This window comes from Telopea speciosissima, chromosome 9 (genome assembly GCF_018873765.1).
Source record: "Telopea speciosissima isolate NSW1024214 ecotype Mountain lineage chromosome 9, Tspe_v1, whole genome shotgun sequence".
Lineage (NCBI taxonomy): Eukaryota > Viridiplantae > Streptophyta > Magnoliopsida > Proteales > Proteaceae > Telopea > Telopea speciosissima.
Genome location: NC_057924.1, coordinates 16,232,457 through 16,352,078, shown reverse-complemented (window position 1 = coordinate 16,352,078; position 119,622 = coordinate 16,232,457). Strand labels below are relative to the sequence as shown.

Genomic DNA, 119,622 nt, shown 5'->3' with positions numbered 1-119,622 from the left:
GCTTTGTCGGGGTATGTGTCATAACCATTATGCCATAAGTTGTCATGGTAATGGCTATGTGATGCACATGATCATAGTGACATTGGTTTGTCATGGTAATGGTCATGTAATGCACATAACCATTGTGACATAAGTTGTCATGGTAATGGTTGTATGATTGATGCATTGGATGTACATGATCATAATGACTTGGATTGTCATGGAATGATGTTTTTATGTGTTTTGGGGCAATTTTCACATAAAATATTGGAATATTATTTTTTAGCATCATATATGTAATGTGGATCATGGTTATGGGATTTAAATATTACATGCATTAGATGTATGTGTGTGCTAGGCATGGCATGGATGTGATTTTTTATGTAATTTCTTTCTTTTCTCCAGGCAGTCCAATTTTGGTGGACTGGTTTCCTGTTATGTAATTTTATTTATTTGAAAATAATTATAATATTTTTTTAATTAGTTTAAAATTATTCATTGTAACCGCTTGGAGATCGTGTTGAGATCGGGATCGTGTTTTTGGATAATGGATCAAGGATCTTGCCAGTTCGTTGGAGAGAAGATTGAAGGAAAGACTTGCTCACTTGAAGTGTCCAAGTTTATTACAGTTTTTTATATTTTTTCCCTATAATAGATAGTTGCATATGCATTATCACACTATAATTGCCATGAGTGGGAGTGACATATGAGGCTATGATTGCTTCCATCCATCTTTTAATCAAAGTGAATTTATTATGGTTATGAACTCATGTTGATTAAAGATACTATCCTATAACCATTGGTGTTTATATGTTTATAGTTTTCCTTGGATGGATGTGTTATTATGTTTATACATTGGATGTATGTTTTATATGCATTTTCGTTTTCTCTCATTTTTAATACAAGTGTGATATGGAAAACCCTGGTTGGTGGGATTCTCATGGCCTCCCTTAGTTGGTGAGTGTAAAATTTTCATTGATTCACCCTTGTAGATGCCGATAGGATAATATTTGGGTGAATTGGTGAAATTATCTGCACTCATCTCACATGTGATAGGTAGAGAATGTGTTCAGTGGTATATGTACTATGATAATAGGCATTAACCCACAAACACCATAGTTCCCTCCAAAATTAAGGGTAAACACTTGACTTGAGTGTGTGTCAGCCGATAGGAATGGGCATGACACTCAGGTGGCCAAATTACATTAAAAGTCTAAGTGACAGACAGAATAGTCCACCCAACCAAGATGCAAATGATGAACTTCGATAGGCTAAGTCAGGAGCATAAGGGTTGGTGGTTTCCAATTCATGCCCTATAAGCTAGAGGAAAGCTTGGGGTGTGATTGACCATTGATTGTTCTTACCCCAGTTATTTCAATGGTTGTTGATCATGCTGATTGTTAATTTTTGTACATTATGTAGATTTAAAAATGACAACCCAAATGAACTATGCCGCCCTTATTAAAGACCATATTTTGACCGGCCCAAACTATGTTGACTGGAGGAGGAACATCAAGTTACTTTCGTGTACAGAAAGTCTAATGTTTGTCCTGGACGAAGAAGGGCCTGAATTCCCTAATGAGGAGAACCATGATTCTAAGTCGGCTTATGAGTTGTTTCGACAGAAAAACTCTAAGGCAAAACTCCTCGTGTTGAGTTCTCTGGAGAAGACCATCGCTGATTCGGTCAAGGATCTGTACTTGACCAAGGACATGATGAAGGAGTTGAAGGAGATGTATGGGAGAGAAGAAAGGCATGCCCATCATCAACTGGTGACACTCCTCCATTGCACGAAGATGGCTCAAGGTACTCCGATTATTGACCATGTCATGAAAATGAGGAACTTCTTCCTCGAATTGAAGAACCTTGGGACATCCTTCAAGCTGAATTATAAGACGGATGTCATCTTCTACTCATTGCCTCAGGAGACCTACAGATCGTTTATTGTTAATTATAACATGAATAAACTCTCCGTGGAACTCCCTGAGCTGGGCAACATATTGCAAGAAGGGGAAGCTGCATCCAAGAAGCAGAAAGTGGAGGTATTGACTACAGAGGACAAGTCTTCTTCCTTAAAGCCCAAGGGCAAGAAGAAGAAGAAGAAGGCTGACAAGGGAAAAAACCCTAAGGTTGGCAACAAAAGAATTCAGAAGAACAAGGGCAAGGGGACTTGTTTCTATTGTAAGAAGGACGGACATTGGAAGAAGGAATGTCGTGCTTTCCTGGCTGCTCAGAAAAAGAAGCAGGAGAAATAGAAAGAAGGTATTTCTGAAACCTTAGTCCTTTATGAGTCTAATTTGTCAGAGAAACCTACTAACACATGGTTGGTGGATTCGGGGTCTACTGCCCATATTTGTAACTTATTGCAGGGGTTCAAGCTGACAAGAAGACTGAGTAAGGATTTAGTTCGTTTACGAATGAGTACGGGTGCTGAGGCCGTTAGAGATTTTACTTTATTTTTCAGTAGCAGTACTTCTTTAATTTTGAGAGATTGGTTTTATATTCCTCATTTTAGGAGGAACATTGTTTCTGTTTGTAGGCTTGTTAAGGATGGTTATACTTTCCTCTTTGGTAATAAGTTAATTATTTGGTTGAATAATTCTTTTATTGCTTCTGGCCTACTGGATAACGGATTATATCTCTTAAAACTGGTACTAGAGGTGAATGAGATCTCCAATAATTCTTTAAAAAGAAAATCAGCCCAAGATAATTCAACATATCTTTGCCACTTGAGGTTAGGTCATGTGGAGTAGAAAGGATAAACAGGTTGGTAAAGGATGGGCCTTTGGAATCATTGAAGGTAAAACCTTATCCAACCTGTGAGTCATGTCTACAAGGAAAGATGACCAAGAAACCCTTCTCTAACAAGGAAGAAGAGCCAGGCCTTTAGAATTGATACACTCTGTATGTGGACCCATTAACGTTTAGGCGAGGTATGATTACGAATACTTTGTAAACTTCATTGATGACTACTCGCTATGGTTATATATACTTGATGCACACAATTTGGAAACCTTTGACAAATTCAAGGAATTTGACGAAGGTTGAAAAATAGTTGAGAAATTGCATCAAGTGCCTTCGATCGATCGAGGAGGAGAGTATTTATTAGATGAGTTAAGGGACTATCTAAAAGAAGTTGGGATTATATCTCGTTGATCCCAGAACACCTCAATAGAATGGAGTTTCGAAAGGAGGAACCGAACCTTGTTGGACATGGTTCATCCATGTTGAGTTATTTGGAACGCTATTGAGTTTTTGGGGTTTTGCCGAAACCGCCATCTATATACTCGAACAGGGTACCAACAAACAAAGTCTGTGACCAAAACACCTTTTGGGTTGTGGTATCGGCGTAAGCCTAGTCTTCAACATCTTAAGGTGTGGGGTTGTATAGCACATGTAAGGAAACAATAGACATATAAGTTGGAATCCCAAACAGATAGATACTTTTTCTTGGGATACCCTAAGACTACAATAGGCTACTACTTCTATGACCCTGTTAATCAGAAAGTCATAGTTATTAAGCATGCGGCATTTCTTGAGGATGACATAATCTCACCAATATCAGATCCAGTGGTCATTCAAGAAATAACTGATGACCAAGTACCCTCTGCACCGACAGAAATTTCAGTTGGCGTACCCACAGTTGAGCAACAGCCTCAAGAGCCTAGGAAGAGTGGGAGGTCTATCAGACCACCAACTCATTTGAACCTTCTCATTGAGGAGGATCAAAAGGTGGAAGAATTTCACATAGTGTCTAATTATTCGGACACAGATCCTTATACTTACGCTGATGCTCTTAAGGATGTTGACTCGGTGAAATGGCAGGAAGCTATGCGCAGTGAAATAGATTCCATGGATTCTAACCATGTGTGGACTCTTGAAGATCTGCCAGAAGGGGTAAAACCCATTAGTTGTAAATGGATCTACAAGAGGAAGAGAGGTGTGGATGAAAAGGTGGAACGTTTCAAGGCAAAACTGGTGGCGAAGGGATTCACTCAGAAAGAGGGTATTGACTATGATGAAACCTTCTCAACTGTAGCGATGATTAAATCCATTCGGATTCTATTGTCAATTACTGCATACCATGATTATGAGATCTGGCAGATGGATGTACAAACCGCTTTCTTTAACGGTTATCTTGATGAGGTCATATACATGAATCAGCCAGAGGGTTTTGTCTCCCCAGGGGAGGAAAATAAAGTATGCAGGTTGTTGAGGTCTATTTATGGACTAAAACAAGCTTCCAGATCATGGAACATCCGTTTTGATCAAACTATCAAGGAATTTGAGTTTGAACAAAACATTGATGAACCATGTGTGTATAAGAAAATCTGTGGGGGTGCCGTCTGTTTCCTTGTCCTATATGTGGATGATATACAACTTATTAGGAATGATGTGGAGTTACTTTCATCGGTAAAAATGTGGTTATCCAAAACATTTTCAATGAAAGATCTGGGTGAAGCCAGCTACATCCTAGGAATTAAGCTTGTGAGAGATCGCAAGAAGAGGATGTTGGGATTGTCACAATCCACCTACATTGACAAAGTACTTGATAGGTTCAACATGCAGGATTCGAAGAGAGGTAATGTGCCTCTCAGACTTGGAATCAGTTTATCCAAGTTACAATGTCTTCAAACTCCTGAGGAAATTGAGACTATGAAGAGAGTTCCTTATGCTTCGGCAGTAGGAAGTCTGATGTATGCCATGTTGTGTACCTGGCTGAATATTTATCATGCAGTAGGGATTGTGAGTCGATATCAATCCAATCCAGAACAAGAGCATTGGACAGCTATCAAGGGGATCCTCAAGTACCTAAGAAGGACCAAAGATTACTTCATTGTATATGATTGTGATCAATTGTCAGTAGTTGGATATACAGATTCAAATTTTCAAACTGACAAGGATGACAGAAAGTCTACCTCTGGGATGGCCTTTATGATTGGTGGGGATGCAGTGATTTGGAGGAGTGCCAAACAGAAGTCAATAGCTGACTCTATGACTGAAGCTGAGTACTTGATAGCTAGTGAAGCAGCCAAGGAAGGTATCTGACTCAAAAAATTCTTGACAGACTTAAGGGCGGTGCCTGAGCTAGTAGAGCGACCCATACAATTATTATGTGACAACAGGGGAGCTATAGCACAAGCGAAGGAACTAAGAGCTCATCAGAGGAATAAGCATGTGGAGCAAAAATATCACTTGATACGTGAGATTATTCAGCGTGGTGACATAGCCATAGCTAAGGTTGACACTGCAGATAACTTATCTGACCCCATGACTAAAGCATTGCCTCCTATTGTTTTTGAGAAACATGTTAGGAATATGGGGGTAAAGTCCATGGGTAACTGACACTGATGTACAAAACTCTTTCTATTTGAATTAATAAATTTAAATTTTTATTAGCATGATCAATTATTGAGTTCAGTTATTGTCCTTAGGTATACATACCTAAAACTATTCACCACTGGGGATGGGACTGGACATCCCATCCGGCATGGTGGTCACATTGTGTGTGCTTAGGATGGTTATTTTTCCAAGACACAAATGTGAGTGTACATTTGGTGTATACATTAGACTAGATCACGTGAAAATTTCACATGTGATGTATTGTCAGTTTATAAAGAAAATGGGATTCTCTTAAGTAGTTCACGATTGGTCCCTTGACCTGAGGGGTCCTTGTCGATGCATTCATATGTTGAGAATTTTGGTGTACCTACGGTTGATGTCTCTCTTTGACTATATATCGGTGCACTGGATTCTCAGTGTCTGACTGTATTTGAAAGAGATGCCCAACATGGAACCCACAACTCATACATTGGGAGTATGTTAAGGAGAGTATTCTATACAGGATTGGACACAAATCCGGATCCGGTAGCATTTTCAAAATGTTTTTGAAATGTTTTTAGATATATCTATTTCTTGAAAGTTTGGTTTGAAATGTTTTCACTCGGGCCAATCAAGGTAATTGAATCTCTCGATCGGTGTATCGGTTCATTGAGGTTTGACAGTCGCATACACATGCCTTATATTGAACCATGCAACATTATTTTTGTGGGGGACTGATGCGTGTTTTTAACTATTTACCTTGGGCAGAGGTTATTACATCTGCTTGGCATCTTTGATGTTGCACATCCTAGAAGCTGAGTGCAATCCCATTGCAATCCTACCCCTTTTCTTTCGGTTCCATTCATCTACGCTGTAACGGTTGATCATTGCTTCCTTTTCATGATCCTCTTGTAAGATTGGATCTTACAGTAGGATGGAGGAGATTGTTAGAAAAGGAAATTTATTGGGTGAATATTGGATATTCAACCAAATATTTGATTCCCCTAGCAATGCGTATCTTTCCTTGTCGAAAAAAATTAGATGGGCTAGCAATTGAGTCCCAATAGGAAACTCAATATGCCTTGCCTATGTGAGCTACCAAATTGGTATTGTGTGAGGGGCAATTCATATTTAGTTATGGGATTGCAAAATCACACACAAGGAATGCACTAGGTACCCAAAACGTTGGAGCTCTCTCTCCCCCTCCAAAATCCATTTTCTCCCTTCTCTCTTCTTTGGTGTTTGATCCTAGAAGAAATCAAGGTGGTGTGTTCCTTGGTGTTTGGAGGAGATATACAGCTTGACCGTGTGGGAATGCAAAGCTTGCGTGGTGCGTAGAACAATCGAGAAAGGGCTATCATCTATTGGAGGTCTTGCATTTATGAGGTTTAGGTAATAATCGATCCCTGCTTCGTTCAGTTATTTGAATGACTTCTCCATCGATATTGTGATATTGTTTACGCTTTTGCTTCGATCGCACTTGCGATGCTTACACATACTCAACAAGCTTCGTAGTTGGTTTCTTTGGAGCAAATTTCATATCTTATTAATGTCCTTTGGATTCTAGTTGGCAATTGGAATTCTTATCTTAGTGCACACGATAAAAGGGTTGGTCGACCGGTCTCATTAACTCTGCTTTCGGCTTTCTATAATTTTGTCAACTCGAATGCACTTATGGATTCTCCAATTCAAGGTATCCCATTTATCTGAGATAATCACCAATCTAGATCTCAAAGAATTGAAGTTTGATTGGATCGTTTCTTATCTTTGCCAGATTGGAGGGAAGCATATCCTTCAGCTTTTGTTACCAATGAAGTTGTAACTATGTCATATCATAAAGCAATGAGTCTTTCCTCTAATGATTCTCAGCAATGGAGTCTTAAACCCTTTTGGTTTGAAGCTTGTGGGGTACACATATTTTAGGTTCTTCCTCTCATACTCTATGTATTAATCTTCAATTTTTGAAATCTCATTTATGAAGATGGAATAAGAATGTGGTGGGAGATATTAACAGGAAAGAGAATCAAATTCGTCAAGAATTACTCTCTCTATGCTATAAATATTCTCTCACGAGATATCAATTGGTATATTTTGGAAAAATATGTTATAGTTCTTCTTCAACGACTTATATCTCAAAAGTAAATACACTGGCATAAAAATTGAGAATGAATCGGATTTAGTTTAGTGAAAGAAGTACGAAATATTTCCATGAGTACTATGAAAAGGGGGGCATGTAACACTATTCAGATCTTAAACTATAGTGGATTGGTTCTTTCTGATCGTGCTTCAATAGCTATATATATAACGACAGTAAATGAAGTAGATGCAAACTATTTTAATTCCATTAGAAGAAGAGTTTCAGATGTAGAAAACATTAGTCTCTGTAGAGTTATGTAGCCCACAGGAGCATTATGGGATTCCCCCCCCCCATAGTAGACTTATTAATTAGAGTTAGTTCTGAGGGGCTATTTCTATAATATTTTGTTCTCCTCTTATATTATAAATAAAGAGGCTTGGTGATCCTATTGACCACTCAAGCATTCATTCCTAAAGGCTGCTAACATGGTAGCAGAGCAGGAAATCTGATCTAGGTTACAGTCTTCTATGGTTTTTCCTTTTTTCTTTCCCTCTCCCTATCCTGCCTTCCACGACTCCATCCTAGACCCTTTTCTTCTTACCGCAAACCTCTTAAAACCTTCTCTCTCAGTCTCGGCCCTTCTCAACTATTAAGGGCAGCACTATGAGGTGATCTCCTATAGATCTAGATGTTGCCCTCCATCCTACCTCATTGAAGATTATGATCAAGACTAGATGCTGACCAGATTCTGCCGGCAGGTCCTCTTCCCATTTGAAGATCAATTTTTGCCTCTTTTTTTTTTAGCTTTTTTCCTGCTGGCTATTGGACAACATTCATTCCTGGTTGAAGACTGTAGATTTGAATAAAGACAAACTCAAATTTGAAGACTACGATTTCTCCAAATAAGATTTTTTAATCTAATTTTGACACAAAATTAGGTTTTTTTTATTGGCTCATCAGAAGGTGCTGATTTTTGGAGGACATCTTGGCCACTACCAGAGGGAGACTCGATCCAATTTTTAGCCTCTTCTGACGGTTAAATTTGTGAAAATTCTAAAACCCGTCTACCCTACTCTCTTGCCACTATGTCTGATCTCACTACAACCTTGTCTCCATCAAATGCATCTGTTCATTCTGAATACCTTCCTTTTTGCCATTACTATCAAGTTAGATGGGACTAATTACATGATGTGGTTTCGATCTACTTACCTTACCATTGCTAGTCACGACTTTACAAAATATCTTACAAGTAATCTTGTCAAACTTGATGAAGAAGGTTCTGCCTAGGATCGGTGGTTGTCCCATGATTCCATGGTAATGGCTTATCTTCTCAGTTTTATGCATCCTATTGTGTCATCGGGTTACCTTCTCTTGGACACTGCTGCTCAAATTTGGAAATCTGCAAAAAGACACTTACTCCCAAGTTGGGAATGATGCTCAAGTATATGAACTACAGAAGAAGATTCATGATACAAAGCAAAATGAATTATCTATCTTCCAATATTATACTGAGCTTCAAAGTGCTGGCAGCAACTTGATCATTACTCGAATTATTAGCCCGCTAATGCCATCGATATTGTTGTCTACTGCAAACATGTTGATAAATTCGAGGGTATGATTTTTTTACTGGTGTCAATGTTGAATAGGATCAAATTAGAGTCCAGATTCTCAGCAAGGATCCTTTTCTTACCCTGGAACAGTTTTATGCATTGGTTCATATTGAGGATCGCCGACATTTAGCTATGATGCATCCTGCTCCCGTAAACCGATCATCCTTACATATTGGGTCTGGTGTGAATAATACTGCTACTGACACCTCTAAAGTTGTTAAGGAGACTGTCAAATGTGAACATTATGGTTAGTTGTGGCATACTGTGGCTACTTGTTGGAAGTTACATGGGAAGCCTAATGATTTTGAAGTCAATCAATAAAAAGGTGGCAGCAAGGGTTGTGGTCAGTCTACAACTAAGCCCAATTAGACTGAAACCATTGTAACACCTCATACAGACATCGGTCTATCTCTACAAGAAATTAAAGCTTTTTGTCGGATGTTAAAAGCCTCTACTGCCATTGTTGCCCATTCTTCTACACTTACTGCCACTTTTGGTTCTATTTCTAACTTTGCCTCAGGTATCTCTATTGGTGGTCATTGTGCATCGACAGTCTCTAGTCCATGGATCATCATAGACTCCAGTGCCACTGACCATACGACAAGGTCTTCTACCCTTTTTCATTAATACACTCCTTCATTTGGGAAAGATACTGTCCGGGTGGCAAATGGGTCTCTTTCCTCTATATCTGATAAGGGGTCTATTTGTTGTTCTTCTAGTCTTACTCTAAAATCTGTTTTGCATGTTCCCTTCTTTCTCTACTAATTTATCGTCAATTAGTAGTCTTACTAAAGACCTAAACTGTAAAGCAGCTTTTTTTCCCCCTTCTCATTATGTTTTCCAGGATCTGGTGATAGGGAAGACGATTGGGGTTGATAAAGTGCATGGTTATCTCTATTTGCTTGATAGTGGTTCACAACCTTCCACTATCATTTCCTCTCATAGTCATTAGTTACATTCTGTCTCCTCTGATTTATGTCAGTAGCACTGTAGGGTAGGACATTCTCCCATTGGGACTTTATCTCATTTGTTTCCCCAGTCAGTTAAAATTGTAATAAGGATGAGTTTTTTTGTGAAGCCTGTGTTTTGGCTACACAGACTCGTTCTATTTATCCTTCATTAAATAAAAAGAAGTAACAGTCTAGCATGTGGAAAAAATGATCTCAATCTTGAAGTCTAATCTAAAAACTAATCCATAACCCTCTAATTCCTGGAAGTATTTATTCATTCTCATCATATGATCCAGGATAGATGTGGAATCAACCATTTTAGCATAGAACAACGCAGATGAGATTTTTCGACGAGCAAGACGATCTTGCTTTCCGAATATCTCCTCCAAGTGTTTCATGATCTCTTTTGCCATTTCAAAGTCACTACATGCACTTTGAATGTTCTTGTCAACAGAACTAAGGATATACCCAGTGGCCAGAACATAATTTTCCTTAAAATTTTCCCAGGCTTTATAAGCCTCACCATCAATGGTGTGAGGTAGAGGGGGTCCAGTGATCTCAACTACTAATAGAATCTTTTATGCTCTCAGCACAAGCAAAAGCCTTTTCTTCCATTCAAGGTAGTTATTGGGTCTGGTTAGCTTATTATCGTTAAGAACTGAAGTGAGGGCAGTGTTGTGTGTCATATTGGAAACAGTGGTGGTATCTACATGAGACATACAAGTATACTAATAACCATTGAAATAAATAATATGGAACATGTGCAACAATTCAATTGTTCCACACTTTTCCAACATCCCTCTTAGTCGAAGAAGTGTATCAGAGTCATCTAAGCCCATGATGTGTATAGCTTAGTCTGTCAGAGTTCATTTAACACATCCCTAGCTGTCAAATCCATAGTAGAGAATTGACTTTCGATATGCTTCGGCCACCTGAGTGCCAGCTTAGCCTATCGGAGTTCACTGCACTCAAGTTAAGCACTTATCTATCACTAGTAGATCATAGCTTTGGGACAATACCCACATGCAGGGGCATGCCCTACCCACCATGTCTATCTCATATCTCAGAGGAGATGGAATCAAGCAACTCACTTATTCAATCCTAGGGTTAGCTTGTCGAAATTTCCCTAGAGTCTACAGAGCAGTCCTTATCCCATCGTGATAAGAGGCCACGGGATCCTTACCGTTAAAGGTTCCTATTATGCACTTGGTATTATTGTTGAGGGCAATGCAAGTATTTAACATATTAAACACATTACTTAGAGTTACTCCTAACCATCATACATCTAATGTATCAAATAAAGTGCATAAAGTAAACAATTGCATAAGACATAGCATGCATCCACATAAAATATGATATGATCATGGGATCCTCCATTGAGTCTTGTTCAACTTGATCGCATCATCCAAGCTCCCACTAAATACGACACCGTACGGTACACGCCACATCTCCACCATGCTCTAATGTAAGTACATCACATGTGCTTCTTACTTATTACATCTAAAAAAAAATCTATCCTAAGTTACATCATAACTTAAAGAAATGAAATAATATTAATCACAACCTTTGAGAAAACCAATCCTCCCCATTTAGGATTGCCCAAGGGGGGATACATGTCGTTAAACAAGAGTTTTAGAGGGGGAGGGGGGAAAGAACAATGCAATAAAACACACATCGCACACATCCAATCCCATGACCATCCCATGCTACAAAACAAGGGTTAGTGATTGCATTGCACAATATTAAATGATTAATATAATCAATGCAATTGCAATTAAATTGTTCTATGCAATAGATATGCCAAAATTAGGGTTTTAGGGGCATATTGTTCATTACAACACTTTGTAATCATATGAGGGGTAAATTGGTCATTTCAACTCTTTGGAATGACACACATGATCAAACAATTTAATCAATATTAACATGATGTTCTTTCAAATATATTTAGTCAAACTAAGGTATTATGGTCATATGGATCTCATTTAAACAACCCATAAATCAATCAAGGGATAAAATAGTCATTTTTAAATTATTAAAATAATATTAAAAAATGACAAATAACACTCTTTGGTCTTTACAGGTTCAAAAGCCGGTTTAGCCCAAGTCCAAACCAAAAACCCATGCCCATGACCCATACCCGATTTGGGTTGGACCCAAGTCTCAACCGATTTGAGTCTAACCCAAATCCAGTTTGGGCTTGGCCCAAAACCAATTTAAAAAATATATGTATACATACATATATATATATATATATAGGTTGACTAGATAGACTTTCCTAATCTAATTTAGAAACAAAAAAAAATCCAATCCTATTGTTATTCCAATTTAGAACCTAAAATCCTAAACTTGGTCAAAAAGCAATAAAGAATTAGAAACTTAATCTAACTCTTCAATTTTATTCTAATTAGAATACCTTTCAAATTAAAATATGCAATCAAATCAATATTAAGAATTTAACTATTAGTTTCCTAAATCTATTAGATCACCATTAGGAAAGCTTCATTGCTAGACCATGAACTCCATTAATAGAGCTTGAAGAACAGCATGAACATCATCATAAAACAAAAAGGACAATGGAGGAGATGATGACAAAGCAAACAACGATTCGAAATAAATCAGAAGCACCACCATCCCACTCTCTGCAGCCAAAAAGGACTTAAGCCATAACCATTATGACCGACAGATTCCACAAAACCCATTATCAACAAAACTCATAATCACTTTTGATTCGTTAACCATTAATAAAATCAAAGCTTTTGACTTTTATTTTGTTGTAATTTTTATATGAATACAGTGGGTTTGTAGCAATCCTATTGGAACCATAAAACCTCCACCATTGTAAGCTACGGTGAGAGAAAAAAAATGGACCCCTCTCTCGATCTCTCTCTCTTCCTCCCCTTTCCAATCATCAGCCCCCAAAGTGGGGTTGCATTCTCACACTCAAAATAATATAGAAGAAGAACAACAAAAAGAAGAAAAAAAAAGAAGGAGAAGAAGAATAGCAAGAACGAGATCAAATTCCTAGAACACAAATCAGATTTTAATATTGGCATATCGTATTAAAACATGTGTTCATCAAAAAACGCCACTTTGATACCAATTGTTGACGGCAGCGGAAGCGGTATGACACCAAATACATATAAAAATTATAGAGACAGGATCTCAGTGAACACATGTGATGACGAATTAATCATTGGGATGCATAGATTACCTAGAACACACTAATGACATGTTCCTTGAAAGAAATGCAATACAAGAGTATGATTACCAAAGCTTTGCGTTAACTCCAATGGTAGAAACCCTAGCTTGAAAAAGAAGAAGACTTTCTTTTCTCTCTTAAGAATTCTCTCTCAATTATTGAGAATTATTATTTTACCACCCTAAGGTTTGAACCAAGCCTTTCTTTAAATAGAAAAGCTTTAATCAGGAGATTACAAATCAACGATCAAGATCATATCAAGTGGTGTGATCCTAAAGGGTAGCCCTTTAAGTTGTCCATAATTACACAAAAGGCAATCTCTACACTTTAAAGTTTTTTTTAATTGCACAAAAAGGCATCTCTGTTAACAGGCGTAACCTGAAAACCTCCAATGGTAGAAACTGTCATTACACCTTCTCCCCACACTACCAACATCCATAATGCACCATCACAAGTATGGAAATAAAACGTCCCGCCAAAATTGCAAGTGCAGTGCATAATTAACCGTGAGTATTAGGACCAATGATCAACCAAATTATTTGAAACTTCTTTCAAATAATAATATCTAATAAGGTAAATTACAAAACACCCCCTAAAAATGGAACGAATCTTAAGTCACCCCCTCTTATCTGAAAATACTCAGAACACCCCCTACTTTAGAGCCCTATATTACAGATTAGTCCCTATAGTTAGGTTTACACTGTTAACTGATGAAGTCAGCAAGTTAAATTTATTTAAAATCCTAAACTACCCTTGACCAGTGTGTAGTTACTATTTTACCCTTGAATCTAAAAACCCCAAAATTGATCAACTATCTCCCTCACGTGACCTGCAACCCATCGCTACCGGACCTGCAACCACTGCTATCGGACCTGCAACCCTAAAACCAAATCTAATGGGTGGGTTTTGGGTTATGGGAATAAAAGAGAGGAGTGATTGAGAGTAGCTCCTGAGTTGACATCGTCATGGCTTCGGCAAAGTAACCTCTGAAGAAACGGAAGTTATATGAATCTAGAGGGTTTCATTTCGTTTCTCTTTTCTGAGTATGATTTTGGGAATTAAGAGCTGTGTTGGGTCGAATGCACGAATTCAGATTTTGCGTTCTTAGTTCAGGACCCTTCTCGGATTGAGTGGCCTATTACTTCCTTGCTTCTGATTTGGTAAGAGATTTTTCGAAACTAAGGTTTGGGATTCGAAATTGTTCGGTTTTCTACATTAAGGAATTTATTGTGGTTTTTTGTTCTTACTAATTCATAATGCCAAATTTGATTTTACAATCTTTTTTTTCCCTAGCACTAATTTCTCTCTTGAATTTTTTAAGGTTATTTGTAATCCAGGCTGAAACAAGAGTAGTTTATTTTTTTCTCCAAATTTTGAAAAGGGATTGTTTTGAACAAAAAAATCCCCTTTCATCATTCCAATGTAAAAATTATTTATGCTTGCTATTTCTCTGTCTCATTGTTTAGAGACTGAAAATCAATTACTGAGGAGGAAACCCTTTTGGCTAGTCGAGACTACAAAATTAGGGTTGGAGAGTAACGATTTTGTAGCTGTAATTTTTTCCACCTTTTGCAGGGAATTTTTCCTTGCTCAGTTTGATTCCGCAAGAGCAACGAATCATTTGGTAAATTTTCTCAGTTCGAAATTTTCAAATTTTTCCCTTCTTAGTTTGGTATGTGATAGGTGGGTTGTCAGATATTCTAATTGTTTTCATATTCAATTTTCATGGATTACATTTCCTTCTTTTCAATCTCTATTATCAACGGAAACCTAGAAGACTCAAGAGATTATGAAATTTGGAACCAGAGCCGGATTGATAATATGGAACCAGAGGGTGCCGGAGGTAAGGGGGAAGGGTGGAGGGAGATGCATAGGCCGGTGCCGGTGCTGGCGTCGGAGGAGAGAGAGGTGGAGTGGTCTGAAGGGACTTTTAATTTTTATTGGTTTAAATATAGAAGGGTAAATGTGACATTTCAATTTTTGGTTTGAATTAAGATAACATCATTAGTGTAGAGGGGGACGGATGAATATTTTCCAATAAGAGGGGGTGACTTAAGATTCGTTCCAATTTCAGGGGGTGTTTCATAATTTATCCTATCTAATATTACCGAGGCCCTGGATTTCGATCAATCATTATCCAATAACTCACATACTAGGATGTTCACCCTATTGGAGTGTGAAACCTTATTGAGGAACACCCTCATTCACACATATAAATCATACAACGAGTGTTCGGCGTTTAGTCAGTCCTATCGGTAGGCATTAACCATTGGATCACCACAATTGCATGAAATATAAACGTAACAATAAGTGCCTCTCAAGTATGGGAAAAAGTTACTATCGAAAATTTCCCTTGTGAATACAATGGTGGTAAACCAAATCAGCAATTCCTAAGTATCAACGTTCAACACAATTAAGAGCCCACATTTATATTTCCATACTAATCTTCATTAGGGAAATATACAATATGGCAACCTTAGAACAGAGTGCCCAAATCTGTCCATAGTTGTGAACTAATAAGGTAAAAGTGGGCAATTACACATTATCAAAATAATCACAATAATCACATGAATATAAGAATATATTAATTAATTTAATCCTATTAAATTATGTTTGATAGACACATACATCAAATGCAATCAATCCAACAGAAAGAACGTTGTTTGGCTGTGTGGTTCTTGCACCCAGACATAGGAGCGTGCAAAATTACCACCCAACCCCTCTTGAAATTAAAAATCTCGTCTATGTTGATGGTCCTGCACGCACTCTCATTGTCCTCCTCACTAGTGCAAGAGCTACACGACGAAGCAATGATCTCTCGCCCATATTATATATAGGGAAAGTGTTTCCTGTGGGGGAGCATGGCCCCTGCGTGCACGGGACCAATGGGAGCGCACACAAAAGCATCAGGTGGACGATCATTATGCCTTTCATGGGGGTGGGGCGGTCATTTCACCCCCTCTGTGTTTGGGCGTGAGAGGACACTCCCGCAAAGGAAATATTTCTCCTCATATATATTTCATAGCAAAAAATAAATAAATTTAGGGCCCATTTGTTTGCCGGATAAAAAGGGATGGGAAAGGTAAAAGTGTGGACGCCACATGCAGTGGAATTAAGGAAAGGGAAGCAGAGGAAAAGTGAAAATGTACGCCCCACATTAATTAAAATAACCAATTTCCAACATCTATTTCCTTTTTCTTCTTCCCAGAGAACCAACGAATTCTTTTTCTTCATATTCTTCCTCTTCTTCTCCACAAAGAACCGATGAAATTGAGGGTAGCTCTTCTTGCAACACCATTCCTTAATCTTGCCATTGCACTACCCTTTTGCCCCATCCATCGCCACTAAAACATGGATAGACAAGCGCTGATTCCGAATCTGTTTATCAAGAAAAAGTTTTGAAACATTGAGGTTGTTGATTCCAATTCTGAGTATCAATACAAAATTTTGGAAAATGTTAGGTTTGGGCTGCAAAAGGGTAAATTCAGACTTAAATGGGGTTATGGTGTGGTGCTGTCTGTTAAGAATGCAATCAAATTGTGGAAATAGCTTGCTTATTCCATTGATATGAGGTTAGATTTATACAACTTTGGAGAAGGAAAACAATGGAAAGACAATTGTCTATACAAGGAAAGAATATAAAATAAAATGTATAAGGAAAGAATGAAAGAATGAAATCAGGAGGCAATCAATCTATGCAGCCATATTATCACATGTGAGAAATGTGATAAATGTGAATCGCATGAGCTCCAATACTCCCCCTCAAGTTGGGTTGTGAATGTTAAGAACACCCAACTTGGCCTTTAAAGTGGTAAATAAAGTACCACCTAGAGCTTTTGTCACGCCCCCATCCCGACAAGGGATATAATATCATATAAAGGGTGACTAGGACGACGCGTGTCATCCTACTAAACCGCCCGGATCACCGACACAGTTGTCCCAACGCATACCATATCCAATATTAACACAATATAATATTAGAATGCAGAAAAGAGGAATATTACATTCCAATGATCGAGTATTGCGAGCGTATAAATCGAATAGTTACAAGATGTTCAAAGCTAGATGATAAATACAAGAATTAGTTACATTTCCAATGATCATCTAATAACTATAAAAATGGTATTACAAAGAAGTATTTCACCATAGGCCTTAGCCTCAAAAGTAATCAAAAGGGGATCGAGTCCCGAATATCCTCACGGCCGTAGGCACAATCATCGCAAGGACACCCGTCGCCATGTTCCTCAAACACGGCCTCCGGTTCCTCCTCACCGATCTCATCGTATCCCGAGGGCTGAACTCCAAGTCCCGCGAGATATCCGTCACCTGCACCATAATCTAAAAAAAATGTGCGCACGAGGGGGTTAGCTCCACCGAGCTGGGAGGGGATGGGAATGCACAAACACGCAATTCATATAGTCCAATGATGCATGCACATGTTAAGTCCATTTTTCCACCTAACAAACAACTAAGTCAATGGCATATGCTACTGTGACAACTTGGGAGACACTGGGTCACTTAACTTATCGCCACAATGAAACCTCAATTGTCACGTGGGACCTACGCCGATCGAAGCCTCCAAGACCACTCGGGGGGGCACTCGATAACCAATACTACCATGATCGGCCTCTCCCACCTCCACGTAATCCGGTGTACGATTACCCAACACCTAAACCCCGTTGGTAAGGGTCGTAGCATAAGGGTGTGAAATCCTAGCCACAATATACTACATGCAAGTCCTATCGTCCCGAGAGGTAATCCGGCGCATCAACTTTTCATCCGGTTTAGTGCCCGGTTACCAAGACGGCACGGCTGACATACAGATTCAACATGACATTCAACATAATTTCTTCATAAATGTTTATAGAGTTCGGGTTCAGACCGTACCCACCGCACCGAGACCCATCAAGATACAACATTACCAATCAACATTATAACAAATAGATATAAAATTATGCAATATGCGCAAACATGCTTATTAATTATAATGAGTACATAATATATAATGCAATAATAATAACAAGCCCATACAACCAAACCCACTCACAACGTATACGCCAAGCACCCAGTTTATCGCTTGTCGCCTCGATCAAGCAATAAGCCACAAAAGTGAATATTTTAACCTATACAAAGAGTGGAATAAGGTTAAACGAGCGAAAGGAACGGATCCCCAAAAGATCTCCCATAAACACTTAAGTATAAGGTTTCGAGACGAAGTGGTTGCAGGAGTGGTTTCATGCCCAAATTCTCGCAACCACATGTAAATCCTAGGAAACCGGACAGCTTTAGTCAAGGTCGGATGCGTATGTGGTTTCGAAAAATCAATCCAAGTGTAAATCCGAGCTTCACAGGGGCTCGTGACAATTTTTGTCAAGGTCGGATGCGATGTGGTTTCGTAAAACGAATCCGAGTGTAAACCGACCTTCACAGTAATCCTTCTCGGGAGGTAGTTTCAGGGGGGTTTCTTGCAGTCTGAAATCACATGTAACCTCACACCTTCAGGTCCAAAATCCGAAGGATTCCCTCCAAGGACCCCATTTCAAGTGGTTTTTAAAGCACAAGGACTTCTAGAAAACTCTATCCTAAGCTCCTTAGGGTCCAACCTTAAATCTCCCAATTGGCAATGAGAACCCTCACATTAGAGCTCATAATGGAGTGAACTAACTCCACCATAGCTTGGCTTTAAAGCTCCATCTACTCCCTAGGTTCCAAGAGAGATCTAGGTCAATCTCTCCCATTACCCAACCCCTTTTGAAATCCAAAATAGAAGAAGGAAGAAGCTTACCTACCCCCAAGATGAGAGCTCCACGATTTCGCCCAAGAGATGGGGTCTCCACCTTCCTCCAAGCCTCTCTCTCTTCCTCTTTCTCTTTCTCTCCTCTTTCTCTCCTCTTTCTCTCCTCCACGATTTAGGTAGAAGAGGATGTTGAAGAAGAAGTAATGTTCTCTCCCCCCTCCTCTCTCTTTTATAATAAATGGGTATTTGGGGTACCTCAAGTCAAATGGGTCATGAGGCCTAATGGGTCAACCCATTAGTCCTATGTGGGTAAGTGGATGGAATAACCCACCATTGGGCCAATAGGTTAAGTGGGCCTGCCCACAACCTTAATTAGGAAATGCCCATTCTTAGATGGGCTCATAAGAGATGGGTATAAGTCCCCAATGTTCTTCCTAAAGGTACGCGGACCCGAACTTAAATTATTCCCTTCTCTCATGAAATAGCTCAGCGGTTCAAGCCCGGACCCGCACTTCGAGGTTACCAAGGGAAGAATAATTAATAAGACTTGAGGCTAGAACTTACTTTTCCCCCGTCATGGTTTATTACCCATGACCCCGAACAGCCTTCACTACGCAACGCTAAGCTCATCACCGAACGAAATATCCAAAGGTGACGGTCCAGGATGCTCTCTCCTCGAACTCCTCGCTTCCCGGGCTGGTACTTGAGGGTAGTCGACGAAGTCGCCGTCAACGAACTTTCCCATCGGCGGTTGAGGAATCTTTCCTCCACAGCAATCCCGTGTTGTGGTCAACGATTTTGTAGCTAGGTTTGACCATCATGGAGAACAGTCACCAAAGATACATGGCAGCGGTATCTACACGTCACGAGAAGAAATGATATTTAATTATATCCCGGGGTACGGGTATAACAGCTTTAGTGAATATATCTGCAACTTGATTAGAACTGGGTACATATGTCGGACGAAGAAGACCATTGTTAATGTGGTCGCAAACAATGTGGCAGTCGATCTCAATGTGTTTGGTTCGCTCATGGAACACAGGGTCGGCTACAATATGGAGTGCGGCTTGGTTATCACAGTATAGAGAAATGGGTTGGGTCCGTGTGATCCCCAAGTCCTAGAGTAAGGTAGTCAACCAAATAAGCTCACAAGTGGGGACAACCATGGAATGATACTCGGCCTCAGCGGAGGAGCGGGATACAGTATGTTGTTTCTTGGATTTCCAAGAGATCGGACTTGAACCAAGAAAGATGCAATAGCCACTAGTGGATCGTCTGGTAATAGGGCAACTGACCCAGCCTGAATCACAATAAGCACGTAAAGTGGGGGCGCTAGAAGAGGAGAGCAAGATGCCCTGCTCGACGGTGCTGTGTAAATAATGAAGAAGGCAAGTTGCCGCATCCATGTGGGGCTATCGTGGCTGGTGCATGAATTGGCTAAGGAGGGTAACAGTATGCACAATATCAGACCGAGTAATGGTGAGATAAATAAGCTGGCCAATCAGGCGGCAATAAGAATCAACATCATCCAGTAAATCACCCTCGGAGAGGGATAATTTAAGGTGTTGTTCCATAAGAAAGGTTGTAGTATGTGGCCTAGAAAAATTCATGTCCGAAATACTGTCCAAAGCATATTGCCACTGATTTAGAAAGATTCTATGATGGGACCGAGCCACTTCAAGACCAAGAAAGTACTTAAGCGGGCCGAGATCCTTGAGGCAAAATTGCTGATGCAAGGTCATTTTTAGGGTTGTAATAGCAGTGAAGTCCAGACCTGTGATAAGGATATCATCGACATACCTTAAAATATAGATGGCAGAGGCATCATGACCCTTGAAGAATAAGGAATAATCAACCTTGGATTGAGTAAAATCAAGACGGAGAAGGGCTGTGGAGAGCTTGGTGAACCATTAGCGGGAAGCCTGTTTGAGAGCATACAAAGAGCGATTGAGGCGACAAACAACATTCTCCCCCTATCCTTGGTAACCTGGTGGAAGATGCATATAAACTTCCTCGTCGAGATCACCATGTAAAAAGGAGTTTTGTACGTCAAGATGGGAAAGGGGCCGCTGTTGGACAGCCGCAATAGCAAGTAAGGTGCGAACAATGACTAATTTCATAACTGGGGTGAAAGTTTCATGGTAATCAATGCCCTCAGTTTGCGTGTAACCCTTGGTGACCAAGCAGGTTTTGTAACACTCGATGGTACCGTCAGTCTTTCTCTTAATTTTGTAGACCCATTTGCAACCGATAGGTTTAGTATGAGAGGGTAAGGGAACCAGAGTCCAAGTATTATTAAGTTCAAGAGCCTGGATCTCAGCCTGCATAGCCTCCCAATATGGAGATAGAGAAGCCTTTGAAAAACTAGTGGGCTCCTTGATGGCAGAGAGGGGCCTGATAAACTGAAAATGAGATGGTGAGAGCATATGATAAGAAACAGGAGAGACCTTTGGAGAGAGAGTACCTGCAGCGGAAGAAAATGATGGCTGGGTAGCGACCGAGCAATGGAAGTCCTTGAGATGCAAGGGCTGTTGGGGGGTTCTTAGGGAGCGTCTGAGGGGAATGATAGGGTGTTATGGGTTTGGGTGTTATGGGTTCATGGGGATTCGGGTCATTGGGATCGGGTGCATTGGGGGCGGGTTCATTGGGATCGGGTTGGGGATTTAAGGGAATGGGGATGGCCTGGGCCGGTGGAGGTGAGAGAGGTGGGTGATCAGGGATGGAGTCCATAACAGGGAGGGGAAGGCTTTGATGGTCAGGAGGAAAATGGTTTCATGAAATGTGACCTCACGACTGAAATTTTTTTTGCAAGTGGCTAGGTCATAGACCTTGTAGCCCTTCTAAGCATAGGGATAACCAACAAAAACGCCTGGTGAAGCACGGGGATCAAATTTATGTTTGATGGAATTGTGATTATGGCGATAGCAAAGACAACCAAATGTGCAGAGATGATGATAAAGGGGGGTTTGTTGGTGAGAACCTGAAGGGGTGAGCGGTGGTTCAAAACTTTAGTGGGTAACCGATTAATGAGATGGGTGGCTGTAAGAATACATTCACCCCAAAATTCCTGTGGTATGTGAGCTTGAAAGGAGAGGGCTCTAGCAACATTCTGAGATGGCGGTGTTTTCTTTCAACAACCCCATTTTGTTGGGGGGTGTCAATGCAACTATGTTGATGGATAACTCCATGTGTGTTGAAAAAGTCTTTGGAGGCATGATTACAAAATTCACGACCATTGTCGGAACGAATTTGTTTGATTTGGCATCCAAATTTGGTCTGTACCATAGAGAAAAAATTCTGCAACTGGGACCAAGCATCGGACTTGTGATTTAGTAAATAAATCCAAGTGCATCTAGAGAAATCATCAACAATAGTGAGAAAAAAACGTGCACCACAAAGAGCGGGGACAAAATAGGGTCCCCAAATGTCAGAATGTATTAAGTCAAAACAATGAGTCATGGAGATCACACTAGAGGGAAAAGGTAAACGGGTTTCTTTAGCTAAGGGTCAAATGGGACAATTATGTTAATTGGACATGGAAATAGTAGGTTTAATTTTATTTGAAGGAAAAAAAAACTTTATTGGAGGGGTGCCCAAGGCGGTAATGCCAAAGGCCAAGGGTTGGGGAAGTAGTGAAAGCCGCAAGGGGTGGGGATTTTACGTCATCCAATATGTATAGACCTCCTTGAGCCTTACCCAGTCCAATCGTCTCCTTCGTTTGTAGGTCCTGAAAAAAATAATGGGTAGGAGTAAATATGACGGAACAATTAAGTGATTGAACAAGTTGTTTAACAGAAATAAGATTAAAATTGAAAGAGGGAACAAAAAAAAACATCATGTAATGGCAAGGTGGGGACTGGGATGCAGGTCCCAATATGGGTTACTGAAGCACGATGCCCAGTGGGTAAAATAATGGGAGATGAATAAGGTTTAAGGGTGTGGGACTGAAAAAGGGAAAAATCAGATGCCATATGATGGGTGGCGCCAGAATCAATGACCTAAATAGTGGGGTTGGGAATGTTACCTGCGGCATTGGCCAAGGGAGTCATATTACCCGATTGGAGGAGGGAAATGAGCTGATTGTATTGCTCAGTGGTGCAGGTATGCGCAGGAACAGCAGGGGGTCCACCACTGAGGCCGCCAGAGACCGAACTGGGGGTGATGATGAAGCAGGAGCGGGAGCTTTGGAAGGGGTCTTTGAGGGATACCCGTGTTTCTTGAAACATTGGGATTCAAGGTGACCATCAAGACCACAAAAATCACAATGATAATGTGGTTTAGGGGTCCAAATTTGGAGGTGGGCAGCCATATGCAGCAAGGGCCGATTGGGTGAGAGAGGGCTCCGGGGAAGAAGGACGGAGCGCTGACGTTCTTCTTGTAGAAGTAGTGAATAGGCACCATTGATGGAAGGCAAATGGTCCATCAATAGTAACTAGCTGCGGATTGAAGAATATGAGTCGTGAGACCCATTACAAGCTCAAGCAATCGATCATGTTGAAGTAGATCAGAATGGTGTTGAAGAACACCACAGGTGCAAGCCGGGTAGGAAACCTAGGACACAAGTTCGTCCCAAAAACCCTTGAGAAGGGTGTAATAATTAGCCAAGGAAGACGTGCCCTGGCGATGGTTGGAAATCGCACGACGAATCTCAAAGATGCGTGGAGCATTTTTTTTTTTAGAGAAACGATCATGAAGATCAACCCAAACCTCATGAGCAGAGGAAGCATATAGCACCCTGTGGACAATGTCAGTGCCGAGAGAATTAGCAACCCAGGAAAGGACCATACTGTTGCAACGCTTCCAGTTGAGAAGCTTAGGGGAGGTGGCCTCGGGTTGAGGGATGGAGCCATCAATGAATCCCAGTTTATGCTTGGCCTCGAGAGCCATGCTAATGGCGCCGCTCCAAGTGGGGTAATTATCGCCCTTGAGGGGTTGAGTGACCAGCACAACACCGGGGTTGTCAGAGTGGTGAATGAAGAATGGGGAGGACCCATCCAAATCAGAAATGATCAAAGGGGCAGCAGCCGGATGGGCAGCTTGGGTGGCAGCCTGGGCAACAGCTTCAGCAGCATCCATGGAAACGATTGGGTGAAGAAGGTGGAGGAAAAAAAATCGGTATTTGGTAGGAACAATTTAGGAATACCATGTTAAGAATGCAATCAAATTGTGGAAATAGCTTGCTTATTCCATTGATATGAGGTTACATTTATACAACTTTGGAGAAGGAAAAGAATGGAAAGACAATTGTATATACAAGGAAAGAATATAAAATAAAATGTACAAGGAAAGAATGAAAGAATGAAATTAGGAGGCAATCAATCTATGCAGCTGTATTATCACATGTGAGAAATGTGAATCGCATCGTTAAGAATGCAATCAAATTGTGGAAATAGCTTGCTTATTCCATTGATATGAGGTTATATTTATACAACTTTGGAGAAGGAAAAGAATGGAAAGACAATTATATATACAAGGAAAGAATATAAAATAAAATGTATAAGGAAAGAATGAAAGAATGAAATCAGGAGGCAATCAATCTATGCAGCTGTATTATCACATGTGAGAAATGTGATAAATGTGAATCACATGAGCTCCAATACTACCCACTCATCCAGATTCCAAGCTCGAAACATGATTGATTGAAGGTTGATTCAGGCTTGGTTGGTCGATAAACGTTGAAACCCGAAAACAGAGGATGTGAGTTCTGTTCTCAAACGATAAAACCAATGTACATGTTACTTAGTTACTATGCTAGAGAGAGAGAGAGAGAGAGATGGTTGATTTCAGACCGAAGGGGTAACTTCAGTTTCCATAGCTTCTTCACAGCTGTTTGGAGATCTGTTTGCTGGTATTGCTTACTCGCACTAAGTTGCTTTTTTAACACCAAGCAACTTGCTTAGTTAAATTGAATGTGCCTTAGAAGCATCTTCTTGTTATCCCTAGTCGGTACTAAAGTCTCGCATTGCTGAATCCTTATCCCCTCCAATTCCTCAAATTCCTCACATGGGGGTAGAAATGACCACCCTACCCCCTGCCCGAAAACACTGCCCACGGTGGAGGTTCACTCCCCCCTATTAGAGGAATTGGAAGAATTGGAGGTGCCCGCGAATTGGAGGTGATAATTATTTAGCATTGCTGCTATGAGATGTTGCCTTTGTCGAAAAAGCTATTGTTTTAGAATTTTTATGGAAAACTACCCAGTATCGCACCCGTTTTTGTCCATCCCATATTTTTCTGGCAAACAAACGGGCCCTTAAGTTATGTAGCCACTTCTATCTTGCCATGTGGCTATTCGCGAAGTGCTAAACGTCTTCCTTTGGCAATGCCGTCTACAAGAATTACAAATAACTCTTTCAACTGCCCCGCCTTACTTGATCGAGAGACGGGGAGAGACCGAGAGACTAGAGAGACAGATAAAGAGAGGGAAATTGGTGTGCTACGAGGATGCATAACCAGTGGCCTGGCTGCTAATCCTTATTTTTCCATTCTGTCTTGTTTCTATTCATCCATTGTTAACGCTATCTCTTATCTTCTTTGTTTTCCTTTTTCTTTTTCTTCTTTCTTTTCTCTCTTTTTTTTTTTTCCTTCTTGTTGCAGGTTAAACAAAGGTAATGGCATCTGTTAAATCCTCCTCTAGAAAAAAATCCTCCCTTTCCCATAAGAAGAAACGCTCTAAGCCATCCTCTGAGGTACGATCCCCCCCCCCCCTCTCTCTGTATCTGTTGATGTATCAAATCTTTTTCTAGGGTTTTTTTTTTCGAATGGTCATCGATAAATTCTGTTTGTGTTAGGGTTGAATTTCTTTACTTTCCCTGAATTTATTGCTATTCACATTGTTTTCTTATATTTCCTAATCATGTAAGAACCCGGTTATTGGTTAACGAATGTATCTGAATTGGCTGCCTCTTCTTCCCTTTCTATTTCCCTTTCTGTACATGTATGTATCTATATTCAATTTTAGACCGGGAGGAGGAAGAGAAGCAGGAGTAGGAAGATAGATAAATCTAAGAAGCTTCGTCGTCGCGATGCTTCAATTTCCTACTCTGAGGACGATTCAAAGACGGAGGATTCTATATTTGTTTCATCTTCTGATTCAGAGGATGATTATAGAAGTAGAAGGGCTCGATCTCGTACTCGGGAGGATGCAAAAGGGAGTAGGAAGAGGGCCAGGCGCAGCTCTTTGAGCCGTGATGCAGACAAGGATTTACCCAATCGGAGAAAGAGAAAAGGGTCGAAAAGAAAAAGAGCCTCTGTGGAGAGGAAAAATTCCAACCGGAGGAACCGTGAGAGTCTGCGTTCCAGGGGAGATGCTAATGTTAGCTCTGCAAGTAATGGTTCTTCGAGTTGCTCAACCTGCCGTGGGAGTAGCCATGAAAGGTCAAGGGGTAGGTCCGAAGAAAGAGATAGATATAAGAGAAGTCCCAGTAAAACAAGCAATGGAAGATTTAAGAATCGGTATAGATTCAGCAGGAGTTGCTCTTCATGCAGCACATGTAGTGACCACAGGAGAAGTTACAAAAGTGAGGAGAAATATATGGGTGAAAATCCACGATTTCTCAAATCAGTTCTTACTGACACGAAACATTCGAAGGAAAAGGAAGGAAATCAGAATGGTAAAGATGATGATAGGACAGAGATTGTCCAGGCTTATGATGACTGCCCTTCTTCCAGAAGCAATGACAGTTATGATGGGGGACGGAAGAGGGAGATATCTTACCATCAACATGGTGCATCTGATAAGAAGAGACGGGTTGCTAATGCAAAGGGTGAAGACACTTTAAAAATTAAGACAACTGAAATCGTAGGAATTGGCAAGGAGAATGATGGAGGCAAATATGCTGGTAATTGTCAGAACTTGAGCATAGTTGGGTCAACCAAAACTTCTACTGGGAGTAGGAGTGAGGTTCCATCTGCTACTGGTAGTTCAGAGGGGAATGATTTGGAGTTATATTTAAGACAAAAAGCATTGGAAAATCTTAGGAAATTCCGAGGGGGACCCCAAACAAACACAAAAACTCTGCAGAAAGAAGAGAGTGGTGGTGATGAAAAGCTGCCATCAAATGCAAAGATAGAAACAGTCCGCAATGAGCCCCGAATAGAGGATAGGAGCCAATTGTTGGGGGCAACACAAGTAAGTCAGAATGTAACACCATTTATGGAGAGAAAGCCGACTTTCTTTCCTCCAAAGGATGGGCTGATGCCTGACAAAAGACACGAATCTAAGGTAAAGCTGGATAATGTTCATTCAGTTAAGGGTGTTGGCAATGTGGCACTAAAACAGACAGCTGTTACTGGTAACCTCACAGAAAAGAACAAACTGAATGTTGGCATAAATGTTACTAGGAGGCAGGAATCTTCTGGTGCTCAATCCAATCTGAAAGAAGCACCAACATCCAAGGAATCTCCTAAGGAAAAGCTATTGGAGGCTAGGACCATCTCAAATAGAAGTGGCATAAATATTAGTAGGAGGCAGGAATCTTCTGGTGCTCAATCCAATCTGAAAGAAGCACAAACATCCAAGGAATCTCCTAAGGAAAAGCTGTTGGAGACTAGGAACGTCTCAAATAGAAGTGTTACCACAGATCTTAAAGCTTCACCAAGGAGTAGCAATACTCATGGTGCAGCAATTGATGATTCCAGACCCGCTGCTACTGAGGCTTCTACCATCCCCAACACTGCAACAGCGGTGCATTGCCAAAATCAACAGCAGGATGAAGCCAAAGGGAGTTCCCAATTTGAGCAAAAGACTATGTCTGTAATGCGTGGTGGTGAGTTGGTGCAGGTGAGCTTTCTTTTTCTGTATATTTGTTTGTTATGATTTGAATCTGCAAGCTGTTAATATGGATTACTTAGCTTCAGTATTCAGATTAATTTGATATTTTGGGCAGGTGAGCTACAAGGTTTACATCCCTAAAAAGGCACCAGCTTTGGCAAGGAGGCAACTTCAGCGGTGAAGTACGTCAATACGGTTTCTGTTGCATGGGTAGGATTAAGATTTTGCAGTCATACAAGCATAAGATAATTGTGTAATACATTTTATATCGTGGGAAACTTGGAAATACATTTTATATCGTGGGAAACTTGGAAATACATTTTATACCATGGGAAACTTGGAATTGGTTTGAAACGCATTAGCAGATAGAGAAGGTGGTGGAGGAACTTTAAAGAACTGATTCTTCATTGCCCGTCTTTACAATGTTGGAAAATTAAGGAAGATCCAAACCTTGTCTAGGATATGCTTTTTTAGAAGTGTTATTTTACCATGTTTTACATGGTTTCGCCTAATGGTGCTTGTAAAATGATTTGTATTTTGTCCTAGAAATCATAGTTGTCAAGGCGTCTAGGTGAACCAAGGGGTTGGAGGGGACCTGGATGCTGCCTAGGCGACCAAATGCCCGCCTAGGTGACACTAGTTGTCAAGACGCTTGGATGCCAAGGCGGTCACCTAGGCGACGTCTTGACAACTATGCTAGAAATAGAAGGCTTTTTTGTTTCACTGTATTCACAGAGCCTTGGTTTCATCATTTAGCTTTGGATTATGAGCATACTTTGGAGGGGACCTGGATGCTGCCTAGGCGACCAAATGCCCGCCTAGGTGACACTAGTTGTCAAGACGCTTGGATGCCAAGGCGGTCACCTAGGCGACGTCTTGACAACTATGCTAGAAATAGAAGGCTTTTTTGTTTCACTGTATTCTCAGAGCCTTGGTTTCATTATTTAGCTTTGGATTATGAGCATACTTTGTTGGAATGAAATTTTAAACTCCTCTTTTCTCATCTCATTTGAAATTTTATCAGGCATGCACTGGAACATGCAACATAGGTCTGCAAATGACGCATGAAGCTAGGACTTGTAATTCTTGACTTTATTTTCATATGGTTAGATGTAAAATGTTGTGTAAGTCAACAAAATGGAAAAGTTCCAACTGATATTAACCTTGAATTTTTAGTTAACTCAAAAAATTTCATAAATACAGTAGCCAATCAATTAAGTTTGGGAGATTTTTTGTAGAAAAATGTGACTAGGAAATATTGTACTTCACTTTTCAACTACCATTTTCAAAATGCTATTTTTCTGTTATGATACCGGCCTCTTTTCTTAAAGGGATTGTCTAAATGACACATTGACTGAAAATTTCATTTACAACTTTTGATTGCCCGTTGTCTTATTCTTAAAAGTACTTAAGGCAGGGCCAATAAAGGGTTTTCAAAATAATCTGAAAGTGATTTATCATTAAGTCATGATTAAGGCTTTGTTTGGTAAGACTCTGATTTCGTTGATTTATTGCTCACCCATAGCAGATTGTGAACAGAATTGCGTATGGCACATCAGTCTATTTTTCTGCTCACAAAGAGCAGTTCCGGTTCAAAAAGTGTTTGGTGAGCACATTTGACAGAGCAAAATGTCCATGTTCTTACCGTTCATGAGCACCTCTGTAAAAATGCTTACGACTTCTTTCCTCTCACTCCTGACTCCCTCCCTCTGTCCTTTTCCTCTCTCGTCCCTCTCCTCCCTCACGACGCCACCATCTCCTTCAACACCAGATGCTAGCACCACTGTAACCCTCAACTGGATCGTCCCTCTCCTCTCTTTCCTCCCTCACACTCCTCCAGAACCAAACCGATTAACACACTTAAAAAATTCAAACAAACCCTCCTAGCCGGTGTAGTACAGAGTACACACTACCTTATGACTAGTTGTCTCTTGATTTGGTTCTTTAGTTCTCAGTCCCCCATTTTAACTTGGCACACAAAGGTATGGAAGGGGAAGAGGGCAAATCTGTTCTGAGCACTATGGCTGAGACCCATATTCCAACACCTTCGTACTCTACGCAAACTCTCCCTTCTGGGCCTGCTGCTCCTCCAGCTGTTGCTGTTCCTCCTACTGTATTTGCTGCTTCCGTTCAGAACAAGAAAGGAAGCTCGAAGATGTTGATCTCCACAACTCCACTTACTTCAAGATCCATGCGGTCGTTAAAAATCTTCGCCCCTTCTATATCGAGGTACGAAATTAAGAAGTTGTTCGGGGAAAGGGTGGGGGGAACGACACAAATTTATGAAAATTTTGCAGATATTTCCGTAATTTATCTTGATTTTCTGCACAGATTCGTTTACTTGTGTGATGTGTGATGAAATCCTACTCTCTCTTTGCAGGCCCTTTTATCTCTTTAGTTATTCACACTCTCCCCGCTGCATAGGGGGTCTTTTAGGGTAGAGTTTCTCTAGAAACGATCTTTCTTTCCCTAACCCCGTTGCTTTGTATTAACTATAAAGTCATGTTGTGAGGAATTTGACATGGACTGTTTGGTTTTATAGTTTCCATCACTTAAATGTTATGTCATTAAATTGACTTTATTTATATCTTGTCATCTCTCTCTCTCCTCAGTCTTTTCATGGTTCAGGTAAATTAGGCAGTTCCTTTTTTATATTTATACTTAAGGGCAGGGAACATAGCTGTGAAGATGTTCATTTGCTAGCTGAGAGTACAATGTTGTTATAGTCTTAGGATTGTGCCATGTAGGGCACTAGAATAAGGTGGGGATGGAGGATTAGGGCTCAGCGGGGTGTTGGGAAGTTCTGCAGTTTGCTGCAAAATCCACCAGCGAGCCACTGGGCATCATTGGAACTTGGGATGTACTTTCTTCTAGTTAAGATGAGCATATTGCATTCGATTCAAATTGGAACTACCTTCCTCTTTTTGTTTCTAGAGATAAATGAGTTTTAAGCTTTATTAACTACTTTGAGCAGGAAGCTGAAAGTAAAAAACTGGTCTTCTGTCGGATATTGTGAACATTGCGCTTTGCCAATTGTACTAGTTAGAGGATGTTTACCTGTTAAGTACCTATCGTGCTCCTTAACATGGAATGACATTAGTGATAATGTGTCTCGACTTCACCTGCATACTGCAGTTCATAGCTATGAAACATTTTCATGGGTGGAGGACATGAAGAGGGGATTGAATGTTATTTTCCTTTGGTCTTGAACTATGAAGCATTACTATGTTCATGTTTTCAGCTACTAGCATTACTTTAACTGATGTAAAGGCACAATATGCCCTGGTTATTACCTCAGATATTTTTTTTATTCCTTGTGGGTGTACGTTTAGGAGTGAGCTTTTGGTAATTAGAATTTTTAATGTGGTTGAGGCAGCAATCTGGTCTTTGTTGAGAATGGACCTTCTTTTCCCACCTTGGATCCTTTTCTGAATGTTAATCCTTTGGTAGATGAAGGCAGAAGATTCATTGGATATGGATGAGGATGAGATTGAACAGGATCTAGAAGCAGCTTTCATCTTGATGCTGACTCTGCAACTTCGATATTGACATTGTCAAAGTTTCTGGATAGGACAGTCTTGCTAGAGTCAGATATCCATAACTTGGAGACTGGTACAGGATACGAAAATGCTACTAAATCATATTATTTCTTAACAAGAAGGTTTCATGCTACAGTTTTGCTTTCTACCTTTCTTTGTTACCACGGAGGTTACGAGACCAAGTTTCTCTGTGCTAGACAGAAATTCCAGGGAGGTTTGAAATTTGTTGGCTGGGGTGTGAAGCATTGAACTCTCATATCACTGCTTCACCTTCTAGAAGAGGAAAGAGGGCTGAGTGGAGTATCTAGATAATTGAAGCATTTAACTACCATATATTTTTTTTTAATTATGGTAGTTATATAAGTGAGATGTTATGATGGCATTTTCGTAGTTATGTTTATTCTTATTGGTCTAGTTGTGCTAATAGTATTTTCGTAATATATAATTGAAAATTGCATGTTAGTAAATATGGATGATTGTTGGAAGTGATTCCATTGAAGTGCTTGCCAAACTGCATTCTATTTATTTTAGATAAAAAAGTTCTCTGCCTGGGAGTCTTTCATGTGTCTATCTCTCTCCTTAAAACTAGGGGCAGAGGTGTCTTTTCTTATTTTAATTATGGAGGTTTTTTTTTGGCAGGTTGCCGAAATGCCAATTTACTTTTTATTTTTGGGTGATTTACACATACCACCCCTGAAGTTTAACCAAAGTATGATTTTACCCCTCCCCCAGTTTTGGAAAATTCTGTGGATCTCCCAGAGGTTTACAAATGTTAACAAATAAACCCATTCCGTCAGTTCATGACTAACAGTGTTAAAATCAATGAGTAAAGTAAAAAAACCTGCAACTCATCTTCCCCATATCGATTGGGGAAGATGAATTGCAGGTATCCTTGTAGGGAACAAAAACTTAGATTTTTGTTACGCATCTCTCAAGTCTCATCACTGATCGTCAATATCCAATTCCATCATCATCTTCTTCTTCCTTGATCTCTCTTTTTCTCTGTTTTTGTGTCCACCCAAAGTCCCTCACCCAACCTAAGTCTCAGTCATCTTCCTTTCTTAGCAGCCGTTTCCATGGACATGGAATGAACCCGTAATTTCTTTGTTCCCTAACCAAGCTCTTAAACTCTAACCCTAAATGTTTCAATTTCAACCATGAACTTAACCCTCAACCCCACCACCACTGCCAAAGCCCAGGAAACAGAATCAGATACACCACCACCGATCCAACTACCCAAGTCCACAGCAGACCACCATACTCCCAAGACCTTATCCATCCCCAATGGCATACTCAAGCGCATAAAAAAAAACCACGCTGCAAGCTTAGATGGCCACGCCTTGGATGGCTGTGGAGAGTTCATGCCATCTCCCTCCGCCACCCTCATCGACCCAACTTCCTTTAAATGCGCCGCTTGTGGATGCCACCGCAACTTCCACCGCCGTGAGCCTGAAGCAGCCTCACTCTCCTTCGACCTCCACTAGCACCACTACCAACCTTCACCACATCCTTCTATAGCCGCTCATGAGCGGAGTCCCAATTCACTTTCATCCTCCCCACCATTGCTCTCGTCTTCATACTACCCGTCTGCACCTCAAATGTTGCTTGCTTTGAGTACCAGATTGTCGGATCGGTTAGATAACCATCAAATAGTTGCAGCAACGACAATGACGACGGCAACCACGACGAACTCAGATGGGCGGAAACGGTTCAGGACGAAATTCAATCAGGAGCAGAAGGAGAAGATGTTTGCTTTCCCGGAGAGGTTGGGTTGGAAGATGCAGAAGAAGGTGCCATTGAATTTTGTTCGGAGACAATGGCTTCCCCTGCAGATGGGTTGGTGAAGAAGTTTATGATGGATTCCATGGTTAAGGGTCCTGCAGATACAAGCCCATGCACCATGCCTCCTTCCTTTGATCCTCCGGGTATGCAAGCTTTTCTAAAAGAAAAAGTAGTTGTATTAAAGCAGGTGGAAGAAATGGAGAAGAAATCTTGAGGGTCAACATTGTACGGTTGTCTTTTTCATTTTCAATTTTTATGAATCTTAATCTTTGAAGACCTCCGACTGCATCGGTCTAGCTCCAGATTTCGCATGGCTCATGGTGGGTCGAATTGCTATCGGAATCGGTGTCGATTTTGCTCTCATGATCGCTCCGACTTGGATACCTACAACTCATCTTCTCCAATCGATTTGAGGAAGATGAGTTGCAGGTTTTTTCTGTTTTTTTTTCTTTTTTTTCTGAAAGGGGTAGTTTTGTAACTTTACTATTTAATTTTAACACTGTTAGTCATGAACTGACGGAATGAGTTTATTTGTTAAATATTTGTAAACTTCAAGGAGTATGCAGAATTTTCCAAAACTGAGGGATAAAATCATATTTTCATTAAACCTTAGGAGTGATATGTATAAATTACCCTTTTGTGTTTTCGGTTCAAGCCAATTTACTCCCCTGTAAAGAGAAAAAGTATTTGGAATTATCCAACCTTTTTAATGTTTGGTTTTTTTATTCCTAAAATGATTTTCTTATAAGTGTGTGTGTGGTAACAAACAGATTTCGTAATCGCACTTTTTTACCTTCCCACAATGACGTGTTGCATATTTAAAGAGTCTAAATGTGTAAATACGCAACTCTACACAGTAGCCTAACATTCTCCTCGAGCTCCGGCAGTTCTCTTCGGTCTAACTGGACACCTGCCTCTATACCATGGTTTGAGGTATCAGATTGGATTGGCCCATTTTGGCCGGATCGGATCATTATTGGTTGAGACTGATCCTGATATTGATCCGATCTAACTGTACGAACAGGGTTAAAAATGTAAAAAATTAAAATTTTGTTTATAAGAAAATAGGGACAAAAGTGTTATATTTACCCGAATTTGGGTGATTCCAATCTGTATCACCGATCTGATCCTGATCCAATCCTATTCAGTCGATACGGAGATCACAAACCATGCTCTACACAGGACTGTACTTTTGTTCCTATCCTGGGATAACGTTATCTTTTTTAGGTTATCCAAACTGATTAGGACTGATTCTCCAAACTGTAATTATGATGTATCTTTCCTGTTTTGTTAATATATAATTTCTTTTTCCATAAAAAAAAAAATCTTGGGACCTGCCTCAATGTCTCCGCTTTTGGATTAGTTTCCCTCTTCTGCCCCCACCTCCACCGCCCCTCCCTTTCTCTTCCAGACTGGTCTCCCATGGTGTAGATGATCACAAAAAGTAGCTCATTCTTTGAGTTTCCTACACAAAAAAATAGTAATACTAAATAAAATGAAAAATAAAACCCCCAGTAGCTGACCTCTATCTGCTCCATCTCCTAGGCAGGTCCATTTCCTCAAGTTGGTAAATGGTCATCCTACCGCTGTCCAAACATATTGCATGGGTGGGAACCATCCCCTTTATTAGAGGAACTTAAAAAGATGGAGCGGGTAGGAAACTGAGTAGATAAAAATACGGATATTTATCCCCTCAATTTGTCTACCTCTCAATTTCCTCAATTCTATCTAATAGGGTTGAAAATGACCACCCTACCCTCGCCCAAAAACACTATCCGGATGCTAGGTGGGATCCACCTCCCTCTATTAGATGGAATTGAGGAAATTAATGGACAGACAAGTTAAGGTGATAATTTTCCTTAAAAATACCCCAACTGACTTCAAGATATTGCGGAAAAGGGCATATGTGTTTGGATGTGATGGATTGAGGTCGTTGAAGACTAATACAGATTCCTTGACCATCTAGGCTCAACGTATGAGAAATGATATGGAGTTGCTGTAGAGTGTGAGCAATTTACAGGGGATGTTGAAATCCTCATTGGTGGTGGAATTTCTGGGCCGCTCTTCCACAGGGATCAGATTATCGTATCCTTGAACTTGAACAGGGAGTTAGGGGGCATCTTCTATCACTGAAAACATCGGAGGGGAGGGGAGGGGAGGGGAAGGGGGGGGGGGGGGTACGGCTACTTGTTGGTGTTGGCTACAGGGATGGGGAAGGTGGCCTATAAGGGCAGTGAGAGGGCAATGGAGAGGGCAGCTATGAGTTGGGGTGGGGGAACCGGATATGAAGAATAAGAAGGGAAGAGGGAGACTGACAAGGAGGGGGAAATTACCAAAAATACCCAAACTTTTAAAAGTTCGCAAGTTGAGTGGATTGGGCAAGTAAGTCCGGTTACAACACAGGGTTACAAACAGATTAACCCTTCTTTAATTTGGATTGTATTAATGCTCAATTTTGGAGAGGGAAACCTAAGGCCGGATTTGGTATGATTTCTATTTCAGTTTAATGGAGAGATTTCTATTTCGGAAATTGTTTGGTTTGATTTTTACACTTTATTTCAGTGAAATAGAAATCAAATGGAGGACAAAGTAATAATTTCACGTTAAAAATAAAACACTACCCTTCTTCTTCTCCTAATAGTCTCACCATCACTTCCTGTCGTCGCCACCACCGCCACCCCCCTTCCTAGCCCCACCCTGCCACCACCACCCGAAATATAAAGAATCTATTCTTAGAAATTGAACTACCAAATGAATATTTTTATTCTTGAAATATTTCATATTGATACAACCAAAACAATTTCAATTTCTTGACAAAACATCTATTTGTTGACTTTTTCATGAGATTAATCCAAAATTGCAGTAGAAATCATACCAAATTTGGCCTAAAGAATGTAAGAAGATTTCGTTGATACCATGGTCTCAAATGCGTGTAAGACTAAGAATTGTGGTGGTTTGGGCGTTAGACCAAGTTCAACTCAGAACAAATAACTTCTTATGCGGCTTGATTGGAGACTGTTGACTGATCCATCTTCACTTTGGAACAAGGTACTGAAGGCTAAGTACTTCCCTATTGCTAGTCTTATTAATCATAGTAAATTACACGTCACCCCCTGGTTTCAAACGAAACTTAGATCATTCCATAGTTTTTGAAAAAACTCAAATCACCCCCTGGTTTAGACCCCAATATGACAAATTAGTCCCTACCATTAGTTTTATTCTGTAAAGTGACGATGTCAGTTGGTTAAATAAATTTAAATTTCTAAACTACCCTTGACCAATGTTGAAGATGAAGGAAGGATAGTATTGTAAATTTAATTCTAGTGTTTTAGTACAAGGATAAAATAGTCCTTTCACACCAATAACTAATAGCAGATTAGTACCGTTACTATAGAGGGGGTGATTTGAGTTTTTTCAAAAACCAAGGGGTGATCTGAGTTTCGTTTGAAAACCAAAGGGTGTTGTGTAATTTACCCTAATTTTAATCCCAAAACAGAATTTTGGGTGGGTCTGAAATAGTATTTCCAATATCATTCCTCACCTAAGAAACATGGTTTGTCGAAAAGTAGGGAATGGAGATTTCATTAATATATGGGAAGATCCAACATCATTTGAATTGAAACGGAAAAAATATAACCAGATTGGAATAACATGTTTTGAAACAAGAATAATGTTTTCTAAAAACCTGGAACAAAAAAACAACCATTCAAAACTAAAATTCCAGTATTTGAAAAGTTAAAAAATTAGTGCTAACATTAATCATGTTGGCCTCATCTCCCCCTTTTCCCACTCTTAAACATAACTCATTATTCTGAAGCCTTCTTATCTCTTTGAATCCCTGCAAGTCAATTGATTATACCAACATATTGGATTCGGTTGAGATAAAGGTTTCAAAAAAAACCTTCTTCCAGCTTCTAGTGATCTTCTTCATAATAGCCAGAGATAGATATGATAGTTCCTTTCTAGTGTCCCAGCTTGCCACAATGGAAACAGTTCCTTTGGTGGATTTCTTTTGAGCCCATCCATCTTTAACCCTAGGGCTCTTTTGCTGGGTCTTTCCCTTTCTCGCCTCCTCCTCCTCCTTCTTCTTCTTCTTCATTGAAGGAGAAGACTTAGCTTCAGTCGCCTTAACAATGGCTAATATGATTCGAAATCTACCAATTCCTAACACACACAACTCAGCCTGTTGGAGTTCATTGTGCACGTTCTGATTGCAAAGACTATGTTGTCAATCCTCTCCCTTCTCGAGGGATTAAATTTCTAATCACTTGGGTGTCGTGTCTATTCTTGCTAGTTGACACATACTCAAGCCAAGTGAATACCATCATTCACCTATCATTTCAGTGTGAATCATATAACGCGAGAATAAACCCTTAACTGTTGTAGGACATTGACACTCCCACTAGAAGTAGTTACTAAATTATTTACCAATAAATACACCACCTAAATGGTAGTAGTAACCAAAATCTCATTAAAATGACAAAAGTAATTACATTAAAGTCCCTCCACTGAACAATGTCACAAGTGGGCTTACATATATGGAATATGAACATCATAAAAAAACCCTACTCGTCAAAACGGCTATGTCAAAGAATCACGATCACTGATTGAATATACCACTTTTGGAAAACCTTTTCAAATATAATTACTATATAAATAATATGGGGAAAAGAACGCTAACTAGTCGCGTGTCCCTTGTGCCTAGACACAGAGGGGCACGAAATGACTACCCCACCCCCATGGAAAGGCGAAAATCTCATCCTCATGATGCTTATGTGCACGCTCTCATTGGCCCTTCCGTTGGCATAGGAGCCATGCAACCAAGTAGCGTTCTCTTGTCCAAATAATAATATTTTAAATGCATCTGTAAACTCTTTACAAACTGCCACCGAACTTGGAATTTCAATCAAATCACAATCTTATGATTCTCTCAAGATATTCATTATATTCGAGAAGTGGATATCTTGTTGAGTATCTCTTCCATTTACAGACGAACATTGTTGTGAATCTAATATACCAATATATGGATAGTGTAGGCATCAACCTTAATTCGGTGTTTACCAAAAAACAAAAAAAAAACCTTAACTCGGTACACCAAAACACAAAATGTGCAACTGCAACGGTAAAGATCTCTCAGATATAGGGACCAACAACTATTACAGAGAATCTTATTACTTAATACAACTAACGGTAGTCTATGCAAGATTCTCAAATGATCAAGTTTGATACACATACAATATTCACGTTTATATTCTTGAATTACATTTCGAAAATATACAATGTGATAATCATATGAACAAAATGCCTAATTTTGTCCCTAATTGCGAACACTTGAAATTATATAACCTAGGGACAATATATCGCATATACATAAAACAATATATGCCAATTAATTTAATTTGATCTCTTTGAATTGTGTTTGATGAACACAATATCCAACACGCAATCATCGCGTGAGATTGATGAAGATATTGCACCATACTCAGTGTTATGATATCGGTGAAAAACTACAAATCGTCCTTCCAATTCATAATCCAATAGTATCAGAATTCTTCTTCCCATGGCTGTGCACCAAAGTACAAATGATCACCATTTGGTTGTAATACAGAGAGAGAGAGAGAGAGAGAGAGAGAGAGAGAGAGTTGATCTATCTGTGCAATATAGAAGAATGGATGTACATGAAATTAAGAAGATCAAAGTAGAAGACATACAACCTTAACTCACAAGAAGATGATAGAAAAGCCATAAAAGTTAGCTTATTTATTGGCCCCAAGATCACTTAAAGAAATCCCTACTGAGTATTGATGTATTAGAGAGACCACCAGAACTCTTATCTCTTTTCTGATCATGAGAAACTTCCTTTGTTGATGAAGAATTTGTAGAGATGGAAGAACTGGTGCTGGAATACAAATTTGGATTAGACTTTGATGTCTTCTTCCCTGTAAGCATTTGTACTAAGCTCCTGAAATTATTTGGATCTACTTTAATTATCTGTGGAGTATCAACATAAATTATGTTGGGCTTATTCACTTGTCCTTCTGGTAATGAAACACAACTCCCCTCTGCTTCCTTCCTCTTCATTGTCGTCGATCTACAACTCAGTGTTTTGATCTCTTGCCGCGGCGTAATTGCCTGATCGGAATGAGCCATTTTTACCATGTCCAAATTGTAAATAGAGAGCTAATACTTGGTTAACCAAAATCTTTATATATATATATATATTCCTTAAAGATTCAACTCTTAATTTGTGCTATTTCCCTTCACCAAAACTTTCTAAAATGGCCTGCAATACTCTTTGTCTTGCAAGAAACCTTAGTTGAAACTTGAAAATGTAGAAATTAGTTGACTTTCACACATCTTTTAGATTAGAGGTAATTGGATGAAGGTTATTAATTAATGTTTTAAGGAAAGGTTTAACATTGAAAGGGACAAACTTACATTTCTTAATCCTCTTTTGTACTAACTTGGGATAATTAAATATTTTCTTTCTAAAAAATAATATTGTCAAAGCACGCCACCCTCAACAATCCTCCATGGATGACAATACCAAGGGGACAAACTACAAAGAACCTTTATTTAAAAAAAAATAAATAAAAATAGAGAGACGTGTGCAATGAACTTGAATTGAGTGCCTATAAATCTCTTTTTATTTAAAGGAATGTCTGAATGGCACCTCTATAGGTGTGTTTAGAACTTGACAGGTTCATTTAATTGTCTCTTATTTTATTTCTAAAAACATTTGATATAGTTTTTTAGTGAGGGTAAATCTATCATTTTATATATGAACGACTTTCAATTTTTTGAAAACTCTTTTTTTGTTATTCTTATATTAAATATTATATTAAATAATTTTTGAGAATAAAATAAGGAACAAAAAAAGTATAATTAATTGGGAGAAAGTTCTTTTTCCTGGAATGTGGCCTACGTTAGCATTCCTATGAGTCTATGTCTCGCCTCCCCATATGAAAAAACAACTCTACCCCTTTGTTTTGAGGAGGAGAGAGATAGACACATGGGAGTGCTAGCGTAGGCCATACTCTTGGACAGAAAACTACTTCCCTTACACATTAATCTATAGAATAGTTGAAAATTTGGGTTTTTGACTAGGGCGAGTCACCTGAGTCGCGTCAAAATTTTGGAAAACCTGGTCAAAAGTCCTATAGACTAGGTCAGGGTTAAAATGACGACACTGGGTCATAAATTGTCCGATTCAAATAAGACTCAGTATTTTTACTTGAGTCATGACAAACTTGACGAGTTTAGTCATTTTTTCAAAAAAATCATAAACCAGATCACTTAGAAACTGAATTGAATAAAATATTAAATCTGTATTCTAAAACTATAAGAAACCCTCAACTCCTTGACTCCCTTCTCTTGTCAATGGTATATACTCAAAATGCATTGAAATGTGATTCTTTGATTTATTTATTTTTCTGTTTTTTTCATATTTTTTTGACTTTTTTTTTATTAATTTATACTTATTTATTATATTAAAAACTTAAAAAAACATGACTCGCCTTGATCAGGGCTGACAAGGTTGAGTTACCAGGTTTTTTCTAAAAAACCAAGTTGAGCCAGAAAACCTAGTTTTCCAACTACCTTAAGAAATGTAAATAATAAAATCTCTTTATTAATTGTTATTTAATAAAGAACGATTACACGTATTAATTTGCACTGCAACCAATGAGAGAAAATATTTTCCATTGCCTTATGAGTTAAGATAATAATCAAACTAGAGGATTTGCTTCCATGAAAATTGTGTAATAAGACCAAACCTTGTAAAACAAGAGGAAATAGGTGTACGGGGCTACGAGCCTACGAGCCTACGAGCTTTGTGGGTTTTTTTTTTTGGTTTCAAGAGAAACAAAAAATGACATTTCAGTGATTCAAAGTTTCAAACCTTCTTAGCATGAATTTTGAATATTCTCTATTTTGACCAGTATATTCTGCTGCCTGGTAGCTAATCCTTGCAAGAGAATACTTAATTAGTGGGGAATAAACAAGTCAAATTTATAATAAAAAAATAAAAACAAAAAAAAAGATACAAAACAAATTTTGGGTGAAAAATAAAACAAAATTTAATTTGCTGCCATGGCATCATCATATGCTTGTCTCAGTATTGGAGGCAAAGGTCATAGCAATACCGGAAAATTATCTCCTCGAGTTCCCTGCCCCGCCCAGTTCTTCCAGTACCTTTAATAAGGGGGGTGGACCCCACCCGGGCAAAGTGGTCATTATGCCCCCTTTTTATTATAGGCACTGGGGGAACTAAGCCGGGCAGAAACTGGAGGGGACAGAGATCTGTTTTGATTTGCAGATGTCACACATAATGCTGAGAGAAAAGGTTATCACTTATGACTTGTCATCCTCATCCATAGTGCCGGCAAGGATTTCAACTTCTTCAAAGTTAGGCAAAGGAAAACATCATGGTTGTACCTAGACAACTAATTTTGTAATTTAAAAAGTTTCATACAATATTAATTGATGTGACCAATATACACTCCCAACAACAGATCTAAGCTAATCTATTTTGGATTAGCCACAAGTCAAATTTCAAAGGTCCATTTGAGTTATATATAACTTAAGAATCTCAACCATTCTCCTTGTATTTTAAGTTCTACATTTGTTTCCCAAGTTTTGATTCTGTCAACCTTAGGTTCATTCAACAAATTATATTAATAAGATTTTTCTCAAAGTAAAAAAAAATAAAATTATATGCCTAAAAAAAGTGAAAATAGTTCCTATACACTAGTGGATGGAACCTTTCCCACACGTCTATTATTCTTTTGCAATATGGATAATTGGTGTGGCTATTCTAGTCCTTGAATTGAGAGGTCATGGTTTGGATTAGTTACTTGTCAAATTTCATAACCTAATTCAATCACTATTGTGCACTCTTCCATAACTCTGGATTTTCAAAACTCTCATTTGCCAAGTGAAAAACTCCAATAGGGTTGGAACTTGACATGTACATAGGAGACATTGGAATTTTCTTGTTCACAAAATTTAGTTTTATATAGTTTACCATGTGGCAGCTATAAGGGTGTTAAAATTGTTAAGAGATATGTAACACAATAGGGGAGTCCCTCTATGTGGTTTCCTTTGTTAGTTTATATCTTTAATTGTTAGTTTCTTAGTCTAAGTAAGTTTCTTGTTTTAGGCTTTAGGCTTAATTAGGTAAGAGTTACATCTTTTTTGTAATTCTGTTTTGGCTTAATATTAATATATGTTGGCTAGTACGGTAGATGATACATTTTATCGCACAACCCTTTTCTCCTGTTGTCCTTTCTTCTTCTCTATCTCTTTCTATCTTCTCTTTTCATTTTGTTAGACACTAGTTACAGGTTCTGGGATTCTTTACAAAAATCAAAACTAACTTGATTGAACCAACCGAGTCGAATCGAAAATAATCAACTGAACTCCTTATCAGTTCAATCTTGGTTTTTTTTTTTTACAAAAAAAAAAAAAAAACCATTAAAAGACCAAAGCCGACTAGACCGACCATTATGATTGATAGAAGCCTACCAGACAGACCATTACGACCAATTGAAACCGAACATTTGGATAAAAATCAAAAGCAAAAAAAAAAAAGAGAAAGAATAACCTGCCAAATTCAATATTAAAAAAATCGTTTTATATATAAAAACTGACATTAGACAAATAATAAATTGGATAAGAGACTATTAAAAATAACCGATAATGGGCTAAAATTGGCTAAAATTGACTAGATCGATAGCTATCAATTTCAATTTGATTTTGGTAAATCAAACACCTTATGGTTCTAGTTTCATTCTAACTTGGTATATGCCAAATATCAAAATTGGACCGAACCAACCATTTGACACCCCCTAATGCCATCTATTGGCATTTGAAAGTGGGAGTCTAAGCATAAAGGTTCCTCCCCAGTCCCCCCTCCTAAAAAAAATTATTGTATTAAAAATAGTATAAAAAATTGAAAGCAATTTCTAATTTTCCTTAAGGATTAAGTTTTGGCAAAAATGTGTCAACATAAACTGGGTGGCAAGTTGTAATCATAAGAAAAGGTCTCTCATGGATTAACAGCATGTCAAATTATGTATAATAATTCAATTATATGTTCAACCTGTGTTTTTGGATAGTCCATAATTTTAACTTTTTATTTTAAACTCCTTAACTATATTTTTTACTCGCTTTTTCTCCATATAAAAATTTGGATTGAATTCAAATTTTATGGATGGATAGGAAATGATAGGGTCTACTTGTGAGCCAAAATTTATGGCCAAGTGAATTACTAAGTGGCAAATGCTAGGACGTTTTTATAAGTTTGGCAACACGTCTGTACTCCTCCCACGTACCCAAGTTTTCCTTCTCAATTTTTTTTTTTTACGGAATATGATGTATCTAGAAATCACAAGACAAAACTGAATCATCAATTTTTAATATTTTTATAATCTAAATTGTCTGATCCACTCAGAGTTTGGAGAGTGCAACACATTGTCGAGAATACTAATACACATGCATGGACATACACCAGATGTAGAGGATATTTTTTATTTTTAATGAAACAAGGGAGAGTATTTGATTGGATTTAATTTTGAAATGTAACATGTGACTAATCTAGACCATGTCCTCTCTATCCGATGGTCGGACGGACACGCCATCCCTCCAAGCGATAGAATTCATGCCTTGTGATGTTTGGAAAAATAGTATACTGATGTGACAATAATAAATCAAACAAAAAATAAAGTTGTCCCACATAAGTGTGTGTGGATCCCGACTTTTCGATTGATCACATGGATACCACAAGAGCAAGACCATCAAACAAGTTTCCGCCACGAGATACCGAATCAGATGACGACACCTTAAAAAAAAATAAAAAAAATTCAGAAGCATCAATCGTGACTTCAAAGGTGTCTGCTCCGTTCGACGCGCACAAGTCTTGGGATGTTACGAAAATGGCGTTCTTGGCGAATCCATTATCGCTGAGCGTTCCAGAGGCCGCTTTCGAGTCATGGCTTCGTGACAGTGGCTATCTCGAAGTCCTCGACGAACGAACCACCAGCCTCGACCGTTCCTTCTTCTCTTCCGACCGTGACGGTAGCTCTACCAGTGTCACCACCTCCCCCTCCTCCGTCACCAATTATAGCTTCTTTTACTTTATCTTCTCCTACTTGGGCACCTTCTTCTCTCTCTTCACGCTCAACCCTTTCGCCAAGCTCACTACCGATGATTTTGCCGGCGATGCCCCATCCTGGACAGTTGGTTTCTTCGGCTGCTTGGACTCTTACTCCTTTCCCTCTTCTCCTTCCCAGGCCAGGTTGAGGGTTCAGGAGAACGTCAAGCGTTACGCTCGCAACTATGCCACCCTTGCCGTTATCTTCTTTGCCATCTCTCTGTACGACCCGCTTCCGCCGTTTTGTAGTTTTAATTTGTTCTGTTTTCTCCTAATTCTTGATTAGGAGCTTAAATTTGTTTTTCTTTGTGGTGGCAGGTATCAAATTCCAGTTGCCTTTTTGGGATTGCTATCTTGTTTGGCTCTTTGGGATTTGTTTCGCTTCTGTAGCAATAAGTGGGGATTGGAACGCTACTCGTCCATTCGCCAAGGTCTAGTCCGAATTGCCCAATGTGGTAAGTCATACACTTCTTTCCGTTCTTGTTTTGGATGTCTTGATAATCTAGTGGTTGGCATTTCTGCTTGAAAGACTGACTTCTTCAATTTCCTTATCTATTGAAGTTGGCATGTATATTCATTAAAATTGTTTGTACTGGTACCCAGTTGTTTTTCAGAGTGTAAATGGCTAAAGGATCATGTTTTAAAGGCACTTGTGCTTCTCATCTAAACTGGAAGAATTCATTTTCTAATCAGTATCAGTGTTTCGTATTTGTTGTGTGATTTTTCTTCTTGCGAGCAATTTTGAAACTTGAGACCTCTTGAGACTGGTTTTTGCAGGAAAACTAATACTTGCCTTCCATTTATTTAAACTTCATCTTATAATGCGGACTCCATAGCTGACCATTCAACAATGCATACATGCACCTAACTGAATAGGACTCGTAAGCTAAAATAACTAACAACCAACAAGACAACCAGATTCCCCTTCCCTTCGAGAAACCTGGTCCTCCATCAATACCTTGCCATTTGATCACTTGATCAGCACCTCTATAATGGCACAATTACCTCGCCGAATCATCCTGTGATCAATTATTTTCTCTAGTTGCGATTGAAAAACCCCATTATCATTGATGCGAGGAAGATCTATTTGTGGCTGATACAAATTTCCAATTTTTGGCTTGAGACAAGAGACGTGGAAGATTGGGTGAACTCTTGCTCCATCGGGCAGCTGTAGCTTGTAGGCCACCTTCCCAATGTGTTGGATGATCTTGTATGGACCATAGTATCTTGGCGACAGCTTGAGGGCCCTTTGCATTGCAACTGATGTCTGTCGATAGGATTGTAGGCGTAGATATACCACCTCTTCTACGTTGAATTCATGATCTGTGTGGTGTTAATCTGCATGGCACTTCATTCTTTCTTAAGCAAGCAACAAGTTTTCCTTGAGAAGATTTGATCACAACTCTTCTATTGCTTGAACATGAGTGGTGCCTAGAATATAAGAGAGAAGACGTGGAGGTGCCACGCCTTAAACTGCTTCATACGTTGACATGTAGGTGGAAGTATGTGTTGACATATTGTACCACCATTTGGCCATTGAGAGCCACTTAGCCTACTCCTTTGGACGTGCTCCTGCAAAACACCGCAGGTAGTTTTCTAACACTGGTTTACCACCTCTGATTGATTGTCTGTATGAGGATGGTAGGCTGTTGACAAATTCAGTTTGGTGTTCTGCAAGCGAAATAATTCCTGCCAAAATGAACTGGTGAAAGTGGGATCTCGATTACTAACAATTGATGTTGGCATGCCATGTAGTCTGAAATTCTGATCAAGGAATAGACAATCAATTGTAGCAGCAGTATATGGATATGACAAAGAAATAAAATGTGCATACTAGGACAGCCGATCAAGCACTACCATAATCATGTCATGGCTGTTAGATACGAGAAGCCCATCGACAAAATCCATGGTTATGTCTGTCCAGACAGGGCAATGGTTGTAGCAAACTTGATGGAGTGAAGTTCTCAGCTTTGTTCTGCTGGCAAACATTACATTCTCGGATATAGTTCTGCACTGTCAACTTCATTCCTTGCCAATTAAAAATCAACCTTGACTCGTTTCCATGTCTTGTGGAAACCTGAAAGACCCGTAGTAGGAGAATCATGGAGCTATTGAAGTATTGCAAACTTCAAGGGAGATTTGGAGCTAAGGTAGAGTCGACCCTTGTAAAATAGTGTTGGAACTAGAAGGTTCAATTTATTTATTTAGTGTTTTGGATATTAAAACCATTGTGTGATGTGTGTTTTGGGTATACTAATGTGTGTGCTAAATGTGCTAAGAGATAGATGATACCCAAGCTACCAAAGAGGTACAGTTGTAGGAAGAACAAAGCATGTTGATTGGAAGAACTAATTGAAGACGGTCTTCCATGGAGTGAGGATGGCCTTCCATATGCTTGTGAATCAAAGAGTTGAATGCTACATCAAGTGGAAGATTCCTTCAAGTCAAGCATTAGGATTGATTTAAATTGGAATGTCTATGATCCTAATGTAGATGATCAACAAGATGTGAAAAGCCATAGAAAAAAAAGACTCCAATGAAAAACCAAGGAACTAGGTGGTTTGACTTAGAAGTGTGCTAAGTTTACTGTCCACGGTCTTCCGTGAACAGGGATGGATGACTGAGCTATATTGGCATATCTAAAAAGTGTAAAGTCTAAACTCATGAACAATCGAGCTTGTTTTTTGAGTAAGTGGTCGTGGATGACCACTGCAGTCTTCCATGCGATTGCCCGTGAATGTTTGAGAGTTTAACATCTCAAACGGACGATGTCGATGTCTTCCTTGACCATCTTTTGTGCATGTCCAAGAGTGACCATCTTAAGTCCCTATAGCCACGGTCTTCTGTAACTGTCGCACGGTCTTCTATGCAATAGTAATTAATGTTACATGGTCAAGAAGTTGGAAAGATATTGACTATATATTAACAACCACTTGGACTATAACCACTTGAGTGGAACTCTTAAACATCTTCAATGATGTTGAGGAGCTCCAACAGCTAGTTTTTCTTGGAAATCATTAGTTGAATATTGGAAACCAAAATGAACTTAATGCTTCTAATCATTTTGATGTTTTAGTGCTAGTTTCTCTTGGGAATGAAAGTTGAGTTCAAATGTTCAAAGAGAAGCTTAGCTTGACTCTAACAGCTAGTCTAACAGCTAATTCTTTTGCCAAAAAAAGGATGGAGTCAGTTGATGTTATATATAGAAGATCAATCACAAGCAAAGACAAGAAGTGTGCAATGCAAAAAAGCAAGATCATTTTGAGTTGCTGATATTGAACTTTATTGTCTGCATCCTTTTGAAAAGTAGTTGTTGCTATTGTGACAGAGACAAAGTGAAAGATCATTTTGAGAAGGGCTAAACAAAAGATTCAACGTGTAAAGTGCAGCATAAAAATCATCTTGTATTGATCATAATGAGCTTAATTGGTTACAGTGATCAGGCTTGAAAGAAGAAGCCATATTGTACTGTAAAAGAGAAATCATTGGTCTGTGTGACCTGAGTGAATATCCTTGGTCTGTGTGACCTGGGTAGGAAATCCTTTGAGCCTATGTGGCTTGGGTACTCGACATGTGGTTGCTTATGTAAGGGCTTGATTCTTTCCTGGGAAAAGAATTGGATAGTGGAGAAATCCTTAGTCCTTGATCAAGGGAGTGGATGTAAGACAGGCTGATCCGAACCACCCTAAATCCTTGTGTGCTTATTGGTGTGCATTGTCTCTCTCTCTCTCTCTCTCTCTCTCTCTCTCTCTCTTGCATCTACATCAAGCAAACTGGTAAGATCTTCCATGGCACTACCTTTGCTTGTTGCATATTTGTTTTGTGTTTTATGCCATTGTGTGATGTGCTTAAGGTTTGTAGGTTTGTGTTTTATTTACTATAGTTTATTTTATTTGGTCACAACTCAATTCACCCCCTCTCGGGTTGCATTCGGTCCTACAAATAATAATAACCCATTATAGTAAGTATATTTAGTAAGGTCCCGCTCACCCCTTGAAAACTTATCAACCTTACCCTGCAACTCCTGTACCCATTAGGGGACCACCGAAGAGATAGCCATCATTGGCTCTTCTTGATAGTGCATCAGCTGCTGTATTTTCTCTTCCACTCCTATAGTCCAAGATAAAATATCCCATCAATTTGGTAAGCCAACGTTACTGTCATGGTGTAGCAATTTTGTATCCTAAAATATATTTCAAACTTTGCTGATCTAATCCAAATTTGAAATTGGCACCCAGGATGTATGGCCTCCATTTTTGCACAGCTAAGACCAATGCAAGCGGTTCCTTTTCATAAGTGGATAGCAACAAATTCCTTCCTTTAAGAGCTTGGCTGAGATAGGCAATTGAACGGCTCTCTTGCATGAAAACAGCCCCAACACTATTACCCAATGCATCACATTCTAGTGAAAAGGGCTTGGTAAAATTGGGTAATGCGAAAACGGGTGGTTGTGAAATCATTCTCTTAAGATTTTGGAAGGCTACCTTTGAGGCTTTGACTCAGTGGTCCAATGAAATGAGTTCTTTTTCAACATGGAATTAGTGGGACTGCAAACTTGCCATAATCTTTAATGAACTTTCTATAGTAACCGGTCAAACCCAAAATCCTCTGAATGCCGATATTTTCAGGTAATGGCCAACTCGTCATAGCAGAGATTTTTGAAGGATCAGCTAATACAGCGTCCTTTGAAATGAAATGACCGAGGTATTCAATTTTCTTTGTACCAAACTGGCATTTTGACTTCTTAGCAAATAACTTGTGAAATCTGAGTGTTTCTAAGGTGGTACGCAAGTGCACCATGTGTTCTTCCCAAGATTTTCTGTATACTAGCTATCATAAAAAGACACCAAAATAAGTTTGCTCAACTAAGGTTTGAATACCTCATTCATTAGGCCTTGAAATGTAGATGGTGCATTGGATAATCTGAACGGCATCAACAGAAATTCGTAGTGGTGTTGATGGGTCTGGAATGCCGTCTTGGGTATGTCCGCATCATGTACATGGATCTGGTGGTATCCAGATTGTAAGTCGAGCTTTGACAAGACAATCGCCCCATATAATTCGTCCAGTAATCATCAACTACTGGAACCGGAAAGTTATCTTTTACAGTCACTTGGTTCAGTGCACGATAGTCAATGCACATCTGCCAACTACTGTCCTTTTTACAAACCAAGAGAACTGGAGAAGAGAAGGGACTTTGATTGGGCCTAACATTTCCAGCTTGTGACACACTCTATTTCACTCTTGTGGTAGTGTTAATAGCGATAGGGATGTACGCTGACTGGTGATGACTCGGTAATTAATGAAATTTTGTGATCACTAGGCCTATGAGGTGGTATTTCCTTGGGTTCATCAAAAACGTCAAGGAACTCTTCTAACAATTCGTGGAGTTGTGGATCAACATTCTCCTCAGGAGCCGAGCCAGCCATGCTACACAGTTGTAAAAGCACACCCCACCCTTTTTTCTTTAAAGCTTTCCTTCCATCAGCTTCTCCCATAACAGATATTTCTGTAGAACATTCCCCATTGATATTCCCCTTTGATACAATAGGATATCCCATTTAAAGAGACCTTCATCCATAAATTGAAGAAATCCCATAAAATTGGCTCTAATATTCTGAACCAATTTGCTCCCAACAAAGCATCACAGCTACCCAATTAAATGATGTAAAATTGCAATCACCTCCATACCTTGTATAAAAACTTTAACAGCTGGACACCTTGCTAGTTCCTTCGCTCTTCAATTTATGCCCGTTGCCCACCATAACTTTGACTCTTTGAGAGCTCCTCCACTTTGGACAGTAAGGCCATTGCCCAACACTCCTTGCAACTGTACCATCCGAAAAATTATGGGTGTTACCTGAATCTATTAAAATTACCAAAGAATGGCGATTCAAGGTGCCATTTGACGTACATCATTTGTGGAGTAGGGGCACTTGCAATGGCATGGAGTGATTTCTCCAGCAGTGATGGTGTACTTGCAACAACCACCTCTTTTGTTGTGGTTTCTTTGTCTACCTGGGTGCATAGTTGTCATCACGGAAAAAGAACCCGGTCGAAACTGACCGAAACCACCAAGATATCTCGGTTTCACAAGATACCAAGACGAAACTTAGTGGGAGTTTAAAAAGTTCCAGGTTTCGACCAATTTCGACTGGTTTCAGTCGAAACTGGTCGAAACAAATTGAACCAAACCAAACCAAAGTTTAAATATCACTTGTTTCGATTGAAACTTGTGATATCTCGCAAGTTTTCATCGCGATAGTGGAGAAGTTGTAGGTTTTGACACAGGAGTTGGAGTTCGGCCTCCAAGTGTGGATTTCTTTGCATATTTCCTTCGTTTGGTGCATCTACAACCTAGATCAACCGACTTCTACTAGTGTGTGAACCTCTCTGCGGGTATCCATCCTAGCCATGTGTGTTGGCTCCAACTTCTTACAGTCACGGTGAGCCCTTCCCTAGGTTGGGATATCTTATACAAGTTGATGATGGGGCTTATAGATGGACAGTTTTGGACTATCAGGACAATTAGGCCCAAAGCATATCATGGGATACAGATGTGGTACATTTAGAGGAACGGCTCCGAAATATTTAGCGGTACGCTACTCGTGGATTGGACCCACCAAGAAACTCCGCATGGAATTAAGCAAGTGTTGGCTGTTGAGAAACTTTGTTTTTATTTGGATGACATATAATATTTAGTGTTCTTGTACTTTAACTTTATGTGAACTCAATATTTGTAATGCCAGATTTAGTGTCTCCTTCAGCGTACACTAGTAAACTTGGGTCAATAGCCACAAGTACCATTTTGAGTTTTTTTTTTTTTTTTTTGTTTTTTGTGAAAATAGTTCATGCATTGTGTTTAGAATGCCAAAAATAGGATGTACACAAAAAAATCAGACCTAAAAAACCATTTTTGGGCCTCGAAACCACCATCTCGAGTTGGCTGGGAATAAGTCCCAGGTTTCGACCATATCTCTGTTTCAGCCTGATCGAAACTAGGTCGAAACCTGAGATTTAGAACCTTGGTTGTCGTGGCGTCTAGGCGAACCAAGGCGTTGGAGGGGGTATGGACGCAAGGCGACACCAACAAGACAACCAATGCGACCAAAACGTCCGCCTAGGCGATCAAGGCGACACTAGTTGTCAAGGCACCCGGCTGCTAAGGCAGTCACCTAAGCGACGCCTTGACAACTATGCCTGGGTGTTTTCCTCATCTTCTTTTGGCCATGGGCCTTCCATTCAGTACAGATTTTGTGTCTTGTACCTAAGCCTCGGTGAAAATTTTTCATCACAATTATAATACAATCCCTTATCTCACCTTTCTTTCATTTCAGTAGGATCAAGAGCTTAATGGGTGGATTGGAAGTTTTGAGAACAGCTGTGCAGACTGACATTGAGTCTTTCCACCTTCAAACCTGGTCACACGTCTTCGAGCCCCAATTTTCTCTTCTTGCAACTGAGCAAGTCCGATTGCTGCTACTGATAATGAGTTGTGCTTGAACATTTGCACATTTAGCCGGATCTCTTCCTTAAGCCCACCAATAAAACAACTCGTGATGAATGGTTCGTTGAGGCCTTCTGTGTGGTTTGTCAAAGCTTCAAATTGTGTTTGGTAGTCTTGAGCTGTGGAATTTTGCCGAAGCTTTGCCAGGGACGCTGTGGGATCTTCAAATTCGCTGGGTCCGAATCGAACCTCCAAAGCTCGGGTAAAACTCCTGCCAGTGTGTTATGGGACTTATGGCTCCTCCTTATTCATCCATGCCTCCAGGTGAAAAGAAACAACCATGAGCCGTTATTCGATAGGAGTTTGATGGTTAGATAAGAATTGTTCAGCCCTGTAGATCCAACCTCTCTGATTAGAACCATCAAAACGGGGAAAATCTAGGTGAATGGTTCAAAGTTTGTATATTATTGTTGCTCGTCATATGCTGAAACTCTTCTCTTCTATTGCTGGAACGATCATCTAAGTGTTCCCCTTTGTCGCGGTCAATTGATTGCAAATTTGTTCATATTTCATGTCCATGGCTGTGATCTTGTGTCTCAGATCGTTTGAAATCTGATTCTGACAAGGTGCTTCTTGTAAATTGGATAGCAATTGTTCATGCTGAACAGAAATATCTTTCAACGGAGAGATTGCCTCATCGAGCTTGGAAATTCTGGTGCTGTCTTAGAATACCCTGACTCTGATGTGTGATTTTTCTTTTTGCGAGCAATTTTGAAAGTTGGCTTACTTCGAGGGAAGCCGAGACCTCCTGAATCTGCTTGTTGCAGGAAAACTAATACCTGCCTTCTATATTGATAAACTTCATCTTATACTACAGACTCCATAACTGACTATTCGACAACTGACTCCTACACAAACAAACGTGGTGCATACCTGCACCAAACCGACTGGGGCTTGTAAGCTAAAATAGCTTACAACCAGCAAGACAACCGGCTGTACAACAACACTTCACATATCAGTATTCCTGTCCATGAAATTTGCAATTATTAACAATGTTACTGTGATAGTGATGCAGTTAAGATTGTCCAATTGGGTTAATTGGGCCTTGTAAAACTTTATTTTGGCCCATGGTTGGGTTCTCTAAACCTTGGGCTTCTTATTTTTTGGGTTTATTGATGTAATGAGCCTAATTTATAAGCCCATAAAGTGGGGAAAATGTTAGTATATGGGATTAGTAGTTAAATTGAGTGATTGAGTTGGATTAAGATACTTAATAGCTAGATAGAATTCTGTTATGAGTTTATTTATTTTATCGAGTGTATATGAGTGATTAGGAGTTCTTTTATGAGTCAAATTAGGAATTTTAGAAGGTCTATATACATGGAATACATCCCCTATCAATTAGAGATGATTTGAGTAAAGAATATGAGTTTTTTTTCTAAGAGTTTCGGTGCTGTTGAGCAGTGCATATGGGATTGGTATCCCAAATCTGATTTTTGCCCCATGGTTTGGTTCTATAGACCATGGGCTTCTTTTTTTTTGGATTTATTGATGTAATGGGCCTAATTTATAAGCCTATAAAGTGGGGATAATGTTAGTACACGGGACTAGTTTGAGTTAGTTTTGAATACTTAATAATAGCTAGATAGAATTCGGTTATGAGTTTATTTACTTTATTGAGTGTATTAGAGTGATTAGGAGTCCTTTTATGAGTCAAATTATGAATTTTAGAAGGTCTATATATATGTAATACATCCCCTATCAATGAGAGATGATTTGAGTCAAATTAGTTTGTTTTTTAGGAGTTTTGGTGCTGTTGAGCAGTGCAGACGGGAGTGGTATCCCAAATCTGATTTCTTCTCTTCTCTTTTCTTCCTCCCAAGAAAATTGATCTCATGTTTCTTCCCTCCCCTTCCATCAATATAATTTATTCCCTTAACAATGCAGTTGTTTCCTTTATCTCAGATCTGGTCACAGATTTGATTATTGTGTCTGCTTGCATCTGAGATCCTTAATCTAGATTTTTAAATTGTATCAGATTGGATTACTTGATACAATTATCTGAAATTTGTTCTCCCCCTCCCCCCCCCCCCCAAAAAAAAAATAAATAAATAAATAAAACAAAAATAAAAAAGCTATCCATCAGCTGACTTTTGAATCTTGCAGTAAACATGTGCCACTTGAAACCAATAGACCATGGAGGAAGTTAAGAGTTCTGACCATTACCTGCATTATAGTACTAACCATTCAATTTTTGGGGATCAATGGCTTCCTTTTGGAACAGTACTTCTATTTACAACTCGGCTCCTTTGACCTAAATAGTACTAACCCAAGCCTGAAAATGCAATTTTGTAGTAGGTCAGTTGAAACCAGAACTAAACAAAATGATTAATCCTCCGCTTTGGAAGATATCTTTGGGACTCCATTTGTTTCAATGGTTTAGAATACATTTGGGGAACTCAATTTGCAGTTATAAAATTTGTTTTGCATTTTTTGTTATTTGTCTTTTCTGTTATCTGTTCTCCCCTCCCTCCCCCCCCCCCCCCTAAATGAGAAGAATGCATGTTTATGCTTTGGCAAAATATTATTGTCACAATGGTCTGTTACCATAGTTCGAGATCTCGACCGAGATCTTGGTTTTCTGGGAGGTTGAGACGAGATGGCATGCGAGTTGAAAAAGTGCAACAACTCGAATGAGATCGCGCAAATCTCGACCCAAACTCCTTTATATGAGTGTCAGATCTTGAGATCTCGGTGGGAAATCTTGGTATGCAGACACCTATCTATGCAAACCTTGGTATACAGATACTTATTTATGTCAGAAACCAGGACAGATACTTATTTATGCCTAATATCATTTAAGTAAATTTATTTGTATTTCATTTACTTAGGATATTATTCATAAATAAGCAAATACCCTCTATTTGAATCCAATAAAAATAGTTAAAAAATAAAATTCCAAAAGGGAAAAAGTCAACCCCCCAGTTTAAGAACAAAACCTGGATTTTCGGTGGTAGGTGCAATTTTCAACTTTCTAATGCTGGGGGTTTTCTCAAATCTAAAAATTCTATAAATCTTAATATGGTAAAACATTGCTAAAAACCAAAAGTGCGGTAAAATATTCATTTGTTTTGATGTCCAAAAAAATATTTTCATTCAAAGCGATTTTGATAGCATTCGCGCACACCCAATTAAGTTTGACTGGTACATAACTCCTTCAATATAAATCAGATTTAAGCAATCTTGGACTTATTGGAAAGCTTTGTTTTGAGTACCTTGTCTGTTACTTTTCCAAATCTCACACGACACCTATTATGCCACGTGGACTGATGATGAATCCATTCCAACTGTTGAATAGAGAGGACATGGTCTAGATTAGCCATGTAATTCGATAAAATGCCCCCTTGTACTGGCATGCATGTGTACCAACACTCTAGCCATTACTGTGCACTCTCCCAACTCTGAGAAGGAACAGATGGTTTAGGTAGGAAAAACCATGAAAATGGACTGCTTAAATCTCTTTTTTGACTTCCGGAAACGTCACAAATAGTTGTGACACCAATAAGTACCCTCTCTTTCTTTTTCTCTTTTTATTTTTTTGGCATGGTTGATTAAAAAAGAATCTTACTATATGATGGGAGAGCTTCCTCCTTAAGTGGCAATTGTATGTTGACCAAAATACCATGGTTTTTTTTTTTGGTTGGGGGGGGGGGGGTGGGGAATGACATCAAGAAAATAAAATTGGAACTTGCTTTCCTTATTTCTATATTTCATATCAGTAAAGTAGTTTCTGTTTTTTATTCCTATGCAATTTTCTTTTGCTTTTATGAGAATTTTCTGTGAACTATTTTCCTTTGAAATGGATAGAGCCTTAATTAACTTATCAAGGAAAAAAGGGGGAGGAGGAGGGGAGCATGAAGTAAACCCACAGAGTCCAGACAGAGGCCTCTTTGGCTCTCCAATTTTAATTATTATATTAGATTATCCATCCTCATTGCGAAAAGCTTGATAATCTCTTTTATCGATCTCTGTATTCATTTACCCTAGATGGTCATATAGTTCCCCTAGAAATCTGTTGCGGAGATATATATATATATATAAAATTGCAGCCTAGAGCATGGTGAAGTTCATATTGTACTCTTCAAGCACAATCTTATTATGGATACTTGTTGACATGCTTTGATTTTGGATTTTGTGCTAATGCTGGTGTAATACATTAACAGATGACACTTTTGTGCGTCCTCCTTTTAGAGATCTCAATATTCAGCAAGATGTGAGAGAAGAAAAAAAGTGTATATTGACATCCAGATCCACTACTTTGTAGTAATCATTTCTCGATTTAGCAGGGTTGGGTCCATTGACTCGTAGTTATGGTGGTACCCTTACGTTTATTTGCTTGGCAAAATCTTAATAATTTCAGTAATTAAATAGGAGTTCCATTCTTTACGAAACAGGGCTAGATCAAACCATTATATGAATTTTATATTTGTGCCTTTGAAATTTGGTTTACAAGGAACAGACAAATTTGAAGGTTACCACTTGGATCCCAATCATTCTAAACAATGATTAGTGCATGATACAGGCAGAACAATTTAGGAAGCCCTTGGATGAAAACTGATCTTCTAAGTTGTTTCAAATGAACTCAATCACTCTTTTTTCAGATACAACCTTTGTGTCTTCATCTCTAGACCAAAAAAAAAAGGCGAACCCAGTGCACAAGGCTCTCGCCACTGCGGGGTCTGGGGAAGGTCATAATGTATGCAGCCTTACCACTCCACTTCGCGGAGAGGCTGTTCCCTGACTCAAACGTGAGATCACTAGGTCGCGATGGAGCAACCTTACCGTTGCACCGAGGCTTTATCTCTAGACAGAGATACAAACTTAATAACCTTGGGGGGTGGAGGGAGAGGCTAGGATATTGGGGGAAGGGTGGGACTGGAGCTATGAGAAGGCATGATCGAGGATATTGGTAAAGCAATGTATGTGTACTGTCAAACATGCTTCTTATTATTAAGTTGAATTTTAGTTCATAGTCTTCATAGGATTCAAAGTTCTACTATGAAGAAGTTTCTAGATGGAAGATCCTTTGCAGGATGCTTGACTTTTCTTTGCAATCAATAAAGCAAATGGGGGTTTTGAAAAGCTAGTAGTTGTTTTTCACTCCTTTCATAGTATTGAGAGTACTTACTCTTCCTTAACAAAGTTCTAAGTATGCAAACTAGGCATGAAATATTTTTTGTGTTCTCTCTCTTCTGGTTTTTTGCCCTCTCAAAATGCCTTTGGGAATTAACTCCCTCTGCCCTTTGCAGCAACTGCAGTTATTCTCTATTGGACCCATGTTCAGCTGGCTCTCTTTTGTGCAATTGGTGTCAGTTATGCAGGTATTTGTTGAATCGATCAATACACAAGACACTCTTTTTTAATCCGTGAATTTCATTTCATAATCCCTTTGTGTCCATCCCTTTTTCAGTTTTGATTTTGCATGCCTCACTTCGGAAGTTAACTACTACAAAGCAACTCACTCAGGCAGATGGGCATAAAAGAGTTCAGCAAAGCAAATACAGAAGCTGATTACCTTTGGCATCTCTACTAAAGTATATGCGATTTTTTTTTTCTGTATGCATGGAGCTACAAGATGTCAAGTAAACACCTCATCATCACTAAATGGAAATATTAGTTGGAGTTCCAGTGCATGAAAGGATGCCTTTCAATTTTGCCCTGTGTTAGAGGAAAAAAGAAATGGGATTTTTTTTATTAATTTCTCAGTGACATGTCTCCTAAATGTCTTAACAGCATCAATGATCAATGAAGCTAATTATTCATACATTACAGCTCCCCAATCAGGGTGCTTCTCATCAGATCAGATTACTAAGATTCTGGAGCGGATTTGGGATTCTTCTTCCATTAAAATTCCCTGCTGGCGACTAAAACATTTACTAACATTTTCATTCATGGTTTTATTGTTCATTACACGAGATTATATACATTAATTTGCCGTTCAAAAGTTATCTTGTATAGTTGCAGATGTAGGCCTGATCCAAAACAAATTTGTTAATAGCCCCCATCATGTAGAGAAGCTTTTATTGGAGCATTAGGGATATTCTTCTTACTCTTATTAGCTGTTTGTGCATACCTGTGTGAAGAAACTAAGATGGATTGGAATTAGGATGACTGTATTCCTTTTCTTTCTTTCTTTTTTCTTTTTTTAATGCAACTGTATTTCTTTGGCTGTCCATAAATCTTGACATTTTGTCATAATTTGAGTTCCTAGGTGCGAACCAAGGCATCGCTACACCTGACCAAGCATTTCAGGTTGATGGATCATCTCATTTTCCCATAGTTGTCGCACCTTGACAACTAGGGTCGCCTTGTATCCAGGCCCCCTCCAACACTTTGGTCGCCTACACATCGTGACAACTATGCATTTTGCATTTGAAAATTTGGGTGATCCTAGTGATCCTGGCAATAGGCCGTAGATAGTAGAAAGTGGCTCTGTTGAAATACAAGTTTCATGTATCGTTGATTCAGTTCAAACTGGCTACGTTAGAGGAAACTATTCTCTAACAGTGCCATGCAAATGGTGCAAATCAAGAAGGTTAGTGACTTGGTGCCTTTTGAAGAATCCATACCCAAATGAGATGCGAAATTGGTTAGGTAATGATATGGGTCACAACCAAAATATTTTAAGTGGTTCGGTTGAAAAATTACATTCATTTCAAATTCCAGATGTTCTACTAAAATAGTAGAGGACTCCACCCCGATCACTTGGTAAAAAAAAATCCCAGATGATGAAAATATATAAATATTTTAGGAGAAAGTTTTCATACACGGTCGTGTAAACCGTGTATGTGAGAGGGTGGGAGTTTCAAGACATTAATTAATGGGTGGGGAATTATGATTTTTCCAACTCCTTTTGAAAGACCCTCTCACATACACGGCTTACACAGCCGTGTATGAAAACTTTCCCCAATATTTTATTATATTGTTTCGTCATAAGGCAAAATAATCACAAACCAAAGTGAGAATTATGTTGATCTGGGATTGGAGAAAAAAAAATTTACTAATCTTTCCCACTATATGAAATGGACAAAATTTTCTTCCACCCATAAAGGACGGTTCACCATCATTTTAGGGTTCACAAACCCCTCCTATGGTTTCTGTATGTTCCAAAATGCCCTCTAGATCTCATTCACAGTGGGTGGAGGGAAACTTGGTCCATATGAAAATAATAGACATAGTATTAAAAAGATAGACAAAATAATCATCCATTTTTCTATCCTCATCAGTTTTGATTAATTCAAATGTAAATCAATTTCTTCAAACTTAGACTATAAGGATTTGTTAAGCAGTTTAGTGATGGAATGGCGTTCTATATCAGTTTATGAGGGTAAAAGGGAAATTTCAAAAAAAGGATAATTTTGCTTACCGAAGTCATTGAGATAAACTCATATAACGGCCCACTATCTTTGAGCCATGTGACAAAATGATGTGGCAATTTTTACTATTGTATAGACATGTCTATATTTGGATTGTCCCACGTGTCAAATTTTAGAATCTTATTTTGTACTTCTGTTGGGCAAAAAATCGACGAGTTATATCAGCAGAATAGCAGAATAAGGTATTCTGAATCTTTGATTGATTAGGTGAGACCCAGATTTGAACTGGGGAAAAGGGATTTGCAGTCCCCCACCTTACCACTCGGCCATGCCACTAGGATGAAACTCGACATGTAGGCAGGGAAGATTGCGGCCTACCAATGTATAAAATCAAAACTCCATCTAATCTGTCACATTGCATATTTTTAGGGGATGGATCATCGAGGAAACCTTTCCCCTTCAAAAAAATTTCAAATTGACCATTAAAATAATTGATGCCTGCTAACTCAGCTAGCAAGAACTTTTGATGGTAGAGCCACATCGTAGGATCAGATCTTGCTTCACCCTTTGTGCAGTATAACTGCCCTAAATTCCTCAGCGGAACGATATTACAGCTCCTTTTTGCAATCCGTAAAGGTGTTGATCGTGCAGCTTGCATTGGGTTGAAGATTAAAGAAGTTTGGTGTGACAATCAGATCATTTCAGATACTCTTCCATCTCCTACCAAATGCTTATGGCCGTGGAACCTATTTAAAGATTTTTTATACATATCTGACCACACTCAAGGAGTGAATTTTGTTAAAACTGATAGCAACTTGTGTATTTCGTTTGCTAGGAACATGGCTAAGAATGCTTGTAATATAGACTTTGTTGTTTCCTAACTTTTATAATATCTTTCTTTTTCATAAATAAAAAAAAAAAAACTGCCCTAAATTCCCTCATTTATAGCCCAATCCTCCTCATTACAGGCTGCTTTTATTGTAATAAGAAAAAAATAATAATTTCAAGGGGAGGAGGGGGTTATTAAAACAAAAATAAAATAAAATAAAGGAAATAGAAAGAAACCACTAACACAACTGTTAAAAAGCAAGTTGATATGTTGTAGGTGACTTTTGCTTCCCTTCATAGCCATAATGACAAAGGAGGGAGACGTAATGTACCATTTTCTTAATCAGTGAAATCTAGCTCATTTTGCGGATACCAGCTTGCTCTAGTGGTTTGTGCTCTTGCTTGTGCTTGTTGCAGCAGGATCTGAGATTGGTCTCGTGTTTGAGTCTCCCTACCGCATCAGTCTGGCAGGCAGGCAGCCCCCTCCAAATCCTCTCCAATGAGGGCATTGCCCAATGAGCATCCGACGGCTGGGCTGCTTGGGCATGATAATTGGATGTGGGCCAGGATGTGTGCCAGGCAACCAAGCCATTGGATGCCTCATTGGAGAGGATCCCGATCCACCCCCTCTTGAGCCGCCATTGTGATGGGCCCATCTTAACAAAAAATAAAAAGGTCCATCTCATCTCTCTTTTCAATATTTAGGGGAAGTATCATCGTTAACCAGATCAGGTCTCTTTTATTTTTTCGGGTGGGCGGAGTGAACTGCACTGTAAATCATCCCCACTCATCCTCTTTAGCTAAAGTTTTACTTCACCAGTTGAGGAGTAAGAATCCCCAGCCCATTGATGATGTGATCATACGATGGGAAAAACTCCTGACCCCTATTGATGAATTCGAAAATACTCTTCCCCTTGATCATCTGACGGAAACTTGGTCAACCCCTTCATTGCATAACTTGTCTCGCAACAAAGAGAATTGTGTCGCTGATGGCTGGCCAATCCTTTGTGCTCTACCCAAAAGAATCGTACACCGTTTAAAGACATTTGACTATGGGAACTATTTATGGCCCAACACACAGGCATTAGGCACTCACATCACAGGCATTAGGCCCACATATTAAAATTTTTTTTTTAAACCATTTAATAGCTTAGATGCTTTGCTCCAAATCACATACACTAAAGAAAGACTATTGCTATCAAGCTTCAGTAAACAGGTTAGCCTATCATTTGATTTTTACTATTGCTTTCAATTATTTGATAGGTTAATCTATATTTTCAATTTTTCATACTTTCATATACACTAATGGATATTAGTTACACTTTCATGAATTAAACCATAGTGGCATAGTATATTAGTAGTAGTGTAGTACACTTTCATGTTGATTTTTGATGTTATAGGACATATATTATAGCATACTAAATGAATTAAAAATACAGAAAATAAAAAATTAAACATGGTCGACATGCTCGCCATGGCAACGCCATGGCGGGCGACATGTCGATATATCGACGTGACACCCTTCCACCGACTTGGATCGCCGTGACGCCGTGACAACTATGCTCCACATGCAAATCAAAATGTCAGCTTATGAATGAAACAACTATTAGAAAGAATCAACACCAAAAAAAGGGGGAGAGGGGACTATTAGAGAATGGAACCTCCAATGAAAGAGAAAAATTAAATTATAAGAAGGCAAATAAAAACCTGCTCATTGTACAGCAATTCTGCTTCTGAAAAATCAGAGGGCAAAAAATACAGTTTTCTAATAATCATATGTACATAAAATCAAAATAAATATACAAACAGAGAACAGAGTAGTGCCGATGGAAGCAATAGATTCAACCTTTCCTCAAAGTGGGTTGAGATCTCTTGAAACTTGACCCTGCCATCTGCAACATGAACTAATTTCACATTACTTCCTGACATAATTCCAAAAGAAAATCAATATGTAAAACAACTACAAACGAACCTGGCAAGGAGGAACCTTGCAAGTGGACTTAAATTCGGGTTCTCAGACAGATCCACATTTTGTTGCTTCCATCTGTGCTTAGATTCTGCATCTGCATTTTCTGTTTCACTGGCAATTTTGCACTTTGTAAAGATGCTGGCTCCCAGCTCCTGGAGGTCCTTTAATGAAGTTTCTTTTGAGCTGCACATCATTTAATCTACATATTTCATCTAAACCAGAAAACACAAACTACAATGTGAAACAAACATCACAAAATGGAGTAGAAATGACAATATCAAAGATGTGAACCTTCCCAGTCGCTGAAGCAACCTGCTGACAAGGACTTCACAAGAACCGGGCTTGGCATGCTCCAGATCCATAAGTGAATCTGCCACAACACGCGAACCTGTCCCTTCCAAATCATCACCAACTGCCTACATAATGTGTTCTGAGCCTATAAGTAATTCAACATCAATGGGGGAAGTAGTATATGGGCAGAAATCAGGCTAAACCTCCTGCTAGGTTTCTTTGAATACTACACATCGGTCATCGCATATAAAATACCAGAGGATAATGTTCTTTAGTGCCAAAATGCACCTTAACAAGGTGCAGAAAAGGAATACAAGTGCCAAATAATTAAGAGGTACAGCCATGGTAGAGTCTATTTGAAAATTTTGCAGTCAATAATGATATGCCCAGCAGCAAAATATCAACAAGGTATTCACCCAAAAAAAAAAAATATCAAGGTACATGAAGAATCCAAAAAATACTATTAGAATAGTAGCCCCACACAACTCAAGGGAACTGTGGAGCTAAATCAACATATAGTAACAAGAAGGAAAACAAAGAAACAGTTCCAAACTTTGGGAAGAAACAAATAACCAAATAGTATAAAACCTTGACAAATATCAACAGGAAAAAGGAGGTTCGGCCATCCTAACACCCGGTAGATACATCAAGTAAAACAATTCGCAAACAGAAAATAATCGCTTGATCATAAAATGTCAGACCTCAAGTTGACAGCAGGCAGGCAAGATCCTTACAGATGGGATTCTCCCTCCTCCAAGGGACATCTATTGCATATACTCCCAAATAGAAATTCCAGATCACTCCAAAACAAGCAAGGGATTCATGTGCTAGCAAACAAGCAACGGCTGAGCACCCTAGCATGAAAGCCATTGCAACAAAGCAATGGATTGAGCTGTGAGGCTGCGCATCCATTTCCTTTCTTTTCTTTGTTGGACCCTCTACAGTCGACTCTCTTTCTCAATATCCCAACTCTAGCATTCATTAGCAGAAGTGGAGATAGTGGGGGATAGGATTTATTACAACATGATCCAAGGTACGGCCATGAACCGATGGAGCATAAGGGAAGCGAACAGAAACTCATGAAAAGAGGAAGGGAGAAAAGAAAAGAAACAAATCTATCATTTGGAGCTTACCACAATCTAAAACATAAAAGACAGCTGGTAAATTGGATATACTAGACAAATGATGCAGTACATGAGATTTCTCTTTATGTTTACCTCTTCAAGTGAAGGAACAAGCAAAACCGATACTGCAGGAGATGATGCGGCTGCTAAATTTCTTGCATTTTCATCATCACTTGCTTGATGTAATCTGGGAATTACTTTGTGTGCATCAAAGTAATCATGAGATTGACTGAGAGGAATAGTGGTCAATCAGAAACAATAATAAGTAGATCTTATCATCTTACATTTTCTGGCATCTTGTGAAATAGTACAATCATTAGCATACACATAAACAACAGTAATGACATGTACCTAGAAGAAGCAGAGCTACTAGTTCCTTCTGTTACTTTACTTTCTTGTCCATCTCTATTAAGCTTGCTCAATATGAACCTTTCCCGAGCATTTGCTTTTTTGAATCCTGCTTGCATAGCAGCTTTCGCCTGAAATATATATGACATACAAAGTTATTCACAGAAACAAGTAGAATGGTATATATTGTACAATAGCCCAGAGGCAATCAACAACCTCAGCAAGATTGGTTGCACTATCTTCAAGTGAGGCACTCGAAGATTTCTCTTGGAAACCCAATCTGGATTTAGGAGTTCGAGGAGTGTCAGAATCATCATGCTGGCCATGGAGAACTATAGTCCCACTGGGAGATAAATCTTCAAAAGAAGAATATTTGTTGCTAGACTACACAAGAAAGGATTGAGATTCTAAGTTAATGTCTAGCCAAGACATAATATATACGTGAGGATCAATTCATAGAAGATTTTCCCAATCAGCTTTAAGTAATCATACCAAAATACTTTGTTCACTTAACACTGTAGATGTCTGAACTCTTGGAGATCGTACAACAAATGTTCCCGACCCACTTACAGATAATTGCTCCTGTAAAATAAATAATTCAGATACTTCCTGAAATTAAAAGGCACAAGAGAACTTGATCAATACCAAAAGAAAGCAAATCTTACATCCTCATGGGAATTATCTTGTAATCCATCATCAAATAGATCTCTAGCATCCTTCACTGGGGACAGTTCTGATGATTCCTGAACCACACGTCTGGATGGAGAATATAATTTACTACCACTTTCTGAAGTCTTTTTTGGGGTAGCCTGAGTATATGAGGCTTCTGATTTCTTTTCTTTTGTGCCAAGCACCTGCGGTGGCTTTACAGCGATGGTTCCTGTACCCTGTGATCCATTCATGCTAAAGTCCCACCCAGCATTTCTCAGGGTTTTAACATGACTAGTGTAAATTAGACGATATCAGTATAAATTAAACTATAAAACATATAAGCAACAGCAATCCAAATAAATGACAGACCTGGCTTGTAATGTTTTTTCATCTCTGTTCACCTTCACTGTGCCAGATAAATCTCCAAAAGCCATAGGAGCATTGGTAGGGGTTTCTACATCGTCCTTTAACTGGTATTTGGGCCGCTCTCTATCGAATAAACATAGCAAAAAAGAGGGCAGGATTCAAAATCAGTTTTCAGAGAATTCCCATCATATCTCACACTCATGATTCAAAAAATCACATCCTTCGTATCTCAAACACAATATAAAGAAATGGTTATCAGCAGAAAATGGTCTATCAAGCACCTTATTCTTTCCAAAAGCTTGGGATTTTTCCTAGCATTCCTGATAAAACGGTGCTTTAAAAGTTCCTTGGCACTGGACCTCTGAAATAAAGACAACAAAATAGAGTAAATCTGAAAACTATCTTACAAGTTATTATAATGCATGAATAATAAAAAAGGACTCATTATAACCCATCCATTTTGCATAAAAAGAATTGACATCGTACACAATAGCAACAATAATTTGTTGGAAGATTCAAATTTACCCAGGTTCAATACCATGCAGAATATATATATATATATAATGGATCCTCTTAGACATCACTATGCATAGTGAAGTATATCGTTTCACTATCACTTTTTGCCCATATCATTCATTTTGTTCAATATGTTGAGCGCAGGTATAAGAATTTCAGACTACGAAAACCGTACCAAATCTCTCTCTCCCGCAGTTTTCTTTCTGTGTCGTCTTTGGCACATTTGTATTGGCTGTGTTCTCAATCTCCGGTGTTTAGTTGAAGGGGATTTGTGGGAATCACAGGGGACGAACAATGCAAGGATAAAAACCAACAACATGCCCACAAGGAATATGTGGGGATCATGTAAATTGGATAGAAATCACGGCCACCATTTTCACAACTCTGGGATTTCAGGATTTCAGATATAATAGAAGATGGGCCTTTGTTTCCCATGAAAATCCTACTCTATTCCTTGTTTGTTCTGGTTCAAATGATGCTGAGACTAAGAGTTACAATTGGACCTAGTGTTCCTTACTTTGTTTTCTCTTTCTGAGCTTGCAGCAAATTTGATGGGTCGGTGATTGCTGATGAAGTTTTCTGTGACCGAGTTCTGCTTCCCTCTTCTCTTCTCCTGAAATGGTGGCTTTGGCAATAAATTTCGTTCAGCTGAAAGGCTTCCTTTTGAAGCATTGGCGGAGTGGCATCTGGGTATGACTTTTGAAGAGGCTTGCCTGTTAGTAGAGTTTGTTTGAAAAAAAATCCAAAAGTGACAATTTTCTTTCTTGTGGTAATTATAGTTTGGACATGAGCTTCTGATTGCCAGCAAGGTTCTAAAACTCGGGTTTCAACCAACTAGAAACCGAGATAAGGTCGAAACCTGTGATTTTTTCCCAGCCAACTCGAGCTGGTGGATTCGAGGCCCAGAAATGCTTTTTTTTATCTGATTTTTTGTATACAGCCTATTTTTGACATTCTAAACACAATGCATGAACTATTTTCAAAAAAAAAAAACTCTCAAAATGGTACTTGTGGTTTTTTACCCAAGTTTACTAGTGTACGCACAGTGTACTGAGAACTCTGTTAGCAAAAATGCGTTTAAAAGCATTTTCGTTTTTTACCGTTTTAAACACGTTTTGCCGTATGTTTCTCAAACATACAGGAAAAAAAGGCAAACGGCAAGCACTCTTGTTTTAAACGCATTTAAAATATGTTCCTGTTTTTTTGGTGTTTTTTAAGACCTTGGACTTAAGTGACCATATCTTTCTCTCCCGAACTCTGATCGGCCTGATTCTTTCACCAACGTAAAGATGACTCTAAGGGATACATTTTTCATGATATCATCTTCAACTCAAGGTCAATGCATGGATACTGAAATTAGAAGCATGTATTTCAAATAAAAATTCCTTAATTTGTATGAGAATAGTGTCATTTTTTTGGTTCCGTGTTTTTGAAATATAAATGTTTAAAACCCTTACCGTCCGTTTTCCATTTTTTGCTTTTTTTTAACGGTTTATTTGATTGTCCGTTTGCAATTTTTTACTGTTTAAAACCCGTACCATAAGACTATTTTTTTGTTGTTCCCATTTTTGCTAACTATGCCTGAGAATCATAACTGTCAAGACAGACACTTATTTATGCACAATTTATTTTCATTCAAAGCCATTTTGACAGCATTCGCGCACACCAAATTAACTTTGACCGGAACATAACGCCTTGAATATAAATCAGATTTAAACAATCTTGGATTTATTAGAAAGCTTTGTTTTGATAGCTTTCCAACAAATCCAAGATCAAGGTTTAAAGTATTGATATCTGTATCGGGTATCATATCGATCAGGCGATTTTAAGAGACGTATCGTTTCATATCGTATCGTATCGAATATACGTATCGATAAATGCAAACGCATGAAAATGATCAAAATACACATGAAAAGACACTTTTGTACACAAAAAACAATATAAACAAAATGTCGTATGTCATGCATATACGCTAATAATTGTGAATAATGTATGACCAGACAAGTGCGGCACTTTGAAATTGTTATAAAATATGAGATTTCTTACATGCAGAGTCACTCTATTGCCATAAAGAATGTCGGGGTGGATTAAACTCATGTCTGTAAGGGTATTCAAGAATAAGAGCAACTAGGATGATGTTGTGTACTGACTGAACATTAGCACAATACTAACCCTTAAGGAAGCCATTTTCAGTTTTGGGTGAAAAATGGTGGATTTGAGTTCAAATCTTTGCAAATATATACAAAACATGCATCTAATAGTTAGTTGAACCTATTCTCCTTGAATCATAGCAAAAAAAAGAAAGAACTACAATGCAAGATTTGAAGCAAAAGATCAAGTTTTTTGAAAAAAAACTACCTTTCCCTTCAAGTGTTGAGTATGTCTTGTATTTCAAGGATTCGAGTGCGATGTGGATCCGACCCGACCCGACATATTTTGTGGCGCAACCCGAAGAGAGAAAAAGTTGAGATTTAGTTCGTGAAGTGGAGGGTCGGGCCAAAATTTTTTGGGGGTTTTGGTTCGTGTTTGCTGTATAATGTGAAAAAAGGCATGTGTATCTCTACGTATCGATACATTTAAAAACCCAAACAAACAGTAATACGTATCGAGTGTATCACTATGTATCGATTGTATCGTATGGTATCGGCACGTATCGGTCGATAAATATCGATACATTCGATACAATACATTTAAAAAAAAAAGAGACGTATTGATCAGTATCTTATCGATACCAACCGATACCGATACTTTAAACCATGTCCAAAATTTCTTAAATATGATTTATATTGAAGGAGTTATGTTCTGGTCAAAGTTAATTTGGTGTGCATAAATGTTGTCAAAATGACTCTGATTGAAAATAATTTTTTAGACATCAAAACAAATGAATATTTTACCACACTTTTGGTTTTTAGCAATTTTTTACCATATTAAGATTTATGGAATTTTTAGATTTGAGAAAAAACCCACCATTTAAAAGTTGAAAATTGTACAACCACCGAAAATCCAATTTTTGTTCTTGAACTGGAGGGTTGACTTTTTATCCTTTTGGAATTTTATTTTTTTATTATTTTTATTGGATTCAAATACGAGGGTATATGCTTATTTATGAATAATAACTTACTTAAATGATATTAGGCATAAATAAGTGTTTGACCTGGTTTCTGGCATAAATAACTGTTTATCCTAGTTTCGAGTCAGGTTTCCTCCAGTTTCGATGGGCATGAGTGTTGAAACTTGCGAAAAATGGGTTGTTTTGGTCGAAACCTTTCGAAACCAGTGACTTTTTTAACGCCACCCACATCTAGTCTCAGATTCTTGCGAAACCAAGATATCTTGGTAGTTTCGATAGGTTTCGACTGAGTTCTCTTTCCATGATTGCCAAAGATAGCGAACCAGTAACAAACAAAGGAGAGGGATGGGGGGGAGAGAGAGAGAGAGAGAGAGCAACTGAGGGATTGTGGAGGGAGTCGAAGCAGAGGAGGGAGAGGTGCGGAGTGAGAGTGGGAGCCGGGGAGGGGGAACCAGAGTAGGGTTTGGTACAGTTTATTAATATGTGAAATTACTATTCTACCCTCAATATATTAAATAATATGAATGAAACCATGGGCCAAAAAAATATAGTGAAGGAATCCACTGCACTCTCCATCATGCTGGGGAAGATTACCCTAGAAAAAACAAAAGGGAACTGTTAAGAAAATCCAAGAAAATGCAGTTTTCATTGAGTAATACCAGGAAGAGTTAGTTCCACGACAAACCAACTTAGGCAGAATTCACAAAGCAATTTTTCAACCTGAAATGGGCACCCATGACTATTGTTCATTTAATAGGTAGGAGAATGGACAGTTGTGACCGACACATTCCTTTAAAGCTTAAAGAAAGTTCTACAGTACCATTGTCCGACCTGTTATGATGTATGGGGCGGAATGTTGGGCAGTTAAGAAGTGCCATATAGCGAAACTATGTGTTGCAGAAATGAGGATGTTAAAATGGATGTGCGGCAAAATTAGGAAGGATAAAGTGAGGAATGAACGTATTAGAGCTGATGTGGGGGTTGTCCCGATTAGCGACAAGCTCCCAGAATATCATCTGAGGTGGTTTGGCCATGTGCACCGGAGGCCTAGGGATGCCTCAGTAAGGAGGAGTGATCTGATTTCGATTCAAGGAGCTAAAAGAGCTAGGGGCAGGCTTAAAATGACCATAGGTAAGGTTGTGAAGAATGGCATGCATAGCCTTGGTCTTGTGCCAAGTATGACTTCAGATAGAGCCTATTGGAGAGCAAGGATCCACGTCGTGGCACCATGTACCTGAGATTTTCCTGATTTCCTGGGCTATCCTCTTTCCTCTTACTTTCATTTTCCATCTCTCACTTTTCTTGTCTCATTTCTTCATTTCTTTTCTTCATTCTTCTTACTCTCTTTTCCTTGTATGGATCTCAGTTTTCCCTACTTTGTTTTGAAAGGATCCATGGTACCGACCCCATTTAGTTGGGATAAGGCTGAGTTGTTGTTGTTGATGGACAGTTGAAAAGAATGAGAACTTTTTTGCTGTTTAAGAACAGTTTTATGCCAACCCCCCCTCCCAAAAACAAAAAATTCTTGTCTATTTTATGGCTAGCAAGACGAAGACAGAAATGTCATAACTTAAGACGTCTATATATCTTTAAATTTGCACTTCTCGGAAATAAGAAGTGACAGTCTTTATCATCCACACCTAAAATATTTGACACCAAAAGAAAATAAAATAAAGTACCAGAACAACATAAACAATTACCTCCGCAGGATTTTTCTTTAAACATAACGAAACAAATTCTTTCATAGGACGGGAAAAATGCTCATCCAGCTGCACAACAAACAAAATTCTGATACCTTAAAATAATGAGTAATCTGGCAAAAAACATCGCATGTTTCCATATCAATTGGCAGTGATGGTCTTTGCCACACATCAAAGAACACTAATAAACCTGGGGTGGATTTTCGCGAGGTATGATGAAAAGAACCCTCATTGGGTGTAGATCTGCAAGTGGAGGTTCCCCTTTTGCCATCTCAATGGCAGTGATTCCCAAGGACCAAATATCTGCCTGCATCCAGCAAAAGCAAATTGAGTGAAACAAGTCACCCAAGGTTTAAAATGACAAAAAATTACCCAAGACAATTTCTCCATGACTTACCTTCTCATTGTATCCTTCTGAATTCTGAATCACCTCTGGAGCCATCCAGAAAGGTGTTCCTACAAGTGTCTACCAAGGCTTAAACCCGTCAGTACAGAATCAATATGCATAACAATTTTCCTCCAAAAACAAATCCCGAACAAACCCAAAAAGGAGGTGAAACAACCAGGAAGAAAAATGGCAATTGAAATCAGTCTTGCTTTTAGCCTCTGCAAGTTGCCTTTCATACCCTCTCGTGTATGAAGAGTGGCATGGGCACATGAAGGCTTGTTTATGCAATTAACAACATGCTAGACCTTCGGCCAATGCTTAATAGCACCAACAAGAAAATGGATCTTCAATAAGATGAGACGCATTCTTAGGAAATATGGAACAGATTCACATTCTCTCATTCCCAACTTTCTTGAATATATATATATATATAACATATTATTGGGAATTATGTTACCAGACCCATACAAGAGGCGGGATCACAAAGCTACACAAACAAGTGTTCTTCAACTAACAATATTTCTGAATATACCCGTCAGGCTTTTCAATGAAAGAGGAAATATCCCTTTTGACCTTTTTCATTAGATTTCTTCTTTGAATCCCTCTCTCAAGACCCTATTCTCAAGTTCAAGATTCAACATTTCTCCTTTAGTCTCTTTCGTTGCTTGCAATGTTATTTAGAAAACTAAAACTGGACTGAAATTCACAGGAAGCAACAGAGAAAGAAGTTGAATAACTAAAAAATATGAATCCTAGAAGAAACTGTTAAGAGACTCATAGAAAACATAAGTGAATGACTGTATATAAGCATGATGTCAAGGAATCAACTGTCCAAAAATAAGACACTACCTATTTCAAGCTTTCCTGTTTCTGCTTAAGGAAGATACATATCAAAGGATAACAAGCCTCATAAATGTCACTTTCAATGTAAAAGCTCTTCATTAGATACGACCAAACAAACAGGTCACGGCATGGAGGCATTTAAATAAACACTAAATGCAGGAAGATATGACCAAACAAACAGGTCAGGCATGTAGGCATTTAAATTATACGCGCTAACAATGAGGGCAGGCCTTGGTGCAACGGTAAAGGTTGCTCCATTGTGACCAAGTGGTCACGGGTTCGAGTCTGGGAACAGCCTCTCTGTGAAAACAGGGGTAAGGCTGTGTCATTATGACCCTCCCCAGACCCCGCAGTGGCGGAGCTTCGTGCACTGGGTATGCCCTTTTTTTATGACAACAATTAGAAGAAGAAAAAATAAAACAAAATGAAGAAACATGAACTGTTCAAAGGAAGGAGAAAGAAATGAAGAAAATATGAAATGGAGGATGCTGTTGATAGATGCTCAATCAAAGCATGACCGATATTGTAAGAGATGACCTTTCTTCTCGAAATTGTCTGTGTTAGCTGTGCAGAAACACCGAAATCTGCAACCTGTCACATAGCCAAGGGATTTAAGCTTAAGAAACCATCAATAAATGCAGCCATTCTTAACCCTTCTGGCTAGACAGGGTTGACATTAGAATTTGTTTGGGTTAAAAGGCTTTAAGTACCTTAACATCTCCATTCTCTGTCAGTAATATGTTTGCCGCTGCCAAAAGTACTATAACAAGTTTGCATTAGGCAGAAAAGGAAATAGCATAATTGAAGGATATATAACATGATGCCAAACAGTAAAGAGCAAAATAATTCTACAATAGTATTAAGAAATGAAGATTTTTTAAAACTTTTGAAAAGAAATTGTCCACCAATACCATACAAATAGCTTTTGAATATGACCTTTAATGTCTCTGTGAATTTTTCCTTCATTGTGGAGATAATCGATGGCATGCAGTAAGTCACGTAAAATGCAAGCTATAGACATTTCATCTAGAGGACAACCTGTCTGAATCTGCATAATCACAACATAATTACATGATAAATTATACCTACAAAACAAACAATGTATTGCTCTTTTTATTTTTTTTTTAAGACAAAACAAAATGAATAATTTGATGGAATGATCTTTACAATAACCGAGAAATAAAATTGTTTCTTGGGAGTTTAGATGCTGCGTTAAAGAGTATAAAACACATCCAACAGAAATGGGAAGTAGACACAAGTTAGCTTGAAGTTTCCTTCTTCAAGCAGAAAAACATTCAAATATAATTATTTTTTTTTTGTAAAAAGCAATAGCTTTATCAAAGATAAAAGTAAAAAACCAGAGATAAGCCCTCAAAACTTTACAAGGGTCAAAAAGACTTCTACAACAGACTGGAACCTATACACACAAAAAAAACAGTCCAATCCCTTCCAATCTCAGCCCTACATTATTATCTTTTGCTTTGTCACGTAATCCACCTTGTAGGCAGGATCGGCATGGTTCAAAATTCAAATGCCTCATTGTTTCTTCCAGCCATATAGAGTCGCTCTCAAAAGACCAACAATGAGAACCCACAGATAATCAGGTCTGCCAGATGTTCATATAAAATAAGAGGAAAAATCTCGAGCCTTGTAGTTTTTGCACGTTGTTCTTTTTGGTCCCCTTAGGATGATTGTCCTCATAATACATTATTCCTGTCTCTCATCTAGTAAATTGTTATATCAACCAAAAAGGTGGCAAAGTAACCCCCCCCCCCTCCCCACACAAAAAAAGAGGATCAGAATTCTGCATTTCAAAGAGAATCCCTAGTTATTTCATCTTTTAAAGAGAAGATAATGAATGAACTTCCAACCAACTTGATGATGTGACCAGATTAGAGTAATCACCAAGAATCATGGTGATAAGCCACTTGATAAATCGCCTCCAACCATCATCAGGGCCTCAAAATTTTCCCCAACTAGTCTAATCCTTCAAGAAAATATAATATTTCGCACGTTGGAGTATATCAATCCAATGCGCACAGAATAAGATTTCATATGCTCTCCCAATCATTACAAGAAATTAAGGCCTTGTTTGGTAATGTTCTTTTGTCTGATGATTTTTTGTTCTAGAGGAATACTTGGGAGTGGAATTGCGTAAATAATTGTCACGGCGTCTAGGCGAGACCCAAGGCGCTGGAGAGGGTCCAAAATCAAGTTGGCACCAATTAGGCGATCAAGGCGTCCAAGGCACTCAAGTCGGCCAAGGCGTCGCCTTGACAACGATGATTGCGTTTGGCAATTCTGGGTTGATTTTTGGTTCCCATAGAACAAATTGGTCCAAAAAATGGTCTAAGATAAAAATGAAGTTTTTTTTGGGGGGGGAGAAACACTCCAAATCTAATTAAGCCCGAGCTGCACACTTTTGCATGTGAGCCTAATGTAGTCCTAGATAGGTAGGAGACCTACTAGGAGCCAAACAACCAGGATCTGTTAAGGTGCTGGTTCGATGGGGGCAAAATTGAGGTTTTAGGTCAATTTTTGGGTTAGGATTAAGATGATGGGAATGTGTCTTATATGGTACGGCTAGGCAAGTGTAGGGGAGTATAATGAACTAGATTTTACGGGTTTTGGATGAGTAGAAGTAGGTTAGATGGATTTGGGCAGCAACTAGGGTTAGGGTTTTGGGTTTTTGAAAAGAGGGAAGTGAGGGATTCTAGGGTTTATAGTGGGAATTAAGGTGGGGGCTTTGGATCGAGTTCTCCTAGGATGGAGATGAACACTCGGCCAAAGTATGGAGGGTTTTTGTGGCTGGAATTGTCTAGGTGGATTTTTAGGGTTTTGGGAATTTAATGGAGATGAGGGAAATTAGGGTTTTAATGGGGGAAAGGGGAAAAGGCTTGGATCGAGTGTAGGGAAGGTTGAGAGGGTACTGTAGTTCAAATATGGTTGAATTCTGATGGTGGAATAATGCTGGACAGAATGTGAAGGTTTAGGGTTTTAATGGATTGATAGTTTTAATGGTGGATGAGGGAGGTAGTAAGGATGAAGTATTGGCAATGGGGATCGATGGGGCTGGGTTTAGAGGATTAGGAGAAGGGGGATGGTTGATAATATTAATCACTTACTTGGAGTTGCAGGTCTTCAATGGCAGCAACTTGAAGACAAGTAGCAGGTCCTCCCGGTCTACAAGACGGAAAGAGTCAATTGGAGATCCACCAGTCCCTTCACCTTGATATGACTCACAAGGCAACACTCAACAGAGCAGGGCAGCAGCAGCAAGAAAAAGTTTGTTTTTTTAAATTCTGAATTGTGGGGGAGCCTCCCACGGACTACTTTATTTATAATATGGCCAATGGCCTAAATCCTATTCAAACTAGGAGTTTGATCACTAGGCTGACTCCTAATACAAGTCACTCCCTCTATAGAAATCGTGGAGGGGTGTCGGGACTAAGAAAACAACTTAAAATAAAAGAATATTCCCTAAACAACAAGAGATTAAAAATCACTTAAATTGGACTATGGTTTGAACCGGTTCAATTTAAGTTTACAAAATAGACTAAGTATAGAAATTAAATTATGGAAACCACTAATGCAAAAATAAACTAAGGCTCCAAACACTTGGCCCTACTCCTAGAGCTGCTGCTTCTTCTTGCGGATGTAGGCCCTTGGATCTGCATCAGAGCCCTCCTCTGCACTTTCTTCTTCTCTAAGACACCGTCATGATAGACATTGGTGGCTCGGACAACCACGATAGATCACCGCTCTCTATGTCCCTCCTCAGACCTTAAAAGACTACCCATGTCCTCCATCTCTCTCTTCCTCAGTGATAAGTGGTAACCCTCCCCTTGGTTGGCTCCCTTACTTCTTCCTTGGTTCACAAGCATGCCTGCCTCAAGCATAAAATCTAATTGTGTGGTCCAATAAGTTTCGGAGCCCTGATGAGGCGGATCTGCAGCATCTCTCTTCCAGTCCTCGTAGTTCTCTTGGCCATCTGCTACCGGTAATACACCATTATCTTCATCTTCATCGACGATTGGCTAGGTCTTGGCTAGGTCTCAAGACGTCTCCTGGTCTCATGAACGCCTTCATTTTCATGGCCATGGCTTGCATGTGGGTTTTCAGTTACGCCACTACCATCCTGAGGGACCCTGGTCCTATTTCACCAACATTCGTCCCCGAAATCGAAGATGCCCAGACGCCTATCCATGAGATCAAACGTATAGTCACCACACCTCTCCCTCATCTCTGTCTTTCATTTCTGTGGCTAGCTATTCCGTGAAGGTCTTCTAGGATTGAAGAATTAGGGTTTTGCTGCTTAAGGTGGCCTCTAATATTTGATTTCTTGAGGGATATATGAATAATAAACTTCTGTTAAGTCCATAAGTCTTGTTTGGTTCCCGCTTTCTAATTATTTTTCTTTTGCAGATTCCGCATCTGAGTTCAACAATGGAACTCAAATCATTTCTGCTCGCATCCGGAAAACCCTACATTCAAATCAAAGAAATCGTTGGGAACTCAAATCTCAGCCAACTGCGGATTTGGTTTTACTTCTTCTCTCTTGCTTTGCTTGTCGTTCTGCTTGTGTTGATTTTTGTCTGTAAGAGAAACTGTGAACGAGCACGGCCAAGAAACAGATGGAACGAGAGACATTATAGAGAGAGAGAGAGAGAGAGAGAGAGGTGGAGGTGGAGAAATGCAGAAATACTTCCATGTTACCAAACGCCATTCTACCTTGCAGAATCACTCCTCCGACACGGAATCACAAATCTCTTGCTCAGAATCAATCCTGCAGAACAGAACATTACCAAATGGGGCCTTAGATTCTCTGGATCATCTCACCCATAGTTCGAAAACTCGACGAAATTTTGGTGGTTTTGACCTGCTCGAAACAAAACTACATACGAAATATAGGACATGCTTAGTCTCGACCGAGATTTCGGTACTGCTTGTACCATCTCGCCAAAACGATACAAAGCCTTATATAAAAAGGCAACGTCTCGCAAGCATGGTTCAAAATTTCATGATATATCGCTGAAATTTCGGTATATTTTGGTAATTTCGACACTACCGAGACGAGATGGGCTTCTGAAATGAAAAATGTCCAAATTTCGGAATATTTTCAGTAAATTTCGGTATGTTTTAGTATATTTCGTCGAAATTTCATGAAATTTTGGTATATTTCGTTGAACAATGTGTATTTAACTATTTATACATCTGGGTCCAACCGTATACTGTCAATCAAGGATGCAAACCCAAAACACCACTTTGAGTTCACTTTTTTGTAATATGAAGGTTTAAATGTGTTTATTGAGCTTAAATAAGGGTGTACATGAAGTATTAGGCCTTAATATGGCCAAAAACCCACCGAGATAGACTGCCGAAATATGGCAGAAAAAATACCATATTTTGGCAAAATTGCGGTAAATTTCGGATATTTTAGAAATCTCAACCTACCCGAAATGGCGAGACAAGACGAGACGAGACGAGACGAGATCTTGAACTATGCTCACAAGTTCACTTCGAAAGTTCAACAGAAGCTCGACTGTTTCGTTGGTTTCGACCCGGAGGAGGGGAAAATTGCTAGAACCTTGCTTTTTTTGCCACATGCCCACTCCATACTACTGGAATACAATGCTGGGGGTTTCCACATTCAGGTAAACTTCCTTTTCCCAAAAACTATTTTTTGGGAAGATCAATTGCCACATCCCCACTCCATATTACAAAGAGATCAATTGCTGCTTACTAGGGAAGATTTAGCTACAATCAACCATTTCAGGTAAACTTCCTTTTCCCAAAAACTATTTTTTGAAAAAAAATATGACAAATATTTGTTGTATGGGCGTAGATTGGATGGGGCTCAATTATATATATGTTAATAACCGTTGGCCGATTCCAACAAATTATTAAGTTTAATTTCCAAAATTATAAAAAAAAAATTTTAATTAAAAAATAGAGAAAAATATTCTATTTTGTTTAGAAAAAATAAAGGAAATTTATGGTACAGCATTTTAAGCGCATATGAGGCTTCAAATTCTGTACCATATTTAGTTTCCTTGTATTAGGCCAATATTTTATTGAAAGAAAATTCTGAAAATTATTTTTAATTATGACAAAAATATGAGGGTTTGGGGAAAAATAATAAGTACCTACATAGTTGTTTTAATGGTCTCAGTTTGACACTACTCAGTTAATAATGGCTTCTTTTTCCTTTATGCAATGGTAAGGAGGTGAGATAATGGTTGACAGGGAAGGCGACGGGGAAGACGATAGGGGAAAAGGTAGGAGAGGAGGTAGGGGAGGTGATAGGGGAGATATAGCATGGCTGCATGGTACTCCCATTGGTGGTGACAAAAGAAAAATACAATGTAACTACTGTCACAAGAGGATTATGTCAGGTGGGGCCACAAGACTGAAATCATATTTGGCTGGGAATGCCACAGATGTGATGGCATGCACCATGGTACCTGTGGAGATTGCTAGGGCCATAGCTAAAAGCATGAGGGGAGGGCAGAGGGGGAAGGTAGAAAATGAGAAGGCGAGGATAGCAATTGAGGAGGCAGTTCATGCGACCTGCCCATAATTGTCAGGGCACCACCTAGGTGTCCAGGCGGATTTTGTAGGGTCTAGGCGGTTGTCGCCATAATGTTATTGTAACTAAATGTTTATATATTTGTTATTTCATTTACTTAAAATATTACTCATAAATAAGCAAATGCCCCCTATTTGAATCCAATAAAAATTGTTAAAAAACAAATTCCAAAAGGATAAAAAGTCAAACCCCTAGTTCAAGAACAAAAACTTGATTTCCAGCAGTAGGTGAAATTTTCAGATTTCTAAAACCCCCAGTTCAAGAACAAAAACATGATTTTCAGCAGTAGGTGAAATTTTCAACTTTCTAATGTTGGGATTTTTTTCAAATCTAAAAATTCTATAAATCTTAATATAGTAAAGGGAAAATTACTTGTACACCCCCTAGACAATTGCCCGTTTTCATTTTTCAAAAACTTACTTGAACACCTCCTGCATTTTACGATTTCTTTCAAGTAGGTCCTATCCTTTAGTCAGTTACAGTTTAGTGATGACGTCATGGGTTAGAAAAATCCTAAATACCCAAACTACCCTTTAAAGGTAGTGAAGTGACCCTTTTACCCCCTCCTCCTCATCCTCCTCCTGCTTCTCCTTCTTTTCCTTCTTCTTCTTCTTCTTCCTGCAACCATGGTTTGAGAACTCAAGTCGAGATGCCATACGCATTATAAAAATACACTTTCTCGGCGAGATCTCGGTATCGTCTCGATCCAGCCAAATGAGACCAATTTTGAAGTTTTTTTCCTGATTTTTTGCATTATAAAAATGCAATTTCTCAGCGAGATCTCGGTATCGGGTCTGGATATGGGTTTTGACCCATTTTCTCCCCATTTCACCCATCTAACCCATTTTATAAATTAAGCTACATGGACAGAACTCGAAAATCTCGCTGAGTTCTGTCCATAGCTCTAAAGAAAGGGAAAACAGCCCATTTTGCTCCATTTTCTTCCTCTTTCCTTCAAATCTTGGGTGGATTGCATGGTTTCAAGTGAGATTCAAGTGTTAAATTGAATATTCAACTCCAACAGTCCAAGAATCATCACCTATTTCAAGAATTTTCAAAGGTATTTTCTAGTTTTCCCCAAATCTATTTTTTTCAACAAAATTTGTGTAATCCTTGATAGAGTAGATTGTTTTAGTACAACTCATTGCCTAACAACCTATGGTCCAAAGTGAAACTTATATTTGGACTTGTTTTTTGGGAAATCTGGGCATGCCATTGTGTTTAAATGGCCTGAAATAGGCTAAATACCAAGTTTTAGACCCAAAATATGTGTAAAACCCACCGAGTTGGGGGTCCGAGTTAAAAAAAAAAAAAGAATGCTGCAACTCGCCGAGATCTGGACTCGTCTCGGTTTCTGGCTGAGCCGAGATGCCACCGAGACCCGAGTTTTAGAACCTTGCCTGCAACCCTACCGCCCCTACCCCTTACTGCATCGCATCTGCAACACGAGGAATGGAAAAAATATTGAAATAACCCTAAGAAATTTCTATGGTTTTTATGGATGAAATTTTTTAAGTTAGTAGTCAATTCCGACCCAAATCGGCAAATTCACTGATTTAATTCTCAATTATTGAAACTTGAACCCTGTACCGCCAGGGAAAAAAATCTAGATCCACCCATCTCTGGATCCCATCTGAAGCATATCTCCCTGACCGGCGTATCTGAAGCTAAAAGAACGGCTGCAAAAACTCCTAGTCTGCAAATGACACACCTCATGACCAACTCTGCAACCCTCAATCTTAGATCAACCACCTTCAAATTGCTCACATGGTAGACGATTACATATCTTGGGCTTACTCTCAACACCCACACCCATACTGAGTTAAAGCTTCAATGGATCAATTCTAATGAGAGATTAAAGAGTTAACAGCAAAGAGGAAGGAAAAGGGAAGAAGAGAAGAAGAATTGGGAGAGAATCAGTTGTGTGTGTTGAGCGATTCTCAACACACATATTACTTCATTAATAAACTCTTCCAAATTACACAGGCCTCCATAGGGAGGTAAAGGAAAATAAAACAATAACAAGAAAATTACAACTTGGTCATGTCTTATAACAGGACAATGACAGAACTACCCTTATACAAGATATTCTAACAACTCTAACACTCCCCCTCAAGCTGGAGTGTAAACTAATGAAGAAAAAGGAAGAAGAAGAAGAAGAAGAGAAGCCGAGAGAGAAGAAGAGAAGAGGAGAAGAGAATCTGTAGAATTGGGAGAGTTCCACAATATGTGTTACTCTCCTCTAAACCTTCATTATGTAATCACTTAAAGGGTAAAATAGTAAACACCAAAATAAATAAAAGAAACAAGATAATAACTAATAGACTAATATACCCTCCTCACTGTGCTCTCGGTATTAGCTCTCTACGCTAATACCAAGATCACGATAACACTCCCCCTCAAGCTGGAGCATAGATGTCAATCATGCCCAGCTTGTTACAAATATAATCCACTCTTGCACTTCCCAATGACTTTGTGAACACGTCTGCAAGTTATTCTCCTGTACGGACATGGCCAGGAGAAATTAAACCTTGTTGTAGCTTTTCTCGAATGAAATGACAGTCAACCTCAATGTGTTTCGTTCTCTCATGAAACACCAGATTTGAAGCAATATGGACAGCAGGTTGATTATCACACCACAGTTTCATTGGAGCACCATCAATAAAGCCAAGTTCAGTCATTAATTGCTTTACCCACATCAACTCACAGGTAACATGTGTCATAGCCCTGTATTAGGACTCTACACTGGAGCGGGCAGCAAGCCAACAACTGTCTGTTTCTTACTCTTCCAGGACACCAAATTTCCACCAACAAATACACAGTAACCGGTAGTAGATCGTCTATCAACCAGAGATCCTGCCCAGTCAGCATCTGAAAAACCTACTATCCGCCCATGACCATGATCACTGTAGAGAAGACCACGTCCAGGAGCCTTTTTAAGATAGCGTAAAATATGCATAACAGCCTCCCAATGAGATGTCCGAGGAGCAGACAAAAACTGACTCACCACACTAACCGGAAAAGCTATATCAGGCCTAGTCACTGTGAGATAGTTCAATTTTCCAACAAGCCTCCGATACTTTTCTGGATCACCTAAAATCTCACCATCCTCTGCAACAAGTTTTAAATTAGGATCCATAGGAGTATCTAGAGGTTTAGAACCTAGCATTCCTGTTTCTGACAGAAGATCAAGAACATATTTCCGCTATAAGAGCGAGATCCCTTTCTTTGACTGAGCAACTTCTACACCCAAAAAATATTTTAGCCTTCCCAAGTCCTTGGTCTGAAATTTCTACTGTAAGTGTGCCTTGAAACCATCAATTCCAGAAACATCATCTCCTGTGATGACTATATCATCAACATAAACCACACGAAACAATTTTCGACCTTCAGAACAGCAGAAAAATACAGAATGATCACTATCACACTGTGTCAGCCCAAACTCTAACACAACTTCAGTAAACCCGTCGAACCAAGCTCTAGGGGACTGTTTCAGCCCATAGAGAGATTTCTTCAATTTACACACCAAGCCAGACTCCCCCTGAGCAACAAACCCAAGAGGTTGCTCCATATAAACTTCTTCATGCAAATCACCATGCAAGAATGCATTCTTGACATCAAGCTGATATAAGGGCCAATGATAAGTAGCAGCAAGAGATATCAAAATACGAACAGAAGTAAGCTTTGCCCCGGGAGAAAAGGTATCCAAGTAATCCACACCATATACTTGGGCATAACCCTTGGCAACCAGACGGGCTTTCAAGCAAGCCAAGGACCCATCAGGGTTCACCTTTACCACATATACCCAGCGACAACCAATAGCAGTCTTCCCTAAAGGTAAGGGAACAAGATCCCAAGTCTGATTTTCCTCCATTGCCGATAATTCCTCACCCATAGCAGCCCTCCAACCAGGACTAGACAATGCCTCTGTGACAGACTTAGGAACAGGATGGTTCTCAACAGTATGTAAACAAGAATGAAAGGTGGAAGACAAACCATCATAGGAAACAAAGTTAGAAATGGGGTGTTTGGTACAGGCCCTAACCCCCTTACGACGAGCAATAGGAATATTGAGATCAGAAGAAGGTTCCAAAGGAGGAGGATCATTACCTATCACAGGATCTGCCGGCAAAGTAGGAGATGGCGTAGAAGTCGATGTAGCAGGGGTCCAAGGATATACTTTCCATTGGTGACGTTGAAACACTAGGTTGAGGTGCCGGTAATGAGACAGCCTGCAGAGCATGGTGAACAGTAGACCGAACAACAGTAACAGGAATATCATCATCCAAGTCAAACACAGTACTAGAAGAATGAACAAACGGTGTAGACTCAAAGAAAGATACATCAACTGTAACAAAATATTTTCGCAAGTCAAAAGAATAACAACGATAACCCTTTTGAGTGCAAGAGAAACCAACAAACATGCACTTGAGAGCCTTGGGATCCAACTTGGAAACACCTAGACGATGATCACGAATAAAGCAAACACTACCAAACACACGTGGTGGCAAAACAAACAGTGGTGCAGAAGGAAACAACAAAGAAAAAGGAATAGCACCACGTAAAACCGAAGAAGGCATACGATTAATAAGATAGCACGAGGTTAAAACAGCATCTGCCCAAAAGGATTTAGCCACTTTCATCTCAAACAAGAGACAACAAGTAACCTCCATCAAATGTCTATTTTTCCTCTCAGCCACACCATTTTGCTGGGGGGTGAGGCACAAGAGGACTGATGAATAATACCACACTGAGTCATAAATTCAGCAAAAGGAGCAGAAAAATATTCCTTAGCATTATCACTAGGAAGAACACGCAAAGAGTGTGAAAACTGATTATTCACTTCATTCACAAATGCACAGAATATAGAAAATAACTCGGAACGATTTTTTATTAAATAGATCCAGGTAACCCTGGAATAATCATCAACAAAAGTTACAAAGTAACGAAAACCCAAAGTGGAAACGACAGGACATGGACCCCAAACATCTGAATGAACTAAAGACAGTGGTTGGTCAGACCGTTTATTGACTCTAGGTGGATAACTCGCACAGTGGAGTTTCCCAAACTAACACGACTCACAATTAAAACTAGAAATTGACCGAAAACGACCATCAAGAAGCTTCAAACTCTCCAACGAAGGATGACCCAAATGACAATGAATCTGGTGGGGTGACGCCACACCGGTACACGCCATAGATGAAGTGTCCATAAGTATGTAAAGTCCCCCTGATGCACGACCTCTACCAATCATCCTCTTCGACGAAAGATCCTGAAATACACAAGAGTCAGAAGAAAAGGTTACAAAACAGTTATGGGTTTTAATAAACCGACTAACAGAGAAAAGGTTAAAAGGAAAATCAGGAACATAAAGAACGAAAGACAAAGAAAGAGAAGGTGTAATATGGACAAGATTAAGATTAGATCACCACCTTAGCCAAGGAACCATTAGCTAAAGTGACACTCAAGAGAATTGCTGAAAAGAAAGTATACCTGAAACGCCAGTCATATGCTCGGAGGCCCCTGAATCAATGATCCAGGGACGGGAAGAGACAGTCGAAAGGCATGCAGTGGCATTACCTGTCTGAACAAAGGTCGCAGTTGGAGGCTGGGCTGGTTGAGAAATCTGAAACTGTGTATAACGGGCATATTCATCATCGGACATCTTCACGCCTTACCTCAGTCGGAGAAACAGGAGAATCATTGAATGTACTGGCAAACTGTTGCTGAGTTGGTTTGCCATGAAGTTTCCAACAGAAACATTAGATATGTCCTGGACGACCACAATGATGACAAGTGCGCATTGAACCACCAGAAACATCAGAGGTACCCTGAATACCCAAGGTAGGTGCCTTACTAGAAAAACCAGCCCCACCACCACCAAAACTGACATTACCACCACTACCAGCCCCACTGTTGGGCACACGGTTGGATGGAAAAGAAGTCAGGGCTGAAGTATCACCATCAGTAGTGTGTTCTCGAGAAACACGAAGAACCCTGGAAAAGGTTTCAGACAAAGTGGCGACCTTGTCACCACCAAGAATTTGGGAGCGAACAGAGTCAAATTCCTTCCCAAGACCTCCCAAAAAACCCATAACAGCAAGTTGTTCCCACTAGTTCTACATCTGTTCCACATTGGCAGTGATAGGAAGTAAGGAATTAAGCTCTTCATACATTCTCTTAAAATCAGCAAAGTTCTTGGGACAAGTCATAAATGCAGGAAAGATTGTTTTGTCCAGAATACAAAACATTAAGATACTCCCACAACTCCTTCACTGTGTCAATGTGTGTCACCAAGTCCACAATTTGGTGATCCATAGAATTCAGCATCTGTCCCAAGATTCGAGCATCAACTGTCTCCCACGAAGAGTCATTCTCAGGCATAGTATCGAAGAGGTGTTTGTGTTGATCACGGCCAGTTAACACTAGCCGAACAATTTTCTTCCACTGCAAAAAATTGGTAACCCCTTCCAACTTCTTCTCGGTAATACGATTGGAAGAGGAAGAAAAAATTTCTGTTGTTACTGACTTTGAACCTTCAACAGATTTCAACTCATCACCCATGATCTACTTGATGAAGTTATGACAAAATAGAATGAAGAATGCTGAAAACAGGGACAGAAATCGATAAAGACTAAAGAACCTTGATAGAAGTTAATAGAGGCAGCAAAAGGTAACAATCAATTCCCTCAGATAAAACCCTGACAAAATCCGATACAGACAGTGGAGGCAGCAATCGATCTCCTCAACCAAAACCCTGACAAAATCTTCACTTCATCGAAAAAACTCCTTCAAATATTCCTCAAACAAAAAAGAGAAACCTAGTTCTTAATTCATAGCATGAACTAGTCTCTAAACAAATCCAAAAAACAGCATAGGGTGCTGCACCCCTTCAAACAAAAAATAGAAGAAACCACAAGTGTTTCAAGTCTTCAAAAAATATTTAAAACTTCAATCGAATGCTGTAGATAAGGGAAGCAGTGATCCACGAAATCTGTAGCAGTCCTTACAGCTCTGATACCATGTAAACTAATGAAGAAAAAGAAAGAAGAAGAAGAAGAGAAGCCGAGAGAGAAGAGAAGAGAATCTGCAGAATTGGGAGAGTTCCACGATATGTGTTACTCTCCTCTAAACCTTCATTATGTAATCACTTAAAGGGTAAAACAGTAAACACCAAAATAAATAAAAGAAACAACCTAATAACTAATAGACTAATATACCCTCCTCACTGTGCTCTCGGTGTTAGCTCTCTGCGCTAATACCATGATCACGATAACACACAATAAGGCACTAAATAGACTAGAAGTGAGACCCTTGGTGAAGATATCTGCTACTTGATCACCTGTCTTCACAAAGGGAGTACAAATGCACCCAGAATCCAACTTCTCTTTGATGAAGTGACGATCAACCTCAATATGCTTGGTTCGATCATTTTGAACCGGATTATGGGCAATGCTTATGGCAGCTTTGTTGTCACAATAAAGTCTCATTGGCCCTTCAGTTTCAAAGCTCAAGTCTTGAAGAAGTCTCTTCAGCCATATAAGCTCACATACTCTATGAGTCATGGCCCTAAACTCGGCCTCTGCACTAGATCTAGCTACAACTGGTTGTTTCTTACTCCTCCAGGTAACTAGATTACCACCCACAAAGGTATAGTACCCAGAAGTAGATCTCCTGTCAGAGACTGAACCACAGCCCAATCAGCATCTATGTAGCCTTCAATCTGCAAATGGTCATGCCTGGCAAATAGAAGACCTTTTCCTGGACAGGATTTCAAGTATCTAATGATGCGATACTGCATCCAAATGTCCACCCCTGGGAGCATGCATGAACTGACTCACCACTCCAACTGCATAAGAGATGTCTGGTCGAGTCAAGGAGAGAAGGAACTAATCTTTGGTACTTGCTTGCATCTATAAGAGAAGAACCACATTTATCACCAAGTTTATGATTCGGATCAATGGGGGAAGTGTCTGGTTTGCACCCCATCATCCTTGTCTCCTTTAGAAGATCCAAGACAAATTTCCTTGGGCAAATGTTGATTCCTTTCCTTGATCTAGATACTTCAATACCCAAGAAGTATTTCAAGAGTCCAAGGTCTTTGATCTAAAACTGTTTAGCCAGATAAGACTTCAATCTATTTATCTCAGCAACATCATTCCCAGTTACCATAATGTCATCAACATAGACAATGAGAGCTGTAATTGTACCATTACCCCTCCTGATAAACAAGGTGTGGTCAGCTTGACTCTGATAATATCCATTCTTCAGGATGGCTTGTCTAAATCTCTCAAACCAGGCCTTAGGAGACTACTTGAGGCCATAGAGAGCTTTCTTCAAGAGACACACTTTCCCTTCAGCTGAGGGACACTTAAAACCAGGTGGAGGCTGCATGTACACTTCTTCTGCTAAATCTCCATGAAGAATTGCATTCTTCACATCTAATTGGTACGTTGGCCAATCTTTATTGACTGCCACTAAAAGAAGAACCCTGATTGAGTTATGCTTGGCTACAAGGGCAAAAGTCTCCTGGTAGTCAATGCCATACACCTGACTATACCCTTTTACAACCAGCCTAGCTTTGTACCTTTCCACTGTACCATCAGATGTATACTTGATTGTATAAACCCATCTGCATCCAACTGGAGTTCTCCCCTTGGGAAGATCAACTAGTGTCCAAGTATTGTTCTTCTCCAGAGCCACCATTTCCTCAATCATTGCTTGCATCCATTTTGGATCGGATAACGCCTCTATGACATTTTTGGGAATGGAAGAAGATTCAAGAGCAGTGGAAAAAGCAATACCTATAGTAGAAATGGAGTCATAGGAAACAAATAGGGTTATGGGGTTATAGGCTCTCTTCCCCTTTCTCATAGCAATGGGAAGATCTAATTCAGAAGGAGAAGAATTACCTGACTGAGGAGGATGAGACTGAGGATGTGGATCTAAAGAGGGGTTTTGGCAGGGTTGTTTATACCATGGTTGCTTCGCTTTTCCCTTCAACAAGCATTCATCTCTTGTGAATACACCATCTTCTTTGAATCTTATTCCCTTGTATTCTTTTTTTCTGCTAATATCACCACCACTACTAGCATCAATATCAACAACACCATCAGCATCAGCATCATCGACAACATCCACTTCTGTGTACTTTCCAATATCAAATAGGAATGGGGAAGTGGAGGTAGGCAAGGGAGATAGAAAAGGAATGACATCAGCATTCTATTCACTACTAGTACTCTCCCCCTGAACAAAATGTTGAGGGGAAGAAAAATAAGGGATAGACTCAAAGAAGGTGACATCTTTGGAGAGAAGTTGCCTTCGGGAAAGAGGATGGTAGCACTTATACCCTTTGGTTGAATCAGAGTAGCCCAAGTAGATGCACTTAAGAGCTTTGGGATCAAGCTTGGTACAGGCTGATTTGTTGACATGAACATAACAAACACAACCAAAGACTCTTGGAGGCAAGGAGAAAACTGAGGATTGAGGAGAAAGAAGAGCCAGGGGGATTTGGAGACAAGGAGTGGAGTTGGCATCCGGTTAATAACCCTAATTTATAGACTAAATTTATATTCGATTACTGAACATAACCCTAATTTATGATCTCTGAATTTCCTGGTTAAATTACTGTTTTGCCCTTTTCCTAGTTGTACTAGGATTCCCCCATATCAGCTGATCTAACCATTGGATCAATTTTAGCTTTTCAACAATTGTTCCAGTCCCTATTTGGTAAACTCATATGGAATTTGGGATCATTCTAACAATCTGGTTTTCTGTAATCAAGATTTTCCCTAATTTGAACTATCCTTTGATGAAAAGATCCTGGTTTGGTTCTTAGTTTGATTATTCGAATCTAGGACTACATTAGGTTCTTTTGTAAGGGAGATGTGATCAGAGTTGAGCCGGTTCAATAAGTCTTTCCCGTCTGATCTCAGGATCAAATCTTCAACATTCTGTAGTAGTCTATCAGTGGTGCGAAGCGGCTTTGCCCCTTTTCAGTAGGGTAGCGAAAGGTTAGACCTTAGAAAATCAGCAAACAGCGGTTCTTCTATGCAGGAAAGCCAGTCTGGCGACTTCCACCGTACCACCGTTCATTGGGTAGATCAAACCATCCGTTCCTGGATCCGATACTAGCTTTTCACATTCAATAAAATGACTTGACATGGAACTGATAGGGAACCGTAGCCAAGTGGCTACGGCATGAGTCTGCAAAACTTCTATTCGTCGGTTCAAATCCAACCGGTTCCTACAGCGCCGCACCATTCCACCCATCATTTTTTTACATGGTTAGTGGATAGAACGGGGGCCATTATTCCTTGCACTGCTCGCCTGATCTCATCCACTTTCAAATTCGTGTAAAAGTTGGTAATTCTACTTTCTAATAAAGTCGTGAGTTCCGCAGCTCTAGGAGAGAATTCCATAATTCACAAATTGGATATTTTGAAGGGAGAGAGATGCTTAACGCAGCCGTTCCAGTTTATTGCACTGCAATCAAAGGCACTTTGGCCGCCACTCCCCTTCCCCTTTTCATGGAAGTCAAAAAAAAAGGAGACTCCCCATGAAAAAGGCCCACCTTTCAGTGCGTGAAAGAAGTTCTGCTCTTTCACTGCCTTACTTTGGCCTCTCTCTAGGCAAAACAATATATGAAGTTTCTTGGGTATTCTTGGAGGAAATGTCAAAGCTTGCCTCAGGTTAGTGTAATAATGCCTTGAACTTCTCACCAATTGTGGCTGGTTTGCTATGAGATGATAGAGGTGGGCCAGATGGCCAAGTTTGGAACTATAATCAGAAAACTAGAACTGGTACTTAGAGAATAAAGAAGAACCAGATGATCTGGTGATCCAGATTTCCAGTTATTAGCACGTATTGTGCATTTTTGTTTTTAATTTTTGGGTCCTCGTTTTGTATCAGAGGATACCTGCTAGCTGCTATGAAAACTATTAAACCTAGATGGGACTTCACAATTGATGGTGCAAAGGGAAACCGATTCTTCTCTTCAGCCATGTAATACTAACAGCTTAGTTTGGTGCCTTTGACTGAATGGAACCCCTGCCAAGCCAAATAATATTTCTCACAAAAGGACCAACAATATCCATGGCTTGTCATTTATCGGTGTTTCTGAAAGTGAAAAATAGTTGACAGGAGGGCTGAATGTTTAAGGTTTCCTGTCCTGAACAGCACACAACCCAAAAGATGGTAAACAGTCAGGGCTACCATTAAAAGTCTCCGATGGCATCCCAATGTTCCTTTAAAAAGGGCCCATCTATTGGTTACATACAGCATCAGGGAAAGGTGAGAAAAAAATTTTCAAAATTCCTAACAACAACAATCTGCAAGAAACAAAAAATCAATTTCATGTCAAAAACAAAGAAGAAAGAGGAACATACTAGGTCAGCAACAGAACCACCAGCCATGTATTCCATAACTATCCATAGTTTGGTTTGGTGGAGATATGATCCGTAGTACTCGGTAACATATGAAGATCGGCATTGGGACAAAACTGCAATTTCCTGGAAGGAGAAGAATTAAAGAACATAACCATTAAAGAACTACTTCAATGCCAGACCAAGAATATAAAAGAATACCTTTTGAATGTCTTCAATCTCATCCTCCCTGAAAAATGCAATAAAAGCACGTAATAAAAACACTTGAAGATGAAATTACAAGTAAAAATTTTAAATTTTTTACACAAAACTTGTTGAGTTTAAGTCATGAAGCAAAAGCAATATTTAAAAAAACAAACCATTTGTGTGTCACAAACAAACACATTCCAACTATGCAACAACAACAACAAACTCAACCTTATCCCGACTTAATGGGGTCGGCATCATGGATCCAAACAAAGAAAAGTAAGTAAAATTGTGGTCTAAACAAAGGAAAACGAAGAGAAGGGAAAAGAGGGATGAGGGGAAAAAAATTCAACTCTAAAATAGAAACAGTTCAACTCACCTCAACTTACTAAGCCCAAATACAACTACTTGGTCAGCCAGACAAATCCTGTTCTGTCAACATGCCATTCCACACTTTAAGGCCATATTTCTTGCTAACTCGAAATTTTAAAAATATAAAACTAAAAAAGAAGAAAACAATATTTCAAAAGATTAAACACTTTGATTCCCACACAGCTTACTTTGCAAGAATAATTTTTTATTAAAATTGAACCAAGAAAAAGAAAAGGTGTAAAAAACCACACTGACCAAACAGAAAGAATACCCCGTTGCTACACCCCTCCTCCCCCTTCCCCCCACCCCAACAGAAAATAAAGAGATTCTGCAAGGAGTTCAACTAGAAGAGGAGCTCTACAAGGTCGATCCAGTCTTTGAGAACATACGTGAGAGAGAGAGAAAGATGCTGGTCAGAATGGAGAGGGAGTACTCCCTGAGATTGGCCAATATTGGGTCCTGCGACTCTTGAGATCACAACAATTATCAGTAACAAAGATAGGTTCTGCAACATGTGGTTTGTGACCAAAATCAGAGGTAATATAGAGAGAGGAGGAGATGAACACAAACAACTCAGTTCCATGCGTCTCTGGCGCTGGATGCCAATTATGCCACTACTTGACTATCAGCCAACACAGCAAAACAGCAGCCGCAAAGAGTCTGGTTGCAGGTCGAAGTTTCATCAAAAGGGGTCAACTTGGGTATCATTCAAATCACAATGATGGGACATCAAATTGTAGAAACTGAAACCCATTCACGATCCAGAAAACACAATAAACGGAAAGAAAAAACAATCACATGCAAGCACAATACAAGGATTTACGTCGTTCGGCAAGGTCCCTACGTTCACGAGAGAGATGAGAGCAGTTTTCACTAACAATGGAGAAAAGGTTCCAAGCACTCTTCCTCACGCCTCTCTGTGTTTACAAAGAATTCCCAGTAACCCTAATAGCCCCCATGTAAACCCTAAAAATGTTCCCCCACAAACCCATGCAACAAAATACAAGATATCCTACCCCCAACACAAATGTGGCTGATGGAGCCCCATATCACCGCAGCTTGGAAACTTTCTCAACGGAAATAGCAAAAATTGACTGTACTATGGCTTATTTGAGAGGTTGTGGGAGTTATGGGAAAGATGCAAAAGCCGAGGGTTTTCTCCTAACAACCGAACACTTGGAAAGTATGAGAAGATGTACTTTTCACACACCCTCCAGACAACAACAGTGGTGCAATCCGGGGTTCTGAACCCAGATCAGATTGCTATTGGGCCCATCCAAACAGTAAACAAACCAAGTATTATGAATAATGGCAAATCTGTAAATTGTATCACTGTCCAGCACTCGATAAATATAAAATAATAAGTGAAAATTCAAATAATGCCAGTAGTGGCAGTGCTGTAATTCTGTGAAAGTCAAGGCCACAAAGAAAACAAGTAAATAGGGAAAGCACGTATGAATGGGAAGGGTATTCTTGGAAGAATAAGGAAATACAATTTAATGGGAATAAAAGATGGGGGAACGCAAGAATTAACGCTAAGTTATAGCTATGGAGATCTACCTTGGAAACAAGAGGCTTTAGTATTAGTAGAACGAAGATGGAGCACACTTTAGTCATACTGTATTGGATTCTGATAAAGTGACTATTTTAGATATCTGGGATCAATTATAAATAAAGAAAGTGACATAGAGGACGATGTTTCACAGAGAATTAAAGTGGGATGGATGAAGTGGAGAGGTGCGTCCGGAGTGCTATGTCACCGACGTATTCCTTTAAAGCTTAAAGGGAAGTTCTACAGGACTGTTGTTCGACCGGTTATGATGTATGGGGCAGAATGTTGGGCAGTTAAGAAGTGTCATGTTGAGAAGCTATGTGTAGCAGAAATGAGGATGTTAAGAACTGACTTGGAAGTTGCCCGATCAATAATAAGCTCCGAGAGAGTTGTTTGATGTGGTATGGTCACGTTCATTGGAGGCCTGAGTTGATCCCGATTGAAGGTGCTAAAAGAGCTAGGGGCAGGCCTAAAATGACCATAGGAGAAGTTGTGAGGAAGGACATACATAATCTAGGGATTGTACCTAGTATGACCTCAGATAGAGCCTATTGGAGGGCAAGGATCCATGTAGTAGACCCATTTAGCTAAGATTCTCCTGACTTACTAGGCAGTCCTCTTTCCTACTCCATCCTTTTTTTTAACCTCTGTTTTCCCCTACTTTTTTTGTTTGGATCCATGTAGCTGACCACATTAAGTTGGGATAAGGCTGAGTTTGTTGTAAAAGATGGGGGAAGGGGTACTATGGGAAATAAGGGTTAAGATAATATATCGTGAGAAGGGACAAGAACTTATCTTTAACCTTTGAAAACTAACATAAACCAGCAGAGATCTCTCTCAATTTTGATGGATGAAGCTCACTCAATAGAGTGCTTTTTTATCAGAAATTTTAGATACAATTTTGTAAGTCCTAACCCTCTTAAGAACTACCAACATCAGGCCAAAGAGATCACGCATGGGAATATTTATTTTCTGCAAGCTGAACCTGGTGATAGAGATTTGAAACCAATTCTGTTCTCCAGTCAATACCTCACAGCTCCAGTAAGAATCCAGTCTAGGGCTTTGCAGGGTGGTCGCCCAAAGGCCTGGATTCACACCTTAGGTTGTTGAACTGATTAGCGAAGAACCGAAGAGGTTCGATGTCTCACTTGCTGAACCTGCTGGTGGAGGGCCGGTTAGGAGAAGAGAGGAAGCTGGGGAAAAATCAGAGTTGAGGGGGGGGGGGGGGAGACTGCACATGCACACAACCCTCAGGTCACTCAACCCATAAACTCAATTCATTCTTCAAAACTGTCTCCAACGATGGGGAATTACATCATATATAAAGAGAAATAAAAGACTCCTAAACATAAAGACCAACTCTCTAACTAGGAAACCAAGAACAATTCGGAAACCAAATATCCTACCTAACTAACTTCTAAAATAAAGAGAATAAAATAAACTAAAAGCTCCCCAAATAACATAAATTCCAAAAAACTGTATCTGGACCCGGTTCATCTCCATCTGGATACCCAACTGGGTTTGGGTTGGTCCAAGGTAGTGTATCTACGTCACCTGCGGTATGCCAGGACAGAGGGACAGAACAGAACAACAAGATAGAAGAAGGAAGAATTAGATGAAGAACAGAAGAAGTAGAGGAAGAAGGGTTACGAGAAAAGGAAAATCCAGAATCCCAGGGAAAAGAAAGGAGGGGAATAAGAAGAAAAGATGAGAGAATAGAGGAAGAACTCGCTATTGGCTAACAAAGAGATGCAACACCACAACAGACAACTCAATGTTTCTTTCAATTCATTCAAATTCCTTTCTTTTTTTGATGAATTGGAATATATTCAATAAGCACAAAGAACAAATTGATAACCCAACTTATAAAAAAAAAAAAAAAAAAAGACAAGACATAGCAATGGAAACCCAATTAAAATAGAAATTAAACAAATTAGGCAATGCTTCAAATAAAGAAACTACCAAAACACTTCCTACATAATCTACCTACCCGTATAGACTAAAAAGAAAATACAAGATTGCACCCTATATCATCAACCAACCCCCTTTACACCAGAAAACCAGGTTGGCCCGGTTGCGTCTCTGTTTAGGCTTCCAAAGAGGGCCATTTCGGTCCAGCCAGGCCAAGGCAACTGCATCACACGCCAGCCTTGATTCCAATGAAAGAATAATTATTAAAGGCATGTTCATTTCCTCCAGGCCACACAACCCCAAAGCTTTATTAACTTGACCAGATTTTGTTGCTGCTTCCTAGGCCAGCCAGAATGTCTCTCATAGTTGTTAAGGCGTTGCCTAGACATCACCTTGGCGTCCAGGTGGTTTTTTTGGGGTCTAGGCAACTGTTGCCTTAGTGCAAGGTTCTGATTTTACTAATATCGAACCAAGTTTGGCACTTAAGATATTATTCATAAATAAGCAAATACCCCCTTACTTGAATCCAATAAAAATAGTTAAAAAATAAATTCCAAAAGGATAAAAAGTCAATCCCCAGTTCAAGAACAAAAACTGGATTTTTGGCGATGGGTGAAATTTTCAACTTTCAAATGTTGGGGTTTTTCTCAAATCTAAAAATTCTATAAATCTTATTATACCAAAACATCACTAAAAACCAAAAGAGCGGTAAAATAATATTTTGTTTTGAAGTCTAAAAATTTATTTTCATTCAGGGCGATTTTAAACAACATTCGTGCACACCAAATAAGGTTTGACCGGAACATAACTCGTTCAATATAAATAAGATTTAAGCAACCTTGGGTTTGGTGGAAAGCTGGTTTTGTGCTCTACCTAATACCATAGTTGCCACCGCCTAGACATCCAGGCGGATTTCTATGGGCCTAGGAGACTGTCACCTTTCGTGCAAGGCACCTTGCACTAGTTTAATTGGTATCGAACTAGGTTCTTGCACTTATTTATGCCAAATATAATTTAAGTAAATGATTTGGAGTTGGGTGAAATTTTCATTTACTTAAGATATTAGTCATAAATAAGCAAATACCCCTATTTGAATCCAATAATAGTAGTTAAAAAATCAAATTCCAAAAGGATAAAATGTCAACCCCTGAGTTCAAGAACAAAAACTGGATTTTTGGCGTTAGGTGAAATTTTCAACTTTCCAATGTTGGGGTTTTTCTCAAATTTAAAAATTCCATAAATCTTAATATGGTATCACATTGTTAAAAACCAAAAGTGTATAATATTCATTTGTTTTGATATCTAAAAAATATTTTCATTAAGAGCGATTTTAACAGCATTCGTACACACCAATTTGACCGGAAAATAATTCGTTCAATATAAATCAGATTTAAGCAATCTTGGATTTGTGCTCTTCTACCTAATACAAAAAGTCTCATGTAAAAATAAAATCATTTGATTAGTCAAACTTCTTAGAGAGCAAGAATATTTCTCTAAATCGAGAGCAGTTTAATCACTTATAGATAAGATCATATTTTCCAAGAACAATATAAACCAAATGTGAGACTAGGTATACCAGGACAATGATCATTTCCAAGAACAGCATAAACCAAATGTATGTTTTGATTGTTTCAAACGGTCAATAGCTTGCTTCTTCAGTCCTGCTGTATTCTAGGTCCATGTTGATTTTTTATGACTTGATGTGGCTTAATGTTGATTTTTGATGACTTCATGCGACTTAATGTTGATTTTTTATGACTTGATGTGGCTTAATGTTGATTTTTGATGATATATATTGTAGCATACTAAATAATGTCAGAAAAGAGGGGAAACAAAAAAAAAAAATAGCACTTGGGCGTGCCTTGGTAGCCTATGCGGGCGTCTAGTTGTCTAAGCGCTTAGGCACCCCTTACCGCCTTGGGTCGCCTTGACAACTATAATGTCTCTGGATCTACCTCTAAATACTCTTCTACTTCACATCCATCCAACTTTTCCCTGCTCTTACTGGAGCTGACCTGTACTTATTTTTTTTTATCATTTCCTCCAGCGATTAAAAAAGAAACATTTGGAAAAGAGGAGCAGCATCAAAATTAAGTTAATGTACCAGCTCAATTAAGCCTCATCAAACTACCTGGGTCAATTACACGGATCCTCTTCCACCATTACAGTCTACTTAGGGCCACATTTTTCATCAAATCATAATCATTCATGTGCTCTCTCCTTCAGCCATGTAATGTTAGGCCTACCCTTTTTCCTTGTAACACCTTCAACTAGGACCATATAACTCCTCTTTGATACAGTCATTTGTTTTCATTGTATATGATAGAACCACCTTTGGTCAACTTTGCCTTTGTGGACAGATGCCTAATGTTATTAATAACTAGGTCCCCACCCCCACACTCCCCCCCCCCCCCCAACAAAAAAAAAAATTCTGTTCACTCTGCTGAAGATTAAGAAGAAACTCTCATAACCGGTTCTGCAGACTTGAAGGACATGATCCATTGTGGATTCTTACATCCACCATTTTCTAAAGGAATAATGATGCTCTTGGCTCGACATAGTTTGTTCTATTCCACTAGAACCCCTACTTTGTTGGGTTGTAAATAGGACATTCGGGCAGAAAGTAATTATTTATTTCTCAGGGGCAAGGATCCAGGGTTAGTCTTATAAGTAGTTGATTATTTCGTGGTGATATGACTGATATCAATTTTCACAAATATTTTTATCCTTTTGACTCTAAGTTTACTTGCATAGCAAGAATCTAAATATTTTTATCCTTTTGACTCTTAAGTTTGCTTGCATAGCAAGAGTCTACACTTTTTTTCTTCCAATGAGGGTAAATCTGTCATTTCACCTAATAACTGCATTAAATGCTACATTAAATGACTTAATTTTTTAAATTCCTTTTTTCCCCCTGCATTAAATAACTTTTGAAAATAAGACAAGGGGCAGTACAACTTGTTAGTTCACCACTTTGGTGACAACAAGTTGTTTCCTGTACTTATATATTTGGAATTGATGTAAGCTTGATATCATTGTACTGTCACTCTATTCCAGAAGCATTTACTTATGTTTTCATTTATCTATGCAGTTACTTTCCCAAAAATAGGGACAAAAAATGAAATCTAAGTCTTTACAAGTTTGATTAATACCACATGGTACTCATAGTCTTCCCAACCTCAAAATTATTTGAATCACATGGCAACTCTTAGGTTATATGAACTGCTTCCATTTGAACATGGTTTGGCCGCCTGGTCCAGTCTGATTTTTGAAAACCATGGCGAAAACCATGACAAGGCCTTGAGGCCAACATAAAATTGTAAATTATTCGCAATACCATCACTAAGTAAATGAATATACATCTTACATGACTTGAACAAGCTTATTTTTGGTTTTTGCCTATTCATCCATCCTAAGGTTGATGGATGGTAAAACTACAAATAATAGAATTAGAAATTAATGCATAATTGCATACGCTGGAAGTCAGGAACCTTGCAAAACATTGTTCGGTGACAAGATTGAGAAGACAATTAACACTGATTTAAAAATAAAACAATATTTGTACTCACGCTTCTTCTAAATCAATAACTTTAATGGCAACAACCTTATTCAGCTCCTTGTCAAACCTGCAAAATAAAAAAATTATCAGGGAACTCTAAAAAAATGCCAAGCCATAAACTATTATGAAAATGCAATAACCATACCGATTGGCACAGCTACTTCATACAAAAGTTGGCATTCATAAAGCAAATGAACTAGTGCAGAAACAATCTTCCGCAATTAGTAGCAAAAGTGCCATCTAATTCTTCTGTACTCTTGGAAAATGAAGATATTGACCATTAATATGTACAAACTTATTAGATCACTGACCTTAGCACAACACATGGACTAGGGCTTAATACACGGATACACCATCTATCATATCATGGAGGAAAAGAAAGCCAATCCTCAACATTCTATGTGCTGATTTCAACAATAAATTATTAAAAGCAAGTAATAAAAGCAACAAACAAAGCAAAGTTCTCCAATTGGACTCAAACCAAACAGTTGAAGTACCAGTCAGCATCCACAAGGGTCCTTAGGTAGCTAATTTCACAATGGCGCAAATATCCCCGACTTTGATAAGTGCTAGACACAAAGACAACTAACTTTAGCTCCACCGGGCAACTGAGTTCCATTCAGTAAGCCAGATCTCAAACATCTGCACTGCAAACAGTGCATGCATACTAATTTTTTATAATAGGTACAAGAAGTCATTGAACTAATCATTAAAGAATAGCCACTTGCCTATCCAAAAAAAAAAAAAGCCACTTAATTATGATACACAGATACGAAAATAGCAACCAGGAATTGTACTCCAAAGTCCAAAGTTCACATTTTCAAAAGTCTATGAACTGATGACAGAAACACATATTGGTTTCTTTTTTCTCAAGTCTACATGTTGCATCAAATTGTACTTATGTATTGGATAAGATGCCAATTCAAAGTGACATGTTTCAGAATAATTATCATTGTTCAGTGACTAGATATAATACTGAACAAAGTTTTAAGTTGGAAAGATATAATAAGTTGTATTTTTTGCGAACTTGGTACAAAAAGTATGAAACTTGAAAAACTAAAGACCTTACATTTAAATGAAATTATAGAACATAAAGTTTAAAAAATAGGTTACAATTTACAAAGGCGATTTTTAAACTGCTTGATTTGGCAATGTGGTATCATTGTATATTTCTCCACTTCAACATTGAAATGTCACAAATTAAGCCATCGGAGAGCATAATATTTGATGCATTATACAAATGAAGATAACATATTTGAAATATAGGAAGGAGAGTTCTTTAAGTCTAACAGACAATCACAGCTTCAGATCATAGCATAAAATGATTTCCTGATGTACGAAAATATTGGATATGTTTGATTCATTAGCATGCCATATAGTGTAGACCAGTCAGTTTCATACAAGCAGGGTACTGCTACTGTTGCCTCATACAGACATCATGGTATCATAAGTGCTTAATGCATAAAATATCTGATAGACAAGACTAAGAACTGATTCAAGAAATCAAATGTCGTATTGCGAATATCAGACGATCATTCCAGCTCTTCTACTTGGGTTACTGCCTAGCGTTATAAGCAACTCATTGCAACCAATTGTTTCCAGTAAGTAAATACATTATCATCCCTTTTCTATTTAGTATCATAAAATTTCACCTTCACCATTGAAAAAAGAAAGTACATTGCCTTGTGACAAAGGGAACACCTACTTGGCTACAAGTAGAAGAAAAGTGATGCCAGTGGACTAAGTTGTCTTCTATTATCATGATTTAGCTTCTTCCCCTATAACCCACCCAACAAAATCACAATAGAAATGCAAGAGAAATAGTGAAAGGCATAAGTCCAGTTTCAAAGGAATCACGGATGACAGTGATGAATCAACTGGATACGGGCACAGAGTTTAAAAAAAAAATTTGCAGGTTCAATTAATAATTCAGTCTTGCTGCGAAGATATAAGTAGTAAACATCAATGAAGATCAACCAATAGTCAATTGGAAAACTAGTACTCACCCTTTATAAACATCACCGAACGATCCTCTCCCAATCAGCTCCAGCGAACTAAATCTAGATCCAATGGCATCCGCTATCGCTGCTGCATCAGCCATGTTAACACCCAAACTCTTTCAAATGTTCCTTCTCACTGCCTAAACGTATAGAATACATGATTTTGAGGTCCAGAACACAATGACACCAGGCAAGTGACCCAATTCAAATGCCTCTTCCACAACCTCCTCGTCACAACACAGAATCAGCATTGCATCTGAAACTGGACAACAACATAAACTTAATTCAGTCCCAGACCGAAAGACCAAACTCTGAAATAGTGTGAGCAGTCAGATGAATCAATCCATGCCTCTTTCCAGCATAATTATACGGACCAACAATTTGAATTGAGTTATGAATGATGAAGAAAATGTAAAATGCAAATGTAGCTCAGACTCGAAGGAAAAAGCATTAGTTCTGAATTCAATTGGTTATAAGTCCGTTAGGTAGAAACAAGAGAGGTTGAGGCGACGCTCCACCGAATCGCGGCAGAACATGAGAAAGAGAGATAGAAAAAGACATAAGTCGAGCGGAAACGAAACCATGGAATCTTGCCGTCAGGTTTTGGATAGCAACAATTAACGGGAACTTCGAGATCGCCAAGTTCTTTGAGCAGTTATTAAGGATATATAATCAAAAGTTACCTGAAAATGAGAATCTAAGCCTAAGGGCCCGGCTTCTCCCGTTGTTCTATATTTCTGTCTCTGTTAGATTTATTGCAGTGAAGGGTACCGATCTAGAAGTTGTTCAAGCAGAAGCCACAGTAGCCATTACTCCACGTCGCTCCTTCTCTGTGTTTCTCTCATTCGGCGTGGCAAAGAGGCTTTTTTGCTTCGACAGAACCAACAAAGAAAGAATATTGGAGGAGAAAGACTTGTGTCAGGAAAGAAGGACTGTAATAGAGCCGTCTACCCTACTTGTGATGACATGGGTCCCACTTAATAATCTAGGGCTAACGATTAATCTAAGATCCAATCATCAGTTACTTCGCCAAGGAAAATACTTGGATGAGCATAAGATAAGGATTAATAGGAATTCCAGGAGATCAGAAGTAGAGAAGTAAACGGATGGAATATGAATCGGATATTGCACTATCCGCATTCACGTTCGATTGGCTTTCGTGCAGAGACTTTGGAAATAGGTATGTAAACTGGTATTTAAAAATCCAAATTAGATTCGCATTCGTATTCAATTAGGGGTATCCATATCCGTTACTCATATTTGTTTGGCTGCGAAGAGATTGTTTTCAGAAATCAATTTTTAAATACGGATATCATTTTAGGGATACAATTTGAATCAGATTTTACATCATTAGCTGCCTATGTTAAGTGGAGTAAAATTAAAGAATACAAAACTAGACTAAGGTTGATGTTGAACGACTGAACCACTACCCACTAGGGTTCATGTTGAAGTGTCACATTTGAAATTATATAGATGTCTTCATGAATCGTCGTCTATTATTTAATTTATTATTTAATTACATGTAATTAAGGGTGTCAATTGGGACGGTTTCTGATATTTGGGATGGGACAGTATCGGTACCGGTATTAAAAGTGTCAATCTCAATACCGTTCCATTTAGTTAACGGGACCAAACCTAGATCTCAGTCCCGATTACTAACGGGCCGGGACGGTACCGATTTTTAAAAGGTTCTAGGCACTGTAGAAAAAGGGAGAAGAAGTTTAATTATTTCTAACAAGGCGGGTTTATTAGTGTTGTGGAATTTTTTTCACTATCATGAAATATAAGTTGTCTACTATTTTTTATAAAGCAACTTAAATTATGAAATCATAGTTTTACTTCTTCAAACTCCCTAATATCATATGTAATAAGCTTCTCATTTTTTTAAATTTAGAGAAGCCCTACAAAATGGAAGAATCCCGTTGTTTTTCCTCTTTGATTTTCCCAAACAAAACTCTATTTATCACACATGTCACATGGTAATATGGTACGCAGTACGAAGTGCAAAAATGAAGAATCTGGTAGATGTAGTTGGTCGAGGGAGGAGGGAGTAGCACTGTAGTAGGTTCTGTGAGGAGAGACTTTAAGCTACGGTTGTTGACCTGTTGTTCCTCTTTATAATTAAAAGGCAATTAGTGAAACCCTAAAGAGACGTAATTCTTATACCCTTTCTTTTTTTGTAAGAAAAAAAAGATCTTATATATTCTTTCTTTTCAAATGATACTAGTAGTTTCGGTACCATCCGGTACCTAATTGGTATTTCGATACTAGTACTGTTGGGAATCCCGTCCCAAAACCGTCCCGTTCCATTTATCATTCGATTCCAAAATCAGATACCAGTACCGTCCCATTAGTAAATGGGACGGTCCGGTACCGGATTTTAGTGGGACAGTATTGGGATGGTTCCCGATTTCGGTCCTAAATTGACACCCTTACATGTAATATATTATGAATTGGCATTATAAAATTATTATTTAATTACATCTTTATAATAGGATAATATAACTTCCAAATGGATTCGTCTTTAGAAATCGCTCTTTCAAATACTAATTCTCCGAAACAGATACAAACGGCCTTTGGAAAACGCCTTTTCGAATACTAATTCTCCGAAACAGATACAAACGTTAATCAAATACGGATTTCCTACAATCCTTTTACATCATTAATCAAAAGCCAACCGATCATCAGATTGTAATATGTGCAATGATATGTCTTGCACTTCCTCCAATAAGAATTGTGAATGAATAATTCCAAATGGCCCCAACATTACCAAGTCTAGTATTCTCCAAGGCAATAACCTCCAACAAAAGTTGCACCGGCAATGGCAAACAGCATTCCACTACAAGTTCAGCCTGACTTGCCCCTAAGGTTATGGTTTGATGGTTCTTTTAGAGATTTTGTCAATTGAAATTGTTTTGTAAATGATACAACCAAACGATTGTTGCGGATATCACCCACTTGTCTTATTGTTTTGGACGGTGAGTTTAGTCATATTCCTAAGGAAGCTAATTCCATAGCGGATTCCTTAGCTCGGAAGGCTCTATCTATTTGTCACGATAGTTGACCAAATCCCTCTCCGTGGTTGATGGAGCCTTGTATCACATCTGTAAATGATAATCAAGTGTTTTTTTTGGTTAAAAAGAGCTTATATTAGTATATATATAACGAACTTACAACCTGTAATAAGTCATACCCGAAGCATCATTCCTAATATGAGTGGAAAGTGCTTCAGGAAGACCAAAAATACTAAAATCAACCTCTTCTACATGGTGTACAATACCTGCTAAGAAATCTGCACAACCATTAATCTCTCTAACATGGTGGTTAAAGCTACAACTGCAAAAACTATCACATAAACTCCAAATCTCCTCAAGTAACCATAGAAATTCCCAATGTGATTGAAACGTTCCCACAATCATTTGCACTACCACCATAGAGTTTGAACGCACCTGCACCTATTGTATCTGCATGGCTCTAGCCTTCAATAAACCAGTCCTTAAAGCACAAAACTCCATGTGTATAAGATCACGATTTTGTAACCCTCCAGCCAATGCAAAAACAGGCCTACCTCTTGGATCCCTTCCTATCTCAAGTTTTTCTTTTTCCTTTTGAAAAAGGGGCGAGAGACACACATATTAGCTCATCAATAGTGGCATCATTATTTTTGCCTTTTTTTTTTTTTTTGTTAGCTTCCAAACATAATCCGGGTTCCAAGGCACGGTCATATGCCAAAAGGATTCAATTTTTCCTCATTGTAATGGAATCTTTTCTTCGATGGTGATTGGATGTTATGATTGGATTTTGAGAAACGTGAATATTATCATTTACTCTTACCCCTATCTCTTTAGTCCAATATAAGAGAAGGTCAGATTCTATAGATAAAGAGATTCTCTCTTCACCAGATTAAGAGAAATTAGGGTTTAGGTCGAACCCATTCCATAATGCTGTTAACAATTATCACGTTGCAATTAAGCTGAAGCCCAAAAAATTCCATCAAATGATTTAGGTTCATGAAAAAACAACCCTTTTTTTTTTTTTTTTTTTAAATTAAAAGAAAAAATTGAGATCGTTAAAATCCAAGCAAACAAAAAAAAAACCAAAAAAACACTACAACTATAATTACTCCTAAAGACTTGTGAGCAACTTTCTTTGGTCTATTTCATCCCCCCAGAATAAAAAATAATAAAAAAAAAAATCTTTGGGCTATTGACTGAATTCAGTCACCATCATGTTAGATAGTTGTAATAATAAACTCCCCCTTACCCTAATATGAACATGTTAGATGACATAGTGATATTTATAGTGACAAATCAACCACAAACCTTTAGAATCTCACCACAAATTATAAAATTATGATGTTTATACTTAGTCCCTGGGTGCATATGCTCCTACAAACGCGTATTGAGTCAGCATCAAATCTTATAAGAACCATAGAAGCCATGGGATTAGCCCCAAGGGAGTCCACTAGTCCTTGGGTACATACATACATCCCTACACACGCGCATTGAGTCAACACTGGATCCTATGAGAACCATAGAAGTTGTGGGGTTGACTCCAAGAGAATAGGGGAGTTGAACTCAGGATGCATGTCGATTTAGGCACACTCCCTCAACTGAGCTACACCTTTGGGGTTGAATCACTTGATATACATATATGACCCTCTCTCTCTCTCTCTCTCTCCTCAAGGTTTGAGGGAGCGGACTCGGCAATTGATCGGCCTAAGTTGATTCTGATTTGATTGAAATATGTTTGAACCCTAAAAATTCGTTCTAGTTTTTTAATCAAGAATCGAAACTAGCCAATTTCTATTCAATTCGGCTAGAATTGACGATCCAATTCCTCAATGAATGATCATCTTCTTACACGGTACACTTTCTTCCATAATACACAAAAAATTTAGCTCCGCTGTTTCAAAAATCAAGAATGAATTGAAATCAACCATAAACGATCCCAATTTGAGATGGTTGATTCATGCCAAGAAATCCTAGAATCGTTGAAATTTCAGATCTGATGACTGATTCTAGTGTTCTTGGGATCAATTCTAATCAATTCAATCCTCAATTCCGTGTTTTGAGACATTCCTCACCCCCTCCCCACTCCTACTCCCAGGGTTTTCTTTGCCATAAACTGCTTATAGGGAGATCAAGGGCCAAAATTTGATAAACAAAATGCCATCATAAATTTTGTCCATCACACCCTCTAGATGACAATGAATAAGATGGATAGGAAATGAAGCTGGTAGAAGTAAGTAACTATCAAATAGATTAATCCACTGTCTGTCTCCTGTCAATACTTCACAATCATAATCTGCTTTTAATTCAACTTTATTAAGAAATATACAAAATATATAATGCATGGCCAATGCAAAGAGACCACAAATGGAGTCATTGACAAGAGAATAGTGTTAGAAAAGAGAAGGTAAGGTAGGCATGGATAGGCAGTGACCAACAATAAAGTTAATTATCAGGGGTGTTCAGTCATCATCTAGTGACAACTCGATCTACCGCAATTAATAAGTTGGGGAGATATCAATTAGTCCAAAAGAATTCCTAATTTCTACCAAAGACAAGTAACAAATGAAAGAGACCTTCACTAAAATCATAAAGGGTCAGGGCTCTCTGTGGGGAGCGTGTTCCCTGCATGCACATGGGGTCAATGAGAGCACACGTTGGCATCATGAGAGAGGAATTTCCATCTTTCATTAGGGGCAGGGTAATCATTTCGCCTCCCCCTCCTTTGTGTCTTGGTGTGGGCGATACACCCCTCATAAAAAACTTTTCTCCAACCATAAATAATCTAGACTTCTCTAGAACCTCCTGGATTTTAAATTAGGTCGTGCTCTTGGATGGGTAGAAACCTATGAAGGGATGAAACCAGGCACCAAATCTCATTTTTGTTCTTGAGATATGTGAGTCATGAATTATGATTGTAAATTCTGTTTTATGGACCAATTCTGCAGGGGACCAAAATATATAGTTTGGATATTTCTATCATTTTATTCAGTTTTATCAGTATAAGTTGTTTGTATTTCATATTTTATAAAGGGACTGATACCTCTATATAAATGTATTTATAACATGTTTAACCAAAAAAACGTGTAACCATCTTTGTCTGATTCATAAAAGTTTTGTAAGCCAAGTCAAAATAAATAAAAAATGACAGAGGGTTCTCTATGTTGCCAAAGTGGGGAGAAATCTATACGCCACACCAATACCTGTCTTGAAAAAATTATATCCACATGGGACTAATGTATTTAGGAAAGAGAAAATAATAATTTAATTCTTTTCTTTGTAAGAAAATAATTAAATAATTCATGTGAGAGAAATTGTACTCTCGAAACATAGGAATGGTTTTTCAAAAGAAATTCTAAAATAATTTAAAATTGTATTATTAGTCTCACACGATCTTCAAAAATGAAAAGATTTTATAATTTATGTGAGAGAGAAATTGCATTTTCGAATCATGAGAAAGTTTTTCCAAAAAATATTCTAAAATAATTTAAAATTACATTATTAGTCTCACATGCTTTTCAAATACACGTGTGAAATGAAAGGATTTTATAATTTATGTGAGAGAAATTGCATTCTGGGATCAAGGGAAAGTTTTTCCAAAAGAAATTTTAAAATAATTTAAAATTGAATTTAGTAGCACACGCTTTTCAAATACACAAGTGAAATGAAAGGATTTTATTATCAGTGAAAAAAATATATATATTAATACTAAAAGGGGAAAAATAAGCTTAAAATTATTTCACACCTTAAGAAATAACAATAAAAATTCATTGTATCCGGTGGAACCATGTTCACTATTTTCAATTTTTTTCTTTCTAAAATTCGATCTTAATAAATGTCTAAAATCTTTTTTTTTTAATGTTTTTTATTTTGTCATGTGTTACAATTCCATCAAGTCTTGCTTAATTTTATGTTCCATTCCAAATTCCATCAGCCAAACATGCAATATACATTCTCCACCTCTAGCTTCTAGAAGTGGAATCCGTTTACCTAAGTATATTCTAATATTTCTGAGTCCAATGGTAATCGGTTTATTAAGGTAGATTCAAAAGAGAGAGTCCGGGGAATGTGGAAGCCCAAAATGAAAAAACAAAAAGAGTTCGAGAAAGCCTAGAGGGCAAGCCGGTCTACTCGAAAGGTGGTCCCCTCACCCCAAAGATGGTCTCCACACCTCATGGATGATGTGGTTAACCGCAGGGGAGAGGAACCCAACTCCGTATTAATGGTTGTCCTAAAAAAAACGATAAGGTTGATCCATTTCTAATGGTTATGGATTCGAGTTGGAAAATAGTATCTTTGGGAAGTAGAGGTAAAGCTGCATACATTATGTTTGGAAGTAGGCTGTGACAGTGTGTTAGCACGCGTGGGTAGTTTGGCGTTGGTTTTTCGGCATGTATGGGGCTCCCTCTATTAGCACGCATGTGCATGCGCTTAATTTTAACTGTGTCAACAACTTTTTCTTCTAGGGAAGTGGTTGTGACCTGTCCCCTAGTCTAGATGACCCAGTCAATGGCATGTGAGATAGAGTCACATTCCTTGGTTTTGGATCCCATATATCCATACCTTGTGTTTATCACGTTCTCTATCTGTTTTATGTATCTTGATTTCCTTTGTTTGGCGTTGGGCACGCATAAATGAATAACCTCCTTTTTTACTAAGAGAGCATATATTATTGAAGCACTCCTTTTGCTGGTGTTTTCGATGGATTAAAAGAACATATTTTACTTATAGGAGAGGGTGTTCTAGCAAGCGGCATAAAGGAGCTCACCAATGAGGTACGATAGAATGGTTTCGTACATAGGAGGGCAATGCGATCATTTTCATGTGAAAAAGAATGAGATAGAGAGAGGATGCCAATGTACACATCCCTAGCAACTCAGAGAACCTTTTCCATTACTAGTGAAAACTGCTCTCAGCTTATTGTGGACGTAGGCAACTTAAGAGGTATCAATAATTTAAAATTGTATTGTATCCCTTTCTCCATTGCTAGTGAAGGGTGCTCTCGGTTTCCTGTAGACATAGGCACCTTGGTGAACCACGTATATCCTTGCTTTGTGATTGTTTTTTTATTTTTCCTTTTTGTCACATTATGTTTTCTACATTGTGAATGGGTTTCAGTTTCTACATCCTGTATTGCCAGCTCCAATCCCCTCGAGGAGTGTAGGTGCATGAATTTGGCAACTTGCACCGTAAAATTAAATATCCAAACCTTTAGCATGGGTTCTAAATATTCGCAATTAGAAGAGTTAATTAAAGAGATAGGGTTAGGTCAACTCAATTGAGGGATTTGATAATAGTATTATTTGGAAGAAGAGTACAAAATTTTGACAAATACAAAAAAAAAAAAAAAAGCAAGTGCATATATGAAAGAACCACAAACACTAAAGAAGTAGGAATGCAAGTTTGACCTGAAAAGTCCAAGCTCAGAGAGGCTAGCCCTACAGAGGGCCAATATGCCACTAGGGGTAACAGCCCAATAGGTCGGCCATGGTGGTGTCCCAACTCCGAGAGGAGAGGATGACAAGGAGGAGGAGCAGGCATAAGGATGTCTAACATCCGATTGGGGTAGGGATAGGCGAACAATGACCTCTCCCTTAGACTTAGACTAGTGCCCTACTATACTGTAGAAATCACCATGTCAAGAGGCATTTCCCAATACCATTGTTAAGTGTCTCTTCACATCTCTCAATTTCGTGCATGACCATATTAATGTAGTGAAATTCCTATGGGCAAAGGTTATGATCCCAAACATGGAGTACATGCCAGATCATTTAGGCCTAGTAGTCCTAACATTCTGATAGCCAAGGCTGATGGTTGGACTGGAAATCTTTCCATAAAACTGGTCTCCTTTTGTGATTCTTTTGTTTTAACACAATTTTTTTACAAAAAACAGAAATCCAGCTTTTAATTATATAAAATAAACAAGTAGAAATGACATTGGATCTCAATAAAAAGGAATTATTATGTTATAAGGAGCCAAGTCTTTTAGTGCCATTGTGGGTTGGAAAATTTGGATAATCCAAGGTGGTTAAGAAAATAATTACTTGCGTAACCTTAAACAAATTGTTAATTGTTAATAGATCTCACTTGATACTTGATGCGGTAATGACGTGTGGTTCTTAATAAAAAAAGGATTGAGTTCTCTGTCCGACTATGTAGTGTACCCTATCGTCTCCTTATGTCTATCTTGAGCTCAGGTCAGGTCCTTGTATGAGGACCATCCTCGGGACCTCGTAGCCAACCAAATGGAATCCAGAGGACCCACAGAGGGGCAGTGGATTCCATGTGGGTGGCTACAAGGTCCCAAGGATGGTCCTTGTACAAGGACTTGATTTGCACTTGTCTATCTCTCTCCTCCCACAATATATAGGGATCTGATATGTTATTTCATTTGTCTACGATAATGGCATAGTGTGTAACACAAAATATATTTTGTGGGTCATACTCTACGCAGTGGGGTAAAGCTACATACATTATGACCCTCCCTAGAGCCTACTGTGGCATGAGCCTTTTGAGAGAGAGAGAGAGAGGATGGATCCATTTCGTTTGATTAAATAGAAGAAAGCCCAATTTGTAATTTAGAACGGAAACACAGAAGAAAGGCCCAATTTGTAATTTATAATGGATCCATTTCGTTTGACAAAACAGAAGAAAGCCCAATTTGTAATTTAGAATACTATCCCTAAAAAATTGGTATCATTGATTGGGTACAAAATAGTGAGTGAGCCTTGGAGAAACGGTGAAGTGTGGTATTGCAATCATCAAGTTGCGGGTTTGAAAATAGGAACAACCTCTATGCGAAGCGGGGGCAAGATTGCATACTTTTATCACTCCCAGACCTTGCAGACCTTGCAGTATTAGGAGCCTCGCATACTGGACACGGTTTTTTTTTTTTATTGGGTGGAAAATGGGAGACTTGGAATCCGATTTATCTTTTGGGAAACTAAAGATAATGACAAAAGTTTTCCTTCATTATGACTGAAGGAAAATTACAGATCTATTGCCACTATTACTCCCCTCCTACATGTTGGATGTTTGAAATGCCTTTCATTGTTTTTTGACACCCATCCAAGCACAACAAATTCTCGATGAAGAAAATTTTCCTTCAATGTGGGTGAAGGAAAACTCGACCCAAAGAGAAGTGCTTAAAAAACACCATGAAAAACTTATAAAAGAGAACCCAAGAGATAAGAAAAAAATATTCTTAAGTTACTTCCAAAGAGAAGTGTTCCACACCATGGTTTTAAAAACGAATTGGAATCAACCGAATCAGTTGTTTAGACTTTAAAATCGGAATTGATAGACCCGATTTTGGTTCTAGTCAATTTTGTTCTAGCTAATTCTGACTGATTACCACTAACTCTAGCTGACTCCAACCGAGTGCGACTAATTCCCAATTGATTCAGGGACGATTCTTTGTTTTTTTGGTAGATCGGATCCACCGGGACGATTCCAATTCCGAGTACTTTTGTTAAAGGGAAGAGGTTTTCTGGCATACTAGTTAAAAGTAAGAGTCATAATAATTCTTGGATTTTATTAATTTACTGCATTTTAAGTGTTATTTACTAAGGTATATGAAAAATTAGGTAATACATGACTCATCTTGACCAGGTTTAACTCACTCGAGTCACCAGGTTTTCAAGAAGACGACTTCAGTATGAAAATAGCTTTCTTTGGTTGGATTTGGATTTGGACTTCTCGGGTTGATTTCAGTTTTTTGAGAGTTTGGTATGACTTATACACCCCATTTATTGAAGTAGAAAGCAATGAATTTTTTAAAAGTTCGAAATAGGTGACCGTTTGATCAATTGAAAATATGTTTCCAACGTCTCTTTCTTTCTTTAGCTAATTGTTTCGAAATAGGTGACCGTTGATCAATTGAAATCATTTTTTGATTTCTTATTGACATTTCCTTAGCTCTAACGAGAGCTCCTTGATTGCTCCCTTCGCTTGCACTGGTTGAGTAACCATCTGATAGTTTTGCTAGGTTTGTCGTCATCACGCAAGTCTTGGAGACCAAAGAACTCCGGTGCAACATCGACAATGTCATCCGGCGGTCTCTGACACCTTGAGCGGTCAAAATCTTGCTGTGCCGATCCCCCTCTTTACCGATCTCTTCTGCTTATTCAGGTTTTGCTTCACGGCAGTACCCATGTGGAAGCACTGTAGTTGTGGTTTGACGCATCGACATCACTGTTGGTCATTATCGACTTCTTGATGGAAACCGCCCTGTCAATCACAATTCCACTGACCAAACTGGTATTCGCAGTCAAGAGCTGCTGTTGCGGTAGCAAGTGACCATTTAATAGCAGCAATTGGGCATGGTCATGAATCATGATGGTTATTGTGCTCCACCGTAAAGGTAGGAGAGGGACATGGTAGAAGGACAAGAAAGGGTCTAGTTTGGAGTTAGGGCTTACAACATCGACAGATGAAGGTGATCGATCTACTATCAGAGGTGAATTAGGGTTGTTCATCAACATATAATGGAGTGCCACTACCTCTTTCGTTGGTGAGGAACATGTGTGATCCACTCACACCATGACGAGGTGAAACCAAACTGCTGCAGAATCCTCAATATTTCAGAAGATATCAATTTTGATATCTCTTCCTTCTTCCCCGGTTAGCTTTTAGCAGTAGTGAAAGGACATTGTTAGCTGACAGGGAGACAGAAGAGAGGTAGTTCAAAGCAGAAAGTAGAAAGCCGACCGGAGGGATGGAAGAAGGATTAGAGGAAGAGCAAACATGTCATTCAGATCTATTGCCTCGAGCATGGCATCCAGGTTGGCAATGCATGCTGGGAATTTATTGCCTCGAGCATGACATCCAGGTATGGCTTCTTTTCTGGTTTGTATTGCCCTCGATTCTTGGTTCTGTGTAGATTCCATACTTTTATTTATTCTCTCGCATCTCTGTTGCATATATCTTCAGATCTATAGACTTATATCTGTGCGATTTATGTTGTTTCAATTCTGGGTTCTAGTATATTTTGTGGCTTTATATGGTGCTTGAGCTTGATTTGACACATCGTTCGTGTTACAGTGATAATGTTTCAGAATTTATGTGAACAAGTGCTACTTATTTCTCGAGGCACTTTATTTTGTTTCCAATGGATTTCTGTGGAAAATTTTAGTCTTGTACTTCACTACCTCCATGCTTTGGTGTTTTGCAGCTTACTTTAAAGTCTCCCCAGTTTTGTTTTGCAATTTAATCTTATTGTGCGCCATATTTATTTTTCTCTGCTTAGTCAGCAAGGCTCTTTTGCTTTATATCTTATTCCTCACTGGTTACCTCTTTCATCCATTCTGATTGCACTCATGTTATCGTGTTCTTGTAGATCTAGGTTTATGCACCGGTAATTGTCTCTTTTATTTTCTATCATAGCATATTATATCATGATTCTGTTGGTTCTGTTTCATGCATCGATAGGATGTTTAATTGTCATTTCTCTCTTGTACTTTTAATTGTTCCAACTTTATACTAGGGTTTTATGATAGTGATTATTCTTGCTTTCTGCGACACAACCTGATTTTTTGTCTTCTCTTTTTTATTTTTTTTAGTCTTTCAAGCTATTAGTTTCTTATGAATTTCTTGTGTTGCAGCCTGCTTCCCTTCCTATTTCTCTCAACCTCCCTCTTTCAATCTCATTACTGATTCTTCATCTTAGCTAAAACAGTGCAGTAACTAAATAGGATATAGAGATGGAATGCAAGCTGTATATTAGTAGAAAACAGGGCTACTGTAGATTAGATGAAGTAATAATAAGAAATACGATAAGAAGAATAGAGGAAAGGAGTGGAGAGATAGAACCTGAATTGCAGTAGAATTCAGAACAGGAAGAAGAAGAAAGCAGTAGGCCAGCAGAAGAGCCTTTGCCCATTTTTGCAGAACTCAACAGTTACAAGAACTCTTGTAAAAAACTTCAATTTTGTTTTATCAAATCATTTCTACTTGATGGGGGAGGGGGTATCCTTCTATTACCTTTTTAACTTTCCTGAGTTGACTCATAAAATGACTCCTAATCACTTTCTTATACTAGCTTGACTCAATAGTTCAAAACAAAACTCAATACTTTCTAATAAGTATCCTAATCTAAGTATCTAACTCAAACATTATCTTAACTACTAATCGGTTTACTCACTTCACCCTACTTTATGGGCTTATAAATTAGGCTCGTTACAATGAAAGGTTCATAAACCTAGATCTTCTGGTCATTCAACCATCGGTAGTTTTGTTTTGCAATTTATTCTTATTCAAGATGAAAATGTTCTCCAACTATCACCGCACACGGTTTTCTCTCTCTCTGTGTCTCTTCCACTGAACCATAGTCCCTTTCATGACCGTCGTTAACGTTACAGATGAAGGCTCAAACACTATCTCCTTCCACCGAGTCTTCATTGTTCAAAAACAGTCCCTGCCATGGCCGAGATTTACAACGTTAACTACACCCTTCAATCCCGAAACCCTAATTGCAATTCGCTAGAATTCCATTTACTTTTTTGTGCACAGAAATGGCAGTTCAAACCATGTATTTTGATTCATTGAGATGCTATCGTTTCATTGTTTCTATCTTCATAAAACAAAGAACCATAATCCCTCATAACCACCCATGGTCGATCTCCAAATCCTTCTTGAATCTAAGAATCCTCATCTCCAACACTTTCCTCTTTCTTGCAATCCAGGCTCCACCCCCTCCCCTTCCCCTCTCCTCCTCTGAAATGTGAAGAGAAATCCTCAAACCCTCTCATTGGAGGGCATCTTAAGAACAACTGCGTCTTTGTGTGCTCTTGAGTTTTCTACTCCTCGCCTTCTTTTGTCCTACATTTCTTGAATTCCTCCAAAAGATCTCTCTCCCTAGTGACAGTGAGAGTGCATTTCGATCCACATAGGTCAGACCGTATCCAGGTTGGCAATGCATGCTGGGAACTTTATTGCCTCGAGCATGGCATCCATGTATGGCTTCTTTTCTGGTGTGTATTTTCCCCAATTCTTGGTTCTGTGTAAATTCCTTACATTTATTTATTGTCTCGCATCTCTGTTGCATATATCTTCAGATTTGTAATCTTATATCTGTGCGATTTATGTTGTTTCAATTCTGGGTTTTAGTATATTTTGTGGCTTTATGGTGCTTGAGCTTGATTTGACGCATCGTTCGTGTTACAGTGATAAAATGTTTCAGAATTTATGTGAACAAGTGCTACTTATTTCTTGAAGCACTTTATTTTGTTTCCAATGTATTTCTGTGGAAAATTTTAGTCTTGTCCTTCACTAGGGTTGTTCTCCTCCATGCTTTGGTGTTTTGCCGCTTACTTTAGAGTCTCCCCAGTTTTGTTTTGCAATTTAATCTTATTGTGCGCTATATTTATTTTTCTCTGCCTAGTCAGCAAGGCTCTTTTGCTTAACATCTTATTCATCACTGGTTACCTCTTTCATCCATTCTGATTGCACTCATGTTATCTTGTTCTTGTAGATCTAGGTTTATGCACCGGTAATTCTCTTTTATTTTCTATCATAGCATATTATATCGTGATTCTGTTGGTTATGTTTCATGCATCAGTAGGATGTTTAATTGTCATTTCTCTGTTGTACTTTTAATTGTTCTAACTTTATACTAGGGTTTTATGATAGTTATTATTCTTGCTTTCTGCGACACAACCTGATTTTTTGTCTTCTCTTTTTTATTTTTTTTAGTCTTTCAAAATATTAGTGTCTTATGAATTTCTTATGTTGCAGCCTGATTCCCTTCCTATTTCTATCAACCTCCCTCTTCCAATCTCATCACTGATTCTTTCTTAGCTAAAACAGTTCAGTAACTAAATACGATATAGAGATGGAATGCAAGCTGTATATTGGTAGAAAACAGGGGTACTGTAGATTAGAAGAAGTAATAATAAGAAATAGGATAAGAAGAATAGAAAAAAGGATTGGAGAGATAGCACCTGATTGTAGTAGAATTCAGAACTGGAAGAAGAAGAAAGCAGTAGGCCAGAAGAAGAGCATCCATCCATTTTTGCAAAACTCAACAGTTACAAGAACTCTTGTAAAAAACTTCAATTTTGTATTATCAAAACATTTCTACTTGATGGGGGGAGGGGTTATCCTTCTATTACCTTTTTAACTTCCCTGAGTTGACTCATAAAATGACTCCTAATTACTTTTTTATACTGGCTTGACTTAATAGATTCAAAAGAGAACTCGATACTTACTGATAAGTATCCTAATCTAAGTATCTAACTCGAACATTATCTTGACTATTAATTCTGTTTACTCACTTCACCCTACTTTATGGGCTTATAAATTAGGCTCGTTACAATGAAATACAAGAAAATAAAAGGCCCATCCTATAACCATGGTATAAAATCTCGCGATATATCGCCATATTTCGTAAATCTCGACATGTCCGAGATACGAAACACTTCCGAAACAAAAAACTACAATATCTCGTCGATATATCGTGATATATCGACGATATATCGTGGATCTCACGATATATCGCGAGATATTGAAAAAGTGACAAATAGTGTCACACTAAGGCCCCTTTTATACCATATTTCGCTGCTCTTGGTCGATATTTCGACCGAGAGCTGCTGAAAATCAATTTTTCTCTCTGCTTCCTCATTTTTTTCTTTTCTTCCTCCCTTCCAAGCCTCATCCAAGCATTGTTGAAGCTCCTTGTCGCCGGGAAGACGTCGGAGGGTCATCTAAGCTCATCATCCAAGCCTATTTTCATTATTTAAGGTAAATTCTATTTCTCTAAAACTATTTTTTTAAAAAAAACTTTGTACAAATGTTGTTGGATGTTGATGATATTAATATATGTTAGACACCGGAGGCCGATCTACAGCCTCACGGTGTCGAAATTTTTTTCCCATATGTATTTTTTTTATTTTTTTTCTGGTTTTAAAAATTCATTTTCCTACAACTAAAATAGGAAATAAGACTTAGATGGTAATGAATTAAATATATGTTAGACACCAATGGCCGATCTACGGCTTCACAGTGTCGGATTTATTTTTCTGCTCTTAAATAATTCTTTTAATTTTCAAAAATTAAGAAAAATATATAAAAAATTAAAAAAACAGAAATAAATAAGGAAAAATATGAGTTTTAAGTTTAAAAAATAATGAAAAAATATGAAAGTTATTTCTATATGTTTTGAGATGCATTACATGTATATTATGTTTACTAATTTTTGGTTTTGTTGTGTTAGGTCAATACTTATATTAACATTATATATAAAAAATTGGTTTTAATTATGTGAAAAATATAAGGGTTAGGGGAAAAATATTAAATAACTATACAAGTGTATTAGTAATCTAAAAGTGTCAATTGAAGTGCATCTACATTAAGTTTTTTAATTATTTGTATTACTTACATTGCAGTAAACAAGTATCATTATGGCGGATCGTGATAGACAACGTGCGAAAGGCAAGCAAAAGGTGGGGGAAAGTAGTCAACAAAGGGGGCGGAGGGAACAAAGAGAACAGAGGGAATAAGAGAGACCAGCCAGCCAGCATAGGGGTGACATTGCATGGTTACATGGTACTCCCATTGATGGGGATAAGAGAAAATCTATATGTAACTATTGTCATCACGCACTTTATGGGAGGTGGGTCCAGTAGACTTAAACAACATCTTGGAGGATCTAAAGATGTTGTAGGTTGTCATATGGTCCCTCTTGAAGTAGCCGGGAGATTGGTGATAGTTTGAGGGGAAGAAAGAAGAGGAAGGCTGACAAGCAAAGGATAAGAGAACAACTTGAGGATACAGTGAGGAGTTCGATGGGAGGAGGAAGACGATACAATGATGATGATGACTCCTCCTCCTCCTTTGATGATGATGATGACATTGCAGTACCTGATGACATACAAACAGCAGAGGAGGCTAGGGATTTTAGGCGGATTGTTTCAGGAGTAGAGTAAGTTTTCAAGATGATCAGAGAGACAAAGAGTAGGGGGTAGTAGAGAGGCGATTCTGGAGGTCTTAGAACTTTGAATCCTTTTAAAAGATCACAAAGTGTGAGGGCAGCCCCAACACCTCTACCAGATCCGTACCACCATCAACATCTAATCCTAAATTGCATAAGAAGAAAGGAAGCGATCGACCCGAATCAAAGGAGCATGGAAGGGGATGAAGGGATTGGTTAAAGAATCAATAGCTAAGTGGATGCTATACCATACCATCCCAAAGAACATCGCACAAGGCCCCCATTATGATACCATGATAGATACCATTGCGAGGCGCCCAGGATTCAGGGCCCCACCCCATATGAGGTAATGAATGTTTATCTACCTCAACAAAAGAGTGAGATTGATGAGTACATTAGTGAGATGAGGAATATGTGGGAGACATATGGGGTGACTATAATGGCGGATGGATGGACTGGGCCTACAAGAAAGTCCATCATCAATTTCACGGTTTATTGTAATGGGAGGACAGTGTTCCTCAATCGTGGATGCATCCAAAGAGATAAAGGATGCAAAATATATTTACTGATTGTTAAAGGAAGTAGTGGAAAAAGATGTGGGTATTGAGAATGTTGTCCAGGATTGAATGACAACGATGAAGTAACTTCAAGTGGCGGTGAGAAGATGATGAACAATAAGTACCGGCTCTTGGACTCCTTGTGCAGCCCATTGCATTGACTTAATGCTAAAAGATATCCGAAAGTTAAAGTTGGTGAAGACTGTGGTTGAAAGTGCAAGACAAGTCACCAACTTTGTATACAACCACTCCTATGCGCTCAATCTATTGAGGGAAAAATGTGGGGGTGACTTGGTTAGGCCTGGCATCACAAGATTTGCCACCAACTACATTGCTCTCAAAAGCATTGAGACAAAGAAGGCGGCCGAGAAGCATGTTTGCTTCGAGGAGTGGTTTGAATGGAAGGGTTCCAAGCTGCAAATGGGAGGGAAGCACAAACAACGATGTCATCTGAGGACTTCGGACCAAACTAAGCAAAGTGGTGAAAGTTTTAGAGCCAGTAGTTAAAGTTCTACATGTTGCTGACTCCGCTCTGAAGGGCCCAACCATGCCAGTCCTATTTGCTGCAATAGACTTGATGAAAGATGGTTTGAATGGAAGGGTTCCAAGACTGCAAATGGGAGGGAAGCACAAACAACGATGTCATCGAGGACTTCTGGACCAAACTAAGCAAAGTGGTGAAAGTTTTAGAGCCGTAGTTAAAGTTCTACATGTTGCGACTCGCTCTGAAGGGCCCAACCACGCCAGTCCTATATCTTGCAATAGACTTGATGAAAGATAGTGTCTATAGTGTGGCTCCTCGCGAGCAAACACTTCTTAGATATCATAAATGCTCATTGGGAGAATCAACTTATGCATCCACCGTAAAAGGTGGTGAGTAAATTTGTTTTATGTTTACTAATTCATAGTATTATTATTTACTAATTACCTATGCATTTGTGATACCTCTATTCTATATGTCATATTTCAAGATACTACTTGAACCCTAAGTATCAATATAACAATAGGCTGGGTTGGAAACTCAACTTATTGATCTTTGTGAAACAAGTAGTGAAGAAGTTGGAGCCGGATGGTGCGACTACTAAGCATTTGCAACAATGAAGTGAGTTCATTTGGAAACTCAACTTATTGATGCTTTCAAATAAGTAGTGAAGAAGTACTTACTAATTTTCCACACGTGGGTGTAGATCGAGGTATTTAGGGATGCATTGGGAAGTTTTGGGCCAGGTCGCGATCTGGCGAGTACATGGTGATCTTGGTAATTCTTTTAAGTTTTAAATTACATATGTATTGAAATTTGAAAGTTAAAATTGAAACAACATTTGACACATGTCTTTTTGTTGTAAACTTGTAATGCATGAATGGTGGGTGTTGTATGGGAATCGGCTGAAAACTTAAGAAGAATAGCAATTAAAGTCCTCGCCCAAACATGTTCTCGCATCCGGTTGTGAGAGGAACCGAGTACCTTTGCACTCATCCACTCCAAGAGGCGCAATGATTGGGGTCTCAACGTTTATCCGACATGGTGTATGTGCACTACAACTTGAGGCGAAACTGCAACACATACGCACGGGACATGAGGACAGAGGGGCACCATCGATCTAGCCGACATCTTCAAGTTGACTCGGACGATGAGGACCCTATTGTGGATTGGGTGAGGGATAGAGGTGAGCCAGTGTTGGATGAGGAGGGAGGTAGGCCCGACCCGGATAACTTCCGAGATTTGTCAGGCTGATGTGGGCGAGTATATGGGCGACGAGGGTCGATACATGCAAGGAAGCCTCACCCATACCATTCCAGCCCATTGGTGGCAATGTTCTTGATGATGAAGGCTGGTGCAGAGTCCTCGAATGATTTTGATGGTGATGATGGTGATCTTTGGTGGTGGTGATGGTGATCTTTGGTGGTGGTAATCTTTGGTGGTGGTGATGTTGGTGGTGGTGATCTTTGGTGAAGAATTTGGCGGCATGCGAGGCGTTATGTGGTAGGCGAGGCCCGGGATCGGCACTGTAGAGCTAGCCGATTGGCTGGAGAGACACGGTTTGATCATACCGCACATACGGACCACGAAGCACGTGCCCCGCGCCCCCCTCGAGAGGCCCCTACATACATCTGATAGGAAGCGTGGGGTCGACAAACCTGATTCTGACGATCGCATGGACATTGATAACTATCAGCTCGTTGGTGGTTTGAGTATGGGTGATAGGGAGGGAGGACATTTGATAACCTATCTAGCTCTGTTGGTGGTTTGAGTATGGGTGATAGGGAGGGAGGACCGACTGGACATTGGCGTGCCCCATCTTTTGACGCACATGCCACTCCATTGGCATCGGATTATGGGCGCATCACAACCTTACGGTGGATATGGATATGGATCATCATCATATGGGCGATTTAGTGGGGTAGGGGACTATGACTACATCCCAGTCCCAGGGACATCTTCGATCATCTTTTGTAGATAACATCTTTACATACCCTAGCGGACCTAGCTACCAACCTCACCAGCCATACATGCGACCAATGCCATCGCCTCTTGCGCGGCGCCAACATCATATCATAGTGGATCATCTTCTTCACGGACTGGATCGATTGGTAACCCTAGTTTATATCCTAGGATAGGTTACCTACAGTATGTTGATGATTCCATTTACGTGACACTTGTGGATGACTACACTCGTTTCTTCTTCGATTCTATACCGTGGTCCATATATGTCCTTCAAACAGAGAGCAATGGACGTCGACTCCAGCGAGGCATGAGTGGGATTGATCCAGGGAGGCACAACAACTACTATTAGCAGTTTAGCACTTGTAATTTGTAACTTAAGTTGTGATTTCATTAATCTGTGTGTATTTAACTATTTATACATTAAGGACGGCGACCATATGTCAATCAAGGGTGCAAGCCCAAAACACCAATTTGAATTCACATTTTTACAATTTTATGGTTTAAATGTGTTTATTAAGCTTAAATAAGGCTGTCCATGAAGTTTCAGGCCTAGATATGGCCAAATACCCCCCGAGATGGACCCCCGAAATATTGCAGAAAAAATGCAATATTTCGGTCATATTTCGCGATATCTCGGATATTTCGGATATCTCGGTAGGCCCAAGATACCGATATATCGCGAGATATAGTACTATGGTAATGTCTAGGGAGTCCTGTTCCCCAACTGTAAAAGTAATTATTTCCTTCTAGTTTTTAATATTTATCCTCATTGTACAAATGCAATATATAGTTTTTGAGAAAAAGATTGCCATGCTGCCAGTGTGCAGATTCTCTCTCTTTTTGTTTGTTTTTTAACCCAAATATTACCTGGGACTTGGGCCAGCCCCTAAATTTTATTAAAACCAATAATTTGGAAAAAGAATACAAGGAGGGACGTATCGCCTTACCCCAACCCAAGGAGTATAACTCTCGCAGAAACACTGCCCAAACCCATACAACTAATAAAGAAAGAAAAAGCAGACTACTTTCGAGAACGGGCAACCCCGCACGCCTTCCCGAAGAATACACTGAAGCTCCCCGTGGCTGGCTGC

General features: G+C 38.9%; 3 protein-coding genes, 1 long non-coding RNA gene and 1 pseudogene across 6 annotated transcripts; 4 read left to right on the top strand and 1 right to left on the bottom strand.

Moving 5' to 3' along the window:
- Positions 1-25,245: 25,245 nt before the first annotated feature.
- On the top strand, positions 25,246-28,160 carry LOC122640303 (pre-mRNA-splicing factor CWC25). Of its 3 annotated transcripts, XM_043833459.1 has the most exons (6): positions 25,258-25,317; positions 25,472-25,563; positions 25,836-27,265; positions 27,389-27,656; positions 27,763-27,918; positions 27,976-28,160. In XM_043833459.1, the coding sequence occupies exons 2-5, from the start codon at positions 25,486-25,488 to the stop codon at positions 27,826-27,828; spliced, it is 1,842 nt and encodes a 613-aa protein (XP_043689394.1). In that variant the 5' UTR covers positions 25,258-25,317; positions 25,472-25,485; the 3' UTR covers positions 27,829-27,918; positions 27,976-28,160. The 3 variants fall into 3 exon arrangements, with proteins under 3 accessions (XP_043689392.1, XP_043689394.1, XP_043689393.1); XM_043833457.1 differs by having other exon boundaries at positions 25,246-25,563; XM_043833458.1 differs by having other exon boundaries at positions 25,261-25,563; positions 25,836-27,220; positions 27,344-27,656.
- A 1,411-nt stretch (positions 28,161-29,571) lies between these two features.
- Positions 29,572-30,580, top strand: LOC122641064. The gene is made up of 2 exons (XR_006329798.1): positions 29,572-29,876; positions 30,395-30,580. It is a non-coding gene; the product is annotated as an uncharacterized LOC122641064 (long non-coding RNA).
- A 1,754-nt stretch (positions 30,581-32,334) lies between these two features.
- LOC122641063 lies at positions 32,335-51,014 on the top strand (annotated as a pseudogene).
- LOC122641062 (PRA1 family protein H) lies at positions 43,820-57,393 on the top strand. The gene is made up of 4 exons (XM_043834379.1): positions 43,820-44,342; positions 44,439-44,575; positions 56,877-56,948; positions 57,038-57,393. The coding sequence occupies exons 1-4, from the start codon at positions 43,903-43,905 to the stop codon at positions 57,136-57,138; spliced, it is 750 nt and encodes a 249-aa protein (XP_043690314.1). The 5' UTR covers positions 43,820-43,902; the 3' UTR covers positions 57,139-57,393.
- Positions 57,394-61,433: 4,040 nt separating this feature from the next.
- LOC122640699 (serine/threonine-protein kinase svkA-like) lies at positions 61,434-99,517 on the bottom strand. The gene is made up of 21 exons (XM_043833937.1): positions 99,274-99,517; positions 98,597-98,852; positions 96,601-96,657; positions 89,212-89,239; positions 89,014-89,136; positions 71,974-72,085; positions 71,748-71,785; positions 71,575-71,628; positions 70,204-70,272; positions 69,997-70,113; positions 69,807-69,875; positions 64,802-64,881; positions 64,524-64,643; positions 64,169-64,445; positions 63,996-64,085; positions 63,720-63,887; positions 63,507-63,634; positions 63,249-63,384; positions 62,032-62,156; positions 61,744-61,923; positions 61,434-61,663 (listed from the first exon to the last, which is right to left on the bottom strand). Exons 2-21 carry the CDS (start codon positions 98,689-98,691, stop codon positions 61,624-61,626), a joined length of 2,106 nt encoding a protein of 701 aa, XP_043689872.1. The 5' UTR covers positions 98,692-98,852; positions 99,274-99,517; the 3' UTR covers positions 61,434-61,623.
- Positions 99,518-119,622: the final 20,105 nt, after the last annotated feature.

What these genes read in the sequence shown, in the direction of transcription:
- LOC122640303 (XM_043833457.1), top strand. Translation starts at nt 25,486, where the DNA reads ATGGCATCTGTTAAATCCTCCTCTAGAAAAAAATCCTCCCTTTCCCAT. An exon ending in AATCTGAAAGAAGCACCAAC is followed by an intron (nt 27,266 to 27,388) that starts ATCCAAGGAATC and finishes AGAAGCACAAAC; the next exon opens with ATCCAAGGAATCTCCTAAGG. An exon ending in GTGGTGGTGAGTTGGTGCAG is followed by an intron (nt 27,657 to 27,762) that starts GTGAGCTTTCTT and finishes TATTTTGGGCAG; the next exon opens with GTGAGCTACAAGGTTTACAT.
- LOC122641062 (XM_043834379.1), top strand. Translation starts at nt 43,903, where the DNA reads ATGGCGTTCTTGGCGAATCCATTATCGCTGAGCGTTCCAGAGGCCGCT. An exon ending in ATCTTCTTTGCCATCTCTCT is followed by an intron (nt 44,343 to 44,438) that starts GTACGACCCGCT and finishes TTGTGGTGGCAG; the next exon opens with GTATCAAATTCCAGTTGCCT. An exon ending in AGTCCGAATTGCCCAATGTG is followed by an intron (nt 44,576 to 56,876) that starts GTAAGTCATACA and finishes TGCCCTTTGCAG; the next exon opens with CAACTGCAGTTATTCTCTAT.
- LOC122640699 (XM_043833937.1), bottom strand. Translation starts at nt 98,691, where the DNA reads ATGGCTGATGCAGCAGCGATAGCGGATGCCATTGGATCTAGATTTAGT. An exon ending in CAGAAGGATACAATGAGAAG is followed by an intron (nt 70,114 to 70,203) that starts GTAAGTCATGGA and finishes TGCTGGATGCAG; the next exon opens with GCAGATATTTGGTCCTTGGG. An exon ending in GTGCAACCAATCTTGCTGAG is followed by an intron (nt 63,635 to 63,719) that starts GTTGTTGATTGC and finishes TATATATTTCAG; the next exon opens with GCGAAAGCTGCTATGCAAGC.